Here is a 144179-nt window from a genome sequence, read left to right as displayed (position 1 = left end):
CTAGCTTATTATCTCGACAGGCAACACCAATCAAATCAAAGAACGTTTCCTAACAATTTGTTTGAGATCATGTGCATCAGAAAGATGAAAAATATATGTGAGTACTAGCCTTTCGAACAGAAGTTCAGAAGCAACAAGTTAGGACGGCATTGAGACTGTACAAGCTGTGAGCAAGTAACTCACCAGTCTGGAATAAGCCAAAAGTCGGTGTTGTATACCCTTCATGAAATATATCCGACCCCTGTCACTTGCAGCAGGTGCAGGGATTATCGACATCGGGTTTTTCTCCGCTCCTTCTTGGAATACACCATTATCATTGTGAGATTCGATCCATTAGTCTTCGACGAACAAACAACTGTTGAAGGAGATCGCATCATAAACTTCTGTTGTCATTGTCTGTAGGGTACAGAAAATCTTCGGACACTTGTTAGTCGACGTACCAGCTTTAATGCTAGGACGTGGATTATTTGTGACCACCAACTTGGACCGTTCAGTTTCCCACAATTGCACAACCGCTTAATAGTCACACGTCCGTGGAATCGCTACAGAACATTGTGCCTCTTTTTTCTGAAGATTGTGCCTTTAGTACGAGGGCACTTAAACATTAAGTATCACATTATTGTGGCACACCAAATAGCTTTTTTTTTAAATGCTGGAATATACTTCGCAAAGACACATATACTGGACACTAGAATTCAACACAGTCGCAAACTCTCTGTAAAAAACGGTCGGAACTCTGACAACCGCTTTGTGAAGGTCTTAAACGTCGGAAATTGCGATATCTGCGACTCCATTCGTTGTTTTCCATTGCCACCCTTCCGACATTCATGATCCATATCAGTGCGGCATTGATCAAATTGTTGATACTATTTCAGTACAGCTAGGTAAATCATTGCATTTGGTTTATACACCTCAAGAATTTTACGCAGAATTTGTGTGCAATTTAGGCTTATACCCAAAAGAATCGGTCTAGCGTACTTCAGATTTGGAGTACATTTACAGTTGCCGTGACATTGAACAAAATTATAAATGAAGAACAAAAAGGCTGTTGCAAAGGAGCACGAGGATGTAAAGAGAAACTGATAATAGATGCAGAGGTGACATATGAAGCTAAAACTAAACAAAGGTCGTTACACTACGCATACATTGATTACCGGAAAGCTTTTGATAGTGTACCCCACACATGGTTACTACGTACATTGGAAATATACAAAGTAGATCCTAAATTGATACAGTTCCTAAACATAGTAATGAAAAATTGGAAAACCACACTTAATATCCAAATAAATTCAAATAATATCACATCACAGTCAATACAGATTAAGCATAGAATATACCAAGGAGACTCTTTAAGTCCTTTCTTGTTCTGCCTTGCTCTGAACCCGCTATCCAACATGCTAAGTAATACAAATAATACAAATTATAGATACATTATTACTTGAACATACCAACTCAAAATCACACATTTGCTATACATGGATGATCTAAAACTACTGGCAGCAACAAATCAACAACTCAACTAATTACTAAAGATAACAGAAGTATTCAGCAATGATATAAATATCGCTTTTGGAACAGACAAATGTAAGAAAAATAGTTTAGTCAAGGAAAAACAAACTAAACAAGAAGATTACATATTGGATAACCACAGCGACTGCATAGAATCAATGGAAAAAACAGATGCCAATAAATGTCTAGGAAACAGACAAAAAATAGGAATAGATAATACAAATATTAAAGAAGAACTAGAAGAAAAATATAGACAAAGACTAACCAAAAATACTGAAAACAGAATTGACAGCAAGAAACAAGACAAAAGCTATAAATACCTATGCTATACCAATATTGACCTACTGAGTAGTGAAATGGAGTAACACAGACCTAGAAGCACTCAGTACAGTTATCCGATCACAATGCCAGAAATATAGAGTACATCACATACATTCAGCAACAGAAAGATTCACATTAAGCAGAAAGGATGGAGGAAGGGGATTTATCGACATAAAAACCTACATTATGGACAGGTAGAAAATTTTTGGAAATTCTTTATAGAACGAGCAGAAACTAGCAAAATACACAAAGCAATCACTCATATAAATACATCGGCTACACAATTGCAATTTCATAACCACTTCTACAACCCTTCAGATCACATAACATCAACAAATACGATGAAAGTAAACTGGAACAAGAAAACACTACATGGCAAGCACCCATATCATCTAACACAGCCAGACATCGATCAAGACGCATCCAACACATGGCTAACAAAAGGAATATATACAGTGAGATGGAAGGATTCATGATTGCAATACAGGATCAAACAATAAACACCAGACATTACAGCAAGCATATTATTAAGGATCCCAATACCACAACAGATAAATGCAGACTTTGCAAACAACAAATAGAAACAGTAGATCACATCACAAGCCGATGAACAAGAATAGAGAATACAGAATACCCCAGAAGACATGACAATGTAGCAAAAATAATACATCAACAACTTGTCATGCAACATAAACTAATAAAACAACACATTCCCACATACAAGTATGCACCACAAAATGTAGTGGCGAATGATGAATACAAATTATACTGAGACAGAACCATTATAACAGATAAAACAACACCACATAACAAACCTGACATCATACCCACCAATAAAAAGGAGAAATTAACACAACTAATCGAAATAGCCATACCCAATGCAACAAATATACAGAAGAAAACGGGAGAAAAAATTGAAAAATACATCCAACTGTCTGAGAAAGTCAAAGACATGTGGCATCAGGATAAAGTTGACACCATACCAATTATACTATCAACTACAGGAGTCATAGTACACAATATCCACCAGTATATCAACGCAATACAGCTACAACCAAACGCATATATGCAATTACAGAAATCTGTAATTATTGATACATGTTCAATTACCCGAAAGTTCTTAAATGCAATGCAACATATACCATACAATTAAAAAGAAGTCACGATTGATCCTTGTCACTTTCCATTTTTAACTAGACATAACGTCTGAGACAGGAAAGAGAAATAAAAATAATAATAACAATAATAATAATAGCAATAGTAATAGTTAAGCACAACATAATGATGACAATATCTAACAAAAGTTAAATAAAATAAATAAACAAAATAAAGATAACAACGAGAAATGAAGATAATAATAAACGTACGTCATCAAAACTAATTAACTTAAGGAAGACTAACAATACACGTCGAACAGGAATGTTGTCGCTCATGGTTTTCATTATCTTCAATGAGCTACAGAATTACAGTAATGCAGCTGACTTCAAATTCTCTTCTGCCCACAGAGTAGCATCCCGGGCACAAGTAATTTTACATCAAGTATTTATCTAAGGATCAGAGTAGACTAAAACACAGGCTTTTCCCTTAATATCCTTTATGTCGTAAACTGCTACACACTTTTACTAAAGTGATGCTCGCCTTTTGGGAGCTGGCCGTGTGACCGTGTGGTTCTAGGCGCATCTGTCCGGAAACGCGCAGTTGCTACGGTTGCAGGTTCGAATCCTCCCTCGGGCATCTATGAGTGTGATGTCGTTAGGTTAGTTAGGCTTAAGTAGTTCTACGTCTAAGGGACTGATGACCTCAGATGTTGAGACCCACAGTGTCAGAGCCATTTGAACCATTTTTTCTCCTTTTGTGGCCGAGCTGGCAGTGGCGACTGGGAGGACAGAAGAAGGAGTACAATAAATTTTAAGACAGTAAAACCGCGATAATAAGAATGACATGAAGCTGATAATCTGCATTATTTGCTGTAATGACGATACTAGTGCTGCCCACTCATGTTTAAATACGCCCATTAGCGAAGTCTTCCAAAACATTTACGTTTTTGCCAGGTATCAGATATACATAAGCAATTCTGCAGACGACAAGGTACAGATCGTCATTTATAAAACACAATGTGGAGAGAAGACAAAGGGTGAACAAAAATATGAAACACAATGCTCACATCAAAGAGCTTCGTACAATGAAAGACACCCACTGGCGTTCAAAACAGCTTACAGTCGTCTCTGAACGTATAGGTATGGGACCTGTAAGGTTTTCAAGTGAATCTTATACCAGTGTTTCTGCAAAATGTGAAAGCTCAGGTAACGGTGATAGAAGTGAATAGCGATCATGTATCCTTCCCTCCAAAGTAGCCCACAGAAGGCTCAAATAACAGTGAGATCTGGTGAGTGTGGTAGTTAGGAGACACGCAGCAGTTCATCCTCATACTCGCAGAACCAGCCCTGGACGATGCGAGCTGTGTGAACAGAGGCGGTGTCGTCTTGGAAAACAGCATCATCATTGGAGAACAAACATCATTTCATGGGATGGACCTGATCAGCGTTGACAGTAATGGGGTCTTGTGCTGTGGCCATGGGGCCCATGGAATACCACAATGTGGAACTCCAATTCAAAACCAAAGGTTCGCCATGTTTCACTCTTTGGAGATAAACTCAGCTGGAAGTAAGTGTGAGACAAGGATTCATCCGATCAAGTGACATTCTTTCATCGCTCGGTACTTCAGGTTTCATAAATTTAGCAATATGTTTTCCTTCGTCTGGGTTCTCGCCACTGAGGGATGAGTCTAGAAATCCAGCTACACTCCTGGAAATTGAAATAAGAACACCGTGAATTCATTGTCCCAGGAAGGGGAAACTTTATTGACACATTCCTGGGGTCAGATACATCACATGATCACACTGACAGAACCACAGGCACATAGACACAGGCAACAGAGCATGCACAATGTCGGCACTAGTACAGTGTATATCCACCTTTCGCAGCAAAGCAGGCTGCTATTCTCCCATGGAGACGATCGTAGAGATGCTGGATGTAGTGCTGTGCAACGGCTTGCCATGCCATTTCCACCTGGCGCCTCAGTTGGACCAGCGTTCGTGCTGGACGTGCAGACCGCGAGAGACGACGCTTCATCCAGTCCCAAACATGCTCAATGGGGGACAGATCCGGAGACCTTGCTGGCCAGGGTAGTTGACTTACACCTTCTAGAGCACGTTGGGTGGCACGGGATACATGCGGACGTGCATTTTCCTGTTGGAACAGCAAGTTCCCTTGCCGGTCTAGGAATGGTAGAACGATGGATTCGATGACCGTTTGGATGTACCGTGCACTATTCAGTGTCCCCTCGACGATCACCAGAGGTGTACGGCCAGTGTAGGAGATCGCTCCCCACACCATGATGCCGGGTGTTGGCCCTGTGTGCCTCGGTCGTATGCAGTCCTGATTGTGGCGCTCACCTGCACGGCGCCAAACACACATACGACCATCAGTGGCACCAAGGCAGAAGCGACTCTCATCGCTGAAGACGACACGTCTCCATTCGTCCCTCCATTCACGCCTGTCGCGACACAACTGGAGGCGGGCTGCACGATGGTGGGGCGTGATCGGAAGACGGCCTAACAGTGTGCGGGACCGCAGCCCAGCTTCATGGAGACGGTTGCGAATGGTCCTCGCCGATACCCCAGGAGCAACAGTGTCCCTAATTTGCTGGGAAGTGGCGGTGCGGTTCCTTACGGCACTGCGTAGGATCCTACGGTCTTGGCGTGCATCCGTGCGTCGCTGCGGTCCAGTCCCAGGTCGACGGGCACGTGCACCTTCCGCCGACCACTGGCGACAACATCGATGTACTGTGGAGACCTCCCGCCCCACGTATTGAGCAATTCGGTGGTACCTCCACCCGGCTTCCCGCATGCCCACTATACGCCCTCGCTCAAAGTCCGTCAACTGCACATACGGTTCACGTCCACGCTGTCGCGGCATGCTACCAGTGTTAAAGACTGCGATGGAGCTCCGTATGCCACGGCAAACTGGCTGACACTGACGGCGGCGGTGCACAAATGCTGCGCAGCTAGCGCCATTCGACGGCCAACACCGCGGTTCCTGGTGTGTCCGCTGTGCCGTGCGTGTGATCGTTGCTTGTACAGCCCTCTCGCAGTGTCCGGAGCAAGTATGGTGGGTCTGACACACCGGTGTCAATGTGTTCTTTTTTCCATTTCCAGGAGTGTATTTCTGCACTTCCCTACTTATGGAGAATCTTTCTGGTGGTTTGTTCTTACATTGTTAGTGGGCCCGGCATTCAGTTCTGTGGAGGAAATGGATCCATCAGTGGCTGCCTCGGATGTTTCATTAATATCCATGTCCACCTCTGCTTAATATTCAATTTCGATCCCAGTTTAATGGAGAGGAAGTACTCCTGACGATAATGACAGGAAAAGCAACTGCCAAAGCCCTACAAATACCACTTCATTTATAAAAGCTTCCTATTTGAGTTACATCTTTGTTATAGTACAAGCACATCGTGGGCAGTTATAAAAACAAGAGACGTCGCAAGCTGATTTTATAACCTGCAGCCACAGAAAGTCCGGGTTTCCCTGTGGAGGGAGAGGGCAATATGTCAGCTAAGGTGGCTCTCTGCCCACACACGCGTTTGTCTGCAGCTCAGGTTGCCACTTGAGCTTTTCCGCTTCGTGGTGTGGCTACAGACAAAAGCGTCTGTGCAGTTGGTCTGACTCTAGGTGAAGTGGATTTTGTTCGCCGGCTTCACTGTAGTGTAACTCTACTGGAGAAGGCCTGGGCGTTCTTTGACAATGGCCTCAACGTGTTCTCTGCTGCCACTGGCGCCTAGCAGGTGCACAGTAATACGTGCATTTCCCCCTTACACACTCTCGTCCACCATTGGAGCTAAAATAGTGAAAAGACGAGGAGATCGTTTTAGTGGAAGATGCCAGGCTAAGAGCAGAAGATTTTCTATAGGGCTATAGAAGGGCACTTCGTATGCTGCAAGGAACAGGTGTTAGTGATTTGACTGCGATTCCCATATGGGCATTGGTGTAATATGTTGCTGTGACCTCAGCCATGAGATAGTGATTCGTACATACACATGTAAATGTACAAAGATACAAAAGGGCAGTGCGTTGACGGAGGTGTCATATGTGCTCAAGTGATTCATGTGAAAGGGTTTCCGATGTGATTACCGCCGTACAAGTGGAGTTAACAGATTTTGAACGAGAAATGTTAGTTACTTGGAGAACAATTGTTTATGAATTAATTAAAACTCCATGACATTTTAATTTCCAGTGTCTATAATAAATTCATAAAACTTTGTCAGCAACACCAGGAAAGATTCAGTGGAAGTTCGAAATCATAAAAAAATAATTTTTTTTGCGTGTGAAATTTCATCATTTTTTTCTTACTGATGGCTGCATTTGTTGCCATAGGTACACTTTTCTTCATAAGCTACAGAGAATCTATACCATACTCACAGGTGTATGAAACTCTGGAATTTATTTAATTCATGAAGAAACGAATGATCTGTTATATTTTTAAACTTCCTGTTTAGAAAAAACACAAATTTTGTAGTTCATTACTTCAATTTCGACCACAGTTTTTAATAGATTTGTAAAATTCTAGAGTTTCATGCACCTTTAAGTATTGTTTGTATGATGTGCAAAATTCATTGAAGAATCTCTTTTACTTATGAAGAAAAGTGTACCTACAGCAACAAATACTGCCATTAGTAAGTGATAAAAATGATGAAATTTCACGTGTAAAAAAAGTCATTTCGTTTATGTTTTCGAACTTCCACACCTGAGTCTGAATTCTGAATCCTTTCTGGTCATTCTGACAAAGTTTTATGAATTTGTTTGTAAAAGTATAGACAGTGGAAATTAAAATGTCCTGTGGTACCTCTCCTGCTCCAATTCGGCCTGTTTGACATCCTACACCCTTTAATAAATTTAACCATATTGTAAAAAAGTAGTACAATAAAAACATACCAATTGTAGATAATGTACCTACTTACGACCACATATAAAATGCATTCCAATTTTGAGTGCTCTAGACTGAAAAAAGATTTCATTTGAAAATGATAAGCATATTGAGTCCACTACAATCAACGTCAGAAAAACTTATTTTGATATACATATCAAATTCAGTTGGTGATTACCATCCCCAATTACATTATTAAATAAAAGTAATTTGTTGTTTTAAATTTTATTCATTACTGGATGATCATGCAACATTAGATTACACCGAAAATCTCAGAGCAAAAATACTAAGTGATGAAATTCATTATTATTATTTTTAAGTCTCTTCATCCATGTATATTTCAGTTTAACATACCCTCCTTCCAAAATATGAAAATCCCAGATGCTAATTTGTTTCAAATATCTGATTGGAAAAATAATTTTTAATTAATTATTCTGTTCCAAGCACATCTTATCACCATATCTAGTATTCATATATTCACAATTTTTAATATTATATAATAATTTGCTTGTAGCTCAATAATGTTTTTAAATAAATTACTATTGGTATAGTTTTTGAACTTCATAAATAAGGCTTCCATTTATACAGAATAAATTTTAATAATAACATTCAAAATCACAGTATCATAAATTTCTGGAACTAATCTTTCGTAATACTGTTATGGGAATTCCTTATTAACTTGTTTGTTGATTAGATTTTTAGTCTCAACGTCTCTGGTTATCTGATTGTACTCTAATTGTATTTTTTCATTCAATTCCCACTCAGTTAAACTTAGCATGGATTCAACTTCGAACTTTTGAATATTTTTGTTTAAACTGAAGCACTACACCTTTATCACGGTGCTTTTATCATTTTCCTCATGATAAAAACTTTTAGGTTCAGTTGAAGCCCAATTTGTAATCCACTCATTATCTTCTAATTCGTCTGTCCATTGCCCCAAAATACATCAATTTTCTGCATTGGTTTCACCATCACCGATGTATACTACACTGTTTGTACCAAAATATATAACACTATTTCCTAGCTCATCACACAACATAAAACTTGCTTATGATGTGTTGAATGCTGCTATAAAAATATTAGTACCTGTGCTATTTTCCACATAATAATACTAGAAACTGTGTTTTATCTGACCATATTGTGATTAATTATACACTCCTGGAAATTGAAATAAGAACACCGTGAATTCATTGTCCCAGGAAGGGGAAACTTTATTGACACATTCCTGGGGTCAGATACATCACATGATCACACTGACAGAACCACAGGCACGTAGACACAGGCAACAGAGCATGCACAATGTCGGCACTAGTACAGTGTATATCCACCTTTCGCAGCAATGCAGGCTGCTATTCTCCCATGGGGACGATCGTAGAGATGCTGGATGTTGTCCTGTGGAACGGCTTGCCATGCCATTTCCACCTGGCGCCTCAGTTGGACCAGCGTTCGTGCTGGACGTACAGACCACGAGAGACGACGCTTCATCCAGTCCCAAACATGCTCAATGGGGGACAGATCCGGAGATCTTGCTGGCCAGGGTAGTTGACTTACACCTTCTAGAGCACGTTGGGTGGCACGGGATACATGCGGACGTGCATTTTCCTGTTGGAACAGCAAGTTCCCTTGCCGGTCTAGGAATGGTAGAACGATGGGTTCGATGACCGTTTGGATGTACCGTGCACTATTCAGTGTCCCCTCGACGATCACCAGAGGTGTACGGCTAGTGTAGGAGATCGCTCCCCACACCATGATGCCGGGTGTTGGCCCTGTGTGCCTCGGTCGTATGCAGTCCTGATTGTGGCGCTCACCTGCACGGCGCCAAACACACATACGACCATCAGTGGCACCGAGGCAGAAGCGACTCTCATCGCTGAAGACGACGCGTCTCCATTCGTCCCTCCCTTCACGCCTGTTGCGACACCACTGGAGGCGGGCTGCACGATGTTGGGGCGTGAGCGGAAGACGACCTAACGGTGTGCGGGACTGTAGCCCAGCTTCATGGAGACGGTTGCGAATGGTCCTCGCCGATACTCCAGGAGCAACAGTGTCCCTAATTTGCTGGGAAGTGGCGGTGCGGTCCCCTACGGCACTGCGTAGGATCCTACGGTCTTGGCGTGCATCCGTGCGTCGCTGCGGTCCAGTCCCAGGTCGACGGGCACGTGCACCTTCCGCCGACCAGTGGCGACAACATCGAAGCTCACACCCCACGTGTTGATCAATTCGGCGGTACGTCCACCCGGCCTCCCGCATGTCCACTATACGCCCTCGCTCAAAGTCCGTCAACTGCACATACGGTTCACGTCCACGCTGTCGCGGCATGCTACCAGTGTTAAAGACTGCGATGGAGCTCCGTATGCCACGGCAAACTGGCTGACACTGACGGCGGCGGTGCACAAATGCTGCGCAGCTAGCGCCATTCGACGGCCAACACCGCGGTTCCTGGTGTGTCCGCTGTGCCGTGCGTGTGATCGTTGCTTGTACAGCCCTATCGCAGTGTCCGGAGCAAGTATGGTGGGTCTGACACACCGGTGTCAATGTGTTCTTTTTTCCATTTCCAGGAGTATAAAGTCTAACAGATCTTCCAATAGTAAATCATAAAATTGTGGCCAATGTTTCTCATATTCACCTTTACTCATATTTTGCCATACACCAAATTTTTCTCCATTTTGAATTCAAGCATATCTTAGAACAGATCGTCTTCCTAGATCGTTTTTCATTTTGTCAGAGCATACAGTGCTCTCACTGGTCAGCATCGATCAATGATTGTACCAGTCTGTAAGAGAAATCAGTTGAGTAGCTTCTTAAACATGCACAGTTCTACCACAGTCTGACTAACGCCATTTACAAGAACTTATCGGATGTGGGTCGTGTATAGTTCCAGGTGGTAGAATGTAGTATCTCTCATAAGCCGGAGGTAGTTTTTGTAATTTTAATCTACTATCGACACTCATTTGAACAGATGAGCGATCCACTCATAATCCGTCTCAGGATTCTAAATACTTCAGCCTTCACTGTCGAAATATAACATGGTGATCTACCATTTCACACTTATTTGAAAGTAAGAGAAAAAGAAGGGTGTTTCCATATGACAGATAAAAAGTGAGAATCACTTTATAGACAATAAAGTCCGTTTTATATTAAGTACTTCTGTATTATACTAAGACGCCACGTGACACGCCATAACATTACAATTGATATGTGTCTATTACATAACCAGTTACAAATCTAAAGCGTTCTTTTTTTTGGTGGCGGGAAAAGCTGAATAATGTCAGTCTCGTATCCCTCCTTCCCCCTTTTGGCAGATGCTGCCTGCTGTTAACAGATTGGATTTTACGTGACCCATAGACAGTCGAGAGAGCTCTTTTTACTAAATGGCTTTGAAAATACACTCACCTTGCAACCGTACTCCGTTATAGTACACTTGCCTGACTGAACGGAAGCGCTATTTGTCAGTGATTTGTTATGTAATTTTTTCAACACATTCTAAAATAGTTCTAGATAGTACTCAGAATTTATACGAAAAACGTATGCCACTCTGGTTATACTTCACATATTTGCTGTTTCTTTCAGTTTTTGCTGGTCTTGGACAATGTGAGAGGTTAAACTAATGGAAAATGCAGTTCATTTCCTTCTATATAAATATAGGCATGATACAACCAAAAATTTTTAAACAGATTAAATATGACCAAATTATTTCAATTTTATATTATACATACATCAGCAAAAGCGCTATTAATATTTAAGTGTTTATAAAATTTTTATAAGTTATTTTTGTTAGCAGCTGGGCATCTCCACCCCAGTTGATGTTGAACTACTTCTCTGCGAGTTCTTCGAATCGTACACTTCGTTAAAATGTTATTCGATTGACGTGCACTGAATTACATAAAAGTGAAATTACAAAGAAAATAAACACTGGACACAAATTTACATTTCTGGCGATCGACGAAAGGTCTTTCCTAATGGTTTATATTGACTATAGGTGAGAATTACTTTAGAGATAATGATGTCTGTTTTACATTACGTACGTAAACACGTCGCGTGAGACGCCACAGCGTTACGGCTAAGATGTGTCTGTTAGATCATCAAGTAGAAATATCTGATGCAGCTTATCATGGCCCCACAAAACTACCTGATACTCGCAGCAGACGGTAATGGGAAAATGGGATGGATAGCAGGGACGTAGTCCCTGAACAGTCAGGGGATATCTGCACTGGGATACTGTCTGTTCGGAAGCTTTAACGCTCACTTGCTTTTGAAAGCGTCAGGGTTGACAATAAGTTTACTGCCGCGTGCGGAGAAATTCTGTAATTAGCAGCCTCCCGAGATTTATGATCAAAGATTCACGATAGATGAGCAAATACGAGGAGTGTTCTTAAAGCTACCACTACTGTCTCCAACAAAGAAGTTATGACATTTTCAGCCGTCTGGATGGGTCTGACAAATGTGCTACAACCTTAGACTAACAGAAAAGGAATTACTGACCGGTACTGCAGTTTATCAATGAGCTGCGCCATTTTGATCCGGCTTCTCTTTCGGCGTACTGAGTTGATATTGTGTTGGAATTTCAATTCTACCAGGCCATCTGACATGTGTCCATGAACGAAGTAAAAAATTATTAGCTCTGGAAGCACTTCTATGAATCAGACTGATTATTAGCTGAATGCCTAGAGCTTAAAAGAAGGTAAAGTTGGGTCCGAAAGACCGCCGTGTCCTATCCTCTTCCAATGGCGCAGCTGGAGACGGCATAGAGGTTCGTGTAGCCGGCCCGAGTGTCCGAGCGGTTCTAGGCGCTACGGTCAGGAACCGCGCGATCGCTACGGTCGCAGATTCAAATCCTGCCTCGGGCATGGGTGTATGTGATGTTCTTAGTTAGGTTTAAGTAGTTCTACGTTTTAGGGGACTGATGACCACAGCAGTTAAGCCCCATAGAGCTCAGAGCCATTTGAATCATTATTTTGAGGGTCGTGTAACCTGCACTTCACTCTCTCGCCGTTGTTCTGTTTCTTGATCTTACAACCACTACCAATCGGTCAGGTAACTCAACAGTTGGACACGCGAGGCTAAGCACAACCCGTATGAGACCACCGACCATTGAAAAATCCCCGGCAATACCACGGTCCCGGGAATGGCAGTCAGCAGCTCTGACTACACACGTTAGGAGGCGGATGGTTACTAATTCTGCCCGGTATGTACATCATTTTACTTGTTCTCAGTACTCGCTGTAAGATTTTAGAAAGTGATATATCTATGAAAATCTACGTACTCGATTTGGTAGTAGATTCTGCGTGGCTCTATCGTTGATGAGGAGAAGGGAGACCGAGAAATCGGCGGTTAAACAAACACATCGTGCAGTGTTACAGTCGAGGCGGAGTGGCGCGGTGGGGTGACGTCAGCTGCCAACCGCGTCTGACACGGGGCCCGCCACGAATAATGCATGAGTTATTGGACTTTAATCCCTAATGCATATTGTATGCAGGCGGCCACGCCTGACAAGTCGGCTGCTCTGCGACACCACGGCAGCCCTATCCCAGTGTCGCCAACTTGTGAACTGGATTTAATAGCGAATCGGATGCCACTGTGGTACGAGATTCTGCGGCAGCCCCAGACGTCGCAGAAACGAGAAAAGACGAGCGCACGCAGTCGCGTAGAAGAAGGTAGGAAATTAACGATTGTTTCTATGATGATGTCTTAACGCAATGTAGAAAGTGAAGGCACACTTGTTGTTTTCCTCGATCCTCCTAGATGCAACTCCTGTGACTCTAAAGTGCTGCCGATCATCTAATTACGAACAAAGCGCCCTCTTTTGCCCTATATCGAAGAAAACGCATTCGTGAATCAAAAACTCTTTCCCCCTGGCGAAAAGTTTATTGGAAACTTACGATGTAAACTTGATACATACTGTGCAACAATACAGGTCGAAGCTTGAAGTTAGTGTATTTAACCTTTTGGAGATGTTCCTTGAATCTGTTTTGTCCAACCATGCAAGCATCCCCTATTTTAGTAAGACGTGATATGTTTTCTATTTGTGCTAGTCTGAGAGTACACATGAGGACGTGTTGCAAGTTGACAAGTTCCTCACACATCGTATAAAGTGTATCTATACAAGCTCATACCTGGAGAATTGTATAAAAGGTTGTCACTACGTCACAGAAGTGCAGGCTATTAGGTCGTCGCGCTGAAGAGCTGCAACTTGAGAAACACCACCAAGACGAGTGTGGCAAGGAACAGTTAATTTGCTGTTAAATGCAGTAACAAATTACTTCAGGTGTGCCCTGCGTTTACTGCTGACCACTAATCCAGGTGTACTAAACACTACACAATACGTAGATGTTGCACTGTTTGCCAGAATTCCAGAGCATTAATTAAACAGGACATTACATTTCACTAATATACACTAGCAATAGATTCTGGAAATTATCGAGATTCGATTACAATTTATCGCATCGTCTTTTAATATTTAACTATTTTTCGAATTTTTGGACGACCGTGTTCGGCACGCGCCCATCAGCATCTGGCGACCACGGAACCAAGTTCTAGGATTGCTAACCGCAAAAACGAAAAAAAAAAAGATCCTCTCGACGAATCAGTGTCCGGGATTCTGGGAATCGCTTCGCCGTCGTATGATAGGGCTCCTCTCAGCCAATGGAACGCGAATATTCAGTTCCAGGTTACGTGGCTGTTACGTGTACTAGGCCATGTCTCTAAAATTAAGGTGAGTTCCCCTCGCAGTTACCTAAAGTTGGCTACCACTGCGCCACGTTACGCAGTCTTATGCACAGAATATTATATGCTGCGTTGTTACATGGCATATAGATAATACTGTCGGGCTTAATAAGGTAATCTGTTTGTAACACCATCACTTTTTTTTGTCATCAGTCTTCTAACTAGTTTCATGCGGCCCGCCATGAATTCTTCTCATGTGCTAATCTCTTCATCTCAGAGTAGCACTTGCAACTTACGTCCTTAGTTATTTGCTGGATTTATTCCAATGTCTGTCTTACTCTACAGTGTTTGCCCTCGGCAGCTCCCGCTAGTGCCATGGAAAAGTCATTCGCGCTCATGTCTTAACAGATGTCTATTAGCCTATCCATTCTCCTGATCAGTGTTTTCAACATGTTCCTTTTATCTCCGATTCGGCGCAGAGCCTCCTCAGTCCTTACCTTGTCAGCCCACCTACTTTTAAACATCCGTCTGCAGCACCACTTCTAAAATGCTTCGGTTCTCTTTTGTTCCGGTTTTCCCACGGCGCATGTTTCACTACCATACTACAATGCCGTAATCCAGACGTACATTCTCAGCAATTTCTTCCTTAAATTAAGGCCGATATTTGATATTAGTGGACTTCTCTTGGCCAGGAATCACCTGGTTTATTTTATTGCTAGTCTCCTTTTGATGTCCTCTTTGCTCCATATGTCATTGGTTATTTAACTGCCTAGGTAGCAGAATCCCTTAACTTCTTCTATTTCGTGACCATCAGTCCTCACGTTAAGTTTCTAGCTGTTCTCATTTCTACTGCTTCTCATTACCTTCAACTTTCTTCGATTTACTCTCAGTCCATACTCTGTATTCATTAGACTGTTCATTCCATTCAGCAGATCATGTAATTCTTCTTCACTTTCACTCAGGATAGCAATGTCTTCAGTGTATCGTATCATTGATATCCTTTCACCTTGAATTTTAATTCCACTTTTGAACCTTTCTTTTATTACTATCATTGCTTCCTCAATATACACATTGAACAGTATGGGTGAAAGGCTACATCCTTGTCTTCCACCGTTTCTAATGTGAGCACTCGCTCTTGGTCGTCAATTTTCATTATTCCCTCTTGCCTGTTGTTCATATTGTATATGACCCGTCTTTCCCTATAGCTTCCCCCAACATTTCTTTTGAATTTCGAATATCTAGCTTAATCGTGTCTTGATTTTTCTTTAGTTTTGCTTCCATTATTAACCGCAACGTCAGAATTGCCTGTCTTGTGCTTTATCTTTCCTAAAGCAAAACTGATCGTCATCTAGCGCATTTTCTATTGCCGGCCGGTGTGGCCAAGCGGTTTTAGGCGATACAGTTTTGAACCGCGTGACTGCTACGGTAGCAGGTTCGAATCCTGCCTCGGGCATGGATTTGTTTGATGTCCTTAGGATAGGTTTAAGTAGTTCCAAGTTCTAGGGGACTGATGACCTCATATCTTGAGTCCCATAGCGTTCAGACCCAATAGAACCAGCCATCCTCGAATTTTTCACTCTTATGCGTGTTATTCCTGTAAGCAACTTGGATACATAAGGTGTCAAGCTGTTTGTGCGATAATTCTCGCACTTGTCAGGTCTTGATGTCTTCGGAAGTATGTGGATGATGCTTTTCCGAAAGACATTGTATGATAGTTACAGATGAGCTCACACACTTTTAACAGAACTATACAGTGGCTTCTTACACAGTTTCCCCACTATTATAACACATGAGACACTACTCCCTTAATTCCAATTAATAGTCTCGTGTAACTTAATGACCTGGTCATCAAAATACAAGCAACATCAGTAAACTTAGGGAATACGACCGTGTCAACCATGAAACATTTCTACTGAATATCGAACATGATCTTATGCGTGTCCATCAAATGGTTCACAAACGGACACAAATCATTACTTGTGACTTACACGAAAATACCATCGTCCGCTTTTCACCCGCCACTGCAACCACACGAAAACATCAGACAATCCATGCAGCGGCCCCCATCAACCTGGAAGTCTGGCGTGAAATCTTTCTCCAGTATCGGTCCCAACTTGTACACAAATGAATTAATGTTTGATGGTAATCGCCACTGTCACCCATACAGACCAAGTAAGCGTTCTACTGAGTACGGCGAGCAGCGTCGTAGGTGGAGGGCGAGATGACTACTTGGTGCTTCCAGGACGAAGGCTGAATGCAGAATGGCGCTCCAGTAATGCACCCAATAAGGTGTGGCTGCACCTAGGTGGCGCCACAGAAGGAAATCGATCGGTTAAAACCGTTATCGCTATAACAGTTCCGAATGACCGGTATTTTTTGGTATTCGTTTTGTTTGGTTTAAAACAAGTGTTCTTTATTTATTACTAACATCTGAGTAAAAGAACCGTAATATCAGTTAGCTATAGCAGCAGTTCTTCGTTTATAATTAATCGGTTTTTAAATAAAATGAGTTATTTTTGTGCATGACATTAGCACTGGATTGAAATGTTGAGTTGTTAGAGCAGACAGAAAAACCTATCAGTGCTATTTTAATTAAAAAAAATGACAGAAATGAGCAACAAATAGATGCCATAAGAATTGGTATAGCGTTGCAGAGACAATAATGTCCTTGTTGGTGTGTGTCCCGGCTTAATGTAGGCAGGTACGAACAGCGTACCAAGACCTGACCCCACCTGGTCTTACGGCAGTTTCCCGCTGTTGGCACTGGATATCTGCTGTATTGAAGAATGCCACCAACCCTAGTCTGAAAGGGGCCGGTGACCTCGCAGTTTGGCGCCTTCCCTCCCCCCCCCCCCCCTCCCCGACCTTTGAAACCTAACAACCACCCCTAATCTGAAAATATTTCTGCTTGGTTACGTAGCAATGAAGACCAATGATACATTTACATGAAAAGCTTAAGGATATGTGTTCCATTTCTACGAAATAATGAAAGAGAAGGGTAGTTATGGTATCATCAATAACTTAAAAACTTAACAGCAATTCATTCATAGTTGTTGTTGTTGTTGTTGTGGTCTTAAGTCCTGAGAGTGGTTTGACGCAGCTCTACATGCTACTCTATCCTGTGCAAGCTTCTTCATCCTCCAGTACCTACTGCAACCTACATCATTACAAATCTTTTTAGTGTATCCATCTCTTGGTCTTCCTCTATAGTTTTTACACTTCACGCTACCCTCCAATACTAAATTGGTCATCCCTTGATGCCTCAGAATATGCCCCACCAACCGATCCCTTTCCTAGTCAAGTTGTGCCACAAATTTCTCCTCTCTCCAATTCCATTCAATACCTCCTCATTAGTCATGTGATCTACACATCAAATCTTCAGCATTCTTCTGTAGCAACACATTTCGAAGGCTTCTATTCTCTTTATCTATCGTCCATGTTTCACTTCCATACATGGATACACTCCATAAAAATATTCTCAGAAACGACTTCCTAACATTTAAATCTATACTCGATGTTAACAAATTTCTCGTCTTTAAAAACGCAGTCTACATTTAATATCCTCTCTACTTCGACCATCATCAGTTATTTTGCTCCCCAAATAGCAAAACTCATTTACTACTTTCTGTGTCTCATTTCCTAATCTAGTTCCCTCAACATCACCCAATTTAATTCGATTACATTCCAGTATCCATGTTTTGATTCTGTTGACATTTAACTTATATCATCCTTTCAAGACACTGTCCATTCCCTTCAGCTGCTCTTCCAGGTCCTTTGCTGTCTCTGAGAGAATTACAATGTCATCGGCGAACTTCAAAGTTTTTATTTCTTCTCCATGGATTTACTTCCTACTCCGAATTTTTCTTTTATTTGCATTACTGTTTGCTCAATTTACAGATGGAATAACATCAGGGATAAGCTACAACCCAGTGTCACTCCATTTCCAACCACTGCATCCCGTTCATGCCCTTCGACTTTGGTTTCTGTACAAATTGCCAATAGCCTTTTGCTCCCTGTATTTTACTCCTGGCACCTTCAGAATTTGAAAGAGAGTATTCCAGTCAACATTGTCAAAAGCCTTCTCTAAGTCTACAAATGCTAGAAACGTAGGTTTGCCTTTCCTTAATCTATTTTCTAAGATAAGTCGAAGGGTCAGTATTGCCTCACGTGTTCCAATATTTCCAAGGCATCAAAACTAACCTTCTCCGAGGTCGGCTTCTACCAGTTTTTCTATTCCTATGTAAAGAATTCGCGTTAGTATTTTGCAGCCGTGACATATTAAGCTGATAGTTCGGTAATTTTCACATCTGTCAACAGCTGCTTTCTTTGGGATTGGAATTATTATATTCTTCTTGAAGTCTGAGGATTTTTCAACTGTGCCATACATCTTGCTCACCAAATGGTAGTTTTTTGTTGTGACTGGCTCTCCCAAGGCTGTCAGTAGTTCTAATGGAAAGTTGTTGTTTCCACATATGTCTTTCAGTGCTCTGTCAAACTCTTGACGCAATATCATATTTCCCACTTCATCCTCATTTACAACCTCTCCCATTTCCATAATATTGTCCTCACGTACATCGCCCTTGTACAGACCCTCTATATACTACTTCCACCTTTCTGCTTTCCCTTCTTTGCCTAGAACTGGCTTTACATCTGACCTCTTGATATTCATACAAGTGGTTCTCTTTTCTCCAAAGGTCTCTTTATTTTTCCTGTAGGCAGTATCTATCTTACGCCATCACTGCTTACCGATTTTACACTTCCTGTCGATCTCATTTTTGAGACGTTCGTATTCTCTTGTCTGCTTCATTTAGTGCATCAACTAAATTCAATATCTCTTCTGTTACCGAAGGATTTCGACCAGACCTCGTCTCTTTACCTACTTGATACTCTGATACTTTCAATATTTCATCTCTCAAAGTCACCCATTCTTCTTCTACTGTATTTCTTTCCCCCATTCTTGTCAATCGTTCCCTAATACTCTCCCTGAAGCTTTCTACAACCTCTGGTTAAGACAGTTTATCCAGGTCCCATCACCTTAAATTCCCACCTTTAAGCAGTTTATTCAGTTTTAATCTACAGTGCCCAACCAATAGATTGTGGCCAGAGAGCACATCTGGCCCTGCAAATACCTTACAATTTACAACCTGGTTCCTAAATCTCTATCTTACCATTTTATAAACTATCTGATACCTTCTAGTACCTCCTGGCTTCTGCCATGTATACAACCTTCCTTCATGATTCTGGAACCAAGTGGCAGCTATGATTAAGTTATGCTCTGTGCAAATTTCTACCAGGTGGCATCCTGTTTCATTTCTTACCATCAATCCATATTCACTTACCATGTTTCCTTCTCTCCCTTTTCCTACTAGTGAGTTCCAGTCACCCATGACTATTATATTTTCGTCTCCCTTCAATACCTCAATAATTTCTTTATCTCATCATACGTTTCCTCAATTTCTTCGTCATCTGCGGAGCTAATTGGCATATAATCTCGTACTACTAAGATAGGCGTGGCCTTCGTGTCTATCTTGGCCACAATAATGCGTTCACTATGCTGTTTGTAGTAGCTTACCCCTTATTCATATTTTCCTATTCATTATTAAACATACTTCTGCGTTACCCCTATTCGATCTTGTGTTTATAACACTGTAGTGACCTGACCAGAAGTCCTGTTCCTACTGCCACCGAACTTCACTAATTCGCACTATATCTTACTTTAACCTATCCATTTCCTTTTTAAATTTTCTAACCTACATGCCCGATTAAGGGATCTGACATTCCACGCTCCGATCCGTAGAACGCTAGTTTTCTTTCTCCTGATAACGACATTCTACTGAGTAGTCCCCGTCCGGAGATCCGAATGGGGGACTATTTTACCTCCGGAATATTTTACCCAAGAGGATGCCATCATTATTTAATCATACAGTAAAGCTGCGTGCCCTCGGGAAATATTACTGCTGTACTTTCCCCTTGCTTTCAGCTGTTCGCAGTACCAGCTCAGCAAGATCGTTTTGGTTAGTTTAACAAGGCCAGATCAGTCAATCATCCCGACTTCTGCCCCTGAAACTACTGAAAAGGCTGTTTCCCCTCTTCAGGAACCACACGTTTGTCTCGATCTTCAACAGATACCCCTGCATTGTGGTTGCACCTACAGTACGGCTATCCGTATCACTGAGGCACGCAAGCCTGCCCACAAATGGCAAGGACCATGGTTCATGGGGAGGTCATTCATAGAATACAATCAAATAGAAAATGTCTGATCTGCTACCTGTGTCTTCATAATATGCCTCTATCTGCGTGTAACCCTTGAAATCGGACAGATTAACAAAAAATCAGAGTTCTTCTTCCTCAGATTCCACCTTTTAGCACTGACAATCCTTAAGCAACAAGATTCTTAAGATTCTCGATTATATAAAAATTTTTGAGCAGAGTTTGAAAAATAGAAATCAGTACGAGTGTACTGGTGATTTTTTATAGTGTTGAACCAATTATAAAGTTTCGTGGAAGGAATCGAACTATAGACGGGCGAAGTTTGCTTTTATTTACATATTTAATTCAATATTTTGATTGTGTGTGTCTTGATACTAACAGTGAAATTGTTCTAATCTTTGTTCGAGTTCTACTTTCAATGCAGGAAATAATACGAATGAGGAAAAAAGGAAAGTTTCATTTTGAGTAGTTTTTACAGTTAGGTTAAAGCAGCGTCAGAGGAAAACGATACAAACGAAAACGGTTTGTTTCAGCGATAACTGCATCCCCATTCCAGAATCCCTCTGTGGTCAGCACCACGTTTCGGTGAGAGGCACTTGCGGGAACTGAAGCCAGTACTCGTCGTGACTACCTGCGATCGGCACACTATTAAAGGGTATTTCTGTTTACTACCAAATATAGCCGTTTCTGTACATATAATTTAATATACGAAAATATCGTATCGCGACCTGGTCCGTGTTTTTGGCCTACATAATTGTAACTGTAAGATCAAAACAACTGGAACAAAGCTCCTGTGGGTTACGGTAGAAAAGCTTACCAACGGAAAACGTAGAAGGCTCAAGAAAAGCGCCGCAGTGGAGGTCAAAGCGTAATGTTAGCATTCAGCCGTCAGTATGAACGTCACGGGTCGCACAAGTGGCAAAAATCTGTATGGTTACATAGAATTATTGTCTCTGACCTTCATTGACTCCACTAGTAAAGGTGTGGAATTTTTAAACAGTGCTCCATGGCATTTTTCAATTGGCAGAAGAGAAATGTGAGAGCCCATGTATGAGCTATGAAGAGGCTGAGTTTAAAATCACGTAATAGACGACGACACCGATGCAGCGCCTCTAGGCAAATTACTATTTTTCATCGTGCTGTAAATCCCGTGGACCAATATTTTTGATGTGTGTGTTCTTTTATGAAATGTTCAAATGTGTGTATAACACTATATTATGTAACACAGATTAACAAACGATTTTTAAGGACAGTATACCGGTATACCCCCATTTGAACCATGGACCTGGCTTTAGGCGGGCAGGCTTGCGTGCCTCAGCGATACAGATAGCCGTACTGTAGGTGTAACCACAATGGAGGGGTATCTGTTGAAGGGCGACACAACCATGTGGTTCCTGAAGAGAGGCAGCAGCCTTTTCAGTAGCTGCAGGGGCAACAGTCTGGATTATTGACTGATCTGGCCTTGTAACAATAACCAAAACAGGCTTGCTGAGCTGGTACTGCGAATGGCTGAAAGCAAGGGGACACTACAGACGTAATATTTCCCGAGGGCATGCAGCTTTACTGTATGGTTAAATGATGATTGCGTCCTATTGGGTAAAATATTCCGGTGGTACAATAGTCCCCCATTCAGATCTCTAGGCGGGGACTACTCAGTAGAATATCGTTATCAGGAGTAAGAAAACTGGCGTTCTACGGATCGGAGCGTGGAATGTCAGATTCCTTAATCGGGAATGTAGGTTAGATAATTTAAAAAGAGAAATGGCTTAGTTAAAGTTCTATATAGTGAGAATTAATGAAGTTCAGTGGCAGGAAGAACAAGACATCTGGTCAGGTTAATAGAGAGTCATAAACACAAAATCAAATAAGGGTAATGCAGGGGTAGATTTAATAATGAATAAAAAATAGGAGTCCGGGTAAGCTACTACAAACAGCATAGTGAACGCATTATTGTGTCCAAGATAGACACGAAGCCCACGCCTATCACAGTAGTACAAGTTTATATGGCAAACAGCTCCACAGATGAAGAAGAAATTGATGAAATATATGATGAGATAAAGACATTACTGAGGTAGCGAAAGGAGACGAAAATTTTGTAGTCATGGATGACTGGAATTCGCTATTAGGAAAAGGGATAAAAGGAAACATGGTAGGTAAATATGAATTGGTGGTAAGAAATAAAATAGTATGCCACCTGGTAGAATTTTAACAGAGCATAACTTAATCATAGCTAACACTTGGTTCAAGAATCTTGAAAGAAGGTTGTACACATGGAAAAAGCCTGGAGATACAAGACGGTATCAGATAGATTATATAATGGTAAGACAGAGATTAAGGAACATGGTTTTAAATTGTATCTTTATATATTTATTTGCTTATTGTTCCGTGTGATCAAAATAAGGAGAAGTCTCCATGGTCATGGAACGAGTCGATACATGAAATTATAACACGATAGAAGAAACAGATAAAATGAAATATAATAAACACATCCAGACGACAAGTCATAAGTTTAAATAAAGAAAATCAACAATGTAACGCTGGAATTTGCTTAATTTTTCAGCTCTTCCACGAGCTCCTCGACAGAATAAAAGGAGTCAGCCATGCGAAAACCCTTCAGTTTAGACTTAAAAATGTTTTGGCCACTGCTAAAATTTTTGAGTTCTTGTGGTAGCTTATTGAAAATGGATGCAGCAGAATACTGCCTCCTTTCTGCACAAGAGTCAAGGAAGTGCATTCCACATGCAGATTTGATTTCTGCCTAGTATTAACTGAGTGAAGGATGCTAACTCTTGGGAATAAGCTAATATTGCTAACAACAAACGACATTAAAGACAATATATACTGTGAGGGCAAGACTATTGAATGGGGGTCGACAAGAGGTTCTCGAATTTACACCACATACAATTCGAACAACTCCTTTTTGAGCCAAAAATATCCGTTTTTAATTAGAAGAAGTACCCCAAAAAATAATACCATACGACATAAGCATATGAAAATATGCGAAGTAGACTACTTTTCGTGCTGAACTGTCACTTATTTCAGATACAGTTCTAATGGTAAATAAAGCACCTTTTAGTTTCTGAAGAAGACCCTCAACATGCGCTTTCCACAACAGCTTACTATCTATCCGAACGCCTAGGAACTTGAACTGTTCCGTCTCGCTTATAACATGCTCATTCTTCCTGAAGAAAATATAGGTTCTTGCTGAATTGTGAGTTAGAAACTGTAAAAACTGAGTCTTACTGTGATTTAACGTCAAATTATTTTCCACAAGCCACGAACTTATTTCATAAACTACATTATTTGATACTGTTTCAATGTTACACACAACATCCTTTACTACCAAGCTGGTGTCATCAGCAAACAGAAATATTTCTGAATCACCTGTAATACTAGAAGGCATATCATTTATGTTAATAAGAAACAGCACTGGCCCCAGCATCGACCCTTGGGCGATGCCCCACTTAACAGTGCCCCATTGGGACTGAACACCACTACCACTCTGAATATTGCAGAGATTTACCTTCTGCTTCCTGTTCTTAAAGTAAGAGGCGGACATATTGTACGCTAATCCTCTTACTCCATAACAGTCCAACTTCTACAGTAATATTTTGTGGTCAACGCAGTCAAAAGCCTTCGTTAAATCAAAGAAAACACCTAGGGTGAGCTACCTTTCATTAAATCATTCCAAAACCTTAGAAAGAAAAGAGAATATAGCATTTACAGCTGTTAAACTATTTCTAAAACCAAACTGTACATTTGACAGCAAATTATGTGAATTTAAACGCTCCAGTAACCTTGTATATACCACCTTCTCGATAACTATAACAAACACCGATGGCATAAAAATAGGTCTAAAACTAACAACATTATCCCTGTCTCCCTTTTTATAAAGTGGCTTCACTATCAAGTACTTTAATCGGTCATGAAACCGACCACTCCTAAAGGAAAAGCTACAGATATGCCTAAGTACTGGGGTAACATACATAGAACAATACTTCAGTATTCTGCTAGATACCCCGTCATATCCATGAGACGTCTTGGTCATTAGTGATTTTATTATGAACTCAATCTTCCTCTTGTCAGTATCATGGAGGAGCATTTCAGATAATTTTTTTTCGAAGAGTGCTATATGATTCCCTGTTGAGACAAGGTTTCTATTTAGTTCACATGCTATGTTCAGGAAGTGATTATTAAATACTGTACATATATGCGACTTATCAGTAACATGGACATTCCCACTATGCACTGATTCTATATCCTCGACCTGTCTCTGCAGACCAGCCACTACCTTTACGACTGACAATATGGTTTTAATTTTATCCTGAGACTATTAAAGTTTGTGCAGAAACCAGATGGCAGTTATAAGAGTCGAGGGGCATGAACAGGATGCAGTGGTTGGGAAAGGAGTGAGACAGGGTTGTAGCCTCTCCCCGATGTTATTCAATCTGTATATTGAACAAGCAGTAAAGGAAAAGAAAGAAAAATTCGGAGTAGGAATTAAAATCCATGGAGAAGAAATAAAAACTTTGAGGTTCGCCGATGACATTGTAATTCTGTCACAGGCACCAATGGACCTAGAAGAGCAGTTGATTGGAATGTACAGTGTCTTGAAAGGAGGGTATCAGATGAACATCAACAAAAGCAAAACGAGGATAATGGTATGTAGTCGAATTAAGTTGGGTAATCCTGAGGGAATTAGATTATGAAATGAGAGACTTAAAGTAGTAAATGAGTTTTGCTATTTGGGGAGCAAAACAACTGAAGATGATCGAGGTAGAGAGGTTATAAGATATAGACTGGCAATGGCTAGGAAAGTGTTTCTGAAGAAGAGAAATTTGTTAACATCGAGTATAGGATTAAGTGCCAGGAAGTCGTTTCTGAAGGTATTTGTATGGAGTGTAGCCATGTATGGAAGTGAAACATGGACAATAAATAGTTTGGGCAAGAAGAGAATAGAAGCTTTCGAAATGTGGTGCTACAGAAGAATGCTCAAGATTAGATGAGTAGATCACATAACTAATGAGGAGGTATTGAATAGAATTGGGGAGGAGTTGGTGGCACAACTTGACTAGAAGGAGGGATCGGTTGGTGGGACATGTTCAGAGGCAACAAGGGATGACCAATTTAGTATTGGAGGGCAGCGTGGAGGGTAAAAATCGTAGAGGGAGACCGATAGATGAATACACTAAGCAGATTCAGAATTATGTAGTTTGCTGTAGGTACTGGGAGTTGAAGAAGCTTGCACGGGATAGAATAGCATGGAGAGCTGTGTCAAACCACTCTCAGTACTGAAGACCACAACAGCAACAACATACCGGTATAAAACGAAGAATCTAGAAGACATCAGTACAACTTCTCTAGCTTTACCATACCGGTTACAAATATTTGATCAACCTGTTAAAACGGAAACTAACTGAGATAAGAATTTCAGTTTGCCACCAATGTGCCCTATTCTCATAGCGCTTGAACATTAAATTACTAATGTAAATCACAGAAGGAAATAATACAAAATATCCGTGTTCGTAGAAAGCTGCATTCGGATCTTTGTTCAGATGTTGGGAGTTGAAACCCTCAAGCAACCTGTTAGTTTTCATAACGTAATCACTTTTGTTCTAACGAACTAAACTCTTTACTTTGTAAGCTTTGGATTGTTTCTAGACCTTATTAACGTGTTTTAATTTCACTGTGATCAAGGACTTCTCTGCCAGTGGCAGCATTTTCTAAATAGTTGGTTACCAAATATTTCGTACAAATATTATCTCTTAATATGACCTCAAGATCTAGTTTTAGTGCGTCCTTCTGTTTATCAAAGATTTTTCTTGGGGGAGTACATTTCAAACCTACATTTAACACTTGAGTAATTACTGCATAGTCCGCAGCTTGTGGTCCTACCGTAGCGTCCTCGCTTCCCGCGCATGGGGTCCAGGGTTCGATTGCGAATGGGGTCAGGGATTTTCCTTGCCTCCAGATGATTGGTTATTGTTGTGGTCGTCTTCATCACCATCATTCATCCCCATGAAGGTCGGAGGAAGACAATGGCAAACCACCTCCGCTAGCACCTTGCCTAGTCGGCGTTGTGGATCTCCCACATCGTCACCTACACTCTTTGGAGTATGGGACCTCATCATCATCGTCAATTACTATGTGAGATAATTTAATGATCCGATCGTTCATTCTGAATCGGTGCTGCCGGCCGTTTATCTTTGATTAGTTGCAATGTTTTTGTGTCTGGCGCAGATACATTTGCCGGATAACTGTATTTGTGTCTTCGGACATGCTGCGATCGAAAGTATCCAATGCATAGGGATGTGTGACGATCGTAATGTACGAGGGGCGTTCAATAATTAATGCAACAAACTTTTTGCGATAGCAGATTCACTCGATTCAGGGTTCAGTACACCATATTATTCCCCTATCTTTCAACAGAATCTCTAGTCAATGTGATGGCCTTACGCCACCTTATGGGGAAGGTTGTATGGCCACATGGTACCAACTCTACTGGTGGAAGTCTACGTCTTGTTGCAACAATAACCTCCTCATTATCCACGTACTTCTTAGCACGGAGCACATCCTGCATCGTGCCAAACTGATGCAACTCGCAAGGCCAGGAACCCAGCGCCATACACAGTTGACGAGTGAGTCAGCACTATCAACAGAGATGTCCAATTGAGCAGCGAGTTGTATGTTTGTAATGCGTCGATCATCTCGAATGAGAGTGTCCGCACGTTCCAAATTTGCAGGAGTCATATCTGTGTGCAGTCGGCCAGGATGCGGGACATCTGACGGTTTTGAGGACCCTTGTTGGGTTACTGATAGGCGCCTCGTCCAACTAGTTTCTGTGCATTTGTTCACTGCCCCGTGTCCATGGACATTCTGCAAGGGTCTAAGAATATCTGCGGTGATCTGGTTCCCCTTATAGGACACTCAGTGACAGCTCTCTGCCTCGAACGCATTCCCATTACAGACATCATGTTGACGGCCATGTATAGGGGTCAATCCATACCAAGTGGTCCAAGAAAAAAATAGTTGTTTGCTTGACCATCTGAGAAAAATTTTATGCTTGCCGAATGAATTCCATAATGTTTAATATTCATAAAAATGTTTTTTTTTAAATATTGTTTATTATTTTGAAATGGCGACCATATTTTTTCCTGGCCACATGCGTTTTTTCATATTTGCAAGCAACTATATTTTTTACAATTATTCAGTAATGGATTGTCCTAAGCCTTTCGCACAAAATGCATTAGTTACAGACTCTCTGGGCTACAATTAACATCTTTATCACTTAACAGAATGAATTCTTTAATATATTTTTAATATTTCAAAGCTACCAGACGCAAATTAAAAAAACTCAATTTTTGAACAGTAGTTTTCCAAAGGAAGATTAATTTCTCAGCTTTAATATTTTTTCTGCTATTACACTGCATAGTATAGTTACTTTTTATAACCAATAGTGAGCAGCTTACTGTTAAAGGATACACTATTTTAAAGAATGGATTTTTTTTTATTTTTCAATTTTGTGTCCTGCAATGTCTTTGTTGGAGGACGAAATAAAAATCTGAAAATTTCACAGTTAATAGACCTTTATGATATAAACTTAAGTATAAATTTCGACTTTGCAATTCAATAGTTTCTCAACATCTACGATATCTAGGCTATGGAATAAAATATATCAGTTACAGTATATAATTTAATTATATCGATGATTACTTACTTCTTTACTAAAAATAAGCCAACTAATTACATTATCTTCTTCTCTTGTTATTCGTTTTTAGTATATCGCTCATTGAACATTTGAGATATTTGTCCACTCGGTTTGGGTGTTACATTATAAGTTCGCCAAGTCACAATTATAAATTCCATGGGAGACAGCTTCCTTGGTACGTTTTTAACTGGCATTCAAACTTGATACTTCTCCATTTTTTATAAGATGTCCTTGTTCCTAAAGGGCCATAGAATACAACATGGACATCTTGGTTTTGACAGTCAATGTTATCAACTTTCCCAATCCATCACTGTTCATCATAAACACAAGCCATTTGTCCTTATTTTGAGGAACCAGTTGTACACGTTTTCCACAGTGATGAAGTACACTATCAGAAGTTGATGTGATCTTACACTTCAGGAAGTTGTGTCAATGGGGTACAAAACTATGGAAATGGAATTGCTGCTCCATCGGAAAAGTAAATAAGTTTTTCTTGGAAGGGTGGTGCTGTTTAATGTAGTTTGTTATTTTAGTTGAAAAATGTGCACTGCTGTAGTGTTGTGTTCGAGGTAGTCACTTATGACATATAAGCTATGGGTCATTAGTTTATAATCTTATTATAATAGAATACAAATGGATGAAATGTGACCTGTGTGTTTACCCAGCGGTGCCCTTGTATTTCATCGTGAACAAAAAAGTAATAATTATCTGAAAAGTCAGCAAGAACTAAGCATTCATCAGCTGCCAAGTTTGCTTTTTGTCTTTCAAAAATTTCCTTCCAGCTTTTGCTATAAAGTGACGCATTTTCAGATTTTCAAGGTTACCCACCAACACATAAAAAAAAATCTTCTCATGATTTTATGACTGTCGCCATTTTAGCTCTGTCTTGTGTCACCTATTGTTTGTATTTTGTGTTGTCAAGCATCAAATCGTATACTTTGGGTTCTTCAAACATGTCAAGCAAGGCTTGTTTGCCTGGACCACCTTCACATATTCCCTTGATCATACAATTGTAACTGTGAATACTATATACCATAATTTACAAAAGGTCTTTAGAGTCAACTCTACGATTGGCCCCATCTGTTCTGAACTTTATGTTCTGATGACACAGACAAATACAAATATTATAGGTGCTATATACCCCTGCTACAATACACCATATTGGTCTCAATTGGTGAAACTTTCATGTTCCAATCTTAATGTATGAATTTTCTTTTTTAAATTCAGTGAATAGTTCATTCAAGTAACACAATATTAACCTTTTATGTCTTCGAATCTTCCAACCGATTTCTTTCACAGAAACACAGTCTTTTTTTTCCAGACATCATATAGCTGTTGTTGTCATTTTCATAATACTTAATAGCTTTATTGATTGTGTTTTCATGTACCAAATTAGATTCACTTTCCTTTGTAATGCGGGTAAAACTCCCTGAACTTTTACTAATTACATTGGTGACTTAACAAGACGCTCAGACACATTAAATTCATCACAAACTTTTGCTCGACTCGAAGAATTCGGCAGTAAACTGATAATCTTAATTTTATACTCTTTGTTTGAAACACTGCATTTAGTTTTTCTATCAAATCATCATATTCGCTTGGTGAGGTTTCAGAACTTCCATCGGTTTTAGTATAAATTGTATTCTGAAATGGAACTTCCAAATTCTCTTTGACTGTAGCTGCCATTTTCTCAATTTTTGTATTCAAGTCCCTTGTTCTATTATCTTTAGTTAGTTTCGTAGTTTTACTAACAGGCGATATACCAAGGATTTCACAAGCTGTATCTACTTTTTTAATGGTTGCTGATAAGTCACAAAATTCTGTATCTGATGTATCAATATCATTTCTCTTGTGAATTATAAAGATCTTAGAATAGAATTTTGGACACAATTATTTTCCTGATATGAAACTGACAAAAGGGCATACATTTCTTGAATAATGATCAAATGTTATTTCTCGCAGACCAAAAATGTGATTGAATTTTTTAAAGTATTTCATTTTGTGGTACGTGCATGTTTATTTGACCTCTGGGCTGACTCGTAAGTAAAACTACATTTGTTCTTCTTCACTGTAATCTTCGATTAAAGTAATGTCTTTAGAATACACTCCACACACACATTTATGCAATACCACGTCCGGCCATCCTGATTTAGGTTTCACGTGATTTCCCTAAATCGCTCCAGGCAAATGCTGGGATGGTTCCTTTGAAAGGGCACGGCCGGCTTCCTTCCCCATCTTTCCCTAATCTGATGAGACCAATGACCTTGCTTTCTTGTCTCCTTCCCCAAACAATCCAGCCCATACTTTTATGACACCCTTATTAATAATAATACAGAACACTAACACACCATTTTTCAACTGCACACTTCAGGAACTTCTAGCTAAATAAGTGTGAGTAGACAATTGTTGGTGTAAGGGGAAAGACAACAATCAGACTTCTATATGCTTCCAGGTGCAATTGTTAGCTTGTTGAAACAATTAGCACATCATTGTTTCGATAAATAATTATTAGCTGGTGTAAAGTAGTGTGCTACATTTTGCAATTGTTATTTGATTAGACTAGCAGATATCGCAGATGTTAAAAAAATGTATTTTTTACTCACGGATGTAATCTTCTTTCCATAACCTCCACTCGAATCACATATTTAAAAAATCCATTCTCTAAAATGGTGTATCTTTTAAGTGTAAGCTGCCCACCATTGATACTCTATAAAAAAGTAACTATACTATACAGTCCAATAGCAGAAAAAGTATTAAAGCTGAGAAATTAATCTTCCTTTCGAAAACTACTGTTCAAAAATGGAGAATTTTTTTTTAAATTTCAGCCTGATTACTTTGAACTATTAAAAATATGTTAAAGAATACATTCAGCTAAGTGATGATGATGTGAATCTGTAGCTCATAGCGTGTTGAACTAAATTCATTTCATCTGGAAGGCTTAGGACAATGCACTACTGAATAATTGTAAAAGAAATTTAGATGTTTGCAAGAACGAAAAAACGCATGTGGCCTGGAACGAATATGGCCGCCATTTCAGAATAATAAATAATAATTTTTTTAAATATTTTTGTGACTAGTAAACATTGGGTAATTAATCCAATAAATATAAAATTTATCTGAGATGGTCAAGTAACCAGTGCTGGACCACTGGTTATGTATTGACCCATAGCGCTGACATGTATCGGATCTTCCTGAAAGTAAAGGGGCTGAAGTGGTAATATTCCATCATGTCGCACAGAAAATTCCACATTTCTTCAACCGAAACCATGCGACTAAAAGAAGTGTTGCAATACTTATTGAACGCCGTTTTTAATACACTTAAAAATTACTTACTCAAGGATTCTTCCTCAGCTTCGCATTTCTTCTGTCATCCACATCACTTTGCCGTTTGTGATAGACTTCTGGCAGCTGGTGAAGCACGCCTTGACTTAAAGTCGTATTTAGGTCTAAAATTCCTATATAATGTTTCCTGTTGAACCAAATTCTGCATTATGTTTTGAACCGTTAGCGTCTGATTCAGTTATCTGCTCTATATGACAGGTAACTGCATTGTTTTAGTACATTTTACCACTTTAACTAAATTTTCCGTTGGAGCTTTCGCAGAACATTCTAACAACATTAAACAGAAAATAATTCATGACATTCTGAATACTAAACAGAAAATAATTCCTAACATTGTGCAAAATTCTAGATCTATCAGATAGTTTGTACGCTATGTGCATTCGCAATGTGCTGAATCCGCAAATATTTAGTAACTAATAAAAATTTTCTGCAAGTATGCTATAGTAAAATATGAGGTCGTACGATAAATTCATTGCAAAACGATATCATCTGACCTCACTACCTCAGCGCATTTAAGCACAAAATCTTATGACTGGATACTAAGGTTCGTTCGTTATGAACGATTTCGACAAACTATTTACAGATTACTACACAAACCAGGAACAGCATATGGTTGACAGGATTGTTTAATAACATGATATTGCTTTATTCTTGTCTCTTAAACTTTTTAAATACATCTCACGCAAATACAAATTAATTGTTAAGGCAACAGATTTCATTCAAAATGAACAATGACTGTCAAAGAAACCATCACAGAAAAATACTTTGAATTAACTTTAAACATTTGTTTATTATCATTCTACATTTCCTTTTGTCCGAACTTTATTTTATGTTTCTGTAAATGTGTAATTAATTACTTTATAAAGTATTAGTGTCAGTATTCTTGTAGAATTATAAACTATATACCTCTATTTTCATTAGCAGTCGCTGCACATCTGGCGATGTTATTCAATTACATGTACATTAACTCATGACGTAATTACTGAATGTACTAGCATTCAGCGAAATGGGGCTATTAACACATACATTCTAAACACCTTGTGAAGCACAGGGAGACAAGACACCAGTCTGTAAGTGACTAGAGTCTTCTATCCACCCTTTCTGTAAAGATGATTTACTAATGAGAAGTGTGATTCATCTGGAAACTGAATGATTCTCAAAGACGCACTGCACAGTTGTCTGAATACAAATCTGAAGTGTAACGGAATTACTTTCATGAGTATTTTTAACACCTTATCATAAGCAAGTGAATCCCTAATAACTGATTCAGAAACCTCTTTGTTTGCTGTATCTCCACATGAAACTTGACTTGAAGCACTTGCTTAAAAAAACTTTTGCTTAGTGGTCTATACTTGTAAGACTACGATTTAAACTCTGATAATTTGCTTTTTCTACTTAACCTTGCTTCAGTTACAGAATATTTTACACGAGAAGCATTATGCTTTGTTTTAAAAGAAACTTCTGGTGCCATTCTGTATGTCTATAAATTTTGGTCTTTGTAGATTAAAAAGAGTATTTCTTTATAAAGGTCACTTGCAATTTTGTTTACGGTATTTCTTCCTCTTGTTTCAATATTCTGCAAACCACTTCTTTTGCCTTCATTGTTAGTGGAGGTCGAGGCGGATATGAACTTGGTTCTACATTTCAGCCTCCAATAGATGAAACTGAATACAAAAGCTGCTGTGGGATAGGAAATGGGGATAAATTACGATTTTACATGTCAATTGTTGACATTCTTAAATATTGCGCTTTGTTGCAGTAAACTGCTAACAGCTTATCTCTCCCATGAAAGAGGTGTAACATGTTCAGCAATCACTACGACCCATTTACTTAGCTGGTTTTCCACCAGAGAGGTCAATTCTCTTACTATAATACATCTCTTCCGACTGTGTGATGACATTTTTCACCACATTATACTATTGCCTGTAATAAAAAATTGTCAGCTGACTTGTTAATATCCATACTCAAGCAGGTAACTAGTTTCTCTACATGATGCTGTATTGCAGTGATCGTTGTTGGTAGATAGGTATCAAAGAAAGTTTGAGGGTACGAAGCTTGGAGAGCATAAGAAGCAAAGAGAATAGGCAAAGAGGGAATTCCTACCAAAAGAAGAATACTAATATAAAATTTATTTAATTAGGTAATCACTTTTTCCATACATTAAATTCTCGATACATCTTATGGTGTGGAACGTCTCGACAGAACAAATATAGACCTTTTTCTTACAGTTAAAGAAAAAAACAAACACTAATATTCATACAGTTGCATTCTGGCTTTTACAGGTTACTTTAGTGACTAATTATTTCTACTTTAGAATTCCTGTATGATACAGAATGAGTTATTAAGGAGAAAGCTCTATACTCCATATCTAAAAATATATCTTCTGTCTATCAGATATTTTATTTCCATGGGTAGATTGCCACAGGTTTTTGTAACTCCATAGTTCATCCCTTACTGTGCAAAGAGAGATTCATTGAAGGGCGATCTGGATCATTTTCCCTTGTGTTATACTTGTAAATATCTGTCTGCCTCTCGAACTTATATGGACTGTTGAAACAAATTTCATAAATTTCTTAGTGTTCTGTAAGGCTGTGGTTATATTCTCAACTGCTTAAAAAGCTACTTGCAAAATTTAAGTGTGAGCGATACACAAATAAATCTCATTATGTTATTTTGTGGAATTAATACTTTTTGCCTAAGCGAGGAGATATCCCAGAATATTATCCCGCGAGGCTCCAGTGTATGAAAATATGAAAAATGTGTTAACTTACCGACAGCTGCACCCCCGAAGTTGGCAGCTATTCTTATGCTAAAAGTAGCCAAACCCAAATGTTTCAGAAGGTTTACCATCAGAAATTTGTAATTTCATCAATAAGCACACCTAAGAACTAGCAATTTCTTACCCTTTTTCCATTTCTTGTTAGTGCAATAGTTTAATAGTACGCAGGATACGTGACAGCACAACACTGAGTGTATTTGCATGTTTTAGGAGTTTGAAGCGACCACATTCGGGCAAAGACATTCAGTGATTTTCAAAAAAACATCATTTACTATTTACTTTGTTGATACTTCTTTGCCCAGCTTCTAACAAGAAGCAAGAACTTTAGTGGGTCTATGATCGAGCCCTGTTGCAATGTCTCCACAAGCAGATGAATTGGCGTTCCTCTTTGTATTGCTCGAACAACTGCTTTCTGTTTCTGAGCCTGGCATTTGCTGAACTACATATTCTGTGGAAACCAGACCTCTAATAGATCTTTATGGTAGCGAACCCAGTGCCTTCGATGAGGAGATCCTATTAGATGATGTTTTATCATTCGAAGATTGCACTACGTACCCAGTAAATGTAAAAATGGCTGATTCAGTATAATGGACATTTAGACGTCCAACTTGTGACTGGCTATCTTATTAAACGCTTACCTCCTAAAAAAAATTTGGAGTGAAACTGGGCGGTAGATATTGACATCTGAGGAGTCACCCTTTTTACAGAGGCGTAAAAATGGCATATTTAAAACTTTCTGGGAAAACACTCTAATTTAAAGACGCATTACATGACTAACAATGTTACGTATTATAGAGAAACAGTTTTCTAATCTAAAAAAGGTTCAAATGGCTCTGAGCACTATGTGACCTAACTTCTGAGGTCATCAGTCGCCTAGATCTTAGAACTAATTTAAGCTAACTAACCTAAGGACATCACACACATCCATGCCCAAGGCAGTATGCGAACCTGCGAACGTAGCGGTCGCTCGGTTCCAGACTGTAGCGCCTAGAACCTCACTGCCACTCAGGCCTGCCTTTTCTAATCTCATGTTGGAGATTACTCCATAATAAATTTTACTTCTTAGAGTCAGTGTAGCCTTCTTTACATTTTGTGGGGATGTTAAATTGGAATTTTAGTTACTAAATGCCTTCTTCATTGTACTGTTTTGTTTTTCCTTCTGAACCATTTGCAAAAATTTCCACATATATTTTTAAAAGTAATTATTCAAAATATCTGTTACGCTTGATTTTTCTTCTAAAATGCTGCTGTTCTCTTTAACATTTCGTCCTCGATGTGATTTTCTCTCTTGTAACACTATTCCACATTGATTTTATTTTATCATTTGAACTGTCAATTTCAAGACAAGGTATGCATGCTCCTGAATTTCTTTACAACTTGTCTTAATTTTGTATGTTATTGTTTTATAATAACGAAATGTTTCTAAGTCATTACTTACTCTGTTTTATACAAACTCTTTCTTGTTTTCAAGAGGCACTACATGCAAAAATTTTCTAATGACTTACCGTTATTACAATTAATCATATTTTTAGGAAAACTATTTTGAGGATTGAATGCAAATACGTCACGAATTATGTTGCATTTAGAGTTGGCATGGACTCATTGTTGACGTCAAGATTTATTTAAGTTTTCTTTAAAATCTTTACGTTTGGCCTTTAACGGAGGGCGACATTCCTGAGAATATACGTTGAAGTGCAGCGTTAAATTACAGTGTATCGTGGATAGTAGAATAACTGAGAAACAAAGGAATCGATTAGTTTAAATGTGTTACAGATAAAGATGAAAATTTTATCGACTGATGAGGTGAGATATGAGGAGTTTCTCCGGAGAATCTGAGAGGAAATATGAGGAAAAAATTGACATGAAGAAGGGTTTGTATTATAGTACGTCAGGAAACATCATCCATGGTACTAGAGTGAGCATAGCGTTTTTCTGCACATAACCAATTAGAAGACTGATTATCACAAAAAACTAATTGTTTCGAATTTTATCATATTTCTTTGAACTGTGTACGTCTTGCCATGAAATCTTCAAATTTGGCTTTAAATGTCTGCATTGAAAATGAATCCATATACAGAATACTTTCCTACTATGATAACAATTTTTTCTGAACTAATTATTTTCATGTAAATTTTTGTGGATTTTGATATGATAGACCGTTACTAACCTTAGCAACAGCCCATCCCTGTACTAAAGAATCACAAAAATTATTATACATGCCAATTCCACTGTTGCGACTGCTGTAGTCACAAGGAACAGTAAATGAAGCAGATTCTGAAAGATTATGTTGCACTGATAGAACTATAAAAGCCATTAACTCTCACGAAGTAACCTTGATATTCCTCTTATGGACCGTGATCTGTATAGTTTCACGTTTGGAGAGAAATACCCTTTAGGTTACGTTGGAAATGCTCTAGAGGGCTAGATTTACAAGTCTTTTTCCTTGAGAAAAAACTCCCTGTCACGGTATCCCAATTACTCTCTCACAGCTTGTATAATGTGCTAACAGGAATGAGATATGTTTCTCATAAATGGGGGGAGGTATCCCCTTCCATCGCGCTACAACAGGTAACTCCGCGCATAAAAATTATTAAGATTCACCCGTACGCTGGCTCCGTGTAAATAAAGCCCTGAGACAGAAATAAAGCCACCGTAACGGCCTCCTAAAGAAAACATTTCTTGTATTCTATTTTTTTAAAGGAAAGATGGTAGAGATATAATACGTGAACTAGTTATTGAGCATATATTTAAGTACATGAAAACATTTCTGGTGATCAGTATTACACAATGGCGACAGTGCAAACAATTCTTTCTAGGCATGTTTTGCTTGAGGCGATCCGCAAAACACGCTATAATAAGTCCCACTTTCAACACGTAAAAGAGGAAACAAATCCACGTAATATACTTGACTGTAAGTACTGAACCACGTAAGTGGTTTTAGAAACATTGATGTGTGAGTAACCGACGAGTACTTGAATAAAGTCATCCGATTTTCACCAGAAAAGGGACCTTCATTTGTTAAGAACTAATGGTTAATTTAAGTAATCGAAAATCCCATATGTAGATCACTTTAAAATATGTCAAACTCATGGTTAGATTTTCAAGTAAAAAGTACTGAAACCTTTTGGGTTATGTTGCGCGCCGTTTGAAAAGTTGTATTCCCAGAAAACGCTTTTAACCTTTTAAATTTGTTACAGGCTTGAGCAAACGAAAATATTCTACTTTTAGAAAGCTCTCACCATGAATATGCTGTCCTAGAACTGGCGCGTCGTACTGTTGCCGCTGCTTCCAAAATTATGTCAAATAGCTTATCACAGAAAGAGTCAAATATCGGTCGTGCTATTCGACGAACGCACGAAACTTCACGAACCGTACAATTGTATTTAGTCTTGCTGCAAGTAGGTCCACTGCTAGGACGATTCGACTGTTTATTTCATTTGCGTTCCGTATAAACTTACTCCTTGGTGGAGAAATTTCTGGGCTGTTTGGACTAGCACTGATTATAGCGAAGCTTATGTCTCGTGGACTTCGTTCTTGCAACGTGATGTGGGCATTGCATGTTTAAGAGTTCACTTGCTGAGAAATAACAGAGAAAATGGCAAGAAAATTTGTAATCTTGTACCTGTTTCGTAATTCATATCAAAATCCTGGTGTCTATTCCAGTTCGTTTCCAGAGACACTTACTCTTTCCGAAATGCTCTCAGCCTCATATCTACTCTTTGAATTCTTTTGTTGATTGCCTAGACGCTACGTTAGACACGATGGATTTGTACCTTTTCTGCCCGAGTTCGCTTTCTAATCATTCATTCTTACTTGAAAGATAGAACTTTACTCTATAAGATCACAAATGCACCATCAAAACCCAATACTGTACTCAGTATCAAGTTTCCAAGAGAAAGAATAGTCTTTCTCGTACACTTTCTGACTCTAAGCTGAAGTATTACTGTTGTGAAAACTTCCTGACTGTAGTATCTAGAATCTACAAGAGGTATTGGGTTTACTCAGGTACGTCATATCGCGCTTTCTGAGGCGCTAGAGGAAGACTTCGGAATTCCATAGAACAAATTTATTTTTGGGTATTAGACATTTTGCCTCACATTTTAGAAGGTACGGAGCATCTTTCAGCTAGTTGAAAGAATGATTTTTTGAAAATTCTGCTGTTATGTTACTCCTTAACGTTAATTTTTGTTCCCAGTTGACTTATTGTACCTATACATTCCATCATTTATGGATGAAATACGCTACTAGAGCTGAATTCCCGTTTGTTGACCTCATTTCGGCCCTTAAGGGAAAGAGAAAGGTATCTGATGAATAAATTATTTGCAGTAGGGCTGAAAACTTTAAAAAATCCTGAATCTGTAGAAATTTTCACCTGGAAATCGTCTGACTATTTAAGGTTTAATTTATGCTAGCCCTAACAGATATTTGCATACATTCGAGGATATTATTCATGGATGGATGAATTAAGTTTAAAAGAACCTTTGTTTTATTGCAGCAACATAAAATTAACTTGTGCCGAAAAACGACTGCATCACTGACCTCAAAGTACATCGTTTCCTTTCTATGATAGGTACTTTTCACAAACTTTTTTAAGATTATGCGACTGCCCATGCGTTGCAAAATTCCTCCGGTATAGAATCATGCAAACGATTGAATAAAAATGGAAATTGTACAAACGATGCATGTCATTATTTGGCTGAATGGCAAGTGGGAAGCTTAATTATGTGCTGGGGTTCTTTCGTGAATTTTTGTGTACTGCGAACGTTAAATTTTGAACGACAAGTTTTGTTTGTGTAATTCTTATTTCGACAGAGCTGTACAATTGCAGAAAAACTACATTACCACTGGTTAGGTTTTACGATACCTACATCGAAAATCCTTTTAGAATGTTGATGATGTCGTGCAACTTTATCAGTGGTTTTAAGACCGTAATTTAAAAGAGGAGACAATACGGTAGTACGATAATGGGGTAATTCTATTGGTTTGGATGTAAACAATCCGATGAAACCGACGTGCTTGGCTTTGAACACGTTAAACAGATAAAACATCATTGCTAATTCCAATTTAATACCAAGTCATTTAACAGGTGTTACAAAGAAGTACTTTTTTAAATACAGTCACAAATATAAGCTCCTCTGTGTTTTCTGTGTCTGCGAAAATGTGCCTGATATTTAATTCTATTTATAATGTGGATAATAATGATTATTACTTACATTTGCAAGTGAATATTGCCTTCGTTTACAGTTAATAAAATTTTACCCAATAATTTTATTTATCTTGAGTGGTCTCCGTAGGAAACAGTTATTATCTTAGTCATTTGATTAACCATAAATAATTCCATTCAGTCGTATGAAAAGATGAATGATTAAATAAAAAAAATGCAGTCTGCATGAATCGGTATCCCATTGTGCTCTGATGTTGAGTCATACAAGAACATCGGTCAGTATCCGACCTTTGAAGTACTTCGACATCGCTGTTAGATGGAGCGAAATAACAGTTCTTTTCATTTGGCCCTGAGTACTATGGGACTTTTCTGATTCGAACCTGCGACCGTAGCGGTCACGCGGTTCCAGACTGTAGCACCTAGAACCGATCTGCCATCTTCACATTGTTGATTTACTTAACAACACAAGATTAGGACTAAAATGCCCTCTCTTACATCTAACCAGGCATTCTTCATGTTTCGCATCGCAGTCATCACGTTAAGGAAGTTAGAAGTTATATCCAATGGACAACGTAACACAACACTTAGATGAAGATGGTATGTCCGAAAGAACAGGTACCATATTCATATAGTTAAGGCTAGCTGGCCATTGACCTCCTCCTGTGCAGGATGCACACGTATTGCCAGGACTCTTACGGGACTCGGTAAGATTGTCTGCCACGAGTAACGAGTGTAAAGGGCAGGGGCACTACGAATGCAGTGTGTGGACATTAAGTTGGTAATGTGGGTCTCACGGGGAGCGTGCAAGGCGTAAGTCCCTGCAGGCGCACTATCCTCGGTGGCTCAGATGGATAGAGCGTCTGCCACGTAAGCAGGAGATCCCGGGTTCGAGTCCCGATAAGGGCACACGTTTTCAACTGTCCCCCTGATGTATGTCAACGCCTGTCGGCAGCGTAGGGTCTTGATGTAATTATCATTTCACAACATTTAAAAATAATTAACATTCAGAAAGAAGAGAACAGGTTATCTTCGTTCGTGGGAACACGGACAATTACAAAGAAAGATCTGAACTATAAGCTCTAGCAGTAGTGGACATGATAGAGAGGGTAGAAAGTGTGAAGGAGGAACATGATAAAAGACCATGAAGGTACGTTAAAGGAAAACAAGGTGACTGATGTGGAAGTGTAAAGAGATATGTAACTTAACTGAGGTGGGAGCATCTGCTTTGCTGTTGGAAGCAAGGAGAACTGGCCAGAGTTGGACAGCACCCTATAAAGGATTATTGTGTAAGTGAGACCATGTGTTTCAATTATAATGATATGACAGGGATTTAACGTCAGATGCGAGGTACTGGAGGTTCATGTGCACTGAGGAGCCAATGAATTACGTACAGCGTATGGAAGGCACGGAACTTGTCTGGACTTCACCAGCGTTACTGAGCATATGAAACACACTGTAAGCTTGATATCGCAAATGTAACGCACAGAGGCGTTAATCGTTAGTACTAACTGCGTACGGTTCTCACTACTCGTACTGTGCTGCATTACAGCACAATAGCGGACATAATTAAGGCTCTCGTTGCCACTTTGTCACAAAATGTCTGTTGGTTTCTGTCTTCGGTTCTTCGGCTGACGATTGTTTCACGATTTTCATGTCGTTTAACCAGCACGATTGGCCGGCAGTGTCAAAGCTTCATCCTCCATTGCTAGTGGTGGACTGGAGTCGAGATCGAGATTATATGTACATTGAGCGCTAACGTCCGTAGTCATTTCTGGTACGGTTCTCCTCTTGCTGTCTGCAACAGTCGTTCGTTGCAGCAATTCAATCCAGGATCCGTTCACCATGACGCTTCGTTCTCTCTCACTGAAATTACTCTCATGTTGTGTATTTCTCTGTTGTGTTGTGTTGTAGTTGGCAGGAGAGCCAACACCGTGTTACTAGAGGGGGCCGAAGGGCACGTGATTTAGCTCACGCAGGCTGGCGTGAGGTCTGGAACAGGATCAGGAAATTAGAATTTAGAAACAACAGACGTACCTGGTGGAATACTTAACTTTAATCCATTAATGGTGAACGTCGCTCTGGACGGCACATATTTCACAATATCAATAGTAACGGATAATGGCGCCTTGCTAGGTCGTAGCAAATAATGTAGCTGAAGGCTATGCTAACTATCGTCTCGGAAAATGAGAGCGTAGAAGTCAGTGAACCATCGCTAGCAAAGTCGGCTCTACAACTGGGGCGAGTGCTAGGAAGTCTGTCTAGACCTGCCGTGTGGCGGCGTTCGGTCTGCAATCACTGATAATGGCGACACGTGGGTCCGACGTATACTACCGGACCGCGGCCGATTTAAAGGCAACCACCTAGCAAGTGTGGTGTCTGGCGGTGACACCACACGTTGTCGGCCTCACAAACCGCGTGCTCCACCACGGCAGATTTCTCCGTCCGCCGCTTACGTTCCACAATCCTGGTGTCGACTGATCGCCCATTAGTACACTTTTATTAGAAACAAGTGTTGCAGAAGCTTACGCTTCACATACTCGGACCGGTATTTTCCGTTTCTTACGAGTGCTTGCCTTAAATGTCTCAGCTTTACAAACACCCTTCCCTTGCCGACCCAAATACGCATATTGTGTGTCAGAAACTGCTGACGTGGCGTCATCTACCCATGAAACACTCAGTCGTCGTGTCTGACTTCCGCAAGATATCGCGTAAGGCAGGCATCCGCACTGCAAGAAACTATGTTTGGTAGTCATACATACATAAATATATAGGTGTGTGCCGGCCGGGGTGGCCGTGCGGTTCTAGGCGCTACAGTCTGGAGCCGGGCGTCCGCTACGGTACCAGGTTGGAATCCTGCCTCGGCCATGGCTGTGTGTGATCTCCTTAGGTTAGTTAGGTTTAATTAGTTCTAAGTTCTACGCGACTGATGACTCAGAAGTTAAGTCGCATAGTGCTCAGAGCCAATATTTATGTGTGTGTATGTGTGTGTTTGTGTATGTGTGTATGCACGTGTGTGTGTGTGTGTGTGTGTTAGTGTGTGTGTTAGTGTGTTCCAATATTTGTAGAAGATTTATTAAAGGAAGAGAAAAAGCTGCTCTGAACATTGGATGCATGCCTAAAATTATCGGAGTTAATGTCTACTTCCATTGCTATAAGTGATCACCGCATCTCTTCACTACTTCTCACAACATGTGCTCGATGTGACTGCCATAGATTCCAAAGCAGCCTTCTGACATACATTTCATAGAATCACACATCCACCGTAACGCCCCAGGTTGTTGCTGGATATGGTGACGGGCATTGAACACGCTTTCTCTGTTTCCGTACACTAGCCCATAGCAGAAGACCATATCGGATATCTCCCGTGATGGGAGCTGTACATCCAGTGACACACACAGAAACAAATATTGTAATGCAGTGTCACAACCTGCAATGAGTAATATGGGCATACTGGTACTCCAGATGAACTTAATATAACTGACAGTTACACTACGTACTGAAATGCGCTGTGGAGTACTCTACTTGTTCTCGTGTTGGGTGCGTGCTTGATACCAACGCAAACACAGTGTGCTGTGTAAACGTCTAGCGCGTACGCTGTTCCCTCATTTGTCTTGTGCCAAAGTGCTCGTTGCGTATGATACGCTCCTCGCACACACGCAGGCCGTAACTCCGAAGATACGAGGTTTACGACCAATGTTTACAAGAACTTATTTCATCCATTGTTTGCTTGCAATAACCTCTGTAAATCTTGGAATCCTTTTTCTCGAGTGTATATATACAGGATGCCCCATTGATAGTGACAATGCCAAACATCTCACGAAATAAGCATCAAACGAAAAAACTACAAAGAACTAAACTCGTCTAGCTTGAAGGGGAAACCTGGTGGCGCGATGGTTGGCCCGCTAGATGGCACTGACATAGGTCAAACGGATATCAACTGCGATTGTTTAAAATGGGAATCCCAATTTTTATTACATATTCGTGTGGTATGCAAAGAAATATTAATGTTTTAGTTGAACCACTTTTTTCGCTTTATGATATATGGCGCTGTAATAGTGCGTGGTATCACGTAACATTCCGCCAGTGCGGACGGTTTTTACTTCGTGATACATAACCCGTGTTAAAATGGACCGTTTACCAATTGCGGAAAGGTTGATATCATGTTGATTTATGGCTATTGTGATCAAAATGCGCAAAGGGCGTGTGCTATGTATGCTGCTAGGTAACCTGCACGACATCATCCAAGTGTCCGGACCGTTCGTGGCTAACCCGCACATCAGTAGCAGACAAATTGCGCGAGCATCGGGAATCTCAAAAACGTCGATGTTGAGAATGCTACAACAATATCGATTGTACCCTTACCATATTTCTATGCACCAGGAATTGCATGGCAACGACTTTGAACGTCGTGTACAGTTCTGCCACTGGGCACAAGAGAAATTCCGGGACGATGAGAAATTCTTTGCAAGCTCTCTATTTAGCGACGAAGCGTTATTCACCAACAGGGGTAACGTGAACCGGCATAGTATGCACTATTGGGCAACGAAAAATCCACGATGGCTGGGACAATTGAACGTCGGTGACCTTGGAGGGTTAATTTATGGTGCGACGTTATGGGAGGTAGGATAATTAGCAACCATTTGATCGCTGGTAATATAAATGGTGCAATGTATGCTAATTTCCCACGTATTGTTATACCGATGTTACTACAAGATGTTTCAATGTGTGACAGAATGGCGATGTACTTCCAACATGATGGATGTCCGACACTTAGCTCGCGTGCGGTTGAAGCGGTACTGAATAGCATATTTCATGAGAGGAGGATTGGTCGTCGAAGCACGTTTACCGGATCGGACGTCCCCGGATTTCTTTCTGTGGGGAAAGTTGAAGAATACTTGCTACCGTGATCCACCGAAAACGCCTGACAACATGCGTCGGCGCAATTTCAATGCGTGTGCAAACATTACGGAAGGCGAACTACTCGCTGTTGAGAGGAATGTCGTTACACGTATTGCCAAATGCACTGAGGTTGACGGACATCATTTTGAGCATTTATTGCATTAACGTTTCAAAAATGATAAGTTCACAAAGGTACATATATCACATTCGAACAACCGTAATAAACTATTCAAACGTATGTATGTTCTGTATTTTAATTAAGAAAAACCTATCTGTTACCAACTGTTCGTCTAAAATTGTGATCCATGGGTTTCTGACTATTACAGTGCCATCTACCAAAAAGCGAAATAAGTGGTCCAACCAAAACACTCATACATCTTTGCGCACTACACGAATATGTAATAAAAATTGGGATTCCTATTTTAAAAACGCAGTTGATATCAGTTTGACCTATGACAGCGCCATCTAGCGGCCCAACCATAGCGCTATCTGATTTCCCCTTCAAGCTAGACAACTTGCGTTCTTTGCAGTTTTCTCTTTTGACGCTTATTTCGTGAGATGCTTGGTCGGGTCACGATCAGTGCACCACCCTGTATATGACACGTGCAACCTGCATTTTAAATAGTTTTAAAACCACTCGAGCGTGTTGTATTATCTCAAAATTTTAGCTACCACTTTTTTCTGAGCTATCTTATGAAGCTGACAGTGTCAAATACTTTATTAAACTCTGAGAATGTGAATGATGTGGCCTAACGTGTACGTAAGGCATATTTCAGGCTATCGTATACCATAATTAAAGCAATGTGCGTGCTGTATTGTTTATACAAGCCAAAAACGTCTGTCACTTTAGTTTACAAATCGTAATTGAAAAGATAAATGGCCGGCCGCGGTGGTCTCGCGCGCAGTCCGGAGTCGTGCGGCTGCTACGGTCGCAGGTTCGAATCCTGCCTCGGGCATGGATGTGTATGATGTCCTTATGTTAGTTAGGTTTGAGTAGTTCTAAGTTCTAGGGGACTGATGACCACAGCAGTTGAGTCCCATAGTGCTCAGAGCCATTTCAACCATTTATTTGAAAAGATAAATCTGAAACAAACTTGCTACCAGGTGGATTCCGCTTGATCTCAGTGAACAGCAGGTCACAAAAGAGTCGCAGATTAATCCCTTCATCGTTATCGTACAGACGCACAAAAGTCTCTCAAAAGGATTATTGCACTTGATGAGCCGAACTGAAGTCTCAGTCATATAGATGAAAAAGTTACGACTTTCCACGCCCAAAAAAATTCCGTCGCCAACAATGAAAGGTAAAACTGATGATCTTTTCGCATGGCCAGAATGGCGTCACTGCTACAACTAGTGCCCCAGTGGTCGCCTGAGACAGCCTCACACTACGGGCTCTTTCTGCAAAATATATTGTACCCGAAAATTCGTCAAAGAAGGTCTGACCTGCTTGCAGCTAGTTTCCTCATTTTGCACGATTGAGCAAGACCGCACATTGCCCTACCAGTGATAAAACGATCTAGAAATGTTGATGTAAAATGCTTCCCCACCCACCAGTCCCGATATAACCACACCAGGCTTCAATTTATGTCTCAGATTGAAAGAAAAGCTCGTTGGAAAACGTTTTGATGTAAAATGCTTCCCCACCCACCAGTCCCGATATAACCACACGAGGCTTCAATTTATGTCTCAGATTGAAAGAAAAGCTAGTTGGAAAACGTTTTGATAGTACTGATGAAACTTCTAGAGGGCGATCCGCGTAATCAGACACTACAACAGTAAAGGGGGCCTATCGGGAATACTGAAATTGTCAAAACGCTGGGAAGCTGTCAGAAGGAAGAACAGAGATTATACTGAGGGCCTGTGAACTTTTTTCGTAAAATATTTTTTTTTCTTTTCTTTCTTTCAGTGTGGAGAACTTTTGAAATGACCCTCGTATGTCTGGTGTAACTTAGGAAGTGGGGATGATGGGTACACTTAAGATGGAAGGACAAGGCCCCTGTAATGTCACTCCTTAAACATCAACTACCAACTTCATTGTTTACTCAGAACAGGTAAGAGACAATCAACGTGGGCATCCTTTATAAAATATTACACATATCTTGCTTCTCAAGCAAGACAGCTGACAATTACCAACAGACCTAAGGAGATGAGCCACACAGATTTCAAATAAACTACGGTCTGAAGCTGATTTTAAAAAATGGTAACATTTAAAAAAATAATTTACAATATGAAGCTGATTTACGAAAAGCATCAGTTAGTTTAGAACACCCAAAACCCCAACCAGCACAACAGGTGACTAGAATTATAATTCATATTCAACAAATTTAAAACCTTTAAAAAAACAGTAAATGAAGTAGGTTACGTATATTAAATGGGCAGTGACCCCAGGCTGCCCTGGGTAAAGGTGACTTAAATGCCGGAAGCAGGAGACAAGCCGTCCAAACAACACCTAAACGCCGGGGCCCAATCGGGAGTCCCTTCCCGTAAGACGGCACGTCACAGCTTCTGTGCACCGAAGGGGGACCTGGAGCCGCACCCACGCACCCTGACTACCATAAACTGGAACACAAACAGACCGCAGAAGACACGACAAACGCCAACCAAACATCAGTCAATATACGTTAAGAAATCGATAAACAATTAAATACACAAACATATTACTGTTGAGTGAGTGCATTCAACAAGTGCACGTATAGACGGAAGTACAGGGTGTTTCAAAAATGACCGGTATATTTGAAACGGCAATACAAACTAAACGAGCAGCGATAGAAATACACCGTTTGTTGCAATATGCTTGAGACAACAGTACATTTTCAGGCGGACAGACTTTCGAAATTACAGTAGTTACAATTTTCAACAACAGATGGCGCTGCTGTCTGGGAAACTCTATATTACGACATTTTCCACATATCCACCATGCGTAGCAATAATATGGCGTAGTCTCTGAATGAAATTACCCGAAACCTTTGACAACGTGTCTGCCGGAATGGCTTCACATGCTGACGAGATTTACTGCTTCAGCTGTTCAATTTGTTCTGGATTCTGGCGGTACACCTGGTCTTTCAAGTGTCCCCACAGAAAGAAGTCACAGGGGTTCATGTCTGGCGAATAGGGATGCCAATCCACGCCTCCTCCTGTATGTTTCGGATAGCCCAAAGCAATCACACGATCATCGAAATATTCATTCAGGAAATTAAAGACGTCGGCCGTGCGATGTGGCGAGGCACCATCTTGCATAAATCACGAGGTGTTCGCAGTGTCGTCTAAGACAGTTTGTACCGCCACAAATTCACGAAGAATGTTCAAATAGCGTGATGCTGTAATCGTTTCGGATCTGAAAAATGGGCCAATGATTCCTTTGGAAGAAATGGCGGCCCAGACCAGTACTTTTTGAGGATGCAGGGACGATGGGACTGCAACATGGGGCTTTTCGGTTCCCCATATGCGCCAGTTCTGTTTATTGACGAAGCCGTCCAGGTAAAAATAAGCTTCGTCAGTAAACCAAATGCTGCCCACATGCATATCGCCGTCATCAATCCTGTGCACTATATCGTTAGCGAATGTCTCTCGTGGAGCAATGGTAGCGGCGCTGAGGGGTTGCCGCGTTTGAATTTTGTATTGATAGAGGTGTAAACTCTGGCACATGAGACGATACGTGGACGTTTGCGTGATTTTGACCGCATCTGCAACACGGCGAACGGAAACTCGAGGCCGCTGTTGGATCACCTGCTGCACTAGCTGCGCGTTGCCCTTTGTGGTTGCCGTACGCGGTCGCCCTACCTTTCGAGCACGTTCATCCGTCACGTTCCCAGTCCGTTGAAATTTTTCAAACATATCCTATATTGTATCGCTTTTTGGTCCTTTGGTTACATTAAACCTCCGTTGAAAACTTCGTCTTGTTGCAACAACACTGTGTTCTAGGGGGTGGAATTCCAACACCAGAAAAATCCTCTGTTCTAAGGAATAAACCATGTTGTCCACAGCACACTTGCACGTTGTGAACAGCACACGCTTACTGCAGAAAGACGACGTACAGAATGGCGCACCCACAGACTGCGTTGTCTTCTATATCTTTCACATCACTTGCAGTGCCATCTGTTGTTGAAAATTGTAACTACTGTAATTTCGAAAGTTTGTCCGCCTGAAAATGTACTGTTGTCCCAAGCATATTGCAACAAACGGTGTATTTCTATCGCTGCTCGTTTAGTTTTTATTGCCGTTTCAAATATACCGGTCATTTTTGAAACACCCTGTACATGTAAATGACTATCTTTACAAATACAAGTTTTACTAATAACTAAATGACTGCTTCCAATTTTTTTACAGCAATACACCAGGGACGTCGCTTGATGGCACTAACCCTAAATCACACGCACGCCTTCGTGCTAATCTGCCAACCACCGGATTTTAAAGCACATAGTAATTGCTGGTCTGCATACAGTCACACAGACTCTGACGGCTGTTCTTACTTCGACAACACGTACATTAGAACCAACCGACCAACAAATACACTCACTTGACGAAACGAAGGCACCAAGACCACTTACAGGTACGATGGAGAGCGTTGTTCGAGATATTCTCGAGGGATGTGTCTCTACGAGAAAACATGTCCCAAAGCAATGCGACGAGCAGCGCCAGAAGTTGGCATCAGACCGGTCCACCACAAACTCGCGACCGTCTTGCAAGGCAGACCGGCGGCGCCACCGCTGGCCGAGTCCTCGTGTTCGCTCCGTCGTCCCCTCAAGCACGTCCTGGCGCCTCGTACAGAGTCCGCCGACCAACAACTCTACCGCAAATACCCGCCGCCAGATCACAACAGGGGCAAATATCGTAGTACAGCCGGGTAACCGATACTCGTACCAAAGAGCTGGTGTGCCAGAAAAAGCGCACCACGGCTCACCTGATAGAACAGCCACATCCTGCAACATTCTTGAGTATGGTTGCGCTGTTAGTTTCGTTGTCGATCGCATCAGATGAGAGTCTCATTATTATTTCCCTTGTTGTGGTTTCGGTGACGGATTTTGGATGTAAAATATCGTGATTACTTAGGTAGTCTGGAGATTCTTGCGTGCGGCTGTTGTTTGCAGCTTCGCGCTTGACTGTTGTTGAGATTAATTTATTCAGTTCGTTAGCTGACACTTCTATACGCACCGACCCATGTGGAAAGGAGCTCGCTGCAGACTCCAGTCTGGTAACCGCTACTTCAGTTTCTCAGTATGTCGTTAAAAGGACACCTGGTGTTAGCTGTTACGGTTCCTAACATAAAACCACCACACATTTCTTTCATTATTTCTTGTATAGCCCATGCCAGTGCTTCGTTTTTGAAACTTGCGAAATTGAACTTTATCCTGTTTCCTATCCTTTTGGACATTATACTGAATGTTTCCTATCCTTTAGTTCCCAGAAGGGGTCGATGGAATGTTTGAATCTGGTATATGACTCAAAAGAATGACGGTATGTACCAATGAGCCAGGAAGACAAAACACTTATTTATCCATTTGGCAATAAAATACTGGGTGGTTATTATTAAAGTGCAGCTACTCACAGAGGTCCTGTGAGAGCTGTAATTATCGCATGACAGCTGAATACGATAGAGATTTTAATGTACTAATACGGAACCGATATACACTAGAAAACATTAGTTCCAGTTTTGGCCACCAGATGCAAATCGGGCCCTGTGAATGCAAGAAATACATATTGCAGAGATTACATATGTACTCGATCAGATATGGGAATCGAACAGAAAAGGTCACCTAAGTGAGAAAGGCTTTATGATGGTTTTATTATTAACCGTCACTTACACAATTTGTTCAATATGTGCACCGGAGACGTCGACGGGATGCTGCATCCGTAGTACAACGTGATAAACAGTTACTCGCAGCTGGTCTGGTAGAATGTGAGTAAAGTGTTCCTATAAATGACCTTCCGGTCAAGTGTTTATGAATCCACGTCACACAGTAATATATTCTCGAGTACAACTGATTTTCACGCACAACACATGGTATAACAGTACCTAAGTTCGGTAGTTCTCTGTAGTTTTGTGTATTCACTGCGCCGTGTAGTGTAAAATGTGCCTCTTCACCACATACAATTTTTTCCGGCCACATGTCCTCTGTGCCAACAATCGAATAGCGAATTCAGAACGTCATTCCCGATCATGAGGTTTGAGTTGCTGTATAGTTTGGCTCTTGTACGGGCACCAGTGTAATATAGAGAGCGGAGCTTCTCTTGCTGTTGACCTTGGGAAGGTAAACTTTAGTGACACTATGCGATCACTAGTGATAATAGGGGTACGTATTGCTTGACCTGTTACGGAAACACCAACGTCGTCAGTAACCTCCATTGAAATAGGACGCCTCCCTCTTCCTGGTGCTACACCGAGCTCAACAGCGTTTATTAACTTCATTATCATCTTCTTTAAACAAATTAATGACATCGGACCTCTCCTCATACCTTTCACACTGTGATACTTTCTCAATGCAGCACTGTAAATGCTGCAGTTCACATAAAACAGGTTCACTATCAACTCATGATGTATCTTCTCGATAGCCACACTGCTCACTCTCGCTGTGGCTTCTCAAGTAACAACATGGATCTCATGCCGTCATAAAAACAGTGTACAGCACCAGATTTGCACCTGGCGACGGCGGTTGGAACTAACTTGTTTCCCAGATTACATGGGTTCCGCTTTATCACACTATCATGTTACCAAGTTTTGCTGCCATACGATAGTTGCAGCCCACACTGGAGCGCTGTGAGTTGTTGAATTATAAGCTACCGGTAGGTGTGGCACATGACAGAGGTTCAAACTAAAGGAGACGATCATTCGCGCTCAGATTCGTGTGAGAAATAATTGCAGAACAGAGCTCCAACCTTTTTTTTTTTAATGTGGTACACAGCTTCTGGCTTCGGATACTTCCTCTCCTTTCCTGCAGAAAGTACCGCACGGGAGAGCCAATCCATTGTGAGTGACGCTCCGACCTGTAACTGACCACCGTTCGGTGACGATTGAGCGCGCGCACCTCCATTCCCGCAGCTGTTCTAATATATCTGACAACGTTTTTGCGCAGCTAATTACATGTCCAAACCAAATAGCTTTCACCTCCCATGTCAATTCCAGTACATCGTTCGCTGCAGAATTGTTTCAATTCTCACACTGTCCATCACGCAATGCGCGTCAGCTGCTGCGCTGTCAATTGCTCCGGCCTGAGAACGCAGCCGGGAAAACGAGTCTGCTCCCCTGCACGGCCAGGTGATCGCTTTTTGTAGCGCACTTTAGGACAGCCGACAGGCTGATCGACAGTGCAATAATTATCTCCGATCCCCTGTTGAAGATTTTTATTTTTCATTTCATTTCGATTTTTAAAGAGACGTCACAATCGTTCCAGTGCCAGGTTGAAATGTTACAGCAATGTGGAGCCATCAAAATTTTGTTCTGTCCGCCAGGTTAAATTTCAAACTTCAGTATTATCAGATAAAATTTCTCGATAATCGGTGGGCATCACAAGCTGTATAGTTCTAACCAGGTCGTACCTGCGGCTATGCTCTGTTAGAAGTACTAACTGTAAATAAAATTAGACACGGCCACTTGAGGGAAAGATTATATTACCGCGTACAAATTTACTGTATAATATGATTATTAAGGCAAAACACAGACAGTTTTTCTAACAATATTACTTTCTTGAAAGCAGGCTATCATGAAACATGGTAAAGGAAACGTTTTCAGAGAAACAAGTGGGGGATATCTGCATTAATAACACTGAGAATTTTCTATAACTCGCTGAGGTTTTTGATTTTTTCATACATGATATAGCTACGACAATGAGGAAGTATTTTTGAATTGCAGAAGTTATAGGTTCACTGATTTTATCTTACCTATATCACAGAATACGCACTACACTAGTTCTATGTCGACAAGATGACAATAAGCGCTCGAAGTTTGAAAAAAGCGACTGGGTGTACAACAGGCTACCATTTTGGTTCCTCTCCTGTCTCTGATACGTATAAAAGGTCTTTCACCTGCATTGCAAGAAGATGTAATCGCATATCACGAAAGGAGTGCCCCTCCCTATAGTGAAAAGTTATTGATTCCATCTGTGAGACATAGACCGGCACATATCATATACTTTTGATAAGAAACAATAAACACCCAGGAGTAAAAACCATAGAATAACACTGGCTGCAAAAATGGTCGACTAGAACAAATAACTACAAACAGATAAAACTAATTTATTCAGTATGATTTCATTCGCTAAATTGGGGAGGCGATCACTTGGGGTATTTCATACTACAGGGATACTATTGTCACACAACAGAACCATATACTATGAATTAGTCCTGGTGTTAGCTCTGGAACACCCTACACAGAACTCTTCAAATCTTGGTATTTTACTGCTGCTTGACTGTTTCAGAGTGTGGGTTTTTGACGATTTCCGACATACAGTGACACTATTTTCAGAAAGATAATTTGTATATTGCGAATAAATGTTCGTGTTATTTCTAGAAAATCCTGCAAAGCTTTTTTCAGAATATTTGTATTTTCGCTGTTGATTGGATGTTTATATATATCAAATGTCGTTGTCAACATCTTTCTGAAAAAAGTTCAAAGCATTAATACAAAATTGGGAACTCAAACCATCTCTTTGTCTCTGTAGACTGTATGGACTACAGTGAAAAACATCGGCCTACATTCATTCCAAAACCTCCCAGAGGATATTAAATGCCTTGTAGGTAATGTACTGTCTTTTAAAATCGAATTACACACTTTCTACCCATTCCATAGAAACTATAACATATAGTGTATAATGCTATTTCATGCCCAACATTAGCGCTGTAATAAAATGGTCATTCATCATAAAAGCCTATTTTATTACTTTGCATTTCATTCAAAAAGTTCATGTTTGACTATGTTTCACATTCCAGAGTCCCTGTTCACGGAATGAAGAGAATGTCAGCAATGTAATTTAATATAGTACAAAAATGACGTTAAGACAGATATGTCTCCAACTGAAATACATAATAAACAACAGGCATACTTATACACAGTACCCTTCATAACATCACATCGATCGTAATTTATTCTTTTGCTAAATACAGATCTGTTACTGACATTTAATCACCACAAAAAAATTAGAAAGAAATATATTCGGTAGAAACAAACTTAAATCATAAATTAAAGATGTTAGCGGATGGATAGAATATTGAGAATAAATTTGTTATTATTTCAGGTTAGGTTGTTTAATTCAATTGTTCTCCTTTCTTCTCTTCTAATAAGATTGGGTTTAAAAGAGAAAATGTTTATTTGATTAAATAAAATTAAAGTGGTTGAAAATATAGTGAATAGGGAGAATCATACATGCTGTAATATTTGAGGAATTAGGATTAATAATTCCCCTTCAGAAGTAGGTCATACTTGTCACATGTCTTTCAGGGATACTTTCATTATACAAATAATCATTACATACTTAATATTTAATATTCATTGTAAGTCATATTTTTGTCTAAAAAGGAACATTTCTGCATAAATCTGAATCTTGAATATTTCCTGTTTGTATCAGTAAGATGTTATTACGTTCCCTTCATCACGACTGTGAGCTACAACTGCTTCAAGAGTCAAAATGTCTGTACATAAATAGGGTTTGCTACTAAATTGCAGAATATAACGTAGCAAAATGTTTTAACGTTCTAGTTATGGGCTTGGTAGTGAAATAAGAACAAAAATTAAAATGCCATGTGAAGTTACAAGATTCTAGACTTTGTTAAGGCAACACACAAACGTAACGCTTTTCTTACTTGAGAAACATTTATCGTGTTAGACGAAGGAATCCTCACAAAGGATGTCACTCATTCCTCAATTGCGCTTCATAAACTATAACGTTGGCCTGAAGTAATGGGTTACATTACTTAGTTCATACTGCTGTCAATGTCCCAAATATGAATCTAGGCCATGCTATTAAGTAAAACACATTGAAATATTAACCAGGTGTAATTCCAAGCATCTTCAGTGGCGACTTGCCGTTGTGATCGTTTACATTGGCATACTGTTGAATCTTCTTGCACTCTATTGAAGCATTCATTTCACTATGCTTTCTGCTTTTTCATTGGAGCTATATTTTTAAGTGGTTTTACTTTCGGTTTCTGATGTAATAATGTTTTACGTCCTTATCAAGTAATTTTTGGTCATCAAATTATCTCATTAACAGAAAGCTGAATACCCTGCTCGCAAATTGCTATGCATATTCGAAACGATTCGCAATAAAAAAAAACCTCGATAACATTTGCGAACAGCGTAAAAGACATAAAAATTCCAAAGGATGGATAATTAGTGTCCTTTGATAATCACATATGTCTAGCATTCCAATAAATGCAACAAATAATACTACAGAAGAGAACTTGCTGCAATGTAGAAAATTACCCATTACAGGTATACAGGAGATCTCTGAACTGCTAAAACTACTATTCAACCAGAATTACTTTGAATTCATTTATCCATTATACACACTAACTGTGGGATTGCCATACGGTGTAGTATAGCTGGCCCTACAGTTCACATATTTTGAAACACTTTGGAAGAAAATCCTTTCAGCCCCAGAAACACACCTGCAAAGCAAATTTTATATTATTATCGTTATGTACGTCACGCCAACGGACTTGTCAAGTGGAAACAACGGTTCCCGTCAGTTCACCGAAGTTAAACACTGTCAGGCTTCGCTAGCCCTTAGATGGGTGACCGTTTAGGTATACCAAGCGTTGTTGGCAAGTGTGTTGTTCTCGCCCCTTGTGAACCCAAACAAGGAGCTGTTTGACTGACAGATAGCAGCTGTGGTCACGAAATCTGACATCGGGTGGGAGAGCGGTGTGCTCACCACATGCCCTTCCATATCCGTATCCAGTGGCGCCTAGCGGCTAAGGAAGACACGGTGATTGGTTGCTACCACTGGCTCTTCTGATACCTGCTCCAACGGAGTTTTAGTTTACTTTTATGCAGATGACACACTGCTACTAGTGGATGTTTCTGACACAGACATTCAATAGACACACAACAGATTTAGTGAACTTCATCCCAACAATAAATTCACATTGTCACCAGAAAAAAACAATCAACTTCTTTGGCCTAACAGTAAAAATATTCATAACATAAATCAAATCGAAGTCTATAGAAAACGAGCACCATCAGATAACATCACAGCGTAGATTCTTGTCATCCTAAAACGCACAAACATATAGTTACGTATGATGATAAACAGTCCGAAATACAGAAAAATTAAAGATCCTCAAATACATAGCACAACTAAGCAGATTCAGTTCCAGCATATTCGACCAACTCTACGCTAAACACAACAAACCAGTACATATTAAAGGTCATAGTGACATAAAATTAACAAGAGAGATACCGAAAAAACAGAAAGTAATATACATACTACTAATTTATGCAGGTAGCCTAAATACAACAATCGTCAATCGAACTTAACGCTTTACTGAGAAAAACTAAAGTAAGATTTACATATCTCATTGCACAAAAGCTAAGAAGAAATATACATTCCGGAAAAAAATCAAATCACCCGTCTCACATATCTAGACGTATACAACACTAACTGCAATGACAGCAAATAATTATATACAGGACAAATGGATGTAAATTTCAAAATGAGATACGGAAAACGCACCAGAAACACTGACACAAACCTATCTGCAGTGTTCAATCATACGCAAACAGCACACAATAAGATAAACGACAGTCTAACATAACAGCCACGATATTCCGTCTCGCTTTTGCTACCCACACCTACCACAGCAGTAGAGCACTCCATGCTGCCAGTAAGCGACACTTCTGAATACTATATAGGATGACTGCACGTATGAACAATTACATTCATTTCCAACACAGTTTTTACAGTAAGGAGTGTATGTAGTGCCATAATAATTGACAACAAGTAAAAAATGGCACTAAATTTGTCACTACTTAGTTTCCTAAGAGCTTTGGGAGGTACGAAATGGGTCTATACAAGACATTTTCTTTACGATTCTCCTGTAACACACAACCATTTGCTAAGTGATGTTGTCTTCCTTTAATACAATATGATTTATAATAAACACCAGAACACCTGAACTTTACACGAAAGATGTCGTATATCTATCCAACAAAGCTACACATTGACCCAAATTAGTGAATGTGGAGAGTAGGAAATCTGTATGGAACATAATAACTACGTTATTTATTGTGGCAACAAGCCACAACAGCTGCTGTTAGTGGAATACCACACAGATAGAAAACCACTTAGATGTGACGACAAATCGTCGAAAGCTGAAAATTTGTGGCCCAACACACAAGAAACCACTTCCACATTTGTTGCTTAATCTGAGTCACAAACGTCAAAAATGGTCGAAATGGCTCTGAGCACAATGGGACTTAACTTCTGGGGTCATCAGTCCCCTAGAACTTAGAATTACTTAAACCTAACAAACCTAAGGGCATCACACACATCCGTGCCCGAGGCAGGATTCGAACCTGCGACCGTAGCGCTCGCCGTTCCAGACTGTAGCGCCTAGAACCGCTCGGCCACCTCGGCCGGCTCACAAACGTCAAGAATCTTCAACACGTATGCTTTTGAAGCGAAAGTACTTACGTTTAAAAAAGTATTACTGTATTAGTCAACAAAGTGTAAGAATGGGTGAATCATTAGCTTCCGTAAAAAAGATTTCAATTGTCAAGGAAAGTGCCAATTGTAGAAACAACAGACAACAACAGAAATACTTGCTTATCATGCATGAAAAATGTGTTATTCACTCACTTTCGGCGGAATTAGCTGCAAATATCCACATATTAGGAAGTATTTCCTCATGAATCAGTTGTAGCTTGTGTCACTCAATCTGTGAGATTCGGCTGTTTTTACGTGTAGTCCACTATAATTCGTATCTCTAGGTAGTTTAATAACACTCAAAATTATAACAACTATGTTTTCTGTTAAGTAGAACTTAACTAAAGGCAATCATTACTCTTACGAGTGTCTGCTTCGTTACCGCTTCAAGCGCTAGCATCGCCCTAACTGTCAGACGGTTATAACTTTACCACCAGAGGATGTACTGACAGTATGAATTAGACTTTGATGTAAACCAGATCGAAAATGCAATACAAATTCTGCACATAAGACAAGAGGAACCAATAATGAACTTTTTAGAAGAAATGTAAACCTACCCGTCTGTCGGGTATGTGTGTACACAATGATTACAGCCCCTCACAAATACCCGCAGCTAAGTTATGACGCTGAAGTCTCGATGTTACACCAAGCATGCGACAGGGTGGGGATCGCGTAAATCAAAGTGCGTTTAGAGGATTGTGTCAACTTTAATTACACATGAGATGGAAGTCCTCTGATGACCGACGGGTTCACCGTTAACGACCGCAAGTAGACAGCGCTTTAAACCACATACCGAATACGTACCCGCATACGACTAGAACGCTGGCTATATCACGTGACTAAAGCGCCCAAATAGAATACTCGAAAAAGAAATCTACCTTCAGCAACTTGTCCTTCTCTAGAAGAAATGAGTCAACGTTTGAACCATATCTAGTTGCAGCTCTGTCTCAATCGATCATCCCGTACACCCTCTGTTATCATTTAACACAGATGTGAGTAAGTTTAGACGTGAATGACTCTCTGTCCTCCTGAAAAGCGTCAAATACGGTATTCAACTCGCGTGTATCACTGCTACCTCAGTAGACATACACTATAATACGAACTCAACGAGAAAAAATTGACTGCCTTCCTTATTCGACTCGATTCGACGTCATCGTTTTCCTGCATTCCTCTTGTTGCCGCATACTTGACTCCATGTACAAATTCCCCTCTGCGAACTAGAAGATAAGCAAGTACGTTCTCATTTTCACCGCATTTCGGTGTACATTAGGTTACTTTATATCCATGCGCTAATCAGTTTCCGCATTTCTTTCGATTTTATGTCAGATCCATCCATGCGACCGCGACATAAGTTATCGTTCTGTGTTCTAAAATTTTCTCTAAATATAACCAAGGCGTATCCAGTCACCTCCACATTCGGAGAAATATGGCGGACATTGTGAAATCATTATGGCAGACATTTCACAGTTCGTATAGAAATTAACAATAGCCAGAGGAATCATGATACCTTAAAAAGAAACATGTACATTACCATTATATGCATGACGATTCTTATGGTGTAATCAGATTTTCAATATCTTTATTAGTTTAATGTTTAGTGTCTGACTGTAAATTATACAAGTAAAACCCAGCAACGAATTACCAAAACCTAAACGGTTCATTAGATTTTCTCGATCGACATGTCTTTAGAAAGCTATTAGTGTAAACCTAAATTGGTATGAATAACAGGTATGTAACTTAAATACACTCCTGGAAATGGAAAAAAGAACACATTGACACCGGTGTGTCAGACCCACCATACTTGCTCCGGACACCGCGAGAAGGCTGTACAAGCAATGATCACACGCACGGCACAGCGGACACACCAGGAACCGCGGTGTTGACCGTCGAATGGCGCTAGCTGCGCAGCATTTGTGCACCCCCGCCGTCAGTGTCAGCCAGTTTGCCGTGGCATACGGAGCTCCATCGTAGTCTTTAACACATGTAGCATGCCGCGACAGCGTGGACGTGAACCGTATGTGCAGTTGACGGACTTTGAGCGAGGGCGTATAGTGGGCATGCGGGAGGCCGGGTGGACGTACCGCCGAATTGCTCAACACGTGTGGCGTGAGGTCTCAACAGTACATCGATGTTGTCGCCAGTGGTCGGCGGAAGGTGCACGTGCCCGTCGACCTGGGACCGGACCGCAGTGACGCACGGATGCACGCCAAGACCGTAGGATCCTACGCAGTGCCGTAGGGAATCGCACCGCCACTTCCCAGCAAATTAGGGACACTGTTGCTCCTGGGGTATCGGCGAGGACCATTCGCAACCGTCTCCATGAAGCTGGGCTACGGTCCCGCACACCGTTAGGCCGTCTTCCGCTCAGGGCCCAACATCGTGCAGCCCGCCTCCAGTGGTGTCGAGACAGGCGTGAATGGAGGGACGAATGGAGACGTGTCGTCTTCAGCGATGAGAGTCGCTTCTGCCTTGGTGCCAATGATGGTCGTATGCGTGTTTGGCGCCGTGCAGGTGAGCGCCACAATCAGGACTGCATACGACCGAGGCACACAGGGCCAACACCCGGCATCATGGTGTGGGGAGCGATCTCCTACACTGGCCGTACACCTCTGGTGATCGTCGAGGGGACACTGAATAGTGCACAGTACATCCAAACCGTCATCGAACTCATCGTTCTACCATTCCTAGACCGGCAAGGGAACTTGCTTTTCCAACAGGACAATGCACGTCCGCATGTATCCTGTGCCACCCAACGTGCTCTAGAAGGTGTAAGTCAACTACCCTGGCCAGCAAGATCTCCGGATCTGTCCCCCATTGAGCATGTTTGGGACTGGATGAAGCGTCGTCTCACGCGGTCTGCACGTCCAGCACGAACGCTGGTCCAACTGAGTCGCCAGGTGGAAATGGCATGGCAAGCCGTTCCACAGGACTACATCCAGCATCTCTACGATCGTCTCCATGGGAGAATAGCAGCCTGCATTGCTGTGAAAGGTGGATATACACTGTACTAGTGCCGACATCGTGCATGCTCTGTTTCCTGTGTCTATGTGCCTGTGATTCTGTCAGTGTGATCATGTGATGTATCTGACCCCAGGAATGTGTCAATAAAGTTTCCCCTTCCTGGTACAATGAATTCACGGTGTTCTTATTTCAAGTTCCAGGAGTGTAATACATGAGTTATTGGAGGTAAGGGGCCGATTACTATACAGGGTGTCCCAGCTTAATTGTCCACCCAAAATATCTCTGGAACAATAACAGCTATTCGAAAACGACTTTCACCGGTTTCAATGTAGGGTTTGGGCCCATAAATGTACATATTTGGAAACACTCTAAAACGGTAGCATATGTGTTTTTTAACACAAACTTATGTTGTTTTTTTTTTTTTAAATTGACCTCCTATATGTTTTCTTCAGCAATCCATAGCATGACAATGCACATACACAATGGATTGCTGAAGAAAAATATAGGAGGTCCATTTAAAAAAATTAGTTTGTGTTAAAAAAAAACACATATGCTTTCGTTTTACATTCATGGGCCTCAGCCCTCCATTGATACCGGTGAAAGTCGTTTTCCAATAGCTGTTATTGTTCCAGAGATATTTTGGCTGGACAAGATAGGTGGGACACCTTATATGTCGCGTCAGGTCATATGTACTCCACAATCACATGAAAAAACGGTTTTCGAATGTTTATAAATATATTTATTCATCTATGTCTTTGTTTATATCCGAGATACACTATTCATGAAGAAATTGGTTAAACATTTACTGTGTTTTAGAAAGCACCGAGACACTAGGCTACTGGCCTACCTTTTGTTCTATTCCTTTGATATATGTTCATTTGATTTGTTTGTGTATTTAATAATGTGTGTTAGAGCGTGTTTGTGGCCCACCTGTAGGAATATTTAATTAATTTCAAGTACTTTAAATGTAAATCCAGTATTTCGAATGTGTTTCATTATGTTTCTGTGGGTGCGTGCGCTTGAAGACATGGCGCGAGCACTCTGGCCAATCACAGTGCTCGTGAATGCGGAGACTGGATGGAAGCGGGAAAGGAGTTCGGAACAGAGCTGGACACGGAGACGGAGTACAGCCCAACGGACGCACAGTCGCGGGAAAGACTTGAGTGTGGAGTGGTTTGTGCACGGTTTGTGCGTTTAGAAGTAATTACATCGGGAGCTATGTTGTTGTTAATAACTAATTACATGCTGTAGGAATCTGTTGTTTCCGTGTTATTCAACTTCTATTTAATTTAATTGAGGGACCATCGACACCCATAAGTGTTTTGCAGAAATATACCGCATTCTCAAAAGTACTTGTAGTATCATACTCATCATTCAAAGTCGTTAAGATGGTAACAGCAGATTCTATTTAATTGCTATACTTCATTTATAAATTTCTACATTACATTCGCAATTCCCGAGTGATAGGAACCTTCGACCAATCGATTAATTAGTGTACTCATATTGTATACCGTAGACTCAGCAGTATGTGGTTTGTAATGTGGCAACTACGTATCCCAGCGCCTAGACAACGAAACCAGCCAAAACTTTTATTATTTCAACTTTGAGACTGATGGTACGTACCTGAGGGCCACCACATCACATCATTTTCTATTTTACAGCCCGCAAGCTGATGTACTCTCCAGGATTTAAGCAATCACTAAAGTAGTTGAATTTGAAGCTCTCGCCGCTGTGCAACTATCTGATATTGAGCTCCATGTGGCGCATCCGTCAGGCCTACAACTCTGCTGTATTACACCGCCACTGTCAACTGTGCTGCTGTATTGTGATGTCACTACCAACAAACCGACACCTTTTGTGGGTACTGACTTTCGCCAACAGGCAATCGCCTCTTTATATAACTTGTCGCACCCTGGAATATGAGGCACTACCAACACGGTGAAGCGAGCTTTTGTCTGGCCACACATGGACAAAGACTGAAAGCAATATGTGCGACAATATGTGGCTTGTCAACGGAACAAAGTTAGCCAGAAGTTAGGTCACCTCTTGTGACATTTCTTCCACCAAATCAGAGATTTGATCATGTCCAACTAGACCCAGTAGGACCTCAGGACCCAGACCCAGTAGGATGTAGATGTAGATGTACATGTAGATCGGAAGGATACACCCATGCCTTGCAGCCATCGATCGGTTTACACGCTGGCCCAAAAAGTTCCCGATCGCCGACACCACCACGGAAACTGTCGCGACTGCATTCTTCAGTGGATGGGCTGCCCGTTTCGGTGTGGCGTTACGAATCACAGCGGACCAAGGAAGGCAGTTTGAGTCGTATTTGTTCAAAGCACTCTGTATCCTACCGGGTACAAGGTGCATTAGACCTACAGCTTACCACCTGTAAGAAAATGGTTTAATTAAACACATGCACCACCAACTGAAAGTGTTGCTTCGTTGTCACGACTCACAGCGATGGACAGAGGCGTTACCCATTGTTCTCCTGGGTCTCCATGCGTCGCTGCAGAAAGATCTGAACGCCACGACGGCAGATACGACATCCCGGCGAGCTCTTTGCTAAGGTGCCAGACAATGGCACTGACGCTTCGGATTTTGTTTCAAAAGCTGCTTACACAAATCCGACAACTACGGCCCGTTGCCCCAAGGGATCAGCAGTCTCGTCGCCCATTTGTGTTTGACGAGCCACGGGAATGCCAATATCTCTTCTTACGGCATGACGCAGTACCCAAGTCGCTGCAGCCAACCTACAACGGACCTTATCGTGTCATCAATAGGGAGGACAAGGCAGTGAATGTGATAGGTACACCAACCACTGTGTCCGTCGACAGGCTCAAACCAGCTTTCCACGCTACCTACACTAGTACGAACGCATCTACACACACTACGGACATGACCGAAGCTCCAGCCACTACACTGCACGTCACAGGTCAGCCTCAACTGACGTCTACCTGACGGCTACCTGTAATGCACCATCAGCAGCCTGTGCACGGCCCGTTGTAACCCACTCCGGACGACATGTCCCTCTCAATAGAAAGTACCGTTGATAAAATGGCTCTGAGCACTATGGGAATTCTTCTGAGGTCATCATTCCCATATAACTTTGAACTACTTAAACCTAACTAACCTAAGGACATCATACACATCCATGCCCAAGCAGGATTCGAAACTGCACCCGGCGCGGTCGCGCGGTTCCATACTGTAGCGCCTAGAACCGCTCGGCTACTCCAGCCGTCTAGCAACGTTGACACTAAGGAGGTGGGGGGAGTGTTGAAGTGCAGTGTTACGTGCAGTGTAATTCTGTGTGCGAGTGATTGTCATTTGTAATTATTATCTCTGGTGCAGTCTGTGACTTATGTTTCCTCATTTGTTTTTATGCTGTTCTGTTGTTCAGTTTTCTAGAAAAGGAGTCGTATGAGTTACGGTGTGTTTTTATGTTGAAATTAAGTAAATACAACTAGTCCCGCAACAGTATTAGACAGCGATAGCGTTAACTATGTATTATGGAAGTAAGTACCACAACGGACGTATACAAAATTATTATTAGTTCCGAATAAACATAAATAGATGCACAAATACTCCATATGTCTTCAGATAGGTTGGCAAAAGGCATGGAGCCGAAATAAGCTTATGGAGCCAGAAAATAACGTCCTAATAAACAGTCTTTGAATACAGCAGTGTTTTGACTTACTTTGCATCTTTATTGAGACGTCTGAGCAGCTTCTTTTTAGAGTACTTATAAGTACATTTAATATTTTTATGAACTCACGTTTTAGTTACTCATTTGTGTTTTCATTGGTGCTGTAGCATATTCCAGTATTTGGAAACGTCACAAAAATGTGGTTGCTCAGTATCTTGTACGATTTCCAGAAGTAAAACACTTTGGTGATTTGCTGCGTCATTTATCTCCTTGATTCATTAGTGAGACGACGATCTGTAACTTGACAAAAGTACCACAAGAAGGATTATTTAAACTGTTTTTGACATATAACCAATAGACGTGTAAATAGTTGTGGGATACGTCAGAGCAGTATAAGTCTTCATGTAATCGACGTAGCATCACAGTAACCAATACTTAATACTAAATTATTGTATGTACATAGATTCCTGGAATTTTTGTCAACAAAAATCAGGTGACAGAAGCTACAAGAGTTGCAGGCCACAGAATATATTTTCTTTCTTTCTTTTTCAGGGAAGATATAACGAGCAACACGTAAGTGTCGATATCATACAATGAAGGAACGATATCGTATTGTCACTTTAGGTAAAATTTAATGTTTTTGCTCGTTTAGGATCACCAGAGTACATATTAACCAATATTTCACAATTTTGGGCGTCATCACGATCAGATATTCTTTTACTTCCTGCGTGTCTTCTCCCACGTGGTTTTCACCATTCGTCCTTCATGGAACACTTTCAAGTGATCTACGAGGTATCTCTGCCCAGGCTGACTAGGTAGGTGTTGTACTTTTAATGTGAGCCAACCTAATTTATTAAAATAAAGCAATCTCGATTTCCTGACAGAACAGAGCAGTTGCTCACTAATTTGGTAGAGTTCTTTTATTCCTTTTAATGCCGACTGCCCCAACGCCGATTAACAGTTAACTGTGGTCAAGTCAGCATTAACCCTGATTAACTCGATATTCGGCTGCTCCTACCTCGATCAAAGATAATCGAGGGATTTGATCGCGATTAAAGTTAACCGAGCTCGAAGGGTCGATTATCTTGAATTGATCGCAGTTAACATATTGTAAACACGTAACATGGCGGCTCGTTTTGACGTGTTAGATGGCACAGAAGACGAAGAAATGCTACATCTTCAATATATAAATCATCGCAACCGTGTTGGTGTACTTGTGGGAAGGGGAAATCCTTTCGAAGGTTAGGGGGACCAGCAATTTGAATAGAGGTTTCGTCTTTTAAAAGAAACAGTGTAGTGTTTATCGGATCAAATGCACGATAGGTTAGAATTTCCAGCTTACCGAAATAATCCGGTCTCGTCCGTGAACAGACTTTTAATGACATTAAGGGCATACGCAACTGGAGCATTTAATATAATAATTGGTGACAGTGCTAATGTACATTCTACAACGGTACAAAGAATTATAAGTGAAGCGTCGGGAATCATAGCAATAATGTCTCGTCAGTATATAAATTTTCCTTCTCGAGCGGAAATACGTTCTGTGATGGATGGTTTCAACGCACTGGCTGGATTTCCTAGAGTCATTGGCACAGTGGATTTCACTCACATAAGGATTGAGTCACTTGGGGGACAGAATGCAGAACTTTTCCGCAATAGGAAATCATAATTCTCTTTTAATTGTCAAATAATTAGCGACCACAATTTAATAATACGGGACATTGTGGCTCGTTGGCCTGGCTCTGTGCACGATAGTACACTATTTCCTAATTGCGCTCGAAGGTCACAGTTAGAAAATGGTGAAATACCAGACTTACTAGAAGATAGCGTGCATGCAGACCTTACCTGTTGACACCACTTTCAAATCCACAGAGTGGAGCAGAGCACCGATATAATAGATCTCACTTTACAACAAGCAGCACTGTGGAGAGACAATATGGCATGTGGAAGAGGAGAGTCCCGATTTTATCTATGGGAATGAAATGTAATACACAAAAGGCAATGGCGATTGTAGTGAGTACGGCTGTCTTGCATAAAATTGCAAGGAGCACAAGCAAGGAAGAGCCACTAGAAGATATGGAAATTATGCGGCTGCTGAGGCTATTACGTAGCGTGAGGGGCCCCGATTTCGCCGATAATGAGCCAATGCCTCCCGGTCAACAAATATATCATGATGAGACAGTACCAGGACCAGCAGGTGGTCGCATTATAATTGATGAACATTTTCACTGAGGTAAACTGCAACTTAATACATGTAAAATATGTAATTATTTTTATTTATAAGTATTATAGTGTAAAAATAACAAAATATTCTTTAAACATTTACATTACATTCGGCAGAATTCTTCCGCTTCCAATATTTAAATTTTTCTTTTGGTGCCAAAATTTTGAGGTATTTTATACTCATTTCTTTCATATGTTCTCTCTTCATCATTTTCAGCTGCTGCTGGAGTACTTCCACCCTCTTCTGCATCACACTGTCCGGTGCATAGGAGGAAGTTGGTTTAGGTCTCGGTGGCATCCTTCTCAAATCACGTGTTTCTTGTGGTCCTGCACTTGAAGGTTTGGAGAAGGGTTGTTGAACATTCTAAATAACAACTTGTGCTGGCATAAGGCTTTCGCGAGCTTCAGCAGCCATTACAGTTCCATTATTGTTTGTGGTACCGCTTGCATCGCCAACTGCTGCATCATCAACTACATCTACATTTAGATCCGTTGTTACACTGTACTGTGCATCCGAATCAAAGTTATTTTCCAGTGTACTCAATGATGAGCCAACTGTTTCCAGTAGTTTTGCCTCGTGTGAACTCTTTTTAGGTACTGGTACTGCCTTCCCTTCTCCTGTACAATTCTCAAGACTGTCAAGTCAAATAAGTACTTGGGTGTTAAAATTACGAACAACTTCAGTTGGAAAGACCACATAGATAATATTGTGGGGAAGGAAAGCCAAAGGTGGCGTTTCATTGGTAGGACACTTAGAAGATGCAACAAGTCCACTAAAGAGACGTCTTACACTTAACTCGTTCGTCCTCTTCTAGAATATTGCTGCGCGGTGTGGGATCCTTACCAGATGGGATTGACGGAGGACATCGAAAGGGTGCAAAAAGGGCAGCTCGTTTTGTATTATCACTTAATAGGGGAGAGAGTGTGGCAGATATGATACATGAGTTGGGATGGAAGTTATTAAAGAAATGACGTTTTTCGTTGCGGCGAAATCTATTTACGAAATTTCAGTCACCAACATTCTATTCCGAATGCGAAAATATTTTGTTGAGCCCAGCCTACATACGTAGGAATGATAATCAAAATAAAATAAGAGAAATCAGAGCTCGAACAGGAAGATTTAGGTGTTCGTTTTTCCCGCGCGCTGTTCGGGAGTGGATTGGTAGGGAGATAGTATGATTGTGGTTCGATGAACCCTCTGCCAAGCACTTCAATGTGAATTGCAGAGTAATCATGTTGATGTAGATGTAGATGTTTTATAGACTTGAACCTTCTCATCTGCGAAATCCTTTCGCAACATCCTCTTCAAATTCTAACATGTTTTAAGCCAATCAGGTCTTCCTTTTGTTACGCCTAAAATGGATATATTTTGTAGTAGCTGATGTCATTTTTGTTGTGTGTATCTTGAATTGTTATTCAATATTAATCTAAGCACCAAGAAAAATAGTGTTTTAATTTACATTAGTAAGAGATATTTATTGATTTATGATTCAAATTAAATTTAATCTTACCTGGAGTTGAATTAAATTGTGCTGCTATATTTTCCCATGCATCCAGTTTTTCCCTGACTGTGCAACCATCCGTTTTTCTTACATCCTAATACACTTGAATTGGAGGCATACAACTTCGAAAGTACATGTACTTCGAATTTGGAAAAATTCGAAGTCCTTCTCTTGTTGTCCATAGCGCAGTAACAACGTTACGCCACCAATATGAAAAGCGCGCCTAAGTACCACAGACCAAGGCGGTTACAACACCCTTGCCACAGGCAGACAGCGAATATCATTATCGTTGCATGTATATGGGCGCTTTCCTTTGTAACACGCGGAATTAATCGCGGTCAAACTCACGATTAGCTTAACGCGTTTTGGTAATCGGCGTTTAACGTTGAATCAGCACGGAGACAACTTAATCGCGATTAAGTTTTTACCGTGATCTCGGCAGCCTCCGTTATCTTACTTTTTAATCGGCGTTCGTGCAGTCAGCCCTTAATCTTCATAAGACTTACATTAGTTCGAGTTTCCGACTTTTAAAGGGTTCTCCTCTGAAATTTATCCATTTTTCCTGGTCCCGCGTCCGAGATATTCGGAAAGATGTCACTCGTCTTCAGACATGCTGTTTTCGCCTTTCGCTTATTGATGCTGGGATTAAAAAATCTTAATTTAAATTGAACTTCGTTTTCACAACAATAATATACAATAAATGTGACCTGAGGAGCGATGGTAAGTGTCAGTAATAACTAAAATATAATTTTGATATGCACTTATCGTTGTGAGAATATTTCAGCTTCTTGATAACTACATTTCACTCGCATAAGCTGTACCTTCTTTTATGTAAGGCTTTTTTTTAAAAATGCCACTACCAGTCACAAACTGGTAGCGGTAATTCACAAAAAACATTTACATATTTCTTGAGACAGTCACGGTCGAAAAATAGTCAAAATGGCTTCAAATTCTTGTACTTCTTTTAACAGGCTAGCTATCAAAATGCAATATTTACTCTCTTGTCATAGTGCATGCATGTCTGCGCTATATGCCAAATTCTTGATGCCTCCATAGCACCTGTGTTCTTCCCCAGACCCGATAAATCAATATCAGCTGTAATCAAACAGAGAAAACAGAGGTATAAGTCGTACAGAAACATCATTAACATTATGGAAATTTGGATATTACTGATAACTTCCTGTGGGACCAAACTGCTGAGGTCATCGTTCCCTAGGCTTAAACCCTAATTAATCTAACTAACTTTCGATAAGGACAATATAAACACCCATGCCCGAGGGAGAACTCGAACCTCCGACAGGGAGAAACATCGCGTCACCATTATTTTATATCGAGTGTCGAACGAGGGTCTCCTCGAGACTTCAGTATGCATTATGGTGATCAGAATTTTGCATACATGGTGCCCATTATTGTATTCTGATACCATCCACAGAACGTTCATTTTGTTTGCCTTTTATTATCAACAGTACTCCAGCAGTGAATTTCCTTGGTCCATGTAACATTCATTTCTCTGCGTCTTCCGCCCAACTCCATTTTACACCAGTTATGGTTATAAAAACACGTTTAATCCAGTGTATTGTTTGGTGTGACTCTCTGACCTAATAATTCCTATCAAATTTCTATCCACTTCTCGCAGATCACGCTAAGCTTGTAATCGTTTCGCATCAAAATACATACTGGTTATAAATTTTCAATTTCAAAACAAATCGGGAGCTTGATCTAGCAAACAGTTTATAGTTTTCCAAAGGAGCCCCAGGATATTTATGAGATGCAGAGATTTCAAAATTACCAGACGAGAGGAAGCAAAATAGGTGTGGTATACAAACAGACAATCTTCTATTTAGTTGCAGAGACGGACAATATCACCAAAAGTATGGTGATAATGAACAATATCTTAATATACACTTTTGTTCATTTCTTTGACTGTAGATCCAGCCATTGTTTTCTGTTTTGAATAGCATGTAAAGTCAACTGACTCGGTAACTTCAAAATGCGCTTTAGTTGTAAAACTTATTTATTTCTAAAATCGGAAGCACTACCTGATTTCAGGACATATCTCTCATCTCCAGGTGAATATCAAAACGTGAGTCCACAAGATGCATAGCTAAGATTAGTTAAAATATGTTAAAATAGTACATGCCCTGTAAGTGACGTGCAAGAGAATATCCTCTTCAATCCTCTATCTGTAAGAATGTCCCTTGCAAAGGAGGAGAGCTGTCTTTCGAAAGGTCACACATCGGTCTTCATGTGGGTCCATGTGTGGTGCGTCCGTTAACGTGGGCCGATATCCTCTTCCGCGAGAGACTTTCTGGCTGATCTAGAATCGAAGAAGATGTCATGTAACAGGGATGCTCTGTTTTAACACATTTTAGGTATTTTAGCTTAAGATATGCTCCCTCGGGGATTCGAATTTTAATACGCACCTGGACATATATAGGACGACTCACTATTGCTGCCAAGAAGAACTTCGAAAGCATATTAGGAGCTGAAAGGTCTGTAGGACAGATGTTCCATGGAACAACGGGGGCCATAATATAACGTCGATTTTTTGTTGCTAGGCGGGATCGCTTAAGAGATGTGAAGGAAAAATTCGTTTTTTAAAAATGAGATGCTATGGTTTGGTACTTATTTTATGATAGTGGCTATAGAGACGAATCCAGTGATGTGTAACAGTAAAGTCTTTTAAGGTCAACAAAGGTCACAAAGGTGGCATGAACCTCCATTTACAGAAGGTGTTCGAAGTGATAACCGTTGGTATCAATGCAATGCTGCAATCTTATTACATGGATTGAGTGGTAATCCTCATCACTTCGGCACTTATCAAGCACGTGCTCTAAAAATTATCCGTCGCATATCTTCAGGTGTAGTTGGAACGTCTTTATAAACAATATCTGTTACGAATCCCCACAAGAAAAAATTCGGAGGCGTCAAGTCTGGTGAACGAGCGGGCTACGACACAACTTGTAACCTCCCCCTCACTTATCGACCTTAATGACAGTGAAAAATTAAACCGCGTGTACCTAATGGAAAAAGCAATCGTCACCGATGATAATCTGTCGGTAAAGAGGGAGGAAAGGGTTACATCTAAATGAAAGGAAAAATGCAAATGAAAGTGGTGGAAATTAATTTTGAAAAGGGGTAAAGTTAATAAAGAAAGTAAATGTGCGGCCGTTACGTCAACAATTAAATAGCGATAATTAGATATTTGAGATTTGAGGTAAATTACGTTCGCCAGTCCTATGGACAATTACCATAGTAACTAAAAAAGAAAGGTTATTACACATACAATTAGCACTAGAGGCGTGGCGTGTAGTGCGAAAACTGAAAGTTTGTCAGAAGTAATAAATTTCGCTACACTCTGACTTAATTTAGCAAATGAATTAATAAAACCGTAAAATTGAAAGTTAATTTAGTGACTGAAATTAATAATGAGCTTTGTTTCTGAAGCACCTCGAAATTCAGTAAAATGTGGTTAGTCTTGGGCTACCTCAACAATCATTTCAAAAACTACTTGAATCTACGCAATTTAGAAATAAGACATTGAACTCTGAACTTGAATTAAATATTTCTGAACAATTAACAATAGTAAAATTTAGTGCGTACCAAGCTGAGCTGCAGTCACAGTTAAGCTAAAATCCGGTAACAAAACTCGCACTCTTAGTTTGTGCTTGTGTAATCTAAATATTGTAGCCAGCTATGAATACCGTAACTGAACCTTGAAATTGAAGCAGTGAAATCGAATGATATTACTTTAATGCTGGCGTTTGAAGGACCCTGCTTTGTAATTCAACTGGGACAATAAGCAACAAAGGTTCATGCTACGTTGCTGTAATTTTGTGATTTGAACACCCAGAAAAGCTGAGGTCTGCCATAGAGTTCTAAAACCTTACGTGCTTCCAGTCATCCTTGTTGGTTGATTGAAGGTTTGAAGTCGTCGATCGAGGAGGTGGAGACAGTCACACATTGTCGGCCGTCGCTGTTGCAGAAGCTGGATGTTGGCGCGCCTTCTTCTCGACACTGTCACCAAGCGAACCGGGCTCTTGATGTGCGATAGCTAATGCTCGACACCGTGTCAGAAAATGTCGTAGCAATTCGACCGCAATTACATGCTGCAAAACCCCGAAAGCGCGGCAACTCGCGGGAGCGTTACACAACACACCTGCTCCACTGCACTACCCAAGCGAGAATCCCCTCTGCCCGCGCTCCATGCGGCAGAGTTAACACTACCAAAGATCTTAAACACTTTGGTTCTCCACACGACCTATCGATGTATTCGTTCGACAGCATAGTTTTCCCTAGGCAAGACCCAGCGTAAAATACAAATAATATTTACAAAACAAACAAATTATACATCGACATAAATGCATACATATATACAAATAGTAAAACAATTACAATATACAAAGACATAGAAACGCCATATCTTCAGGTAACAAAATAAGGGAAAAAAATGTATGGTACAATAGATGGAAATAGGAGGATATGCATTTCCGACGTTACAATCTCCTCCGCGTCCAATCCAACGATTTGGGAATTGTTTCTGCAACTCATTTCTAACCATCAGCGAAAAATGTGCCAGACAGCCATCGTGTTAATACCACATTCCGTTCCTTGTTCCGTTAAGGTATTTCTTCCAACAACAGACCTAATATTTCTTGCAGTAATGTGGTGTGCTTCCTATCATTAAGATTTCCGCCGATGAGATAGGGGCCTATAATTCTGTGTTCCACTTCCCACAGCATACATTCACCGACCGCTGTTTCTGGTGTTAAATTTGCCGGAGCCAGCAAGGATTTTCAATAATGTATGTTATGCAAATTAACATTTCCGTAGTTCATGAATGTAGCCTCGTCAGTAAATAAAATCAAATTAATAAATGTGTCATCCCTTTGAATATGAAGGTGAGCCCATCGGCAGAATTCAATGTGACCCATACAATCCGTACCAGTCAATTTTTGGTGGAGACTGGCATTGTAAGGAATACATTTATGGCAATGCAGATCACGAACAACACTACTCTGGATCATGCCAGATTCACTTGCGATTTGACGCGAACTAACACAAGAATCTCGAGCTACAGTGGCAAGAGTACCAATTTCCGTGTCCTAATTAGTAACTTTCCTTTCCCGGATATGTTTCCAATGCGTTAAAGGTCCAGTTGTTCTCAATTTATCATACACATATTTAAATGTACGATGTGTAGGGTGAGTACGTTGAGGATATCTTCCAGCGTACAAGTTTCTATCTCTCACTGAATTTCGTTGGCGTTCTCCGTAAATGAGAAGCGTATCGATGTGTTCTTAGAAGGAATACATCATTCACGTTCGCTTGATTCTAAGATACTAGTCTTACCGTTCCTGTTAGTGTTGTATAGCGAAACCATCGAATGGCGTTTACCAGTCAGTGGCACGTATTCGGCGAATATATACCATTTGAACGATATACGAGAGAGAATTGTCAGAGCATGTGCTTCGGTAAGTGCCGAAGCGACAAGAAATGACACTCACTCAGTGATAAGAAGATTTCAGCACTATATGGATTCCAACGGTCATCACTTCGAACACCTTTTGTCACCTTCTAGACATTCGTTGACCTTCAAAGACTTTACGTTTACACGTCATTGGATTCGTCTCGATAGCCGCTATCAAAAAAAAAAAAAAAAAAAAAAAAAAAAAAAAAAAAAAAAAAAAAAACCTAAACTTTAGCATCCAATTTAAAAAATCAAAGTTGACCTTCATATTTATGACGCTACCGCACCGGGCAACAAACCCAATGTGATAATAAGGCCCCCCTAGTCCCATGCCACATTTGTTCCACAAATTTCCAGCTACTGTCATATTTTCGGAGTTAGTCTTGGTGTCAATAGTTAGTGACTCACCCTGCGTAATGTTTACAACTGTTGTGGATTTTATCAGTTATGAGAAATAAGAATTTGGGATATCCCATGGAGAGAAACGTACGTGTTTGCTGCGTTTTACAGCCTAAAATCACACACTTATTTTTATTGCCGTTTCCTACTACTTACCTAGTGAACGCCATATAATTTAATTGCGATACATAGTAACTTGTGTATTGAACAAACATAGTAACTCGTCAATTGAAGAAATCGAGAGATGTGTTTAATTATGTGTCATTTTCAAACATTCTGATTCTGATTTGCTAGAGACAAAACCAGTAATGAAAATAAGACACAAAGAAATCACAGGCATTGACTGCGAGTTGGCCTTCATATAAATCGATGGGAAAAGTTGTAAATTTTAGCCGGACCGGGGTCTGAGCCCGGGTCTCTTGCCTAATAGGCAGACGCTCTGACCAATGAGCCATCCGGACACAGATCATAGCAAATGCCCACACAAACCTAACTGTCCTCCCGCTGGACCCAAATTCCCATTTTTAACACACTCCACGAATGTAATGCTACTTGGCCATTATCCTCATTATTTGCACCATTTTCTCCAATTCTGTAAGAGTTCGAGCCTGATGAAAATCGGCACTCAAGAGCCCACTAACCATCCTCGCCCTATTTATGTATATGTGGTGTCTGCTGTTCCAGACTTGTCCGACAAAACAGACACCACATATACATAAGTCATGAAAATATTATTGTGACTCAGAGCTGCAAAATAAAATTTAAAAGAAAAATTGTGCTTTCCTTAAAATATGTAGCCTATATATTATTGTAGTCTTATTGCGATTGATTCTGAATCCTGAACTTTCTCTGTTTAGTAATTTCATTTCTTGCTGTTATTCTGTTATAAAGAGTAAATTCAGTGGTAAAACGACTGTCGTTCGCTCGAATAACAACAAACCGCTCGACAACTTATTGGTTAAAAACAGTCTTGGTTGCAATTTTTATTTATTTTATTTTTCAACGACGCGTTTCGCATTATTTAGGCATCTTCAGGTTATCTAAATAGAAAACAGATAACAAATACATCTATTTAAGAATCGCGATCTCGTTGTGCAGACTTGGATAACCTATAAGCATTTATAAACATATCACCTATTGAAAATATAAACAGATCACCTATTGAAAGAGCAAATACCTTAATTTGGTATTTATTAAGAATACTTTAGTCGGTGTAGCCCAAGGGCATCAGGTGTTGCCCCTAGTAATTCCATCTCATCAATGTTTTATGTGCATTGCATTCGTAAGGTTTTGGTGGGTATGTATATCCAGTTTACGATCTCTCATTTTTAATCGCTGCTGCTTCGCAGCGCCACCTCTTGAGGTGATTCTGTATTAGGCTTCAGTACTGGAACACGACGCTGTGGCGCATTATGCTTACTACCTGAGCCCCCATCTTACTGTTACTCGCTCCTGTGAACGGGAACGCGTTATTCAGATCTTGGTGCCTCTCGCGTCCGTCTAGAAAAGGTAATGATTTAACTAGTAATTCCATCTCATCAATGTTTTATGTGCATTGCATTCGTAAGGTTTTGGTGGGTATGTATATCCAGTTTACGATCTCTCATTTTTAATCGCTGCTGCTTCGCAGCGCCACCTCTTGAGGTGATTCTGTATTAGGCTGGAACACGACGCTGTGGCGCATTATGCTTACTACCTGAGCCCCCATCTTACTGTTACTCGCTCCTGTGAACGGGAACGCGTTATTCAGATCTTGGTGCCTCTCGCGTCCGTCTAGAAAAGGTAATGATTTTACTATTTTATATTTCTAGTTTTTACTGAGTTTAACGAAGGCGATGCAGGCTTCATATATTCGACGCTTTGGCTAACTAAAGGATTCTTGAGAAGTACCAAATTAAGGTATTTGCTCTTACAACAGGTGATCTGTTTATATTTTCAATAGGTGATCTGTTTATACATGCTTATTGGTTATCCAAGTCTGCACAACGCAATCGAGATTCTTAAATAGATGTATTTGTCCTCTGTTTTCTATTTAGATAACCTGAAGGTGTGTAAATAAGGCGAAACGCGTTGGTGAAAAATAAAAAAAGCTAAAATGGCAACCCAGACTGTTTTTAAGCAGTACTGTTAAGCACTGCTTTGCTGTTATGCCACATATGGACTGGAAGAAGTTCGTCACCTTATAAGGTTTTACTGCGTTGCAAAGAACAGGCAGTCATTCCGCTGAGACGCCTCTTTCGGAGCAGCAGGCGCGGCGGGGAGAATAAAGAGATAAGCAGGAGCCTTCAGCAACAAGGCGCAGCATGGCCCGAGTTATGGCCAGTAGGTCCTGGCCGGCGCCGATAAAATGATTGCCGGGTAAATCCGGGGCCGCCTTTCAGAATTCTGATCAGCGCCGCCGTTGAATGAGGCTCCTCTCATTGAATTCGCTCGAACTGGCCTTTTGAGACCCCCCATTTCGTTTTCCATCTGGGCGGCGAGCGTGCGAGGCCGGCGTTGCCGCGTTCTCCCCCCACCACTTCCTCTGCCGCCACCCTCCTTCCTCGCAACCCTCCGATACGAGCGCAGTTGTTCCTGGCACTGGCCTCGCTGCTGCGAACGTCTGTGACCCACCTCTCCACCAGAGTCCACAGCTTACCGGCAAGCGCATTTCCATTTCTTTGCTACTGTTCATATGCCTGATGATTATGTATTTATTCCGCTGTCCATACTTGCCTTGTATCTTCAGGCCGTCTTTTACTACGGCATAAACGCGTATTTTTTGATTACCTGACATTAGCAACCGTTGTAGGAGTCAATTTTTAATTTGTATTGTATTCGTGCTATGAAAAATTTCCCTTATTTATCAAGATCTCTGCTTTGACCCATTAGTGGATTTCTGGTTTCGTGAACATAAATTGCCATCTTCAAAGCCGTGACACCAAGAAGTAGTAGTTACGTCAGACAACGATTTACACTATTCTGTTACAATAAGAACTTGCAATGTGTACAAGAACGTCAAGACATTACAATAACGTGCCAGATGTGCAACCATAATGTATATACAACTTCATACCGCACTAATTCTATGTTGTATACAGGTTGTTCGAAAATTCCTATTACAGACTTTTAGGACTTGCAGAGAGAGGTGAGAGCAGAATATTTTGAAGAGGAAGCAATGTCTGCAAACGTACCGTTTCCGTTCTACGACGGTTTCAGTTCAGATGTGTAACGTGTCCACTTCTGCTGAGGAAAAGAGAAAAGTCTCAGAGCTCCTTATTCTTGTATGCAATGGTGTGTACAGGAAGACGTGTGCTACGTCGGACTGTTACATGACGTCACTTACCGTACGCAAAATATGTTTTACGCGATTCCTGTGGAGACAGGAAGAGCTACTGTCGTATGCTGTGGCCGCTGAACTTGTAATTGAACAGGCGCCAGGTGAAGTGCAGAGTGTGTACCAGAACATGCTTTGTAGGCACAATGTCTGTTACAACGTTGGTGGTCGCCACATCGAAGCGCTGTTGTAATGTACTGTTCTGCGCGTACAGTATGCCATGTTCTGTTCGGTTGTGGACTGATGTAAACACGTAATGTTTAAGTGTTAATACAAAAAAATGTGCTTGATTGATAAACAGATGTTTACTTATGTTTCCTTTCCGATGGTTACCTAACAAATGTACTGCATCACGACAAATTCAGTTACTCAAAGAGAAGTGGATAAGTTAAACATCTGAACTGAAACCGTGGTAGAAAGGAAAAAGTACGTTTCCGGACATGGTTTCATACTCAAAATGTTATGTACTCACTACCCTCGATACATCATAGAAGTTTGTAAAGGGAATACGTTATGGCTGCATACTTGGAATGTTACTGAAATGCCTCGATTTTTTGTGCACACTTTGTGTTCTAATTATGACAAAGTGGTTCAAATCACTGTATGATGTAACTACAACTGTGAAATTCTTGGGTCTGAAGATGGTATTTTTTAGGACTGAAACTATTTGTTCACTAACGTCTTAACAAAGCGATCTTGACAATTAAATAATTGTTTCTTTAGCAGGGCTATTTATTGTCTTATGTAAGAATTAATGGCAATCGAGCATTCAAAATTTTAGCATCGATACATGTTTAAAGCGTGCTGCACAAACAATACAACGCGCTGAATGTCATCTGAAGTTATCATGTAAGAGGTTCGTATTATATGGCATTTCATGTTTTCACGAGTCTTCAGTGATTCTCACTGTCTTAACTTTTGCCACAGACTAAGATTCAGATTTTCTCAGTCCGGTGAACATTTTGTGTTTTCGGAAGAACCGATCCAATTATCTCGAAATGATCTCTTAGAGAATACCTCTATCTATCTATGCAGTATGTGTGTGACATCCGTCACTTGTTCGTATCACATGGATTGTCGTATGTCCTGTTGGATGGGATCCAATAACTGCGGCAGCGTATCTGTCTCGATGTGAAGATAATGTTGGAAAATTAAGCTTTTCATCAATAAAACAAAAACAGTAATCATTTTTACCCATATTTCTCACCCCATTTGCATTCTAACCGATGAGTGGCGGAAACTGCGAAGATTCGTTTGCTTATGATTTATAAAGATGCATTATCCGTAAACAAAACAATGCATAGAAAGATTGTTATATCTGTCTCTCCAAAGATGGTTACAGAACTCGAGTGATAAGTACAGAATGTAAAATCAAAAACCTTTCTGTCGTCAAATTTCCAAGCTGTTATTTTATTCAAATACCAGTTTCTGCGATTTAATACTCCATCTTCATGCCCCCTCTTCGACGTGTAGGAAGATTCCAACTTCGGTTCCAGTGAAAATGGGAGCCAGCATTCAAAGACTGTAGATTTCTGCTTGGTACAGCGATCACTTCAACCATCATCTGCCAACAGGAAGTGATCGCTGCATCAAGCAGAAATCTACAGATGGCAGCCTTTGCATTTTGACCGTAACCGAAATTGGAATCTTCCTACACGTCGGTCAGGGGGCCTCAAGATGGCGTAATAAATCACCGAAATTGGTAGCCCAATAAAATAACAGTTTGGAAATGAGACGGCAGAAAGGCGTTTGATTTGACATTCTATGCATAGAAACGTTTCATTTCTTCTAATTATCGTGGATCGCATTGCAAGAATTAGAACCGATTCTGAAACTCATTGCAATAATTCTGACGATAAAGCAAAATGTGGAAAGAGTGACATGCGATGGAACATAGAATTCGCCGCACTACTTTTGCTGATCCCCGTGGTGTGTTCACGCTGCCTTTCAGAGAGGTGTGGAATGTGTGTTAGCGCTACTATACTGTTCTAGAGAATCAGTGGAACCAGTGAATCATCGCCCCGTATTTTAAATCTGTTGTTATGCAGGCGGTACCTGTGATGATATCGAATGGCTGGAGGTCTTTGCTTTCATTGTATGCAATAACTAAAATCATTCGTATCTGTTGGCTGTGTAGTGCCTCACCCCTCAGAAGGACGTGAGTATCGGTGTTCTAGTGGCTTCTGGTGAGGTATACAGATGGCAGGTGTCATCTTTGTATGCTATATTGAACCAAACACATAAAATGCAACATCCTTGAGCATTGCTAGTTGCAGGGGTGGTCCGTTCGATGCAAAATGGATGGACCGCCCGTCGTTTCGATGCAGATGCCAGTGCCTTTCGGTGTGTCATCCATAGGTTGTGGACACACTACACAGTAACAGGTCAGTACACAAGGCTAGTTGGGCAAGGTGTCTGACGCATTAAACCCCACCTCAAGACCGACGTCCGGCCATCTCTGCGTTTCAGCGTAGCACCGATACCGCCAGAGCACTGCAAGACGATCACAGAAAGGCCACTGCAGTCAGTGATTCCGATCAGCGGTAATGGAGAGGTTACGAGAGAGAGGAGAGGACATCCTGTCCGAGTAGTACTCTTGACACGACTTCTTGCAGCTTGCCTTCAATTCTGCCGGTCCTTTGTCAAGTGTAAACTTCAACACTGGCGAAACGTGTTAATCACAGACGAATCCAGACATCCTCTTACTCAAGGTGAAGGATGAGTTCATGTGTGGAGATCAGTGAGGAGCGGTACCTCCCAGAGGTTGCCCAGCAAATTGACAGATTTCCAAGGTTCTGTGACGTTGTGGGGAGACATCAGAGTTGACAATCATACTGATCTTGCTGTTGTCCATGGTCTCCTTACCGCCACGCAGTACATCGAACAGATCCCGTGGCAGCTGCATACGATAGTGGTTCTGAAATGCTCATAATGCAAGGGCCCATGAGGTGGGCGATAGGAGGGTTGTTTTCCGAAGCCTGGATGTTGAAGTAATTGAATGACATGTGGTGATTCCCGACGTAAACCCTATCGGGCTTACGTGAGACTTGCTTCACAGACGTGTTCTTCATCGTCCTGTTTCACCGCAGGCTCTCCAAGAACTCTCACAGGCCCTCGCTGGAGAATGGAAACAATACCACAGGGTGCCCTCCGTAGAAATATTCGGAGTGTGCCACGTAGATGTCAGGCAATAATAAATGTCCACGGAAGGTGTAGGTGTTATTGAATTCCAATGAGAACACTCCCTGATTGACAGGATGAACCATTGTTTCCACTTCGTTTTCGACAGCTGTGGGACATTCCAACTCATTTTACTACGTGACAATTATTGAACTATACGAAGAAAACGCAAATTAGTTACAAACAAAGGCGCACACATGCTTTATTCGTCATGTAAACGTCACTTAGGTTCTGAGATATTGGATATTCTTACCATCATTGACGGACATGAATAAAAAATTCTGCATGACACGCTGAAGTGTCTGAACATCACTGATCTACTGAATGGCTCTTTACAGCTCAGCAGTGGTTTGTGATTGTTGATGTACATTTTGTTTTTAATACAGCCTCACAAAAAGGAGTCGCCTGTGTTCAGATCCGGAGAATATGGGAGCCAATCAAGGTCCATGCCACTGCCTTTCGCGTAGCCCAGAGCCAGAACGCAAAGTGCTCCTCCAAGACTTCATATACTTTCCTGCTGCGACGGGCTCGACCTCCGTCTGGCATGAAACACATCTTGTCGAAATTAGGGTCACTTTGGCTGTTGGGCCTGAAATCATCTGACAAAACCTTCACGTACCGTTCGGTACTCATAGTGCCATCGAGGCATATCGAACCGATGATTCCGTGACTGTACATTACACAACACACAGTCACCCGTTGAGAGTGAAGCGACTTCTCAATGATGAACCCATCCAAATGAAAGTGGGCTTCGTCGTTAAACCAAACAATCCAAACAACAATGCGCATACGAATTCCCATGATTACCTGTGGCCAAGCATGCAATTTGATGGTCCTAACGCAAACCGTTGAGAAGTCATGACAATTTTATTTTATATAGTTCAATAATTGTCACCCTGTATATAAACGACCGAGGATATAATGCTGTTTTGTATTTGGTAACATAGCCAGTCGTGCATTACTTCTCCGTGGAGTATGGCAGACACCGAAAGTCATGTTCTCATAATTCTTTAGAGCAGTGTAGTAAGTGAAATGCTATTTTCTCGTCATTTGATGTTCTAGTTCACTGGCTTTGTTTATTCTTCATATTTTCAGTTTCTTCAATGATTTTAAATAGTTTACAAAGACAAAGCTCAATACTATCTGATATCTTTTAGCATAGAAGAACACAGCTGTCATAACATTCCGTTTTTCATGTACCTTGTACACTGTGAAAGTCTGAACAGCTTCTAGAGCCAGTTGTCTGACCACTACGACAGCAGAGCAAAGACTGACGGGCTTCAAGGGCACAGATAACCACACGAACAGTACCCGGAATCCCGTCTACGATTACATTTAGTACGGAATGGGAGACATTCCAGGAATCTCTTCAGGTGACCGTGAAAAGCTGTTTTGGCACTGTACGTTACTGTTGTTTTATAAAGTTTGTTTGACATATCATGTCGGTGAATTACTCAACAATGTTTGTTTCCACGGCCACGGAGTAAACTGTATTGTTACATTGTGGTGTAAAGGAAGTCGCTATCTTAATTCAGTGAATGTCTGAAAATTCACTTCGTACGTTACAGGTTAGTGAAAATTACACGTCGGTATTTCTCTTCTTTGTAGAATTGTTTACGGTAACCTGTCTTAGCTGTCTCACCCAGTAGAGGAAACGTCTGGCGAATTAATGCTGTTTGGTTGCGCCACATGTCTATACTTGGCGGCCATGTGTCTGTCTTTACTCACATAAACTTGGAAGTTTGGCCAATGGCCTGCAGGACGTGACGTAGTAGACCTCTGCAGCAACCCTCGTGGGGTTCTGCCGTAAAGCCTCATTGCAAAAGCTTCTTTCTCTACATTCGTTATATCTACGTTTCACTATTGTATAAGGATGTCATCCAGATAAATACTCTAACGAAGAACTTCATGACACATTTATTGAAAATTTCCTGTTAACTGTCTCTTTACTTTCGTCACAATATAGATTACATTTCTCGTGCTTTGTAATACCTATTTTATTACCATGTTTAAAATTCTGCCCTATGCAGTTTCAAAATGTATCGACATTTCCCCGAACTCTGAGCTAAGTCATAGCACCAGTATTAGGTCTGTGCTGAGTCGGTTGGTTTTAGCAACAGCGTGCGAGCCACGGCGGTTCCTTTTTCAAAGAAAGTCAGTAGTTACTTCGCAATACGGTTTCGTCGATATTGATTGCAGGGCTATTTCGAACGTCACATACTGCTTTGACGAATTCACCTTTGATCCCGGGCCATGTCTTTGAATGGTATTCAATACGTAGAAGATGCCTGGTAAGATCAATCTAGCTTACAGTAATGGCTACAAATATACACTCCTGGAAATTGAAATAAGAACACCGTGAATTCATTGTCCCAGGAAGGGGAAACTTTATTGACACATTCCTGGGATCAGATACATCACATGAGCACACTGACAGAACAACAGGCACATAGACACAGGCAACAGAGCATGCACAATGTCGGCACTAGTACAGTGTATATCCAACTTTCGCAGCAATGCAGGCTGCTATTCTCCCATGGAGACGATCGTAGAGATGCTGGATGTAGTCCTGAGGAACGGCTTGCCATGCCATTTCCACCTGGCGCCTCAGTTGGACCAGCGTTCGTGCTGGACGTGCAGACCGCGTGAGACGACGCTTCATCCAGTCCCAAACATGCTCAATGGGGGATAGATCCGGAGATCTTGCTGGCCAGGGTAGTTGACTTACACCTTCTAGAGCACATTCGGTGGCACGGGATACATGCGGACGTGCATTGTCCTGTTGGAACAGCAAGTTCCCTTGCCGGTCTAGGAATGCTAGAACGTTGGTTCGATGACGGTTTTGATGTACCGTGCACTATTCAGTGTCCCCTCGATGATCACCAGAGGTGTACGGCCAGTGTAGGAGATCGCTCCCCACACCATGATGCCGGGTGTTGGCCCTGTGTGCCTCGGTCGTATGCAGTCCTGATTGTGGCGCTCACCTGCACGGCGCCAAACACGCATACGACCATCATTGGCACCAAGGCAGAAGCGACTCTCATCGCTGAAGACGACACGTCTCCATTCGTCCCTCCATTCACGCCTGTCGCGACACCACTGGAGGCGGGCTGCACGATGTTGGGGCGTGAGCGGAAGACGGCCTAACGGTGTGCGGGACCGTAGCCCAGCTTCATGGAGACGGTTGCGAATGGTCCTCGCCGATACCCCAGGAGCAACAGTGTCCCTAATTTGCTGGGAAGTGGCGGTGCGGTCCCCTACGGCACTGCGTAGGATCCTACGGTCTTGGCGTGCATCCGTGCGTCGCTGCGGTCCGGTCCCAGGTCGACGGGCACGTGCACCTTCCGCCGACCACTGGCGACATTATCGATGTACTGTGGAGACCGCACGCCCCACGTGTTGAGCAATTCGACGGTAGGTCCACCCGGCCTCCCGCATGCCCACTATACGCCCTCGCTCAGAGCCCGTCAACTGCACATACGGTTCACGTCCACGCTGTCGCGGCATGCTACCAGTTTTAAAAGACTGTGACGGAGCTCCGTATGCCACGGTAAACTGGCTGACACTGACGGCGGCGGTGCACAAATGCTGCGCAGCTAGCGCCATTCGACGGCCAACACCGCGGTTCCTGGTGTGTCCGCTGTGCCGTGTGTGTGATCATTGCTTGTACAGCCCTCTCGCAGTGTCTGGAGCACGTATGATGGGTCTCACACACCGGTGTCAATGTGTTCTTTTCTCCATTTCCAGGAGTGTATATTTTTTTTTCATTTGAGTTCGTCTCAGTATTTATCCGCGCACTAGTAACCTATCACGTGCTTATGCGCAGAGAAATAGAGGCAAAGGCTTTACTAATTATAAATACTTGAAGCCTGGTCACTGCATCATCTATAACATCATTTTATTCTGAACTATTTTAAATTCTTCAATAAAGGCTCGTTATCCTATTATTTATAACTTCATTTGATTCCACAGTCTCTTAAATTCTCCAGCATTAATTTTTCTAAGTGTGTAATGTTCTTTTTTTTGTACTGATGCTTTCGGAAAGTGTTTACAACCAAATTGTCTTCATTTTGTAACAAGAAACGTAGATTATATTAGCACTAAGAATTCGTGAATTGCTTCAAATACTCTTAAAACTAATATAACAGTTAACGAACTCAAGAATTGCGAGCCTGTATACTCTCTTGTATACAAACTTTGCATAGATATGCAACATGTGAAGACACGTCTGTATGTTGACAATGAGAAGGGTCACAGCCATGACATATTATTAAGTCAATTTCATTAAATATTTCTGGTAGGAACTGTGGATGAACAAATTAAAGACTGAGCGCTTGGACAAAAATCACCATATTAGCAGAACTATCACAGAATCATTACAAATAGAGAGAAGCTCTCTGTAATGTGGAGAATTCTGAGCTGTTTTTGGGATAAACAGAAGAGATGTAACCGAGACGGTAATTTTTGTTTACAGATGATGCAGAGTATAGAGGTAGAGGGGTATGAAGAATTTTTTCTATTGTTGAAGCGCGACCTTCGTGACATTTTTTTGAAGTATAAGTTTATTTAAGCGCAAAGTTATATAAAAGTAAGCTCAAACGTAATTGAATGAGAACAAAGGTTACTAGGAAATCAAGTAAACAAAAGTTTGTGGAAAGGTGAACTGTTTCCCATTCGCTTCGAGCTTTACTGGAATGTGCAAGTGTTGACATGTACGCACATAGACAGTCACTCCCTTGATGAATGAGTGAGTACAGACTCAAGTTTGCACGCTGTCCGGCTCCATCGATAAAAGTTCCCTTCATTGGAACTATTTCAAATATATGAACACTGAAGAATTATAGGGATATACTACTGCACCTACCCAGCTGTCAGTGTCTGTCTGTACACAAGCCAAATACACACAGAACGCTTCAGAGAACAATGGGTTCCGGCCGCACGGAGCGGAGGACAGTTGCGACGTTGCGGCACAATTCTCTTTCGGATTAAGGCGACTGTAAAGATTCTAGTAGTGTTGAGATACTTTCAAAACTTCCTAAGTTAACTCCGTCCTAATGAAGTATACTTAGGCGTTCAAGAGGCTACACACTCTCTGTAGCATAACACATTCCAAGTATTTATAATTCAAGTAATTAGTGCGTAGTAAGCAAATATCCACGTGTTAAATCGTCGAAAGAAAAAAAGACTCCTATTTTGGGGAATTTAGTGTGTAACAGTAATTGTACATAGTGCTCAATCTGTGTCGTGTTACTTCATTACATGCTGTGGAGCTGAGTGTCATCGCGAGACTTGAGCAGACTGCTCCGTCACAGATGAATTTCATGACACGACAATATTTCATATAGGTAAGCGCACGTACTGTTCTTCTGCTGTAGTTCACGTGTACCAGTTTTAAGATTGAGGTCTCCTCATGCTAAAAAGTAGAAAATTGTTTCTTTCTTTCACAGTATTCAATGCAGTAATTAGTGACACATCGCATTGCATTTAAAGCACATACACAATTGTATGTATTGGGAGGTTATGGTGATCATAGGAGGGAACATTACCATCCGACAATAAATTTTAGTTACGATCGGGACGGGTCCACAATACAGTAAAACGCAGGGTGAACAGGAAGCAACAAACATTTAGGCCTTTTATGAAGGTTCATTGGGAGCAGGGACATAGCTCCGTTGCAGACAGTCATCAATCCATTAGCTGGTATCTTAAGGCAATTAAAATTTTTAGGCACGAGTGTTACTGATGTTTCTACAACAGTAGCTAATATACAAATTATGTAATATGAAATGAACACTGATGTGGAGAACGTTGTAGCCGAGCCAGAGTTAGAGCCGGTGAGTACGAGTGTTTCAGATATAGTTACAATACAAGAAAGAAGGTAGAATGAAACAACACAACTGCGGCAAGCGCAGGAACAATTTCAGAACGAACTGACAGACAATTTCAGCATTTCTCATCAGAGAAGAAGACTGTTAACCCTGTTGTATTAATTAGGGGATTTAGTGTGGATTCAACCCGACCAAAGACACAGACGCGTAAGATCAGTTGTGTCTCTGGATGCCTTGAAGCGCATCAGTGCTCTGGGCTCCACATGTATCATGTATGAGGAATTTGAAAGGGAAATCGTCTCAAAATGCTGGTCACTTGAGATAAACGAACGTTTGAAAAAATAAAGTTTTTAATTACCAAGTGCTTTCGTCCAAGAATGATAATTTGCGGCGATTCTTTGAGAAGTATATGAACAAAGCCGGTTGTTGGGATGAACCTATATTACGCAAAAACTTATTAATTGTATTGAAGCCTCAATTGCCAGTGAAAATACGTGATAAGCTGATTCATACGAACGCATGTAATGTAGAAGAGATTACGTACAATTATTCCACCAGGATATAAAACGAGTGTATACGAAATCAAAATCAATATAATATGCATGCATAATAAATCACAACTAAAGGCTCGAAAACATGGCCAAATGATGAACGGGTATACATTGAGCAAATATATTATACTAGAACTGACATGTGATTACATTTTCACACAATTTGGGTGCATAGATCCTGAGAAATCAGTACCCATAACAACAACCTCTGGCCGTAATAACGGCCTTGATACGCCAAGGCATTGAGTCAAACAGAGCTGGGATGGAGTGTACAGGTACAGATGCCCATGCAGCTTCAACACGATACCACAATTCATCAAGAGTAGTGGCTGCCGTATTGTGAAGAGACAGTTGCTTGGCCACCATTGACCAGACCTCTTCAATTGTTGAGAGATCTAGAGAATGTGCTGGCCAGGGTAGCAGTCGAACATTTTCTGTATCCAGAAAGGTCCGTAAAAAACCTGATACATGCTTTCATGCATTATCCTGCTGAAATGTAGGGATTCGCAGGGATCGTATGAAGGGTAGAGCCATGGGTCGTAACACATGTGAAATGTAACGGCCACTGTTCAAAGTGCCGTCAATGCGAACAAGAGGTGACCCAGACGTGTAACCAATGGCACCCCATACCATCACGGCGGGTGATACACCGGTATGGCGATGACGAATACACACTTCCAATGTGCGTTCACCGCGATGTCGCCAAACATTGATGTGACCATCATGATGCTGTAAACAGAACCTGGATTCATCCGAAAAAAAGGAGGTTTTGCCATTCGTGCACCCAGGTTCGCCGTTGAATACACCATCGCAAGCGTTCCTCTCTGTGATGCGGCGTCAAGTGTAACCGCAGCCATGGTCTCTGAGCTGATAGTCCATGCTGCTGTAAACGTCATCGAACTGTTCGTGCATATGGTTGTTTCCTTGCAAACGTCCCCATCGGTTCACTGAGGGATCGAGACGTGGCTGCACGAATCCGTTACTGCCATGTGGATACGATGCCTGTCATCTCGCCTGCTAGTGATACGCGGCGCTTTGAATCCAGCACCGCGTTCCGTATTACCCTCCTGAATCCACCGATTCCATATTTTGCTAACAGTCATTTGATCTCAACCAACAGGAGCAGCAATGTCGTGATACGATAAACTGCAATCGCGATAGGCTACAGTCCTACCATTATCAAAGTCGGAAACGTGATGGTACGCTTTTCTCCTCCTTACACGAGGCATCACAACAACGTTTCACTAGGCAACGCCGGTCAGTTGCTGTTTATATATGAGAAATCGGTAGGAAAGTTTCCTGACGTCAGCACGTTGTAGATGTCGCCACCGGTTCCAAACTTGTGTGAATGCTCTGAGAAGCTGATCATTTGCATATCACAGCATCTTCTTGCTGTCGTTTAAATTTCGCGTCTGTAGCACGTCATCTTCGTGATGTAGCAAATTTAATTTCCAGTAGAGTATTAATAACAGCAGTCCACATTCAACCAGAATGATATTTCCTATTTGTCTACGCAATTCTTCAGACATTTCCTAGTTATTTAGGAGGTGTTACTGCATTATTTCTATTAATGACAATCTTAATACTTTTACCATTTTACAACAAAATACCATTGTGAGGTATTCAATTCTACCCTATTAATCTAATCCTATTCCGAATCATACTAGTTGCTATATGCTTATTAACATGAATTGGTAAACGACCAATTGTATATTATAACCGGACATATCTTCACTATTAACTACTTTACATACTTCTTAATTAATGTTCATTTTGCAAACGCATGAATCAAGTACCGCAGTACTCAGGATAGGGAGTTTTGTTAATTTCTGTATTTACAGTGATTAATTAAAAAAATTAATACTGAATACTGCGATATTATTTACTCTGTTAAATAAATGTGTGCTAGCATGAGACTCTGAAATAACCCAATACCACGATAACATACGTCCGGACATCAGCTATTCTGCATATGGAACAATATTTAATACACAGCACGCGACTCACTACCTTCTAACAGATAGTTAGCATAAGCGCTGCTGTTACACAGAGAAAATATGCCTGCTTTTATGCAAACTGTAATGATAATTTGGTTCTCAGGGGCTACTGGTCATTATGTACCAACTTTCACATAGAAACTGAAATATTTTTTATGCTTATTAAACGGAATATATATTTTTATTTATTTATTTATTTATTGTTCCTTGGGACCAAATCAAGGAGAAGTCTCCATGGTCATGGAACGAGTCAATACATGAAATTATAACACGATATTAGAAACAGATAAAATGAAATATAAAAAAAAAAACATATTCAGGTGACAAGTCATAAGTTTAAATAAAGAAAATCAAGAATGTAACACTGTAATTTGCTTAATTTTTTAGCTCTTACAGGAGCTCCTCGACAGAATAGAAGGAGTGAGCTATGAGGAAACTCTTCAGTTTAGTCTTAAAAGAGTTTGGGCTACTGCTGAGATTTTTAAGTTCTTGTGGTAGCTTATTGAAAATAGATGCAGCAGAATACTGCGCTCCTTTCTGCACAAGAGTCAAGGAAGTGCATTCCACATGCAGATTGTATTTCTGTCTAGTATTAACTGAGCGAAAGCAGATAACTCTTGGGAATAGGCTAATATTGCTAACAACAAACGACATTAAAGAAAATATATACAGTGAGGGCAATGTCAGAATTCCAAGACTATTGAATAAGGTTCGACAAGAAGTTCTTGAACTTACACCACAAATAGCTCGAACAGCCCGTTTTGGAGCCTAAAATACCCTTTTTGAATCAGAAGAATTACCCCAAGAAATAATACCATACGACATAAGCGTGAAAATTTGCGAAGTAGACTACTTTTGGTGTTGAAGTGTCACTTATTTCAGATACAGTTCTAATGGTAAATAAGGCAGCATTTAGTTTCTGAACCAGATCCAGGACATGGGCTTCCCACAACAGCTTACTATCCATCCGAATGCCTAGGAACTTGGACTGTTCCGTTTCGCTTATAATACGCCCATTCTGTCACATCAAAGTATCGGTTCTTGTTGAATTCTGAGTTAGAAACTGTAAAAAATGAGTCTTACTGTGATTTAGCATCAAATTATTTTCCACAAGACACGAACTTATTTCATGAACTACATTATTTGATACTGCTTCAATATTACACACAAGATCCTTCACTACCAAAATGGTGTCATCAGCAAACAGAAATATTTTTGAATCACATGTAATACTGGAAGGCGTATCATTTATATAAATAAGAAACAGCAGTAGCCCCAGCACCGACCCTTGGGGAACGCCCCACTTAACAGTGCCCCATTGGGACTGAACATCTCTACCACTCTCAATATTGCGGAGAATTACCTTCTGCTTTCTGTTCTTAAAGTAAGAGGCGAACCAATTGTAAGCTACTCCCCTTACTCCATAATGCTCCAACTTCTGCAGTAATATTTTGTGGTCAACACAGTCAAAGGCCTTCGTTAAATCAAAGAAAACACCTAGCGTTCACAACCTTTTATTTAATCCATCCAAAACATCACAGAGAAAAGAGAATATAGCATTTTCAGTTGTTAAACCATTTCGAAAACCAAACTGAACATTTGACAGCAAATTATGTGAATTTAAGTGCTCCAGTTAGCTTGTATATACAACCTTCTCGATAACTTTAGCAAACACCAATGACATAGAAATAGGTCTATAATTGTCAATATTATCCCTGTCTCCCTTTTTATAAAGTGGCTTCACTACCAAGTACTTTAATTGGTCAGGAAACTGACGACTCCTAAAGGAAAAGTTACAAATATTGCTAAGTGCATAGAACAATACTTCAGTATCCTGCTAGATACCCCGTCATATCCATGAGAGTTCTTGGTCTTTAGTGATTTATTTATTTAGTCAATCTCCCTCTTGTCAGTATCATGGAGGAGTATTTCAGGTAACAGTCTTGGAACACTTTTTTCTAAGAGCGCTATATGATTCCCTGTTGGGACTAGGTTTCCCTTTAGTTCACCTGCTATATTCAGAATGTGATTATTAAGTTCTGTACATATATGCGACTTATTAGTAACACAGACATTCTCACTACGCACTGATTCTACATTCTCGACCTGTCTCAGCAGACCAGCCACTTCCTTTACGACTGACCATATGGTTTTAATTTTATCCTGAGACTTAGCTAGTCTATCTGCATACCAAATACTTTTTGCCTTCCTAATAACAGTTTTAAGCACCTTACAATACTGTTTGTAATGGGCTGCTGCATTTAGATTCTGACTGTTTCTAAAGTTTTGATATAATTGCCACTTTGTTCTACAAGATATTTTTGTCCCTCTAATCAGCCACCCAGGCCGCCTGTTTGTGCTAGTACCCTGTTTTGGACGTTCTAACGGAAAGAAACTTTCAAAGAGCACGAGAAAAGTCTTCAGAAAAGCATTATATTTATCGTCTACTATATCAGCGCTATAAACATCTTGTTCTTGTTCCTTGATAAGGTTTACAAAGGTCTCCACAGCAACTGGATCAGCTTTGCTAAACAGCTGATGACTATATTTAACACGTGTTGAAGCCCAAACATTTTTTGGAGTTAAAATTTGTGCATCATGATCTGAAAGGCCATTCACCTTTTTGCTAACAGAATGCCCTTCCAGTAATGAGGAATTAACAAAAATGTTGTCTATGGTTGTTCTACTGTTCCCCTGCACTCTCGTTGGTTTTCATAAGATTATATGAATTAAGGAGGTCTACCAGCATCCTCTTCCTTACACAATCACTTATACAATTAATATTGAAGTCTCCACATATAACTAACTTTTTGTATTTCCTATAAAGTGAACCAAAAATCTCCTCTGGCTTTAGCAAAAATGTTGTGAAATCGGAGTCTGGGGTTCTATAAATAACAACAGTTAGAAGTTTAGCTCCATTAAATTTAACCACACCGTCACAACATTCAAACACCTTTGAAGTGCAGCACTTTGAAACATCAATTGACTCAAATGGGATGCTGTTTTTCACATACATGGCTACTCCCCCACATCGCAAAGAGTTCCTAGGAAAGCTGGCCGCCAAACTGTATCGTGGTAAAGGAAGCCTCTGAATTATCTACTTATTTAACAAGTGTTCAGATATACCAATAATTTCAGAGTCAACTTCTATAAGCAATTCACTAACTTTATCTCTAATACCTTGTATATTTTGATGAAATATACTAATTCCCACATTACTCGGATACCTAAGATTTGTCAAAAGTGGTTCCTTTGTTAGAGAGACTTCCCTTAAGCAGGAATACCTACCAGCTGACTTCAGTCTAAAAAAGGTGCAGCTCTAGCTCCCACTACTGCAGAAATTTTGCCATGAGTGTTCCACCAACCCCACCTATGCTGTCACCTATAAGCTTTGCTAACCTCGCCTTCCCATACCTGTTGAGGTGCAGGTCATGTCTAGTGAAACCCATCCTGCTGATAGACTCCACCGACACCACAGAAATGTGACCCATGCTTTCTGTCATCAGCGCACAACCAAGTCTCCTGTATTAAGTTTCCTGTATTAAGATGAGGCCGATCGTGACGCTGAAACACTTCCACGAAATGCACATTCGTGTTGCCTGTCTGAGTGGCTACCTTTTCCAGGTCACCATTTATGACATACTCCCCATCCCTATCAATACTATTACCCCCCCCCCACTATCACTACGTGATCCTCTTTAGTAAAATCCCTACAAACCCCCCCCCCCCCATGTTAACAGTCGCCTGAGCCAATCCTGCATTAGGCTTCACAATGCCAGTGACCTCACTCCCCAGCACTTCCTGCAACTGCTGGCCTACACCTCTGCCATGAGAACTACCTAACAGCAGAACCTTCTTCTTCCTCTTCGACTTTGCAACTGTTGTAGCCACCGGAACTACTGAGGTCTGCTGCATACTTCCTACATCCACAGCTATTTTCCTGTAATTACTATTTGTTATTTGCAAGGAAAAACTGAGGAGAATCTCATCTGCCATTAAGCAGCCAACGTTGAAAATACTGAACTCATTCAGTACGAAAAATTAATAAATGGAATTTGTCTTTACTTTACTAGCTTTGAAACTATTAATGGACCAAAATAGAGAAGTCTCCCACATTTACATTTAATATAACAGACTGAATTTCTGACTAAATCATATCGTCAATAGAATGGCCGACACTTTCACACAGAAACTGAAATATTTTTTATGCTTAGTAAACGGAATATTTTTCTGTATTTACTATTCGTTATATGCAAGGAAAAACTGAGAAGAATCTGATCTACCATTAAGCAGCCAACTTTAGAAATACTGAACTCAATCAGTATGAAAAATTATTGAATAGAATTTGTCTTTACTTTACTAGCTTTGAAACTATTAATGGACCAAAATAGAGAAGTCTCCCACATTTACATTTAATATAACAGACTGAATTTCTGACTAAAAAATATCGTCAATAGAATGGCGGACAAAATGCAGCTAGGGAAAGAGAGCTTCCCACAACACGAAGTTCTGAAATAGAGTTATTAATTATAATTAGTGTTGGCTATTATGTGAGGTGCTCACTACTTCAACAGCCAACACTTTGTAATAACAATTGAACATATTTTCTGATAACTTACAGACTTACATTAAGTATCAGACTGTGATACAATGGCGGCCTTGCGCTACATGTAAGAAACTAGGAAGAAAAAATGTAACCCAAAAAAACATTATCTCTGTTCTTCTTCATCTGCGTTACACAGGTGCTATAAACAAAAGGCTATTTGTTAAACACATGACTCTTTGCAAGCTTTACAGATAATAAACTACACTTTTCAATATCTGGTGTTCATCACACACATGGACCCAGTCTTTGAAAATTTACAGTTCACATGTCAGTACTTTATAACACACAAAACAAAACCCTTTTAATTCTTCTGGAAATGTCAATTTATGTAATGTTCCGTCACACAAGCTAATTAAGGAATAAAATAAATCAGTTAAATTGCATAGGAAAAGCATATGTTTGAAAATATAAAACTAGAAATTTAACTCTTCTATTACATTTTCTTAAAAAATTTCACTAAACAAACGAAATAAATAAAATCTTTAAGCCAATAAAGAAAATTAAAAAAATTAAAGGTGAAGGTAGATAGCTGTTTCAAGTTAAATATATTAATTTATCATAATGAAACTGAGGTCAAGTACTTCAAACTCAAATAAACCCTAAATATATAATAGCAAGCTTAATAAAAAATATAAAAGTCACCAACTAAAGAAATTTCAGCCAACAACATTCTCATAAAAGCAATTCTTGTATGTTCAGCCAAGATGTCAAAGTAAAACTGTCTGCACCATACTCAATATTAAACCCTGAAACTAATTCAGACTCACCCTCAGCAAAATCAAAAGGAGTTCGATTAGTTTGAGCCAATCAAGAAGCAAAACAAGCTAAAGCTATAGGTAAAGAAATAATGATAAACAAACAATAAAGTTGATAGTTTATAAAGTCCAAATGTAAAATTACCAATTAGAATAATTAATGATAGTAAAATCAAAGCTAAGCTAACTTCATATGCAATTGTTTGAGCAACAGAATGCAGGAAACATAATAAAGAATAATTTGAATTAGAAGTTCAACCCACAATTATAACAGTATAAACACCCAATCTAATAAAGCACAAAAAACTGTAAGAAAAAGAATACATAGAAGTTAAATAAGGAAAGACTACTCATACAGGCAGTAAAATTATTAACTTAAAAACAAGAGAAAAATAATAAAGGAACTAGTTAGATATGAAAGGGTTTGGCTACTCCTTACAAACCAGCATAATGGCATCACTAAAAGGCTGCAGAATCCCTACAAGCCATACTTTATTTGGACCTTTACAAATCTGAATATAGCCTAAAACCTTTTGCTACAGTAAAATTAAAAAAGCCACACCAATTAAAACACAAATAACCATCAAAAGAAACTTCAAAACAAAGAGAAATAAATCGTGAAGTATCAATACTATTTGCAGGAAAATTCTACGTAAATGAACTCGAAATTCAACATATTTATCTGTCAAAATAGTAAATTAATTAATATTAATCAAAAACATCAAATATATTTTAACTATAGGAACCTTTCCTAGTAATATGGTTTAATAATCTTAGGACAGAAACTGACCTTGCTTACATCAGTCTGAACTCAGATGATGTAAGATTTTCAAGGTCAATCAGACCTAATCATTAGGAATTTGCATCCAAGATTTTTCTTAATCCAACATCAAGGTAACAATCTGCTTCGTCAATATGAGCACTCGAAAACAATTATGCTCTTATCCCTAAGGTAAATTAATCTTATGATCAAAAATTGTGGATAAAAACTAGAAAATTAATTCAATGATATAATGATGAATAGTTTTCTATTCTTCATGTCACCCCACCAAACATTACCATTAAATATAGAAAGACAAACAAAAAACTACATAAAAATAAAATCTATCTTCTTGTCTTAAAGATAAATTTAAGCCTTTTGACTTAAAAGTTAAGTTCAAAAATGTATTAAGAGACAGTTGATTTCTCATCAAGCTATTCATTCCAACCACTAAGTAAGAGACTAATACTTATGCTGCCTTTGCATTGTCAAAACACCACAGCTCTTAAAAAATTTGATCAGTGAGCAAGCCAGCCATCAAAATATTATCAAGAGGACATGTTTTTGATAAAGAGGCAGAAATCAAATTTTCCGAGTTTCTTATAATAATTAAACAATGCAAAAGTTTTATAGAAATTAATATAGTAGTTCTTTCATTATTACAAAGATTATTAAATTAAATCAAAAATCTTAATAAATACATAAATATAATTATAAAATAAAAATTAAAATAATGAACTAAAAGATAATCTTAATGGCAGCTATTTTAAAGCATACTATTATTTTTAAAAGAGCAAATTATAAGTTAATAACTCTAAAACTTATCCCTTAAAGAATAGATAAGTTAAAATTTACATAGAAACATAATGAAAAACAATTAATCTCAAAAAAATTGTTTTTTCTAAGAAAGTAGATGTCTTAGGAAACGATTAACATTTCATTTCTATAAATAATTTAGAATAACTATGACACATTAACTATTATTATTTATAATTCAGTGCAAATCAAGACAATTAATATAAATACTGAAATTTTGATAAACACTGACACAAAAGATGCAGTAAATAACATCTACTTTAAAAAATTTAAAATAGTATTTCATTAGACACTTACATGTCCAATGTACTGTTATGTAAAGAATGGGTTCCATAAAATTACTAACACAAAAACAACAGTTATTTATATTAAATAATTAAATAAACAAAAAATCCATATAATAAAATAAATAGCAAAATATCTTGATTTACATTGAAAAATTTTCACTGTAAGTTAAATACTTACTAATAAGTTATATATTGAACCCCTACCTAGGTACACTTTCTAGTACATCTACTATGTTATGATTTATCTTATCTAAATTGAAGCTACCTTAATATAATTCAAATAGAATAACCAATAATGATAGCAACAGGTGATATGTACACACATCAGAGCCAATATAAGTTAAATTAAACAAATCAAATTATTATCAAATCGACCGGCATCAACAGTATTTCACCATCGAATCTGTTATAAACAAAAGTGAATTATAACATACCTCCTCTTAACTATAAGCTGCTACTTGACCTGAAATATTTCATAATTACAAATCCTGAGAACTATAACTCTAAAAAGATTCTCTGATTTCAGAGACATACAAAAAAGTAAATTAAGGAGAGTAAATCACGTATTATCAATCATGGGTAGTTACCTCTAAATAGAATGATATATCAGAAAATTCTTTGGTTTAAAGACCTTAACCAGTAGTATGCAGGTAAGTATAATTAACATTTAAAGCAATATTGCATCTAATCCTAGTCTTTTATTAAAAATTTCACAGAGTCATAAAAAGAGCTATATAACTAAATGCTAACATATCACCTTACAAATTCATATTTTAACTCAAGTAACACAAACAACTGATTTAACAAGTAATATTCACTCGTATCTATTCCATAACTGCAGCTGCTGGCACAAACTATGCCAATAGTGAATCAATTACTAAATCGAAGTTCACTTGATAATTAAGTCAAATTACTGCAAAAAGAAACTTTAGTGTTACAAAACTTACATTTAACACAAAGAAAATGTCACTAATCAACCAAGAACAAAACTTTTAGGAATAAACAACAAGAAATAAAAAATTAAACAGTATAAGAGATAAGAAGGAGTACAAGTATTTCTAGAAAATGAGAAACAAAGGATAACAAAATATAACCACATTTCAGTCATTACCACAACAGCTTCTCTATTACTTAAAAATAAAGATAAATATGGGACCTGCATATGAATAACTGTATTATATTCAACCCTCACATTCCATTATATTAAACCATCGCATATTGTTGCCAAAATAATGGATCCTATTTACAATTTTCTGTCTACCATTTAGCATTTCGATCCATCAGCATCGTTTTATTTAATCTAATAGCAGTTCAGCACTCATGCTTTCTTTTCTTGATGTTACATTAAGCCAGTAACATAAGGATGCAATCGATAATAAAATTAACTACAAAAACACTTGAAATCATATCTGCCAGATACCTCCCTCTGCTTAATACAACAGTTTCTGAATAAGTAGTAATGATTTTGGTATGTTTGATGGAACTAGAGCGTTATTGATCAAAGTCAAGTGTGAAACACTATATGTAAAATAACAGCTTACAGAAATTAAGTAATTTTTAAATGGTCAATTTGCATTCATACACGAAAAATTTCATGCCTCTGACGATAAGCACGCCACATCGATCTACACTGGAAGAAATAAAATCTCAACACCACGAAACTGTTATTGAAATGTAATCAAATTTCTGGAATACGTTTGTCTAGGTAACATATTTAAATGATTGATGTGGCAAGATCACAGGTTAATGTAAGTGCGAGATTAGCCATTGTTGTTTGTTAGTTTTGTTATGGTCTTCAGTCCTGAGGCTGGTTTGATGCAACTCTCCATGCTACTCTATCCTGTGCAAGCTTCTTACAAACATCAAATGTTTGTACATTAAAAACCGGTGTAACCGCTAGGACCTTGAATGTAAGCATGCATTGTCTTGTTCAGGTGCCGAATGTCGTTCAAGGGATGTAGCTTTATGTCTCTTGCGCGTCGTCAGTCAATACAGGATAGGCTGATGCTGTTTGTGAATGACGCTGGAATTGTCCTCCGATGATGTCCCATTAGTGCTCGACTGGAGACAGATCTGGAGATGGAGCAGGCCAAGCCAACATGTCGAAGCTCTCTAGATCATGTTCCGCTACAACAGAGGTATGTGGGCGAGCGTTACCCTGTTGCAAGGTAAGTGTTGGTTTGCTAATCGTGAATGGCAAGAACACAGAGAAAATCACCATATTGACGTACAGTTTTGTAGTCAGGTAGTATGGGATAACCACGGGAGACCTATTGCTGTCGTATCTTCATACGACAGCACCCCAAGCCATAACTTCAGGTGTAGGTCCAGTGTTTATAGCAGGCAAAGAGTTTGGTTGCAGGTCCTCACCTGTCGTCCTTATAACCAATACACGGCCATCACCGCAATGGGCTGCAGCTTTCATCAGAAAACACAAGACCCACCCTTTCCTCCAATTTGCTCTCGATTGACACTACAGAAGACCAAATGGCGGTGGTTTGGAGTAAATTGGATGCACGTTAGACAGCGGCAATTGTACATTCTCGTCCCACCGCTGTCAGCAACCATGTAGAGTGTCTACAAAACTGCCACAACTTTCTGCAGAAGCGACATTTAGCCGTCTTACACCACCTCCTTCAAACTAAATAATGGCGTCTTCGTCGTCCTAAAGGCCTTCTTGACTAGCATCAACTCACCACGTCCGTTACACCGTGTTTTCATGGCAAACCTGATTTGCATCCGCACAGAGGTGCTTTAAGGGCGACTGTTATGTGACTGGCGTGAAAATGAAACATACATAACTTTCCAGATGTAGTAACACGCCTACTAATTTTCGTTTAAGTCGCATGTCTCCTTCTAGGCACTGGGATTTTTTTTTGTTGCCGTTAGTGTATACAAATTAAATTCCTAAACTCTACAGCACAATGTGATTACAAAATATTGTGATATAAATCCATCATGGTGAATCCTTATAGTTCACATTTGTTCTTCCTGTAATTTAATTGCCTTTCTCGATTTCTACATCTAAATCTACATCCATATTAGGAAAGCCACCAGACTGCATGTGCCGGAGGGTACCTTGAGTACCTCTATCGGTTCTCACTCTTATTCCAGCCTAGTATTGTTCGTGAAAAGAAGGATTGTAGGTATGCTTCTGTGTGGGCTCTAATCTCTCTGATTTTATCCTCATGGTCTCTTCGCGAGATATACGTAGGGGGGAGCAATATACTGCTTGACTCTTCGGTGAAGGCATGTTCTCAAAACTTCAACAAAAGCCCGTACCGAGCTACTGAGCGTCTCTCCTACAGAGTCTTCCACTGGAGTTTATCTCTCATCTCCGTAACGCTTTAGTGATTACTAAAAGATCCTGTAACGAGGCGCTCTGCTCTCCGTTGGATCTTCTCTATCTCTTCTATCAAACCTATCTGGTACGGATCCCACACTGCTGAGCAGTATTCAAGCAGTGTGCTAACAAGCGTACTGTAACATACTTCCTTTGTTTTCGGATTGCATTTCCTTGTGATTCTTCCAATGAGTCTCAGTCTGACATCTGCAACGATCAACTTTATATGATCATTCAATATTAAATCGCTCCTAATGCGTAATCTCAGATAATTAATGGAATTAATTGCTTCCAGTTCATGATCTGCTATATTGTAGCTAAATGATTAGGGATCTTTTCGTTTCCTCTATTGTTTCTTTTATAAACTGTTGAAGCAATAGGGAAAGGCAGCAACCCCGCTTCGCTCCCTTCTCAACAATGGCTGAATAGGTAAAATTAAATGTTTAGCAGCGTGTACTCCGATGGAGTGGGATACTTTCCGCCAGGGAATGACGACATGTAGAGTCACGGAGCAGTTACTGTGCCAGCACTGTTAATAACCCTTCTGAGCCGGGCCGCTTTTGCGAGAGGAGGTGTGAGGACGCGACCTGACCGGGTAGGGCCCGCGGCCCGCCGGCCTTTTGTCCGCCGTGGCTGTTTTAACAGCGAGCCGAGCGCTCCCGGCGCCACCAGTGTCGCGGCAAGACAAACGAATAAAGTGTGTATTTAACGCCGGCTGCCGGCTCCCGCTGTCAAAACATTTGCCGGCTCCGCTCCGCGCTCTGCCGCTACTTTGCGACCGCTTCAGTGAGGCCCGCAGGAGAGAGACGTGCTGAAGAAAACACGTCTGCGGTGCTAGCCCGATCCAGCAGACACACGGGTTCAAAATACTGCTACTCACCTCCTAGTTCAGGCATGAGCAACCTTTCGTGACACGTGGGCCTGATTCAGATATTTACTTCAGCCCCACGACATAATAGCAGCGCTCCTAGAGCGTAAAGCGAGCCGCGCGGAGTCGTCCCGCTGTTTGAGGTGCCATGTTATGGACTGCTCGGCCCCTCCCGCCGATGGTTCGAGTCCTCCCTCAGGCATGGGTGTGTATGTTGTTCTTAGCATAAGTGTGGTGTGCGTACTGTAAGACCTTCGGTACACACCCGATCAGATTATTTGACTTGTCGCTCTAACGAAGTAGGCGAGTGTCAGCAATATGTCTCGTGGTCGTATTGTGGCGTGTTTGTTTTCTACTGTTAGGTTAGACGATCGAAATGCCTCGTGCACGCTTAAAGTAGCAGATTGATGGTGACCAACTTTAAACAGAACTTGATTAATTTTCACACACATTTATTAAAGTAATAAAAAGAATAAAATTGCTTGATTCTGGATGCTGTTTACAACTGACAATCGGAAGTTCCTTTGGTCTTGGTACGTTAATCTTGTTCTCATATATCTCTGATACTTGACAAAGTGTCTATACATTTATCTTCATGACTATGTACAGGAAGATGATAATCTTCTTAGTTGCAGACTGAACTTGACTATAGACTGGTACAGACAAATGCAGACTGGTACAGACTAATGCAGACTGACTAATCAGAGGTCTGTACACTCATTATAATACATCGTGCGCTCAGGTATCACTGCACGAGTGTGATCCGTGAGGATAAAAGGTTCTACGTTAGCAGCAATCTCATTGGCTGCATTACATACTAATACGCGGATCGGTGAAAGCAGAATTTGCTCCATCTTGTGGGGCTCCAGGTGGAATTACGTTGTTATTAAAATGTTTTATAATGTAGAAAAGACGCATTTCCCGGCCGAGTAACAACATATGTGGTGCGGCGGGTGGAAATAATTATTAATGAAACGTTCCTATGATTGCTTTAATGCTGTTGTTTGCCGTTCTCAACACTGACTCTCTAGCTACAATGTTGGCAAACAGAAAGTGATTAGCAAAACGTGAAGCTTGTAATTAGAATTCCTAGTGCCCACTTCAACTGAGAAATACACTTATAGCTACAGTTTATAGCTCTGAGGAATTAGGATATAATCTGGGATTCATAATCGAAAACGATTCTTTCAAAAATGTACACTATATTCTGAAAGTCACAGACCAAAAAGAATCCACACAATCCAACTACCAGAGCAGTTCAGAGTCTAATGCGCTGATGCAACTGTAACTGTACAAATTAAATGTTTAAGTGAATGCTCGCCATAATTTGATGATAATGTTCATCAAACGCAACGCTAAATAATGGTAGAGTGTCTGTCCCGCGGCTGCACGTGAAAATACGACATACGCAAACTCAATATAGATCATTAAAGTCATCCCAGAATGAACACTTAACTCGAAAATGATTTCATGGTTACGCGTATGCCGAGTAACTTATTACGGCATCCGAGGCTGTTTATAACAATGATACCGACGCGACGCGACTCCTGGCACAGATGGTGCGCTGATCAGCACCTGGAGAGAACTGGGGCCTTACTTTCTCGCACAGCGTTCTTATATATAAAGCCGCGGTGTGGACGGCTAAGGGAACGCCTGATTAAATCGGCTCTCCCGACTAGTCGCTGGGCTACTAATTCACCACTTTAAGTTATTAAATGAATCATTGCTTCCTTTGCTGATGGCCGATGAAGCTCTCAATTTAAATGTGCAATCAGCACATAGGTAAGTAGTCATAATAAAAGTCTGACGTGGCTCAGTGAAATATTTTGGGCGAGAGAATTAATTTAATTACACTACATGCAGTAGATGAACTCTGAACTTGCCCTTTGGAGATACGCTATCGCTATAGTTTTATAGTTGTTCAGTTGAAGCTTCTCATATCTTTATGACTATAGCGGATCTCCCTTCTACTTAAATTTAAACATACTAGCTTTATTTATTCCCCTACTTAATCTATCTTGCTTCCTTAATTTTTAAGACAAAAACCAGAAAATCATGAATTTCAACTAAAATTTTAATTTATGAGATCCAGAATACTGTTTCTACTAAGCTACGAGGGTCAGTCAAAAAGTAATGCCTCCTATTTTTTTTTCTACGTTTAACTGTCAGGAAATTTAAATGCAATTACATAGGTTGAAAACCGCAACATTGAGGATCATTTTGTCATTTTTCAATGTAATCTCCGCCCATCTCTACAGTTTTGGTCCATCTTTGAACAAGGGCATGTATCCCAGCACGGTAGAAATCACTGCTCTGCTTCCTAAGCCATTGACGCACGGATGTTTTGACGGCCTCCTCATCTTCAAAATGAATCCCACGATGAGCTTCTTTTAGTGGCCCGAACAGTAGGAAGTCTGATGGTGCCAGGTCAGGGCTGTATGGGGGATGAGGCAAAACTTCCCATCCAATTTTGACAATCTCGTCAGAGGTGTGACGACTGGTGTGTGGTCTTGCATTGTCATGCAAAAGAAGAACATCTGCCATTGATTTTGTTGGGCGAACTCGCTGAAGACGTGCTTTAAGTTTTTTGAGGGTTGTGACGTATTGAACAGAATTTATTGTGCATCCCTGCTCCAAAAAATCAACCAGAATCACACCCTCTGTATCCCAGAAAACTGTTGCCATAACTTTCCCTGCCGATCGCACAGTTTTGAATTTTTTCTTCCTCGGCGAGCTTGTGTGACGCCACTCCATTGACTGCCTCTTTGATTCGGGTTCAAAAAAATGCACCCATGTTTCGTCCCCGGTCACAATTTTTTTCAGAAACTCATCTCCCTCCAAACGGAAGCGCTGCAAGTGTTGGGATGCTATTGTTTTCCTTGCCTCTTTATTCTGATCGGTTAACATTCTTGGAACCCACCGTGCACAAACTTTTGAGTACCCCAATTGTTTAATAATCGTGATCACACTGCCTTTACTAAGAGAAATAATGCGACACACTTCATCTACAGTCACCCGACGGTCACCACGAATGATGTCATCAACTTGCTGAATGTTGTGTGGAGTCACTGCACTCACCGGCCTGCCGCTCCGCTTTTCGTCAGTCAACGGTGTTTGCCCTTCAGCTTCCTTACAACTACGAGCCCATCGTCTAACAGTGCTGACATCCACTGTCACAACACCATACACCTTCTTCAGTCTTTCATGAATGCGTGTGGGCGTTTCACCTTCTGCATTCAAGAATTCAATCACAACGCTGTATCAAACGAACATCGATGTCGGCAATCTTACAAACTTCTGCTGTGCTGCCACCTGTTGACACAGAAAGTTACTACTGCAGTGGATTGCAAAAGAAGGTTTAATGAATGGCGCCAAATTCAAATTTTTCACTTAACTTAATTTTTTTAAGTAGAAAAAAATGGGAGGCATTACTTTTTGACCGACCCTCGTATTATGCAAAAGGAATCTGAATATAAATTTTTAAGTTTCTAGCTCTTTTCTGTTACACCAATGATTTTTACAAAAAAACGTCCAAATTTCGAAAATGGTTAAAGTTATTGCAATGATATTCAGTACATACTGATTTAGTATTACTCCCGACATGCTAGCAACGTTTCAGGTTATTTACTTGATTTTTAAAGTATTGCGCAACATTTATGACGTCAGAGCTAGTTACAGCGGACTGGTGGCACACAATGGAATGACTGCTGTGAATTTTATACGACGTGAGTAGGCTGCTTCCCTACAGACTCTAAGGCAGCGCCGTCTCATAGTGCGGAAATGGACAAGCGCGGCGCCTGCGCTGTTGTGCTTAGCGGGGCGCGCTCTAGTGGAAAAGTTGTGTACGCGCTGACTATGCAGAACTATGTACCAACAATAAGTTGGTTTAAATTAGCTTAAGTATCAGGTAAGTGTACGGACTTAGGAATTCACACACATATGAGCATAAAATGACACTGACTTTAATCGTCACACCAATATGAATGGCAACCCTCTATCGACATACCACACCAAGAAATTATGACACAACACTTGCTGCTGAGAGTGCATTCGTTTTCATTCATCTGGAATTTGCACTGCGGTGTTGAAACAGTTGTTTTCGAAACATTCAATAAGTTGGCTGTCTCGGTTACTGATTCTCCACCTAATCGGATCCCCACAGTGTGTCCTCTTTGGAACTCTTATTAGGTCTTTCATTTCAAGACGAACACGACCTCTGAATACAAATAGGAAGTGCACACTACTCGTAAACAACCTGCGCTGATGCCTACTCCGTAATGAACAGAGTCCAGCGCAAAATGTGCCTTACTTGCCTTGTTGACCGTCGAGCACAACCATCCCATTACTAGGAATGTTCACATTACTTTGCTATTCCCTGTATGCCCGTATAAACTGTATGCTGGGTGATTCCGTGATGATGTTACAAACCTTCACTAATGATGGAGAAGGCTAAATGAATCCATCTGACATAAGGGATTTCGATCCAAAAACGACCTACTCGAAAGTTTCACGAGAAAAACTTTCTAATACCTCTGACAATGCAATAAATGTACCGGTTCTGTTATTATTAAGATTGTGAGGTAGTCAATACCAACGAGCAGATTCCTGTAAATCCCAGTTGTTATTCAGTAACGGATTTGGTTCCTACATGATTCAAGTCCATATCACTTTCGTACTGATGGTTCGTCAACATCTGGATCAGACGCTCCCTGAGAAGTGTATAGGCAGAGGGGCTCTTCTTTCGTGGCCAGAACATTCACCTCATCTCACCTCTCTCACTTATTATTAAGATTGTAAGGTAGTCAATACCAACGAGCAGTTGTTCTTGTGGGGGTCATGTGAAATGTCTTGTGTACGAGACGTGTAAGTGGGCTGTTTAGGTTTTCTTATTGGTAACGCCACGTAGCGCTCTGTATGAAAATCACTGACTGTGCTGTGTGTCTAGTTTGCATTGTTGTCTGCCATTGTAATGTGGGTGTTGGCTGTTAACAGCGCGTAGTGTTGCGCAGTTTGAGGTGAGCCGCCAGCAGTGGTGGATGTGGGGAGAGAAATGGCGGAGTTTGGAAAATTGTAAGACTGGATGTCATGAACTGCTATATATGTTATGACTTTTGAACAATATTAAGGTAAATACGTTGTTTTTTCTCTATCAAAATCTTTCATTTGCTAACTATGTCTATCAGTAGTTAGTGCCTTCAGTAGTTAGAATATTTTATTTAGCTGGCAGTACTGACGCTCGCTGTATTGCAGTAGCTTGAGTAACGAAGATTTTTGTGAGGTAAGTGATTTGTGAAAGGTATAGTTTAATGTTAGTCAGGGCCATTCTTTTGTATGGATTATTAAAAGTCAGATTGCGTTAGGCTAAAAAAAAAATATTATGTGTCATTTTAAGCATAGTCATGTATAATTTTTCTAAGTGGACGTTTGATATGTCGACCCTTAGCCGAGGCTACCTTCTGGAGGGAATCCTCAGATTTTTTCTTGTAGTTTGTGTAATTAGTGTAGCTATTGTTTACTGCTAGCGCGTAATCATAGACAGAATTTTCTTTGTAGTTGTAGTTTTTCATTGTTGTACAGTAAAACAGTTGTGACATGCATCTAGATTTGCACCAAGTATTTCGCAGCTGCGTTTTTAATTAAGTAGATATTATTTTCAGTGCTATGTTAATGTGTTTTCTTGTTTTGCTCTTCAAATTGTGCTTTTCTGTGTTATCGTATGAAATACGTGATAATTATGGCGTGTGCAGAACGTAACACTAGGCTCCAAAGTAAAGTGAGAAATAATAGTGACGACGAGCGTAGCTTATCAGCACCACTGTGTAATGAATTAACAGACATTCAAAGTAGTAATTTGGTATTTGTGCATAGGGAAATGGAGAGGGCGGCAAATAGGGCGTGGACAGTGAAACAAATAGTGAATAGGGAAGCATTATCGACTGATCGGTCGGCAATAGCTCGCCTCAGGGATCCTAAATGACAGGGCACAACCTTGCAAATACTGTAGATTCAGGTTTTGCGTCCTCACCGTTTTCTGAAATAAGTCAAGGCACATTTTCTGCTTTTCAGAATGCGAATATTGTAGGTTCAAATGCACTGTCGAATAGCACTGAGGAACATGTTTTAGACACCAGTGCATTGTTGTTACAGTAAATGCAACAAATGAGTGAAAGACTACAGAAGTTGGACACAATGGAACAAAATCTTCAAAAGATAGACACAATGGAACAACACCAGAGACAAACACAGCAAAAGCTTCAAAAGTTAGACGTAGTGGAACAAAATCTTCGGAAGTTAGACACCACACTTGAACAAACACGTGAAAATTTAACTACTGAGTTACATAAAATTGAATCGAAATATCAAAAAGTCTGTAAGGACGTAAAAACACAAATTTGTGAGCATTTTCAACCTATTTTTTCCCGGCGTGAAAATGCATTACAGAATCACGAAGCAGCCATAAAAGAACTGCAAACTATTTTTCATGAAAATCATGAGACCGTGCAAGCTAAAATTGACTCAGTTGCATCTACCGATTCGGTTACGCAACTTGCAAAAACTCAGGAAAGCGTAAAGGACACAGTAGATACGATTTCAACACATATGGACACTCTAAAACTTGGTTCAGAAAAACACATAGGGGAAATAATTTCTCTATCGGATAAAGGAGCCGAACTTTCAGATCAGTTCACTAACTTATCTACAATGATAGATGACGATCTGAATGACACAAGTCCTGTAGCCATCACTGACACTGAAGAGTATGAACAAATTAGAAAATTCAAACAAAATCAAAATCAAATGAATACACAGTACAAAAGAGAAATCCGGGAAGTACAAGATCAGTTGGCACAACTAATACAAGAATTACATATTTCAGAGGACACTCGCGCTCCAGTACTGGAAGAGAGACATAGAAATACGGAACAACCACAAAATAATAACACAGGACACTTTGTAAATTATGAAAGAAGTGGCAAGGCGCATTGAATTTTGAGATGGAACCGCCGAAACGACGTAACAATGAGGTATGTGCGACTCGACGACACGATGGTTTTGACTTTAAGCTGTTCATTACTACACGTGAATTCAAAACATTTAAGAATTCTGCCAACGACAATCATCCACGAGCATGGCTCCATCAATTCTCTCATTGTTTCCCCCCCCCCCAACTGGTCATTAGAGCACAGATTAGAATATATGTGTGGCTACTTAGAGAATGAACCAGCTGTAAGAATGCGATCGGTCATTCACGATTGCCACAGTGAAGGAGAATTTTACCATGCCCTCCTCTCAGCATATTGGTCTCAAGCTACACAAGACCGAGTTAAACATAGCGTCATAACGATGAAACATTTCGAACAATCTGAATTTTCCAGTCTTGTCAAATATTTCGGAGACATGTTGCACAAGAATCAGTACCTGTCAAACCCATACAGCCCCTCAGAACCCATCCGCATTGGCTTAATCAAATTGCCTGAACATTTACGATATATTATTTTGGCAGGACGTGGCAAAGAGGACATTGAAGCTTTTCAGGGACTGTTACAAGAACTGGAATTTTACACTGACAATCGCGGAACGCGAAAACAGGAGCACAACAATTACAGGTCACACCTGTGACAATTCCGCTATTCGTGCAACGTAAATAGTGACCAAAACAGACACCAACCATATGACAACCGTTGACAGAGTAGTAATAATTACAGGGAAAGATCAACTCTCCGATGTAGTGACTATCGCAGAGACAAGCAGAGATACAGACAACATGGGAACCAAAATAATTTTTATCAAGGGAGACAGAATAACTTAAGACGCAACGGTCGAGCGCGCAGTTACGATTCAGGGAGAAATTCTCCACCACGTGACCGACAAGAAAGAAACTATGGAATCCACCGGCATGACGACAGACGATATGATCGTAACGACAGACCTGAATTGCAGCGGGCGGGATTCAAACAGAGCACGGCCCTCTCGGCAAGGTGAATTTGTAGAAGTTAGGTCTCCAAATCCCAATAACGACGCGCGCCAACAAAGACATAATATTCAAAGACTCATACCGCTGGCAGACACAAAAGACACAAAACGTACTTCTGAAACTGACGACGCAGCTGCCCTACCTAGTAATTACGTAAAAATGGAAGACATTAGGGACATCTTACTACAGGAACACAACGTAAAACATAACAGCATTGCATATCCTGTGATTCACATTACTGTAAATGACGTAAAATTTACGGCAGTAATTGACTCAGGCAGTCCCATTTCAGTAATTAGTGAAACAGCTTTTAGCAAATGCAACAAATCGAACGATTGCCCCACACTTCCGTTACGCAAGATTAAATTAGAAGTTGCAGTCACTGGAAAAAGTGTAGATGGACGCCAACAAACCAACTTAGAATTGTTTTGTCAAAGCCACAACTTCTCTATGAACTTTCTTATTGTTCCATTATTGTCGACGGAAATTATACTGGGAGTAGACTTTTTGAATGAATACAAAGCAATCTTAAACTTTCACGGTGCTGAAATACGTTTAGAGAAAGAAGGTAAGTCAATAGCTTTAAAATTTGAAGATTGTCTCTCAAACCATGACGAGGAAATTAATCGGCTTTACCTTCTGTTAGACAACAGTTCGGAATTTTCTACAGAACTAGACATTAACACTCACTCTGCAAGTATTGACAGGGATGATATCGACGGCACATTTGAAACTAATGAGTTAATTCAGAATAAAATTCAAACAATTGAGAATTGTAATGACACTGATAGGCCGGACCCTTTTGAGATTTTACAAGCACATTCCACAGTTTTTACTCACAAAACAGGAACAATCAAGGGATTTCAATACCAGTTTCGTGTTCGTGAGCATACTAAATTTTGTGTTAGACCATACGTAATTCCAGCACATTATAGGGACCGTGTTAGAACAGAAGACAAACAATCAATGCTTGACGAGAGCATTATTGATGGATCGATCAGGCTTGTCTTAGATTCGAGACAAATCAAACAGGCCGCAAACGTTGGAAGAACTTCTTCAAAATTTTAATGGTGTAAAAGTGTTGTCTTCCATTGATCTCAGATCCAGCTTTCATCAGATCGAACTTCACCCAGAATGTAGAAAATACACAGCTTTGCATTGTTTCGGCGTTTGTTATCAGTTTCGGAAACTTATTTTTGAATTGAACATTTCTTCGGCAGCATTCATTCGCGGGCTAAGTTCTATATTACCTGAGTTCTTAAAACGTCATATCACCTTATACGTGGACGATATTCTGATAGCAGAAGCCTCATGGGAACAACATAATCGTATACTCAACAGCGTGTTACATATTTTTGCAGAATCTGGAATTACAGTTAACTTGGAAAAGTCTGAATTCGGTAGGACAAAGGTGAAGTTTTTATATTATTTCTTTTGAAGGCATTCAGCCGGATCCTGAAAAGTTAGAAGCAATCTGAGCCATTCCAGTTACATCAACAAAAAAACAAGTCCGCAGTTATCTAAGTCTCATAAATGTTTACCGTCGTTTTCTGAATATACAAATTCTAGTTACACCAAAACTTTGTTCTCTCACTTGAAAAAATACTATTTGGAACTGGGACGAACAAGCACAGTTGGAATTCCATTCTTTGAAAGAATCGCTACTTAAGATGCCAATACTAGCTCATCCAGATCTGTCAGAAGATTTCTGCCTTAGCACGGATTCTTCTAAAGTCGGTCTTGGTGCCCATTTATTTCAAGAAGCCATAGAAAATGACACTACCGTTCAGAAAACCATTGCTTTTGCTAGCCGAGTGCTAACAAAATCTGAAAAAAATTATTCCGTTACTGAATTAGAAGCTTTAGCTATCGTTTAGGCATTTAACAAATTCCGTTTCTTTCTTGATGGTAAGCATGTAAAAGTATACAGTGACCATCGTGCATTACAATTTCTTATGTCTTCAAAATTAAATCATGACAGGTTAAAACGTTGGGCATTGTTTCTGCAAGAATTCCACTTCACAATAGTCTACATTCCCGGAAAGGAGAACATTGTTGCTGATGCACTGTCACGCGCACTGGCTGGGCTCGAGAAAAGTAACACAGAAAGCAACCTCGAGAAAAATTTCAGTATTCTTTACATCCAGAAAGTCGCCTTTGAAAACTTCATCACCACATCTTTAAGTGACATTGCTCATCAACAAGATAAAGATCCGATTTGGAAAGACATCAAAAGTAAATGGCATGAAAAGACAGACACACAGTTTCGGCATTATTATCTGGTTAGAAACAACATACTGTTCAAACAATGCACTGTTGATGACAAGCTATGGGTACTTTGCATTCCAGACGATTTCGCTAATAAGCTCATTTGGTACATTCATGTCAGTTATGCACATTTTGCTCTACGAAAATGTTGTCATATTCTTCGAACGACTTGTTATTTTAACAATATGGAAAAGAGAATTCGAATAGTCTTGTCTATTTGTAAACTTTGTCAAAAGGCGAAACCATCTACTGTCCCGCATCGTGCTCCATTGTTTCCTATCATTCCTTCAAAATTTAAATAATTTGTTGCTGTTGATCTCTTGGGTCCGCTTGTCAGAACATCTAATGGATTTTCGTATGTTCTAGTCGCTGATGAACTTACCTCAATATTTGTTTCTTTCACTCCGTTACTTAAAGCCACTGGACGGTCTGTATCCAACGCCATTGTTAAAAATTTCTTACGTGGAGTTGGACACGTTAGTAAAGTCATTTCAGATAACGGACCGCAATACAGATCTGCTGTTTGGTCACGCATGCTTCGTAACCATAAAATCAAATCTGTTTTTATTTCGTTGTACTCACCACATTGTAACCCGTCTGATCGGATTATGAAAGAAATCAATAAGCTTTGCAGACTTTATTGTCACAGAAAGCATCAGCATTGGGACAGATATTTACACTTATGAAATGCCTCATGACTCCACTGCTTTACCACCTGTTCTTGTACTGAAGAATAGAGAACCACCGAACAGAATCAGAGAGCTTGTACCTTTTCCGAATACACGTAAACTCCGAAAAAAAGACATATTTGATTTGGCTGTTAAAAATATAAATTCTGCTGCAGACAAAAGGAGAAAATTACACGGTAAAGCAAATGCAAAGAAATTATATATTGGTCAGAAAGTTCTCACTAAAGCTCATTCATTGTCACATACGAAGAAACACTTGAGTCACAAATTCTTTATAGTTTACTATAGACCTTACAGAATCCGACGTACACCACATGATAATTGTGTTCAAGTTGAAACTCTGCGTACTATGATGAGTATAGGTTTACACCACATTTTACACGTAAAAACGTTTATTGAAAGTTAAGCTGCTTTTTAACTTTGTCTTTGCCATAAAACATTTCACTTCACATTTCTAGTATGCTTTGTCACACTGAGAAACTGTTAACATACAACAATGTTTTGAAGTTAACTATCCAGTCTAGAACCTAGGGAACGTTTTTAAACAGAAATTACGAATGCATTGTTATAGTGAACAGACGACACAGTGTTGTTATTTGTACATTCTTGCTTGTTAGTTGCACGATGACGTAACGACTATAAGGCTTACATACTCATAACTTATACTGTTAATGAGATTTTAATGCAACATTTTGGTTTAGTTGAAAAGACATTCTTTATATGAAGTGCTTTCTGTGAGATTAAAGATGACTTAGCATTTGGTTTCTTTGATAAGTACACGATTATACCATGACGCTACTAATGTGTGTCACAATTTACATTGTGCTTTTGCGGTGAATCTGTTTTATATCTGCACAGTTTTTCTGAATTCTTCTGGAAAGGAAAACATGTTTTAGTGCTAACTTTGTGATATAGCTACAATGAGACAGCCTTTTATGTAGCACAACAATACGTTACAGTACAGTATTTACTTCATCACGGCAATAAGCGTAGTAACTGCGATATCTATACACAAAGCATTACACTTTTGTTTATCATGAGGTACGTACATTGACTTCTGCAGAACTTAGCTTTCGGAGGACGATAACTACGACTCTTCCACAGAGATTATTTTACAACAAGATGCACAGTTTAGCGCTACAGTACACGTATTTGAGTGATTAACTTTGTACTTAAAACATTTATTTTTAAAGATATTTGAAGTACAATGATACAAAGGTTTTCCGTGATACATTTCATTGAATTGCTGTAATCTGTAACACCTAAGGATATACTTACATTAGTCCTCAGGGGGTACACGCTTACTTTGTGTACCATGTGTGGCAAGCACAAGGAGCCCTAGCTAATATGGTATTTGCTTATACAACTTTACACATCGGTACCATGTTTCTCTAACATATTAATTACACAGCTATCTGATCATTTAACTGAGGGAGACAAACATCTATTTTACTACATCAGTGACAGATGTTTACGTAATTACACCGTTGGAGAACTTCACACTTACGAAATTGTATTTTGTCTGTACTTTGTAAAATGTTCATATTTTTTCAGAACCATTGTGATACTATGAGAGCTTTGAATGACGTATTTGGTATGGGGTCATGATTTTTAAAGTACATTTGAGGCAGATGACACTTTTGACATGAGCAGAGAATTTTTTTTAGGTTTTGAAATTATTGAAGGAAGCTACGACGATTTTGAGAATTGACTGAGGTGTTATGATGTTATTTTTACTACGACGATGTGTATTATGCTGCTGAGGTATGTTTATGATCAATAAGCTGATGCTATATGAGGAATGTGATTATGCTACATATCTGTTATGATGAAATATTGAAGAAGTGTCGACGAATAGAGCAAGAAATAATAAGTAGTGGTTAGGGACTCTGACTTGTGAAACAGGATGTTGGAAACCAAGCATCGTACTTTAAGAGTTATGAAATGTATGTAAATGCGTGAATGTATTACAATGCCGACGAATATTTTTTGGACACTGTTATGTATAGGATTTTGTTTCTACAGATGAATAACGCTAATTCTTGACCTGTGAATTGTTTTATATGAGACTACCACTGTAATGGAAACTGGTATCGTAAATATTTCGGTAAGACAGTTAAGTGACCACCTGCACGTAATGCGTCGGGGGCACCCAGCTGCGCGACAGCCACCTGACAAAAGAAAGCCATTAGGTGAAAAAAAAGAGGCCATTATCCTCACTATTGACATTCCTTTCTAGAAAGCATCGCAAAAACGACACGCTCATTAATTGGAAAGATACTTACATCTGCACACCTGATTGTGACAATCGTCTTTCTATGAGAGTATTTCTACTAACTTATGAAATGTCACATGACAATTGAATGACATTTTTATGCTTTGCCTTTCACAGTTGCTTATTTCATTTGATATCTGGTTTCCAGCTGTGTTGCAGCATTGGTTTTATAAATTAAAATTAAATGAATTTGCTAATGTGAAGACTTTCTGTCAACAGATCTATTAAATAATCATTTTATGATCCACATTCTTTGAAAAAGAGGCACTTGGAAAGGAAAGAACAATAAGAAGGGATTAATAACAGTTACTGCATACTTAATTTTCTTTTCAACTACTTGGTAATATCATTTGTAGAATTAGTTTTGTGGTGCACCACTTTAATGACAGATATTAATATGTGAATAGACATTTCCCTTTTCTGCATTGTTGCCTTTACTGTAATATTTTTTTCTGCTTTAGCTTTGTCATGTTTAGGTAAAAGTTATTGCATTTGCTGCTGCTGTTTGCCAGGCATAATGTTACTGAAATTGATTTTGTATTACTCTGTTAAGCCAGTTTTACTACAGATTTATTTCTCTTGTTTGCTGCGCCTTGCCTTATGTTAGTTGTAATATTGCTGCTTGCTTTGACAACTTCCATTTTTTTCATTGCTGTCAGTATTAATTGTTTTGTGCTGCTGCATTGCCTCATCCCTTAGTTTAGCATCTGAGCTCAGTAGATTTCAGTTAGCTTAAGATGGGGTTGGCTATAAAAGAGAACGAGTTGTGATGAATTGGAAGAAGTGCATTGAGAAGCTATAAGAAAATGATTTGGCCAAAAATGTAGTGTACAGTGGAGAAAAACTATTTTTGAAAGAGGATGTGAACAAAATACAGAAAGTATGCTTGGACAGGAATTTTTATTTTATTTTATTTTTTTTTTTTTTTTTTTTTTTGTTGGCTGGAGCAAATGTTGAAATAAGAGGGACGATTTATGGTATGAAGTTTTGGGTTGGACTGTGGTACCAAATGTTACCCTGAAAACAAACCCTGTCCTTTCCTTTTGTGTTGTCCCACTATGTGTTTGTGTACCCTTGTGTATTTATTTTCTTCCTGTCTCTGTGTACAGTTTCATAGAATTTTTTTCTCTTCTAATACTAAGCTACATTCACTATGATCAGGAATACTGTTATCCTCAAATATAATTTGCATTAATAACGTGTTATTTACTTCGTAAAGATGTTTACACATTATTTATTCTGTTTTGGTTCAAATGCTCATATGTGAAGTTGATGTTTCAAAAGTTATTCGGATCTTTTATGTATGTACTTATGTCATAATTTTTGTAACACTGAAGTATTTGTTATTTCGATTCTTTTGTAAAGCCTGTATTACTGCAAATGTTATCTGCACTATTATGTTCTTTAATGATATAATTTGTATCTTTGTTATTGTATTCTCAAGTTATAAAATTGTAATTGACACCAATTCATCAAATTAAGTAACTTGTAAATTACATTTCACTGCACACGTTTCTGTTGGTCATAGTATATGGACAATTTGTGAGAAGTAGGGACTGATAGCGTTTGCATGTGTGTTAATAATTCAGCAACGGACTGGACAACAGCATTGCTGGTTATAGGGACATTTCAAACAAATCCTTTGTGTGTGGACAAGTGGTAGTTTATGGACTTGCTATATTGTCCACAAGACTCTTCGATGGTGATTGTGCACCTGCACAGTCGCAACAGTTGTCTGCTAACCATCTTTACAAGGACTACAGTGGGTCTACACTTTTGATGGCCCACCAATACCATTATTTCTACAAGGACTGCAGTGGGTCTGCACCTCTGGTAGTGCATAAATACCACAATTTCTACTAGGACTACAGTGGGTCTGCTCTGTGTTGACCAACCTACCAATATTCTTCAAAATTGGGACTGACTCTGCTGTGGGTTTGCTCTGTTGTGGCCCATTACCTGTCAGCATGTCAAGATTCAGCACTGTCTTTCCGTTGGAAGGACAACACTACTTATTCAAAACTGCAAGGAAATCCACTACTTCAGTGTGCATTTTCTTTCACTGCTCAGACATTGAGCAAAAACACTGCTTTTTTACTGTGATGAACGATCAGGAGTGTCGTTATGGACTGTGAGAATATTTTAGCTTTTGACCAACATTGTATCGATAAGTGAGTGCATTTCATTTTTTTGTTATTGTAATTATAAAAAAAATTATCAAATCATTATTGGCCACTGCCCAAAACAATTTGTAAAATTTTTTTTGTGGGGAACATGGGGGCTATGTAAGTAGGCTGTTTAGGTTTTTTTATTGGTAACGCCACATAGCGCTCTGTATGAAAAATCACTGGCTGTGCTGTGTGCAGTCTGTGGCTGGTTGGCATTGTTGTAATACTCGCCATTGTAGCGTTGGGCAGTTGGCTGTTAGCGGCGCGTAGCGTTGCGCACTTGGAGGTGAGCCGCCAGCAGTGGTGGACGTGGGGAGAGAGATGGCGGAGTTTTGTAATTTGTAACACTGGATGTCATGAACAGCTATATATATTATGACTATTAAGGTAAATACATTGTTTGTTCTCTGTCAAAATCTTTCATTTGCTAACTATGGCCTTTAGTAGTTTGAATCTTTTATTTAGCTGCCAGTAGTGGCGCTCGCTGTATTGCATTAGTTCGAGTAACCAAGATTTTTGTGAGGTAGGCCATTTGTGAAACGTATAGGTTAATGTTAATCAGGGCAATTTTTTTGTAGAGATTTTTGAAAGTCAGATTGCGTTGCGCTAAAAATATTGTGTGTCAGTTTAAAAACAGTATGTATAATTGTTCTAAGGGGACGTTTCAGACTGTGTCTCCCGATCCTTCCCTACCGTCTCTTTCTCTTTGTTGAGTGAGTGTGGAAGATTATTCCTCTCAGAAACCTGAAATGCCAGGTGGCCGAAATCGCTTACCGATATGCCATAATATATTCGTTCTATGTCGAAAACATGATTAAGAAGTGATTTGTTGTCGCTGAATACACGTCAGACTTTTCCATGAATTTTCTTCAGTAGTGCCATGGGCTTCTTTTAAGAAATCTTGTATGTGTGTGTTCCTGGGACGCTGAGTAGTTTGGCTGCTGTAGCAAACTTCATCTTCCCTTTTATGACAGCATCCAGTGACCTTTTCCTGGTGTGGAAATGTTATGATCGTTATCTTAAATTATTTGAAGGCACCTTTACAAACATTTGTAATAAGAGAACACGCCCTTCTACCAAGTTCTTAATAGACTTATGCCTTACAAAGCAAAACCGAACGAGGCGCTTAGTGGTTGGCACACAAGACTCGCATTCGGGAGGACGACGGTTCAAATCCTCATCAGACCATTCAGATTTAGGTTTCCATGATTTCCCTGAACCCGCTATACGCAAATGCCGTGATGGTTGCTTCGGAAGGGCACGGCCGACTTCCTTCCCCATCCTCGACACAATCCGAGCTTGTGCTCCGCCTCCAGTGACCTTGATGTCGTCGGGACCTTAAACCCAATCTTCCTTCCTTCCTTGCAAATAAATCAAGGCAATTCCCATAACGAGATTTCCCAGATACTCCGCTCATTGGAAGAGAATTAAAAATAAACGAACCAATGTCTCTGTTTATGCGTAGATACTGTACTATTTCTGAGAACCCGGCGGTCAAAGTTACAGACGTAATTTAAATGTCGGTTACTGCCACGACTCTAGACAGTGTGCTATCGCTTCGATTTTACTCTTTATCCGCTAAAAGGCACATAAAGTACCGTGAAAACATTGACCATCGTTTTTTTTCTCAAAAGGCAGAGTATCGACGGATAAGCCGACATTACATTGACTCTTCCACTGAGCAAAATTTCTGTAAAATCGGCGTTTGGCACATGCCGTGTTATCGTCGTTAGTATACTTATTGGACGAAATACTGCTTTTGTCAGCTCCGTTACCTTGAACCAAAGTAAATACACTTGGGCACTTTGCCCTGTCGGTTAAACGTCCACTGTTGCCGGCTGAAATCCATCGTGCTAAATGTTGTCTGAATAAGAAAACACATAACCGAGTCAACTCATAAACATACTTTATAATGCTAAAAATGACGTTTCGCAGCATTCCAGCCATTATCTGTCACAATACATAGTTTTTGATGTGTGAAATGTAATTGGATTTCAAAACATACAGACCAAACCAAAATATTTCGCTGCAGACGAGTGCCAGTAACTACTGCTACGAAATTCGCTGACGAAACTGAAGAAGTCTCTTTGAATGTTTTTAATGCTGAAACGGGTGAGTCCCATTTGTTTCAGAAATCTCGTATCAGGATCCGCATATAGCGTGTTCGTGGCGCTGACTCACGACGCACATCACTCTGTAACGCTAATAACCAACCTGTGTAGAAGAAATGAGTCAGCTTTCTATTGAATCGTTCCGGTCACTGTACTTCTGTACCGCTCTTGTTGGGAACCGATAAGTGATCACACGTGTTCTCCTGAGCATTCTGGGGTAGATGAGAAAGGAGGTACTTGAATATGGTAATATCATTCTTAGATTTGCTTTGTACAAATTTTCGTCATTCCTTTTGTTTTTCGTTTATTTAACCGAAATATGTGTCGCTTGATCGTGTCGGCTTCGTTTCTTGAGAATGCCGTCAAGTGTAACATAGTCTAAAAAGTTAGGCAGCATCAACTCCCCTTTTTGATAATTTGATTACGTGTTACTTCACGAATCGTGTGGTGAAGACCTTGTTAACTTTATTATGGCCAGCTGGTTTAATCGATAAATTATTGTGTCTAATGACATTGTCTTTGCTCGTGATATTTCCACTTACTATTGATCTGATATCATTCAGGAAGAATTACTATGTACTTTGTGGAACGTGAAATTGAGTACGTAATGAGTACCAATATTTGTGAGGAATTTTTTTTTGATTAACCTTTCCCAGATTTTCAGTCAAACTTATACGACCACGCCCTATGATATGATACTATTCTCTGTCCCACTGTTCATTCTTTGCTTGCATTAATGGGATTAGACAGTAGAAATACAAGTTGTATGTTTCTTCGCTGTATAAATATACGTTTATTAAAGTAGTTTTGTCCCATGATTTGAAATGTTAATGTCTGGAGCAAGAGACCAATCCTTTCACAATAGGGTCAGTGTTACCTATGAAACCCAGTTTTATATGTACTAAGTGGCTCTCAGTTTAATAAATAACTCTGCAGCAGAGTAGATTGTGTGCCTTGGTTTGTACGGGAATATTTAGTATTACGGAAATGTTCTGATGTGTTCGTTGATGGCAAAGTTATAACTGATTTGAATGAATTTTCACTGTTCGTGCTCAGAGAATCATTTCGTATTTTAAATGATATTACTATCATGCAGTGTGCAGTCACACCCGTAACCTGGAAAGGTCAGTGCAACTGATCTGCAGAGGTGTCTTGACTGAAACCGACGTTCAGATTAAAACATGTAACTTGGAACAGATTATAGTGCCAGCTGCGTGCGTCACCTTCCCCTGCATGTTTGCTTACGGCATTTCGTTGCACGAATTAGTTATTTTCATATTTGCTACGAAATATTGGATAGAAAAAAGTCATTGAATAGCTATATGGACATATGAGGGTTGGAACTTCAATAGTGGCAACTACGAGTATTTATTAACAACCGATACATAAGAGTTACATGTTTGCACCTGTTACTGTCCTTGAAAGTAGTGACCAGCGTTGTGTAGAACCCGTTGCCAGCGATGTGGAAGGCGTAGTATACCGTGAGCAGAGCCTGTTCTGTTGATGGTGCGGCGAATGGAGCGGACTAAAATTATGGTCATTCTAGTGTACGACTGTGATGGTGTAATCCTAACGCATTACGTTCCTCCGCGGCAGACCGTCAATGGGCAGTATTACTGTTCGTTTTCTGAGCATCACCTGCTACCAGCTTTGCGGATGAAGCGATGACACTATCTGCGCAACCCACCCACCATTTTGCACGACAATGCTAGGGCGCACAAAGCGCAAACTGGGGCTGCTATGTTCGATCGATGGGACTGGGAAGTACTTTACCATCCATCATTCTACCCGGACGTGAGTCCTTGTGACTTTGATTTGATTCAGAAGATGAAGGAACCTCTTGGTGGCATTCGCTTCAGAACTGTTCCAGTTATTTGACAGGCAGTAGACTTCTCCATTCTCACCATGAACAGAACAGGTTCTGCTAACTGTATACTACGCCTTCCGCATCGCTAGCAACGGGTTCTACACAACGCTGATCACTACTCTGAAGGACAGTAACAGGTGCAAACATTAAACTATTTTGTATCGGTGTAAATAAATAGTTGTCATTATTTAAGTTCCAAACTTCGTATACAGACGGTGGTACTATCGCGTATATAATGCGTAAAAGGGGGGGGGGGGGGGGGAGCATAGGCAGAGCTACCGTTTGTACTCAGTTAATTCATGTAAAAAGATTGCCAACGGGATTAGAGTCGCGTGACTGGTATTAACACACTTTGAGCGCAGAATGGTAGTTTGAGCTTGTAACTCCGGAAATGCATAGCCTCCTATTTCCATCTATTGTACTATGAATTCGTTCCTTATTTTGTTACCTGAAGATATGACATTTCTGTGTCTTTATATATCGTAATTGTTTTAAAATTCGTACATATGTCGATGTATAATTCTCGATGTTTTGTAAATACACTACTGGCCATTAAAATTGCTACACCAAGAAGAAATGCAGATGATGAACGGGTATTCATTGGACAAATATATTATACTAGGACTGACATGTGATTACATTTTCACGCAATTTGGGTGCATATATCCCGAGTAATTAGCACCCATAACAATCACCTCTGGCCGTAATAACGGCATTGATACCATTGGCCGTTGAGTCGAACAGAGCTTGGATTGCGTGTACAGGCACAGCTGTTCATGGAGCTTCAACACGATACCACAGTTCATCAAGAGAAGTGACTGGTGTATTGTGACGAGCCAGTTGCTCGGCCACCATTGACCAGACGTTTTCAGTTGGTGAGAAATTTGGAGAATGTGCTACCCAGGGCAACAATCGAACTTTTTCTGTATCCAGAAAGGCCCGTACAGGACCTGCAACATGCGGTCGTGCATTATCCTGCTGAAATGTACGGTTTCGTAGGGATCGAATGAAGGGTAGAGCCACGGGTCGTAACACATCTGAAATGTAACGTCCACTGTTCAAAGTGCCGTCAGTGCGAACGAGAGGTGACCGAGGCGTGTAACGAGTGGCACCCCATACCATCACGCCGGGTGATACCCCAGTATGGCGATGACGAATACACGCTCCCAATGTGCGTTCCCCACGATGTCACCAAACGCGGATACGACCATCATGATGCTGTAAACAGAACCTCGATTCATCCGAAAAAATGACGTTTTGCCATTCGTGCCCCCAGGTTCGTCAGTGAGTACACCATCGCAGGAGCTCCTGCCTGTGATGCAGCGTCAAGGGTAATCGCAGCCATGGTCTCCGAGCTGATCGTCCATGCTGCTGCAAACGTCGTCGAGATGTTGATGCAGATGGCTGTTTTCTTGCAAACGTCCCCATCTCTTGACTCAGGGATCGAGACATGGCTGCACGATCTATTACAGCCATGCGACTGCTAGTGATACGAGGCCGTTGGGAACCAGTACAGCACTCCGTATTACCCTCCTGAACCCACCGATTCCATATTCTGCTAACAGTCATTGGATCTCGACCAACGCGAGCAGCAATGTCGCCACACGAAAAACTGCAATCGCGATAGGCTACAATCCGACCCTTATCAAAGTCGGAAACGTGATGGTACCCATTTGTCCTCCTTACAGGAGGCATCACAACAACGTTTCACCAGTCAACTGTCAACTGCTGCTTGTGTATGAGAAATCGGTTGGAAACTTTCCTCATGTCAGCACGTTGTAGGTGTCGCCAACGGGGGCCAACCTTGTGTGAAATCTCTGAACAGCTAATCATGTGCATATCACAGCATCTTCAACCTGTCGATTAATTTTCGCGTCTATAGCACGTCATCTTCGTGGTGTAGGAATTTTAATGCCCAGTAGTGTGATATGATTCCATTCCACTGCTTTAATCTCAATGTTCAATTAAAGTATTCATTGCTGGCTACAATATTTATATTACACAAGCACAAATTAAGAGTGTGAGTTTTGTTACCATATTTTAGCTTACCTCTGACTGCAGCTCAGATTTGTACGTACTAAAATCTACTATTGTTAATTGTTCAAAATCATTTAATTCAAGTTCAGAGTTAAACCTCTTATTTCTAAATTGGGTAGATTGAAGTTGCTTTTGAGATGAGTGTTGAGGTAGCCCAAGACTATCCTTACTATATTTAATTTCGTTGTGCTTCAGAAACAGAGTTCACTGTTAATTTTAGTCACTAAATATACTTTGATTTATCCAGTTTTATTAATTCTTTTGCTAAATTAAGTCAGAGTGTAGCAAAATTTATTGCTTCTGATAAACATTCAGTTTTCACACACCACGTGTCAACCTTCAGTTGCCACCATTTTAGTGCTACTTATATGTGTATTAATCTTTCTTTTTCAGATATTATAGTAGTTGTCCATAGGACTGGCGACCGTAATTTTCCCCAAATCTCAAATATCTAATTAACGCCACTTAATTGTTAACGCAAGGACCACACATTTACTATCAACATTAATTTTATCCTTTTTCAAAATGAATTTCCACCAATTTCATTTGCATTTTTCCTTTCATTTAGATGTAACCCTTTCCTGCCTCTTTACCGACAGATTCACTTCGGTGACGATCGATTTTCCCAAATTGCCATTAGGTACACGCGGTTTAATTTTTCACTGTCACTAAGGTCCATAAGTGAGAGGGAGGTTACAAGCTAGACGCATGGGACACTCCACTTCGGAAATCGTTAAGGGATTCAAAACTCCGAGTCATACAGTGTCAAAAGTGTAACGAAGGTATCAAATTTCAGGTGTTACCTCTCACTTTGGACACCTACAGGTGGCGACGACCTGCACAAAACGATCGAGCGCGGGGACGTTTGTGTTGTCACTGCTAGCAGACAAATAACATTTAGTGAAACAACTGCAGAAATCAATGTGGGACATACCAAGACATATCCAGTAGGACAACGAGGCGAAATTCGGCGTTAAAAGGTTATGGGAGCAGACGACTGGCACGAATGAGTTTGCACGACATCGCCTGCAGCTCCTCTCCTGAGCTCTTGACCGCATTGGTTGAACCCAGGACGACTGGAAAGTGTGGCTTGGTCAGATCAATCCCGATTTCAGTTGTAAGAGATAATGGTAGGATTCGAGTGTGGAACCGACACCACGAAGCCATGGACCCAAGTTGTTAACAAGGCACTGTCAAACTAACGGTGATTGGTTCAAATGACTCTGAGCACTCTGGGACTTAACTTCTGAGGTCATCAGTCCCCTAGAACTTACAACTATTTATACCTAACTAGCCTAAGGGCATCACCCACATCCATGCCCGAGGCAGGATGCGAACCTGCTACCGTAGCGGTAGCGCGGTTCGAGACTGTAGCGCCTAGAATCGCTCGGCCACCCCGGCCGGCAACCAGCGGTGAATCTGTAATTGTGTGGGCTGTGTTTACATGGAATGAACTGGGTCCTCTGTTCCAATTGTATTGATACTTGACTAAAAATAATTATATTCGCCTATATGAAGACCATTTTCAGGCATCCATGGACTCAATGTTATCAAACAAAGATGGAATTTTTATAGTTGACATTGCGTAATGTCACCGACCCACTATTGTTCGCGATTTGTTTGAAGAACATTGTGGGCAGTTCGTGCGAATGATTCAGCCACCCGACGTGAATCCCATCGTAGATTTAGGGGACATAACGAGAGGTCAGGTCGTGCACAAAATCCTGCAGGGGCAGCAAATTCGCAGCTGGAGACGGCTTCAGATGCAGCTCAATGTTTCTACAAGAGATTTGCAAAGATTTGTGGATTCCATGCCACGTCCAGTTACTGCATGACGCCTGGCCAGAGGTGGTTCGGCACTGTATCCGGAAGTATCCCATGAGTTTTTTCCCCTCAGTGCACTGACAGATTGGAAATGATGTTAGGATATTATGTGCAATATTCATGCTAATTCATGTGCACAGTTTGGTCTGTTCTTGTATATAGATAAAAGATTAGAGAAAACCAAAAATAATGATTATGCTTCACCCCTATCGAAGCTAGTAATCCATTTCATCGACATTTCACTGCCCACTTGAAGAATATTTTCGTCAATACTTGGTGAGGAGAGAATAACTGAGGGAAAACAGGTCATAAAATTTAATACTTGTAGCTTCCTGGAAGATTAAAACTGTTTGCCGGACCAAAACTCGAACTCGGGACCTATACCTCTCGCGGGCAAATGCCTTACCATCTGAACTACCCACACACGACTCAGACCCCGTTCCTACAGCTTTACTTCTGCCAGGATGTCGTCTCCTACCTCCCAAACATCACACAAGTTCTCTTAATACATGTAGCTGACTCACCTCGCAGCGGCATCCACTGCAATCCATCTATGCACGATGGAAATGAGTAGTAATGATCGATATGGATACTGCTCAATAGGTGAACCGTCTGGAGGATGTGCTGGGCAGAGCAACAGTCAAAACCCTCTGTCGAGGAGGTACAGGAAGGCATGGGTAAAACATGCGAGTTTCTGCTATCGTACTGAAGGATAACGTCACAGAGACTTTGAAGGTACGGGTAAGCTACCGGAATTACACTTGCTTGTAACGCATGCTGTCCAAATTACCAACTACGTGAACAACTGCTGATTGTTTTTTGAAAATGGAGCACATATTAGCATTACACCAGATGCGACCTTATGGCGATAAGGAATGCAATCTATCAACGTTCGGTCACTTATGTGGTGTTGTCCGAATAACCACGTATCATGGCAAGGTTGGTATCTCGCTACGAAACCACAGGTACGCATAATCGCTGCCAGACTCGGCGACGAATGAGCAGAGTTGGCTTAAACAAGGCCAAAAGAGTATCCATGCGCCAACACATCAGCTCGCTTTCTTATGTGTGAGCGCACTCTCATTCAGCGTAGTCTGCAGTCATCCCCTAAGACGACAGCAACATCTTTCTACCAAGCCACCAGAGCGCTGGTTATGTAAGACAGAAGTCTGTGAAAACGTTTATAGTCGATTGTACTCTCCGAGAAGAGACTAGTGTCTTGTTCTTATCAAATGGTACATTAATATTCAGAGACAATAATATATGCTAATGATATTCCCGCCGATATGAACTGTAACAAGGTTAAGTATTTAAAATTGTTCAAGATGTAATAAAGTGATCTAGTATTGTACGTGTTGTAGTATCAGTTCTGCGTCCTCCAAGAGCAAAGCTAGGAACATATGACGGTACAGACGAGTGTTAACTTCCAGACACTGATTCATCCATTGTGATGTGGTATGCATAACCAGGAATCGTCTGAAAACAAGACGTTTTGTCACTGCTACGTCCAATGTTGTCGTGGGTGAAACATCCCCTTAGAAGAATTTATGAATTACTGTGCTGGAAAACCTCTTACGTTACTTGATTCTCTCAGTCACTAAACTGACACACAATATTTTTAGCGCAACCCAATCTGATTTTCAATAATCCCTAGAAAAGAATGTCCGTTACTAACAATAACCTATACCTTTCATGAATCACTTACCTCAAAAAATTTTCGTTATTCGAACTACTGCAATACAGCGAGCGCCAATACTGCCTGCTAAATAAAAGAACCTAATTCCTGATAGGCATAGTTGGCAAATGAAAGATTTTGATAGAGAACAAACAATGTATTTACCTTAATAGTGTTCAAATATATGATTTTCATACAGAGCGCTACGTGGCGTTACAAAACATAAAATTCTAAACAGTCCACTTGCAAAGGGTGCACCGCTATCGGCGCACATCTCTCTACTGTCACGTTTCAAGGGAAACCGCGTCAGTGGCAGCCTTGTTGGCACCCTGTAGCGTCCCGCACCTCCTCCGTCACAGTGGGTACATGCCCAGGTGAAAATAAGACATTTTATGCCTCAGAGTGCTTGAAGTGTCCGTACACTTATAAACGAGGGGATAAGCATTATGTCCGTCCTCTCGGGAGCTAGTCACGTGGGGTGGTTAAGATCCTACGCGACTTTGAGTATGGCACACTCGAAGCCATCTGTTCAAGATACCCTGATCTTCGTGAGACGATCGGTGTGGGCCGCATTTCACTGTACGGTAGACTGCAGTCTCCACAGACCGCGATCCAACCGCTTATGGGTCACACATAAGATGATAGACGTGTCATCGTCAATATTGAAATGCGATTTTTGAGTGAAGAGCCCGCTTTTTAATCATTTTGTGTAGAGAGTGAGGCTGGCGCACATCCTTGTGACATTGTGCGGTGGTGAGGAAGCGCAAATCATTCATAGAGAGAGGTTGTAATTCTAATTTCGGCTATTTCAGAGGGCCCTCATAATGAACGTGGATGTGTAAAGACATGCAGAAGAGAATTAACGATTAAATCACTGAAAGAAACACATTTCAATTTCCACAGAGATGGTAATATGTGTTCAGTGTGTGCCATGCTTGCGTTGCAAGTTGCAAAAGTTGCTCAATTTGACGAGCATCCGCACCCACGTCAATCTGGAACCGCACTTGAGGTTAATCTGTTGCGGCCCGAAATGGCGGGAGAGCTTCGATTGTTCATCTGCTGCGGCAGGGCTCGTGATCCCTTTGGAGATCGTACATTCCGCCGATCATTCTGAGCCACGGCAACGGTAACGTCTTCAACAACTGGTGGCGCAAATGGACGTCGGCCTGTCCAGTAGAAATTCCCGTATTGCCAGTTGATTCGATCATCCCAGTCATGTTCTGCAACTCCGGTGCGGTGTCGATATCCACGAAAAGCAGCAGCTCTCTTTCTGTTGTATCGGTAAAACAGCTTTACGAGTAATGCAATGCTCACCTGGGCCGCAACCATACTAACTGTCTACGACTGTAATGAACACTAATACTTGTGTTTCAACCCTCAGACGCCGTATCAGTACCGGCGCCTAATGCCAAGTCATGACACAAACAATGCAAATCCTTCAGCTTAAAGTCTGAACATCATTCCTGTAAAGTTGGCTAGCCGTACTGTAAGTAGTTAGCCGTCCATACTGGCTCTGATAGCGGAAGTTTAATCGAAACCCCCCTGTATTTGAGCACGTAGAACCCTTCATTTCAGTTTGACATTTGTGCATTCCGGTTCTGTGGTGTGTCAGTTTAGAAGGCAGCAGTGTTGTTTCTTGTTAGAAATTAGAAATAAACTGAAGAAAATCGGAGAAAATATTAGTTCGTATTATACTGTACAGCACTACTGTCGTGTGTAATAAGCGTTCTCTGTTTTGAGTATAATTTAAACTCAGTGAAAGGTACTAAATAATGTTGTTCTCCGTTTGCTTCTTCCTGTTCTTCTTCTCCTTCGATTCGAAGTGGAATGAAAGATTGCTACAACGAAGTGGTATGTAGTTACAGAAAGCTTGTTAATATTTGGAGTAAAACTATATACACTGGAAAGCTTGTAAATATGATAAATTTAAAGAAAATGGCAAATGACAGTGCAGCTACTAATTTATTGCTATGTAACTTTTGCGCAAAGGGGATCGTAAAATTTGGTTTCTGTCACGTGGTTGTACTGTTTCTCCTGGCTGGTCTCGGGTTTAAAAAAATGTAAACAAAATATTACGACAAGTTACGCCAAGGAATAAAGGATAGAACTACACTGCACATGTTATTCCATGGACGCTTGCGCTTCTATGAATGAATTATCTTTACTTTGTCATTCGCTTATTTTATCTGCTTGGGTTCGGACCTAAGAGGACGTTCTTGTGTAAAGCTCATCTTGCCGTTCCAGCTAATAATGTAAGTTGTATTTAAAACCACAAAAATGTAATGGTTATTTTGTCAAAAGAATTTGTGTATGCGGTCAATCAATTTGTAATCTGATACTTGAATTGTTCTAAGTAGAAATGGGCCATAGCAAAGAACTTTCATTGTTAGGCGCCATCTTAGAAACTCTTTAGTATTTTTCTTTTAGTTCATCTACGAGACGTGCCCTCGGCTAGGACTATTAACTTTCTTTCAGATCCTACGAGCCCGGCGGCCATTGATAATAATTTAACAGTTTTTACTTATAGCTTTTCCCTATGTAACGAGATAACATCCCAGGCAGAAAAGGTCTGGTCACAGGATTCCAGTTCCATTATAGGATTTCATTTGTAGATGCTACTCTGGTTGTATTGGGAAATCGAGACGAAACCACAATATTAAGTTACGTATTGCAGCAGTTTACATCGAACAGACTTGTGAAATATTCTCTAGTGCAATAAGCACACGACTTCTCACGAGCGTGGAATAATATCTGTGGTGTTGGGTGAAGAAGGAAAGGACAATTATCTATTGGCGATTGCGTAACTACCCTGAGAACTGAGTTAGTTTATTAACTACTGATCTGTGTCGGGCTAACTTAAAAGATATTGCCCTATTAAGAACATTATTGTGAGTCATTTGTAGAAAAATGTTTTCAGCCGCTATTATTGAATCATTAAGAATGCGATTAGATTGGCAGACTGCCGTATATAATTTACATATCACTGTTTTTTATATTTTTACATGACAAGGTACAGTGTATAGGTAATGCGTTGTAAAATTCTTGGCATTATCACATGACTATAACTCAGCAAATTGCAAGTCCCACTCAATCTTATTCTCTTGTTTATGGGTTCTCATTTATTCTCTGAAATCCAAATATATAGAACAAAATCCTCTCAAGTAGTTTTTCTTTGAATTTTGGGTGCCTTACTCATGTGCCAATTTCCAGTTTGTTCTTTCCACCAACAATAGCGTTCTTCATACATTTTGAGAACCTTTCAGGTTTTGCACGAGCGTAAGGCGGTTCCGGAACTGTGTAGTACATCTCGCTTTCCGATATGATTGACAGGAAGCTTGTAGAAACAACTCTCTACAAAAATTACTGCGTTAACATTTGAGAGAGACCGTTAACAAGACCCACAAAACAGCTTTTCCTTTAGCGTGTTTTAGTGCAAAACAAGCCACTTTGTTGAAGAAAGAGGACATTATATTTTCACAGACTGATTGATTGAAGCGGTCTGTACTCAAAAGCTATCACTTTTATTGATTCTAGCAGTGCCTGCGTTGCAGCGTAATATTATATTTTACCGGGCTCATTTTACTGGAGCGGTCTGCCATTATTTCAGCATGACATGACATGAATTTAGCTGTCACCTATCAAATATTTTGCTGAGCCAATGAGCCGGAACGAATACTTTTTACTTCTTTTTTAAATGAAACTTTGTCCGCGTATTGTTGATGACTATGATATCCATTTCGATTTACTCCATCTCCATGTAGTACATCACACACTGGTCACTGCGCCACTTTATTGAGTGCGGAATTGAATGCGAGAGCTGCGTCCCAGTTGTCAGTTTACACGCCAGAGCAAACAACCTGTTCCTGACGGGTCATATAGAAATTACCAGACAAGGGCAAACTGCACGTCACCGCTCACCAAAAATGAAAGCGAAACGCCCGTAACCTCTTTGAGACTTTGTACCGTGCCTTGGTGATCTTTATTGCACTCGAATTAATATGGTAACAATTAATAATAAAGCTTTGTCAATTAAACACTGTCTCGTGTTGGCATGTATAGGATACACTTCAGTGAAATACCTATTGTGTTTACTGATGAGTGATTTTAGAGTGTCATTCTGTTGAACGGTTTTATTGTCTCTCCACTCTTCCGACATTTGTTTATATTTTCGTCTAAACTTATCTATAGCACACTCTATCATTTGGTCTGCCTCTTTGCTTTCCTCCCATCCCCTCTATTAAAGCTACTTAAAATCAGAGGATATTTACGTAATCAGGAGGAACTTTTATGGCCACAATTTCTTTTCCGTTGTTTACCTCCATCGATTAAAGCAATTTTCAAGAGAAATCCTATTAAAAGAAAAGACGATTTGCTTGGATAATTATGTTTAAATTCCGTTTCTAACACTCTCTTCATCGACGATAAATCGAGCCTTCGTCTTCCTTCCCAGATGCGTTAGCAGTTCTATTCATCCTGATTCCTTTTCATTCAGATTTTTATTTGTGTACTGTATAACTTAGTTATTTTAAAATTGTGTCAAGAGTACTCAAATGAGAAGTACAAAATTTTGTTTGGGCGGTACCTGTTAGTTTCAGATGCTTCCTACCGTGCGATATATTTCGGGCTTACGTTATTTTTTTGTTCCACTATACCTCTGGCAATTTTGATTTTGAGAGTCACCATCACTGTCATTTTAGATTTTTTTATTAGTAAAACAATAGTAACTGTTGTGTTAAGAGTCGTACGACACTTATTGTTACTGGCAGTTAGAATGAGATACATGGCGCTGTAAAATGTTGGCTGCACGCTGAAGAGTTGGAAAAGTACTCCTGGACGGATTAAGCTATGTGAAAAATATAGTTTACCACAGATTGACAGCGTTATTGGTGCTAAAATACGTAATTCTGATACTGGTCTGGTTCTAAGTAAATCTATGTCATGTTGTCCATGACTACATTTTTCCCTTTTATTTACGGTCTCCTTACGTTAATGGGAGGGAGTTTTTATAAGATATGCTCGGTCCTCTCTAAAGGACGCTCTAAACATTTGGGCTGGAACACGTTGTTACGAGACTCAGTTCGAATAATGAAAGGTTCAGATCTAACTCCAATGCAATAGGTATTAGTAATATTATTGCTAAGAACTTGAGGAAAGCATCTTTCTGTCCTGTATTAATAAATATATATAACGTTCACGTCAGTAATAATTACCGTAACTTATGCAGGAAGACCAAGTACACTAAAAAATTTGTGTACGAAAGCAACGATCGCGTTGTGAATAAATGGTGAAAACTCAGATATTCCTTTTTTAATAAGTATTTATACATGGTACCCCTTCAAAAATCAGCAGATTGAGGAATTTTTTCATCTACATAGAAACGATTCAACTGAACTTAGCATTTGTAGGCTAATTTAGAGCGGAGCTTTGGTGGTCATTAAGAACAAGGATAAATCCATTTGTGCATAGGACCAAAGGTAGTTTGTTCCACTTTCCCCTCAATTAATTCGTGGTATGTGGCTGATGCAATGAGAAATATGACAGTATGTATATCAAATGCAAATCAAATTTAGGAGCTGGTATCAAGCTTCTAATCGAAAAAGCTGATGCTATCACGAATACAAGTCGTAGATTTTCCCACTTATACTGACATTACTTTTAAATTAAATCATGTCTTATTGCTTTCTCTGAAGGATTTGCTGTCACTGAACTCCAAACTTCGCCAGCCACATCAGTTGTAGTGACCTTCTCTACCTTAGCATGTATTTTTAATTGAATTTATTTTATATATAATGTTTAAGAACGAACGATCGTATTGATCTTACTTGGTGGGTGGTTGATGATCGGATTTGCCTATACTGATTTACACAGACGCGTACCTCAGCTGCTCGCGGCGTGTGAAAACAATGGAATAAACACAGCGACGAAACACAGATAATTGTCTTGCGTTTGACAACGTTAATGATTTGACATTGCGCGAGCAAAAGTTATTGAAATGTTAAAAATTAATCTTCCGAACCAACACGTCTGATAAATGTATGAAGTTTGAAATATAAGCTGTGAAGTATGAAATTGTTGAGGTTTTCTCGACATGCAACGTACAATATTGAGAGGGATTGACAATACAAACACTCAAGTAACGAAAAATTATTCTAGTGAAATTATTAATTGAGTATCCAGAATGATCAATGAAGCCAGAGCAGTTCATTATGTAAGCAATATATATATATATATATATATATATATATATATATATATATATATATATATATACTGCTGGAAATTGAAATAAGAACACCCAGGAAGGCGAAACTTTATTGACACATTCCTGGGGTCAGGTACATAACATGATCACACTGACAGAACCACAGGCACATAGATACAGGCAACAGAGCATGCACAATGTCGGCACTAGTACAGTGTATATCCACCTTTGGCAGCAATGCAGGCTGCTATTCTCCCATGGAGACGATCGTAGAGATGCTGGATGTAGTCCTGTGGAACGGCTTGCCATGTCATTTCCACCTGGCGCCTCAGTTGGACCAGCGTTCGTGCTGGACGTGCAGACCGCGTGAGACGACGCTTCATCCAGTCCCAAACATGCTCAATGGGGGACAGATCCGGAGATCTTGCTGGCCAGGGTAGTTGACTTACACCTTCTAGAGCACGTTGGGTGACACGGGATACATGCGGACGTGCATTGTCCTGTTGGAACAGCAAGTTCCCTTGCCGGTCTAGGAATGGTAGAACGATCGGTTAGATGATGGTTTGGATGTACCGTGCACTATTCAGTGTCCTCTCGACGATCACCAGAGGTGTACGGCCAGTGTAGGAGATCGCTCCCCATACCATGATGCCGGGTGTTGGCCCTGTGTGCCTCGGTCGTATGCAGTCGTGATTGTGGCGCTCACCTGCACGCCGCCAAACACGCATACGACCATCATTGGCACCAAGGCAGAAGCGACTCTCATCGCTGAAGACGACACGTCTCCACTCGTCCCTCCATTCACGCCTGTCGCTACACCACTGGAGGCGGGCTACACGATGTTGGGGCGTGAACGGAAGACGGCCTAACGGTGTGCGGGACCGTAGCCCAGCTTCATGGAGACGGTTGCGAATGGTCCTCGCCGATACCCCAGGAGCAACAGTGTCCCTAATTTGCTGGGAAGTGGCGGTGTGGTCCCCTACGGCACTGCGTAGGATCCTACGGTCTTGGCGTGCATCCGTGCGTCGCTGCGGTCCGGTCCCAGGTCGACGGGCACGTGCACCTTCCGCCGACCACTGGCGACAACATCGATGTACTGTGGAGACCCCACGCCCCACGTTTTGAGCAATTCAGCGGTACGTCCACCCGGCCTCCCGCATGCCCACTATACGCCCTCGCTCAAAGTCCGTCAACTGCACATACGGTTCACGTCCACGTTGTCGCGGCATGCTACCAGTGTTAATGACTGCGATGGAGCTCCGTATGCCACGGCAAACTGGCTGACACTGACGGCGGCGGTGCACAAATGCTGCGCAGCTAGCGCCATTCGACACCGCGGTTCCTGGTGTGTCCGCTGTGCCGTGCGTGTGATCATTGCTTGTACAGCCCTCTCGCAGTGTCCGGAGCAAGTATGGTGGGTCTGACACACCGGTGTCAATGTGTTCTTTTTTCCATTTCCAGGAGTGTATATAAAGGTATTAACGGTTTATGGCTGCGATCCAGCAATGACCTGCAATGGCCTATGACCGTTAGAAAACTCTCGCGAATATACTTAATAACTCAAGAAAGAGAGGAGCTTCTCAATAAGGAACAAATTCGGTTAATATTTTAACTATTGAGTTATAGGCTGCATATAAACGTGGTGGTAGTGGGCACAGCTTGCATGACCAGAACTGGGTAGGCCAGTTCACATAAAAACGGTAAGAAACACGAATTACATTCATATACTTACATGGATATGGTGTCCACTGATGACCTGCAGCTGTCTAGAACGAAATTAGAGTTATATTAATAGCTTCAGTTGCTGACGGGCATTGATATATATCAACGGGACAGGTGAAAATGTGTGCCCCGACCGGTGGGACACTACGAATGTAGTGTGTGGACATACAAGGTGAGATTGTGGGTCTCGCAAGAGACGTCCGCGTGATAGTCTTTGCGGTCGCGCTATTGTCTCTGCCATCGGTGGCTCAGATGGATAGAGCGTCTGCGATGTAAACAGGAGATCCAGTGTTCGAGTCCCGGTCGGGGCACACATTTTCACCTGTCCCAGTTGATATATATCAACGCCCGTAAGCAGCTGAAGGTATTAATATAATTCTAATTTCGTTTTGAATTACGTTTGGTATTAGCGTAAGATGACATTACGAATTAAGATATGAATTCTGCCTGTGAAATGATAAATGCAGTACTTATGCGGATACTTCCCGTCTCAACATTTAAGTCTCACTTGCATAGTCTTCAATGTTGGCTTGGAATATTCTTAGAACATGCCCTATTTTTGGTTTTTTGATGGGCCGCATTCTACTATCCTTCGAGTAGCGCATATAGCATGACCGGGAGGTACGTCGGGCCATCGACTGGGGACGACATTCGCTTTGTGTTTCGCATGTGTTCTTCTCATCACCATGACTGTACAAATTTTTCTCCCTCACACTTGAGACTGGAAACATCCCAAACAAATGGAAGGATTCGAAGATATAGCTATCTTGAAGCCTGGAAATGAGAGCGAGGTCCCAAGAGCTTCACACCTAACTCTCTGCTGTGTGTGGTGGACAAATTGCCTGTGAAAATTCTCCTAAAGAGTGTGATCCACCTAATAGATGCAGCAATACCCGTGAAGCAAGCTGGTTTTCGGTCGAAGAGGAGCTGCTGCGATCAAGTCCTGGCACTAAACACACATATTCAACTTTGTTTTCAGAACAAGAAAAAGACTGTTATATTATTTATAGATCTCTTAGCTGGTTTAAAGAATTACTGTATAAGCTTGATACAGTAGTCAAATGTAAGAAGTCATTAAAGCTCCTTTATAATTTGCTATCTACAAGAAAGTAGAGAGTACATCTTCAAGGAAAAACAAGCAAAGCCCGAATGGTCAATAATGGACTGCCACAAGGCTCTGTGCTAGCTCCTTTAGTGTTTAATTTGTAAACCTCTGGTATGCTGGAACTCAAACCACGGAAGTTCGCATATGATGTAGATCTAGCTATTACTTTGCATGGTGAGTCATCCGAACAATTGGAATCAGGCCTAAATTCTGATTTGATGCAGCTTCATAACTACTACAAGACATGGCATCTGAACCGTAATGCATCAGAAACAGTCAGCACAGTGATGCACCTGAATAACAAACAAGCAGACAGGAAGCTGCGCGTGAATATTGCAGGCCAGAATATAAGACATGAAAGAGCACCAAAATACCTGTGTGTTGAACTGGATCGCAGCCTAACATTCAAACAACACCTGCAGGATATCAGCGAAAAACTCAGAGGCAGAGACAATATGATCCACAAACACGTAGGCTCTACTTGGGGATGTTATGTTACAACACTAGGCGCTCCCTCCTTGGCTCTAGTCTACATCGTTGCAGAGTACTATGCACCTGAATGGGCCAACAGTTCGCTAGTCAATAAAGTGATGTTCGCCTAAATAACACCTTGCGAACAATAACTGGAACAGTGGGACCTACCGGTACACCATGGCTCTCTGTACTGGCTAACACTGATCCTCCCTCACTCCATAGACAACGCGCAATTCAAAGTAAAAAATTGCGACTTACACCACACTCCCAATACAAGCTGATCTGCATGGCCCGACACGATTAAAGTCAAGAAATGCCTTCTGGAACCGCTCCTCGAATGGCAACAAGCAAACGTTAAATATGGACACCTCATTAAGAACCCTGCTGATGGTTTTCCTGGCCTCAAAATCCGTGTAAGAACCTGGGTGGCATCAAACAGAATGAGAACAGGCGTTGGACGGTGCAACGAGCTTAAGGCCGGGTGGAGCTACGTGGACGATCCCCACTGTGACTGCGGCGAAATACAGACGATGCAGCGCGTAATCGAGTGTGAAATTCACGGTCTTCGGGACGGTCCACTAGAGGACCTGCATAGACTCACAGACTGTGTAGTTTCTTGGCTTTGTAATTTAAGTGTTTCTGTTCAATTGTTAATTATTTTGACAGATTGCAACATGTATGCTCTATAGGTTTGTAAGTACGTTAATATGTATAACTAAATTTATAATGAATAATGTTTTGTTACATTTGCATGTTAATTAACTTTCCCACGCTGAATGTGTTTAGTACTGTAAGGCATCTGGCATATCACACGCAAAATAAATAAATAAATCACCTATATAGTAAGAGTCACGTCACAAAATGTACCGAAGACGCTCTGCATCGAATTACATAAACTAGATAAAGGAGGCGTCATGAATATTGTAGAAAAGTTCAAGATTTATAATTCTTTTAATAAACAGCCAGAAAATATCTTAAACGAACCGTTGGAGTCGAAAAATAGAATTTTGAAACCGGTATAATGCTATACTGTCTCCCATTGTCCTTTTGTATGGACCTCCCTACATACAGAAGTTTTTATAGTGGACCTTCGAGCCACAAGTAGCTTGAGGTGTAATTTTTGTCAGTTATGTCTACTTCGATGCCATGAATTTTGTGTGATTCCTGGATGCTTAAGGCAGTGCGATTTGTTCATTTGTTCTCATGTTAGAAGATGGTTAGCTACAGCTGCGTCAGAGAACTGCTGAAATACAGCCGATTTTGAGAACAGCGACTGAGGAAAGGTTGCCCTGAACAGATCCTCAATCAGCACTTGTTCAAAAATTAGCGAAAATTCCGAAGTATTTAACTTTTAACAAAGCGTAGTTTAACTATGTACTCGATGTTGCCAAAGACGATATCAAGGAGGAGTCCTCTCCCAGATATGCATATCCTGTAAGTCCAGACGTAAAACTAGCTTTACAATTGAATGTGTTATTGGTTTATTACTAACGCAGACAGTGGAAAAAGCTTCTGAAAATTTCTTTGCTTTCTTAACACAAATATTTCGCATAATTTCTTCGCCGCTCCTTCTAAAGCCAGAAAGACTTATAATTTGGTTATTGTTGCTTGCTGCTTATACAGTTAACTTAGAGATGCATACTTAGAGGAAAATTAGAAGCCTTATTTTGAAGAATCTGACATGAACCAGTGCCAAATATCTTGGAGCATTATCAGAGAGTGGTAATTATACCCATGCTGATGAATTTTCTGTTTGACATTCATTTTCAGAAACATCAAGTGCCGTGCAACTACAGGGACAACACTCTGTCAGGGTAATCATGTTAATAGGACTCTGTTGGCTTCGAACTTCCTAGTGTCACACAGTACTATTTATTTAAAAGAAATATATACGTATACTGATATAAATTAAACTTACATAGCATATATTAGGTTTTGCTCTACATTTTGTGCATTCATGGTTGTTATTGTAATAAATGAATAATAAGTGGGTGATGCTAAACATAAACTTATTTTGCGTTATTGGGCGTCCACAACATATAAAATGTATGAAGGACTGCAGATAACGATGTTTGCTCTTGATAAACTCATCAACATTTTTGGCGGAATGAACATATAAAGCGCCGGCAGAGAGGAAATTAACCAACTCTCTTTTGTCTCTCTGTTCAAGAAGGTAGTTATTTTGTAATAGCACCAGTGAAGCTTACTGCTCATAAAACGAAAACGTATGTATTGTGAATATGTTTGTATGTCCACACATTACATTCGTAGTGTCCCACCGGTCGGGGCACACATTTTCACCTGTCCCCGTTGATATATATCAATGCCCGTCAGCAACTGAAGCTATTAATATAATTCTAATTTCGTTCTAGACAGCTGCAGTTCATCAGTGGACACCATATCCATGTAAGTATATGAATGTAATTCGTGTTTTTTACCGTTTTTATGTGAACTGGCCTACCCAGTTCTGGTCATGCAAGCTGTGCCCACTACCACCGCGTTTATATGCAACCTATTTGAGGTGCACCATTAGCTGGAGCTTCCTCCACGCTAACGTTAGGAAAGTAAAATATATAGCTATTGTTTTTTCTGTGACGAAGGTGTGTAAGAAATTCTTATGTATATTTCTGGCTTTTTTCAATTCTTGAATCTGCTGTAACATATGTCACTTGTTTCGCTACCAAACAGCCAAAAATAGGCCAGGGAGCCGAAGCTAGTTAAAAGGGAAAAATCAAGAAATAAAAAAATTTATTTCAAGAATAGAAACAGCCTAGACAGGCCAAATTTTTTATCGGCCGTCGATTACAGCAACGGTTCCCAAACTCTTTCCATCGCGACTCCTTTCTATAACATAAACGATTTTGTCCCACGACCCGTGCCATGTTTTTCTTTCTTTCGTCAGCACTACATGCACTTTGCACAAACTTTAGCCCACAGTATCTGTTGACATCTAATTGTTGCAACCATCAATTACAATAATAACAATAACAATAATTAGAGAGTATCCTTAGAGGACATCGTAGTCAACATTATTTTAAGTATACTTCATTTTTGTCAGTCAAAATGTGGAGAGAGTGAACAGTTACAACTAGTTCATGAACAGCCGTGACTTCCTGCCCAGTTTCTGGAACAGAGCAAGCGTTTCTATTTCTCCGCGTGTTTCTTCACATGTTTCTGGACAAATTAGTTATTTGGTGATGTTTTTACCTTTTCCTTCTATATTGCTTTAATTAATTTGGAGTGTTTTAATATTTGGAAGTTCATGACATGCAAATAACAATAGAACCATACTCAACTTGTAAATGTGAATTAAAAAACTTTTATATTATAATTGGTCTCCAAAAGGGAAACAAAGAAGGTTAAAAATGCACACCGTCAAGTTTTGGTTGGATTTTCGAGAAACTAACTTGCAATCTCCTTCCAGCTTCAGTCGAGACAATATTTCAACTTGAGTAATAACAGTGCAGAAAACGTCGACTCACACAGTAAATTGATCCGAAGGGTAATAACACGTCCACTGCCACTCTCGCTATCAGTGGTCTGTACCCAAAAGTTTTCAAGAGAATTTGATTTAAATTAATTTCTTAGTGTTCTGACACTTGAGAGTTTAATAGTCCTGCTGTTCTGCTTTTGAGGAGTCGAAAGTCATGACTGTACTGAACGGATCGTGGATCCAGCCATACCCAGATGATGGTCCTATAAATAAGCGCACCATCACCCTCTTCTATGAGAGTTATCCTGGAGGGAAGGAACTGAACCATATTTTGCAGTTTCATACTGCATTATATACCATAATGGCGTGGAAAGAGTCAGTTTACAGATCACTAAATTAATTGCAGTGTAAATAAGGCTGTGTGCTAACCATTATCCGATGGCTTCACAGAAGGGAGTACAATATTTAGTGTCCCAAAACAAGAAGTTCTGACCAAGTAGTACTGACACACTGATTAGCACAAGCACGTATGTAACAATTTTGCACTAAGTTTATACGTTTGTAAATAAAAAATGTTGCACGGAATGGAAGATGTTGCCCAAAATGAACTTTTCCTTCACTGTACACGAAGTTTAGCCATGGTCGCAATTGTAAGTACGTTGTGGAACACGTATAACCTTAATCCTCTCGAAGTGGTAGTTGGTGCATGGCTTAACTGCCCTATTGGTTATCCGTTCTGGTCGCTGACTTGCGTGTTGTAGTTAGAGGTCCTTTCAGTATCGCAAAAGGAATAAATACCACATATCCACTCAAGTAATGTTCGCACGGCAGAGAAGGAGTTTCACTTAACACTTTCATTATAGTTGAGCTACTTGCCATGTATATGTATAACATTGTGTAAGAGACCAAAGATTGTAGCAGCAGCCTGACCCAAAGCTAGTTTATTTTGCAGAGTAGTGCGGGTAATTTTTTTTCTTGTAATATTGTAATTATGGCTATAAATTATCTTGAACTCTGAAGAATTATTTACAGTGACTGCCATACATCACTTCTTAAGCGCCTGCCTACAAGGCAATCTAGAGTAGGAACAAAATATTATTCTTATGACATGTATTTGTGCAACATAAACAGGGATATTCAGGAGTGGAGGGATATGAGTCACTTACGAAATAAATAAACAGGAATTGTAGGGAAGCTAAGGCGAAATCGCTAAATGAAAAACGTGAAGAAACCGAAAAGGAAATTGTCAGAAGAACTGAGCGTATAGAAAAGTCAAAACAACCTTCGGTGAAATTAAAAGCAAGGGTGTTAAGATTAAGAGTCAACTTGGAATTCCATGTTAAATGCAGAGGAGAGAGCAGATATGTGGCAAGAGTACTCTGAACATCTCTTCGAATGGGAACACTTGTCTGATAACATGACGGAATGAGAAACAGATGTCGATAGAGAATCCAGTATTAGAAACAGAATTTAAAGAAACTTTGGAAGATTTAAGATCAAATAAAGCGGAAGGGACAGAAAGCATTCAATCGCAATTTCTAAAACCATTGAGGGTAGTGGCAACAAATCTACTCAAGTTTGTGTGTAGAACAGATGAGACGGGCGACATACCATCACACTTTAGGAAAAACATTATCCATACAATTGTGAGACTGCAGGAGTTGAGAAGTTCCAGAATTATCACACAACCCGCTTAACGGCTCAAGCATTCAAGTTGCTGACAAGAATAATGTATCAAGAATTGAAAAAAAAAGTGAGGATCTGTTAGATGACGGTCAGTTTGTCTTTAGGAGAAAAAAACAGACAAGCAGCTCTAACGTTGCTGCTAATAATGGAAGAAAGACTAAAGAAACCTTAACAGGATTTTTTTAACCGTTAAAAGCGTTCGACAGTGTCAAATCATGCAGGAGGTTCGAAATTCAGAGAAAAACCGGGGTAAGCTAGAGGGAACGAACGGTACAGTATGTACAAGAGGCAAGAGGGAACAATTACAATTAGAGTGAAAGACCAGGAACAAGTGCTAGGATTGAAGAGGGATGTAGCCTTTGCCACTTCTGTACAAACTGCACACCGAAGGACAAAGGACGGAAATGAAAAATTCGAGATGGGATTAAAAATCAAGGCCAAAGGATATAAATGATAGGATTCGCTGATGACATTGCTGTCCTGAGTGAAATTGGAGTAGAGATGCATGATTTCGAATGTAATGAACAGTATCATGAGTACAGAACAAGGACTGAGAATAAATCGAATAAAGACAAAAGCAATGAGAAGTAGCACAAATGTGAACAGCGAAGAACGTTACATCGGGATTGGTAATCAAGAAGTAGATAAAGTTAAAGAATTCTGATATTTAGCCAGGAAAATAACCCGTGTTGGAAGGAGCAAGGAGCGCATCAAAAGCAGACTATCACTGGAAGAAAAGGGCATTCCTGGCCAAAAGAGGTCTAATAGTATCAAACACAGACCTTAATTTAAGGAGGAAATCTCAGAAAATGTACATTTGGAGCACAGCATTGTACAGTAGCGAAACATGGACTGTGGGAAAATCGGAACACAAGAGAATCGAAAAATTTGAAATGTGGTGCCACCTAAGAATGCTGACAATTCGGTGTGCTAATGAAGTAAGGGAAGAGCAGGTTCTTTGCGGAATCACTGTGGAAAGGCATTCATGGAACACACTGACAAAAAAAGTGACAGGATGGTAGGAGATCTTTTAAGACATCGGGACGTGACTTCCATGGTACTATATGGAGTTGCAGGGGTAAATAGTGTAGAGGAGTACAGAGGATGAAATACATTCGGCAAATAACTGAAGGTGGAGGTTACGAGTGTTAATCGGAGATGAAGAGGCTTTCACAGGAGAGGAATCCGAGCCGTGACGCTTGAAACCGATGAGAAGCCTGATGGAGAAACTCATTTAACATTCTGGTTTCTTTGAATTTTCCAACCCAGGAGGTTTGTATGAATTCAGTATGCTCATAATGCTACCCTAATGTTATGGCACACTAAAAAGCATGAAGCTTCTGCCGATTCATTACTTCTGGACAATTTCGTAACTAAATTTTGATGTTTCTTTTAGGATCAGTCACGCAGATCTACATGATGTGTGACCTATAGTAGGGAGATTCCCATAGTTTTGTTGTGTATTGTTCCTCATTAAATGTTCAATTATTCAGACACATGTCTCAGATATTCCGTTTCTGCAAGTACCGTAGCCCTGAGAAGTGATGTAGCAGGCAAAACAAATGCAATTCTTCTGTTGATTGACAGGAAATGGAAATTACATTCAGTCAACTAAAGTGGTTGTTTACGAAACATGTGTGTCACCATTCCTAGAATATTGCTGATGTATGTTGAAAGCAAACCAAGTAACACTAACAGCCAATATTGAACCTACGCAACTAAGCGAGGCGCGAATAGTCAAGGAATTACATGCCTTACTTGAGTTTCTTGAAAACAGAGGTCAACTATCCCAAGACACCACATAAAGTTTAAAGAACAATTAGATATGTTAACTGGGACAACTGTCCCTTAAAAGATTACTTACAAAGTTATAGAACTAATAGACGTGTTAACTGGGAACCAGGGGACATAAAATATATTTTAGAAGGATTCATCCGATTTCAGAGCACCGTATCTTCTACATGAGTGGTGGCAGACGCTTGGGTGGCTTTTTATTTATTTCCACTGAACTGAGAAATTATTTTCAAAAGAACCATCCTGTTTCACAATGGGATGTTTTTAACATATGCTAGTATCCAAACACAAAGCATAATCACGAAAACGAAATGAGAAAAGGTGAGCAACTACCCATCATCAACGTAAATAATTGTCTGAGATTCCTACTTGCTTCCTCTACATATAAAACGAGTTCTCCATTCTGTGAATAGCGATGTTACTGAAAGGCAATAACGAACAGTGGATGGGACCACTCGTGTCTCATTCTTGTTTGTCCGTTCATAGTGACCGGAGTGTATAGTTTCTTGGTAAAGTTGAATGCTCGGTCGCCTGAGAGCAGGCTAGACACAGACCGAAGTCTTAATATCCTTGTATGTGTCACAGAGTGACGGTTTGGAGATAGAGATGTTCATCGCAGGTCAGTAATTAATCGACCAAAAATAATATCTCAATAGCTGGACCGATAGTTTGCCATAACTGCGCGACGAGTTCGGAGTACATTGCTAGTCAATTGGATGCGGAGCTGGCTGCTGCCTCCGGAGTTCCTGTTTCCAGAAGGCTAAGAATAGTGGATCTGTTTGCCAGACGTGCGCTCGTGTGTATCCCGCTCGCTCCAGCATAGGGATGGGCCCATGTATTACATGAAAACTGGACGATGAGTGAATGAAGGAATGTGATCTTCAGTTTTCAAATTGATTCTCGTCTCACATTACTCTAGATAGAGCCTGGTAGCCGATAGAAACATAGGAACATCGTCAAAAATGACCCGATTGGTGGCTATGCCGTGGGGAGGTATCATATTGAAAGACTGTTCGGAGCTGCACATCTTCGATGGCAGAAGGAGGAATACTATGAACCATCAGACGTACAGATATGAGGCACTGCTACCACCTGTTCGCCTTTTCAGAGGTTTCTGTAGCACCATACTTATTCTTTGTGGACGATAACGCCTGTCCACATTAAGGTGTTCTGTTGTATGAATTTCTTGGAGTGAATATATCCGTCTGCACTGGCCAACAAGGTCTTCGGACCTGAATCCTATAGAAGATGCCTGGGATGAATTAGGGAGGAGAAGAATTGCATCTCAAGAACACTTCCAGACCTCCGCACCGCTTTTGCTGAGGAATGGGATCCACTGCCCAGTGTACTCTTCACCCATCTCGTTGAGAGCGTGCCACGTCCCTCTGCTGCATGTGTGGCAGCTAGGGGTAACCGTTTTCCGTACCAATAGATTCTTTTGTCGTGGAAAATGTGTGTGAAATCTTATGGGACTTAACTGCTAAGGTCATCAGTCCCTAAGCTTACACACTACTTAACCTAAATTATCCTAAGGACAAACACAGACACCCACGCCCGAGGGAGGACTCGAACCTCCGCCGAGACCAGCCGCACAGTCGATGACTGCAGCGCCCAGACCGCTCGGCTAATCACGCGCGCTGTCGTGGAAAAGATTTCCCAGTTGTGTTTGTTATAAATAGACATATTAGTTGTCTGAATGCACCGAACATTACGTTTTGGGCCTCGCTGTTTGCGAAATATAATGTGATTTTTGTTCAGTAATACGCTCGAAATCCTGATCAGGCAGTATGTCCTCTTTTAGTAATTATGAGTAAATTTTGGGCGCTAGTTTAAAAGCACGTTCAACGAAGAGTACGTTTCGTAATTACACCAAGGATCAAACTTTTCAGTTAACTTTTCGCAAATACTCATTGAAGTCTCCCCAGGATTCACGACAACACCCAGACGACCGTAAAGCTCATCCCATACTCTTGCGAGCAAATCTGGAGGTTACTATGTGGCATCGACGTTTACCCAAAGATGTGGGAAGAAGAGACACAAAGTATTGGTCAAACTCACAAGAAAATAGCAAAAGACACATAGTGCGTCATGGTGTGGTCTAGGAGACCAAGGGTGGGTGTGAAATTCGTGCATCCTAGGCGGTGTGTATCGTAAGGTGCAGTGCAATTATATGGATGGAAATCATGGCGTAAAAGTGTACGTAGATTGCGTCTGTGGAAAATGGGAACACAGAAGGTGTTTTGTCGCTTTTCAGTTGCTGTCTCGACTCGACTTACATTCTGTAATGAAACAGCGAGGGCGATAAGTGGACCCCTACAAAGAAACATACGATACAGTAACTTGCGAGTGACCACAATATGATCTATTAGCTTCAGTGTGTATGATAAAATTGTTAATATCCATCAAAAGCATACATCATTATCTGTGCAGAAAATATAGTCTAGTGAAACCCGATATATTTTTTGTAACACCGCTCTAATAATCGATGCCGATCTCATAGAGATCAAGAAGACCAGCTAAACCAATTGCAGAGGCATCCGAACAGTTTATCTTGTTGTGCTCCACGAGCAAATGGAACGAGAAAAATTTATAAGTAAGACGACAGTCAAGCAGTCTTTGTAAGTTTTTAAACTGCGACAGTTACCCAACAGCTTCGTGAATTTTGTGTACAGTTAATTCATTTTATGCCTTATAGTTACTGTATCTCATTCGATGGAGCGAGAAGCTGTCTGCGTTACCTTGCTTCTCAGACATTCCTGCAAACCTGATGGCAATACATCCAAGCTCTCTGCCTGCAGCCTGTGACCACTGCTATATCCCTGGGTTGCCAGATATCGGTGTACACGATGGAGCTATGAAAGTGGAAAAACCTGTCAGTTGGGGGAACCACCTGTGAAAGAATAACCTAAGGTAATGGTAGGAGAACTAAAGGCAACAGACACACTGCAAACGAAGCAACAGATCAGCGTAAGGACAAACAACCTAGATGACAATGAGGCACTGCGCAAAGTGGCCACCACAAAAAGATATGAGCAAAGAGAGTGAAAGGAAGATAAGAAAAGTAGTTATCAAGTAGTCCTAGTACAGCGGCGATAGATCCGACAGTATCAAGTGCAAGCACTCAACTGACTGGCTCTGCGCTGGG

Source organism: Schistocerca gregaria, chromosome 7 (assembly GCF_023897955.1).
Source record: "Schistocerca gregaria isolate iqSchGreg1 chromosome 7, iqSchGreg1.2, whole genome shotgun sequence".
NCBI lineage: Eukaryota > Metazoa > Arthropoda > Insecta > Orthoptera > Acrididae > Schistocerca > Schistocerca gregaria.
The sequence above is the reverse complement of the archived record's forward strand: the minus strand, read 5'-3'. Positions refer to the sequence as shown.